This window comes from Musa acuminata, chromosome BXJ2-3 (assembly GCF_036884655.1).
Source record: "Musa acuminata AAA Group cultivar baxijiao chromosome BXJ2-3, Cavendish_Baxijiao_AAA, whole genome shotgun sequence".
Classification (NCBI taxonomy): Eukaryota; Viridiplantae; Streptophyta; class Magnoliopsida; order Zingiberales; family Musaceae; genus Musa; species Musa acuminata.
The window spans coordinates 35,862,076-35,965,453 of NC_088340.1; the positions used below are offsets into that span (position 1 = coordinate 35,862,076).

At 38.1% G+C, this 103,378-nt stretch overlaps 15 protein-coding genes and 2 long non-coding RNA genes across 40 annotated transcripts; 7 read left to right on the forward strand and 10 right to left on the reverse strand.

The window, feature by feature from the left end:
• Positions 1–205: 205 nt before the first annotated feature.
• On the reverse strand, positions 206–1,883 carry LOC135606543 (actin-like). 2 transcript variants are annotated; one of them, XM_065097575.1, is made up of 5 exons: positions 1,778–1,883; positions 1,623–1,710; positions 1,162–1,555; positions 434–1,047; positions 206–358 (listed from the first exon to the last, which is right to left on the reverse strand). In XM_065097575.1, exons 2-5 carry the CDS (start codon positions 1,680–1,682, stop codon positions 293–295), a joined length of 1,134 nt encoding a protein of 377 aa, XP_064953647.1. In that variant the 5' UTR covers positions 1,683–1,710; positions 1,778–1,883; the 3' UTR covers positions 206–292. The 2 variants fall into 2 exon arrangements, with proteins under 2 accessions (XP_064953647.1, XP_064953646.1); XM_065097574.1 differs by having other exon boundaries at positions 1,623–1,865.
• A 3,812-nt stretch (positions 1,884–5,695) lies between these two features.
• Positions 5,696–10,779, forward strand: LOC135607942 (glutamine synthetase nodule isozyme). The gene is made up of 13 exons (XM_065100220.1): positions 5,696–5,853; positions 6,810–6,849; positions 6,974–7,077; positions 7,192–7,240; positions 8,352–8,458; positions 8,559–8,646; positions 9,212–9,340; positions 9,425–9,499; positions 9,611–9,664; positions 9,811–9,848; positions 10,015–10,174; positions 10,271–10,331; positions 10,467–10,779. Exons 1-13 carry the CDS (start codon positions 5,780–5,782, stop codon positions 10,556–10,558), a joined length of 1,071 nt encoding a protein of 356 aa, XP_064956292.1. The 5' UTR covers positions 5,696–5,779; the 3' UTR covers positions 10,559–10,779.
• A 6,467-nt stretch (positions 10,780–17,246) lies between these two features.
• Positions 17,247–18,448, reverse strand: LOC103979303 (prohibitin-3, mitochondrial-like). Its single transcript, XM_009395396.3, has one exon. It carries the CDS (start codon positions 18,277–18,279, stop codon positions 17,437–17,439), a length of 843 nt encoding a protein of 280 aa, XP_009393671.2. The 5' UTR covers positions 18,280–18,448; the 3' UTR covers positions 17,247–17,436.
• A 298-nt stretch (positions 18,449–18,746) lies between these two features.
• Positions 18,747–20,238, reverse strand: LOC103979302 (protein CURVATURE THYLAKOID 1A, chloroplastic-like). Its single transcript, XM_009395395.3, has 5 exons — positions 19,969–20,238; positions 19,643–19,746; positions 19,463–19,570; positions 19,274–19,345; positions 18,747–19,002 (listed from the first exon to the last, which is right to left on the reverse strand). The coding sequence occupies exons 1-5, from the start codon at positions 20,123–20,125 to the stop codon at positions 18,934–18,936; spliced, it is 510 nt and encodes a 169-aa protein (XP_009393670.2). The 5' UTR covers positions 20,126–20,238; the 3' UTR covers positions 18,747–18,933.
• An 857-nt stretch (positions 20,239–21,095) lies between these two features.
• LOC135584543 (MADS-box transcription factor 23-like) lies at positions 21,096–26,048 on the reverse strand. 3 transcript variants are annotated; one of them, XM_065100223.1, is made up of 9 exons: positions 25,958–26,048; positions 25,635–25,872; positions 24,346–24,424; positions 22,909–22,970; positions 21,880–21,979; positions 21,762–21,803; positions 21,594–21,677; positions 21,349–21,506; positions 21,096–21,266 (listed from the first exon to the last, which is right to left on the reverse strand). In XM_065100223.1, exons 2-9 carry the CDS (start codon positions 25,814–25,816, stop codon positions 21,251–21,253), a joined length of 723 nt encoding a protein of 240 aa, XP_064956295.1. In that variant the 5' UTR covers positions 25,817–25,872; positions 25,958–26,048; the 3' UTR covers positions 21,096–21,250. The 3 variants fall into 3 exon arrangements, with proteins under 3 accessions (XP_064956295.1, XP_064956296.1, XP_064956294.1); XM_065100224.1 differs by having other exon boundaries at positions 25,635–25,851; positions 25,958–26,036; XM_065100222.1 differs by having other exon boundaries at positions 25,635–26,017.
• Positions 26,049–30,170: 4,122 nt separating this feature from the next.
• LOC135606544 (uncharacterized) lies at positions 30,171–33,817 on the forward strand. The gene is made up of 2 exons (XR_010484846.1): positions 30,171–30,535; positions 33,106–33,817. It is a non-coding gene; the product is annotated as an uncharacterized LOC135606544 (long non-coding RNA).
• A 3,548-nt stretch (positions 33,818–37,365) lies between these two features.
• LOC135586574 (probable WRKY transcription factor 9) lies at positions 37,366–39,233 on the reverse strand. The gene is made up of 5 exons (XM_065097576.1): positions 38,893–39,233; positions 38,677–38,814; positions 38,312–38,596; positions 38,120–38,233; positions 37,366–38,017 (listed from the first exon to the last, which is right to left on the reverse strand). Exons 1-5 carry the CDS (start codon positions 39,139–39,141, stop codon positions 37,628–37,630), a joined length of 1,176 nt encoding a protein of 391 aa, XP_064953648.1. The 5' UTR covers positions 39,142–39,233; the 3' UTR covers positions 37,366–37,627.
• Positions 39,234–46,088: 6,855 nt separating this feature from the next.
• LOC103979298 (transmembrane emp24 domain-containing protein p24delta3) lies at positions 46,089–48,516 on the forward strand. Its single transcript, XM_009395391.3, has 4 exons — positions 46,089–46,403; positions 47,786–47,995; positions 48,107–48,183; positions 48,289–48,516. Exons 1-4 carry the CDS (start codon positions 46,185–46,187, stop codon positions 48,431–48,433), a joined length of 651 nt encoding a protein of 216 aa, XP_009393666.2. The 5' UTR covers positions 46,089–46,184; the 3' UTR covers positions 48,434–48,516.
• A 1,176-nt stretch (positions 48,517–49,692) lies between these two features.
• On the reverse strand, positions 49,693–56,731 carry LOC135607943 (protein DCL, chloroplastic-like). Of its 3 annotated transcripts, none has more exons than XM_065100225.1 (3): positions 56,211–56,729; positions 53,900–54,014; positions 49,693–50,045 (listed from the first exon to the last, which is right to left on the reverse strand). In XM_065100225.1, exons 1-3 carry the CDS (start codon positions 56,588–56,590, stop codon positions 49,869–49,871), a joined length of 672 nt encoding a protein of 223 aa, XP_064956297.1. In that variant the 5' UTR covers positions 56,591–56,729; the 3' UTR covers positions 49,693–49,868. The 3 variants fall into 3 exon arrangements, with proteins under 3 accessions (XP_064956297.1, XP_064956298.1, XP_064956299.1); XM_065100226.1 differs by having other exon boundaries at positions 49,903–50,041; positions 56,211–56,731; XM_065100227.1 differs by lacking the exon at positions 49,693–50,045 and adding an exon at positions 53,186–53,675 and having other exon boundaries at positions 56,211–56,730.
• A 453-nt stretch (positions 56,732–57,184) lies between these two features.
• LOC103979296 (uncharacterized) lies at positions 57,185–64,054 on the forward strand. Of its 3 annotated transcripts, none has more exons than XM_009395388.3 (7): positions 57,185–57,794; positions 57,913–57,986; positions 58,071–58,212; positions 61,084–61,176; positions 61,257–61,379; positions 61,579–61,838; positions 63,551–64,054. In XM_009395388.3, exons 1-7 carry the CDS (start codon positions 57,596–57,598, stop codon positions 63,659–63,661), a joined length of 1,002 nt encoding a protein of 333 aa, XP_009393663.2. In that variant the 5' UTR covers positions 57,185–57,595; the 3' UTR covers positions 63,662–64,054. The 3 variants fall into 3 exon arrangements, with proteins under 3 accessions (XP_009393663.2, XP_009393662.2, XP_018678730.2); XM_009395387.3 differs by having other exon boundaries at positions 57,195–57,794; positions 61,078–61,176; XM_018823185.2 differs by having other exon boundaries at positions 57,618–57,794; positions 57,921–57,986; positions 61,078–61,176.
• A 2,306-nt stretch (positions 64,055–66,360) lies between these two features.
• LOC103979295 (uncharacterized) lies at positions 66,361–68,757 on the forward strand. Of its 3 annotated transcripts, none has more exons than XM_018823196.2 (2): positions 66,361–66,822; positions 68,005–68,757. In XM_018823196.2, the coding sequence occupies exon 2, from the start codon at positions 68,027–68,029 to the stop codon at positions 68,540–68,542; it is 516 nt and encodes a 171-aa protein (XP_018678741.1). In that variant the 5' UTR covers positions 66,361–66,822; positions 68,005–68,026; the 3' UTR covers positions 68,543–68,757. The 3 variants fall into 3 exon arrangements, with proteins under 3 accessions (XP_018678741.1, XP_009393659.1, XP_009393661.1); XM_009395384.3 differs by having other exon boundaries at positions 66,361–66,469; XM_009395386.3 differs by having other exon boundaries at positions 66,369–66,524.
• Positions 68,758–69,454: 697 nt separating this feature from the next.
• LOC135607946 (uncharacterized) lies at positions 69,455–70,788 on the forward strand. Its single transcript, XM_065100232.1, has 5 exons — positions 69,455–69,685; positions 69,755–70,020; positions 70,093–70,186; positions 70,260–70,371; positions 70,436–70,788. Exons 1-5 carry the CDS (start codon positions 69,550–69,552, stop codon positions 70,563–70,565), a joined length of 738 nt encoding a protein of 245 aa, XP_064956304.1. The 5' UTR covers positions 69,455–69,549; the 3' UTR covers positions 70,566–70,788.
• A 351-nt stretch (positions 70,789–71,139) lies between these two features.
• LOC108952420 (uncharacterized) lies at positions 71,140–72,832 on the reverse strand. 4 transcript variants are annotated; one of them, XR_010485303.1, is made up of 4 exons: positions 72,636–72,768; positions 71,830–71,922; positions 71,543–71,748; positions 71,140–71,456 (listed from the first exon to the last, which is right to left on the reverse strand). It is a non-coding gene; the product is annotated as an uncharacterized LOC108952420 (long non-coding RNA). The 4 variants fall into 4 exon arrangements; XR_010485304.1 differs by having other exon boundaries at positions 71,830–71,927; positions 72,636–72,763; XR_010485302.1 differs by lacking the exon at positions 71,830–71,922 and having other exon boundaries at positions 72,694–72,832.
• LOC135607945 (mannosyltransferase APTG1-like) lies at positions 71,644–78,980 on the forward strand. 3 transcript variants are annotated; one of them, XM_065100229.1, is made up of 9 exons: positions 73,026–73,270; positions 73,363–73,480; positions 73,792–73,896; positions 74,009–74,295; positions 76,068–76,349; positions 76,452–76,650; positions 76,846–76,997; positions 77,101–77,263; positions 78,637–78,980. In XM_065100229.1, exons 1-9 carry the CDS (start codon positions 73,026–73,028, stop codon positions 78,712–78,714), a joined length of 1,629 nt encoding a protein of 542 aa, XP_064956301.1. In that variant the 3' UTR covers positions 78,715–78,980. The 3 variants fall into 3 exon arrangements, with proteins under 3 accessions (XP_064956303.1, XP_064956301.1, XP_064956302.1); XM_065100230.1 differs by having other exon boundaries at positions 76,149–76,349; XM_065100231.1 differs by lacking the exons at positions 73,026–73,270; positions 73,363–73,480 and adding an exon at positions 71,644–71,766.
• A 1,839-nt stretch (positions 78,981–80,819) lies between these two features.
• Positions 80,820–82,801, reverse strand: LOC103979291 (patatin-like protein 2). Its single transcript, XM_009395380.3, has 6 exons — positions 82,525–82,801; positions 82,270–82,448; positions 82,018–82,207; positions 81,742–81,903; positions 81,339–81,641; positions 80,820–81,270 (listed from the first exon to the last, which is right to left on the reverse strand). Exons 1-6 carry the CDS (start codon positions 82,696–82,698, stop codon positions 81,034–81,036), a joined length of 1,245 nt encoding a protein of 414 aa, XP_009393655.2. The 5' UTR covers positions 82,699–82,801; the 3' UTR covers positions 80,820–81,033.
• Positions 82,802–92,121: 9,320 nt separating this feature from the next.
• Positions 92,122–95,151, reverse strand: LOC103979290 (root phototropism protein 3). 6 transcript variants are annotated; one of them, XM_009395378.3, is made up of 6 exons: positions 94,968–95,151; positions 94,794–94,878; positions 94,594–94,704; positions 94,409–94,478; positions 93,009–94,277; positions 92,122–92,905 (listed from the first exon to the last, which is right to left on the reverse strand). In XM_009395378.3, exons 3-6 carry the CDS (start codon positions 94,695–94,697, stop codon positions 92,342–92,344), a joined length of 2,007 nt encoding a protein of 668 aa, XP_009393653.2. In that variant the 5' UTR covers positions 94,698–94,704; positions 94,794–94,878; positions 94,968–95,151; the 3' UTR covers positions 92,122–92,341. The 6 variants fall into 6 exon arrangements, with proteins under 6 accessions (XP_009393653.2, XP_009393654.2, XP_009393652.2 ...); XM_009395379.3 differs by having other exon boundaries at positions 95,036–95,146; XM_009395377.3 differs by having other exon boundaries at positions 94,794–94,885; positions 95,036–95,146.
• A 3,569-nt stretch (positions 95,152–98,720) lies between these two features.
• LOC135584567 (zinc-finger homeodomain protein 2-like) lies at positions 98,721–101,709 on the reverse strand. 5 transcript variants are annotated; one of them, XM_065100235.1, is made up of 2 exons: positions 100,529–101,709; positions 98,721–99,691 (listed from the first exon to the last, which is right to left on the reverse strand). In XM_065100235.1, exons 1-2 carry the CDS (start codon positions 101,358–101,360, stop codon positions 99,531–99,533), a joined length of 993 nt encoding a protein of 330 aa, XP_064956307.1. In that variant the 5' UTR covers positions 101,361–101,709; the 3' UTR covers positions 98,721–99,530. The 5 variants fall into 5 exon arrangements, with proteins under 5 accessions (XP_064956307.1, XP_064956311.1, XP_064956309.1 ...); XM_065100239.1 differs by lacking the exon at positions 98,721–99,691 and adding an exon at positions 99,932–100,340 and having other exon boundaries at positions 100,529–101,703; XM_065100237.1 differs by lacking the exon at positions 98,721–99,691 and adding an exon at positions 99,932–100,274 and having other exon boundaries at positions 100,529–101,702.
• Between the last annotated feature and the right edge of the window lie 1,669 nt (positions 101,710–103,378).

Here is a 103,378-nt window from a genome sequence, read left to right on the forward strand (position 1 = left end):
TGACGGCAAAATACACTTATTGAACATAAATAGCAAGGTAACAAGATACTCAAAAATCACATCTGGTTCGGAATTCTCGACCTTCCATCAAGTACAGAATTGAAGTAAGAATTAAGAGGAACAAAGCACCAAACACCGAAGCAATACTTGGTTGAGGAAGAACAGCAGCCCTCATCAGTGTCCATACCACCATTCAGGTGAAATCCATTTGGAGATAACTGAGCCTACTCTCTCAAGCCAGTCGTGTTGATGATCTCACCTTATTCTTCTACCATTCCCAGTGTTGGTGATCTTAGAAGCATTTCCTGTGCACGATCGATGGACCAGACTCATCGTACTCTGCTTTTGCAATCCACATCTGCCATGAACGACAATAGCTCGTCAGGATCAATGGATATTTCGTACATGTATCGAGATGAGTCTGAGAATTTACCTGTTGGAAGGTGCTGAGGGATGCCAAAATGGAGCCTCCAATCCAAACACTGTACTTCCTCTCGGGGGGAGCAACCACCTTAATCTTCATGCTGCTTGGCGCCAGCGCCGTGATCTCCTTGCTCATCCTGTCAGCAATGCCTGGGAACATGGTGGATCCTCCGCTCAGCACGATGTTTCCATACAAATCCTTCCTGATGTCCACATCGCACTTCATGATGGAGTTGTAGGTGGTCTCGTGTATGCCTGCAGCTTCCATCCCGATCATGGACGGCTGGAAGAGGACTTCCGGGCAGCGGAACCGCTCGGCGCCGATGGTGATCACCTGCCCGTCCGGCAGCTCGTAGTTCTTCTCCACCGACGAGCTGGTCTTCGCCATCTCCAGCTCCTGCTCGTAGTCGAGAGCGATGTAGGCCAGCTTCTCCTTGATGTCACGGACGATTTCACGCTCCGCCGTGGTGGTGAAGGAGTAGCCGCGCTCCGTCAGGATCTTCATGAGAGCGTCGGTGAGGTCGCGGCCCGCCAGGTCGAGGCGAAGAATCGCGTGCGGGAGTGCGTAGCCTTCGTAGATAGGAACCGTGTGGCTGACACCGTCGCCGGAGTCGAGCACAATGCCTACGCATACCAACATAATAGTGTTCGAGCAAATTACTTTAGACGATGCAGCTTTCTGGTTCATTTCATGGCTTCATCGGAGAATGATCGATCGAGGTGGATGGGTAGGGTTACCTGTCGTTCGACCACTAGCATAAAGAGAGAGGACAGCCTGGATGGCGACATACATCGCGGGAGCGTTGAAGGTCTCGAACATGATCTGAGTCATCTTCTCACGATTCGCCTTGGGGTTGAGAGGCGCCTCGGTGAGCAGAATGGGGTGTTCTTCGGGGGCGACGCGGAGCTCGTTGTAGAAGGTGTGGTGCCAAATCTTCTCCATGTCGTCCCAGTTGCTCACGATGCCGTGCTCGATCGGGTACTTGAGCGTCAGAATGCCTCGCTTGGATTGAGCTTCGTCTCCCACGTACGCGTCCTTCTGCCCCATGCCTACCATCACGCCGGTGTGGCGTGGTCGACCCACAATGCTAGGGAAGACAGCTCTCGGGGCATCATCTCCGGCAAAACCAGCCTAGAAATACAAACGCAAACGATGAATCATATATCATCGACATCGAGAGCAGGTCTTGTAGCCGTACCTTGACCATTCCAGTTCCATTGTCGCACACGAGGGGCTGAATGTCCTCACCATCTGCCATCTTCTATCTCTGACAGGGAGACGGAGAACTAGAAGAACGAGAAAGCAGTGATCACCAAAGTTCTCAAAGGATCCTACACGAGTCACAGGTTTTACCACCGGAGAAGGGAACAGGCAGACCAGACGAAGGAACGGCCTCTACCTCGTACTCGAGAGACCTCGCAATCTCGCTAGCTTCTTCCTCCGTCGCATCTCTTAATGCGTGTGTTTTAAGGGATGGGATGTGGCGTCGAAAGAAGGGGGAGAGCTGGCGCGAGATGGGACGGTAGAAACCCCGTTTGGCGCGCATAACGACCGCTTCTTCCGCCGACGACCCGCTGCTCCGGTCGTCGAACCGGTTCGGTTCGCCTCTCATGAAATTGAACCCAATCAAACCGGATTACAATCCACGCCAAGACCTTTGATCCATGGTTATCAACAGGCTTTAGGGTTTATTAGCTTAAAAGAATTCTTAAAATACAGATAACTTTGAACCTCTACTCAAATGTAAAATGAACTCAAAGCAACTTAATTTATCTGAAAATGATTATTTTAGACTTACTGGAACAATGAAAAATTATTTAACGAGATTACACAATGTAATTAAGTTATCTTTAATATTTTGATACTTATATTTTTAAAAATTATATTAAGATTTTTATATTTACGAAAGTTAGTCTATATGATTAAAAAGATAATTTTACATGATTAAAAATAAAAAAATAAGTTTATTATAATAATAAAATTAAGTATTTAATTTTCGTAAGTATAAAGATTTCAATGTAACTTTGGTATAATGATCGAAACATTAAGATTAACTAATTATAATAGATAATATATATTTAATTTTATTAAAAATTGATTCTTTATTGGTAAGTGGTGCTCAGATTGACATATGGAAGTATGTGAGTTAACATATAACAAATACATGATCTACTAAACACAACTCATATACTGCAAGATTTCATGTGCACACATTCCTCCATGATCCACATACTTGTCTTGTCCAAGTTGCAGATAATATTTAGGTGAAGCTAGAAAGGACTTCCCAGAAAATCCAACAGGGAATCAAAGTTAGAGATTCTGCCTCACAAAGGAGGAGCAGGATGAGTCATGGGAATGAAAGAAACCATCACAAAAATCCTATCTGTTCCATCAAATATGAGATGAACATTGTTAGTAGGTTAGGGATGGTTTCATCACAAATGATTCCCTTAAAACTTCTTCTAACATCATCAAGTGTTTGCCTATCTAAAAAATATTTCATGACTCAGACATTCTTTCTGATCATGAATGATCAGAAACACCTGACTATGTTGTTTTTGTTTTCTCTTTTGCAAAGCTACCGAAGATAATAAATTGAAGTGAATCAAGAAAGTGACTGCTGCTGCTGAAGTGAGAGATTGTAGCTGTGATGTTGATGGAAAACTTGCAAGATCCGGATGTCTTCATGCTTCCCTTTCCTCAACAGTAAGTTGCCAGTTTAATTCCTGAAGAAGATGCTTCACAAGTATGTGGTTAGTGTTCAATGATTCTAAGGCTTGGGGATACCCAAAAACAATTGTTATAATGCTAAAATCACAAAAGAGAAATGAATGATTGGACAGGACGTAAGAGTAGACAATATGTGCAATAGAAAGTGATTTAAAATATCCTCTTCTTAGCTCAAGTCAAAAGCAAGAACATATAAAATAGTAAACTCATTAACTTAAATGACAAAATAGAGAGATGGTTTTGTGTCATTGCTTAATTCATGTGTCGTTGACATTTCCAAAGTCATGAAGCCCAACCTGTCCATCATCTGAATCTTTTCAAGTCATTGATTCTACATGAAAAAATATTCTTAGATAGATAAAAAGTAATCAAATACTTTATCTATATTTCCTAGTAAAATCTTCTTAGGCTTTACCTTTCCCAATAAATAATAATAATATAAATGTAGATTATTTAGAAATCAAATTGAGATATAGTCTCCCAAGTAAAGGTTCACTTATTGAGACAAAAAGAAAAAAATGAGAGAGAAAAATTAATTTGGTTTGTTCCTTCTCTTCATTGCTGAAGTATTTGTTTCAGCATGGCTTGTTTTCAGCTTTCTTTGAGAAGATTCAAGCTGTGTCGAACATTTTTTTAATGACAGAAAAAAGGAATATTCAGATCAACGAGTTGACTGAGATTGGCCAATTTTATGGCCAACCTCAGGGAGTAGGTTGGCAGATGAGTGCATGCTCTCAGTCAAGTTGACAGCTTTAGGAAAAGAAAAGCTTGACAGCTCGAACGCACCCAATTGGCCTTGGGCACCATCGAAGAAGCTACTCCATCAGAACCGGCGAAGAGTCACATCATCGCCCTTTATTTTTCCGTCCTTGTGATCTGTTTCCAACGCCAAGAGGTCCAAACCATTGAATGCGGCAGTCAGCCTTGGGAAGAAGACAAAGATACCTCTGTCGAGCTCTGCTTAGGAGGAAACGTAGGGACGGGATCTGAGGCCGCAGTCTGAGATTCCAAAGCTCCCATACAATATACGAAGGCCGAGCAGGTCCCACCTCTGGGCCCGCGAGGCGGCGCGGACCCACAGCATCGGAGGGGCGACCGGCAAGACCGGGGCTACCTGACGTGACAACGACGTTGGCAGGCCTTTTGACCGCCCGAGCCGGTGGACGTCCTTACGTTGGTTGGTACCACTTTTCCCACGGCAGACTCGGAGGTCGACTGACTTGTTCTTTTGAGTTGACCGATATACCCTTCCTAATTCCATTAATTCCTCCAAAATTGATTTAGTATAAGGAAAAGGTTTTAACACTGGAGATACAGTCCTTGTGATGAAGGTTGATCATGAAAACACATTTGATTCATGGATATTTGATAGCTTCGGATGATCAATACTTGGATTGATCATTAAATTCTCATAATTATAGTAATCACAAATTGGATTGACCATTAGGTGGGAATGCCTGTGTTGCTTGAAGGTGCACAAAGATTAGTTGCACTTGGCAGCTATTGAAGTAAATGTTAGGTTGACATATTATCACTAATTTGAGAGATACAATAATAATAAAATCATAAAATATTAATAATATAAAAAATACTTAAATTAAAAGTGTTTAAATTTTATTATAATTTCTAATAAGATGTCTTAGAATATTATTTAATTCACAAAAAATTATTATAATTAATGAGAAAGATATTTATATTAATTGAAAGTTTTCAATCCTCTCTATTTTTTCCCAATTCATCTAAGAGTCAAGGGCAAATTGGACCAATCACTAGTAATACCATAAGTTGGGGTTAGGTGAAACCAAACCCTTGTCCCCAAAGTCCAAACATATACTTGGAACACAATAAAAGGAGGCCACCAACCCTTCCATTGACTTGCCAAAAAGTCTATTTTCTTACAAAAAAAAAAAAATTTACACACATCAAATTTGATTTCTTAAAGATCACAACTCCATCATTCTATTTGGTTTTAGGGGCAATTGCATATTAAACAATTATATATATATATATATATACACCTCATTAGTTCATTAAGTTCTTTTGCACCAAAAGGGTACAATCCTATTGTTCTATGATTTATAAGGAAACCCAAAAATACTCCAATATATGAAATATCTGATTTAACACACCAAATTTAATTCTATTATCTCACAATACCATCTGTTTTCCTTCCTAACTTAACCCCTCATCACATCAAATTTCATCCTTTTATAGTGCCTTGACAACAAAAAAGTGACTTAGAGTTTTGTTTTTATTTATTATATTTTTTCTAAAATTTACCTTGAACAATAATAACAATTACTATTTATATAAATACATTAACATACATCCATAAAATGTAAGACAGTCATTTGTAATCATGGTTTACTTAATTTACTTTATTTAAAGAAGTATGCCAAAATAAAAAAAAAACTTAAAATTTATACTAACAATGAAAATAATTGATATATACATATAATTAATTTTGTAGAGTAATTATATATTTCCTAACAAAATAGATTCCACACCAAGTGGAGCGCCACCCACATTTGCATATAAAAGGCTCTGCCATCCTCTCTTCTTCATCGCTCTTCTCCGTGTGTCGGTTGTGCCTCAGATCGGGGAAGTGAGAGTTCTGCCTCAGCCATGGCTTCGCTCACCGATCTCGTCAACCTTAACCTCTCCGAGACGACCGAAAAGATCATCGCCGAGTACATATGGTGAGTTCCTCCCTTTTTCTTCTTTACCCCCTGTTCTGACTGCTATTTTCTGGGTTTTGTTGGGAGTTCCGGCGGAAAGACTGCTCCATCTTGGCTTTCTTTTGGTCCTTGGCGCCATGGTTCCTACTTCTTTGCAGATTTTAGTTGTGGTCTATGTTGGGCCTCGGCTGAGATCCGTTGGGGAACATCTTTTGGTTGTTTGAGGACTTGCGTGTGCGTAGTTTTGTTCTTGTTTCTTAGATCTCTTTTTCTTCGGTGCGGTAGTCAAGTGGAACTGTACTATGATCGATTTATCCTGGCAAAGGAAAGATCCTTTTTCGTGGGTTCTTCTATGTATCAATGTTGAAAACATGTGATTTCACGTTTCGTGTGGTGTCTTGTTTCTTCCTAGTGTGTCGGATCTTTTTGTCGTTTTTGTCGTTGTTTTCCGTAGATTTCACATGGTCTTCTCTTTTTGATGTTTTATTCTGATTTATAATCGTGACAGTTATAAGGTTTATTATGATGTATAGATCGTTCGTTTTTTGTTGTTATTCGATGTAATAATCCTTTTTGCCCCGTTTTTCTCTCTGGAGACGCTTCATAGTTCGATCGCAGTTGAGATCTCATAGGACTTGTGGATTGTTCCATCTATTGCACTTCGGCCTTCTCGATCTTTACTCTTTTTCTACTTTAAACTGTTATTGTCCTTGATTCATCGTTTTTAAGTTGAGTTCGACTCAAGTGTTGACTAAACTTTTCTGGTTCTATGTATCCTGAGATCAAAATCGGAGGTTGATCTCTGTCTCTTTTGCTGGTTTGATCTCTCTAACATTTAGCTGATTTGGTCTTAATCTTTTTGCTCGGGGATTGATTTGGCCTTATGAGACCTCATTAGAGTTTTTTATCCTTGTGATTTTAGTCTGTTGATTCGACTTTTACTATGTGACACTTAATACGCCTACCATGTACTTTAGGATTGGAGGATCGGGTTTGGATATAAGAAGCAAGGCTAGGGTAAGACTTGGATTCTTTATCTTTTACTTTCATATCATTTAAACCCGCCAATTTTGTTTCTTAATTATACTAAGCTGATCATCCCGTCTGATCTGATTGAAGCACTTATCATTTCTTATTGCAGACTCTCCCAGGTCCTGTCAGCGATCCTTCGAAGCTACCCACCTGGAACTATGATGGTTCAAGCACAGGTCAAGCTCCGGGTGACGACAGTGAAGTGATCTTGTAGTAAGTGTTTCATCTTCTTTACATTTATGGTATTCTATTTTTATGATTGCTTTTCTGTTTTGCCTTTGTTTGTTTCCCTGTCGATAACATTTGTATATTTCATCTATTGTGTAGTCCTCAAGCCATTTTTAAGGATCCATTCAGGAGGGGAAATAACATTCTTGTAAGTATATTCTTCATATATCATCCAGCATCAACTGGACTCAGCATTTGTCATATTTATCCTATCCATATTCGTGCCTAGTATATGTATCAATAAAAGTTTAACAAGTTCTTTAGTTGAATAACTTACATAACAATTTTATGAAAACATTGGTTGTGTTAATTCCATTAACAACACATGGAGTTGTCACCAATGCGGCTATTTTAGATTTCTGTTGTGTTAATTTAATTCTTTATATTTGCTTAGCTTAAATTTGAATTGATCAACTCATAGCTATTAAATAATGTTCATTTATAAACAAGTTAAATATCACAGTCTTATTGAAGTTTTCTTTTGGAAAATTGAACCCATGTAGTATATACTTTACATTATTAATAAACAATATTTGTTGTATAGTTTACATAGGGATAAAATCAACAAATTGGTTAATGCTGGTTATGCATAAATTCTCCAATACAATCCCATTTAGCTAATGCTTTCCATGAATTTTGAAAGAATTAAAATTACTCCAAGCCAGCATGTTAACTTGATGTACATAAACATCATATGCTTGCTGTTTCGGCCAAGATGCATTGAGATGGCCTTTTATCTTCGTGAGTGGAAGAAAGAAAGAAAAATGACACTCTAAAATATGAAATCTCTCTGTTTTAGTAAAATACCATTTCAATAAAGTAAAAATTACTAAAACTAGGGTCAATATCTCAGGCATTATAACTAAATCTGAATGCCACATTCAGTTGTAACCCATTAAGCAATGAATCTAAGCCATTATATTTGATGTGACAATTAGTTACCATGTGCTCAGTGTTATGAATGAAGGTTATCTGTATTAGTATTATTTCATTTTTCATGTTATCATATATTTCTTTTGTTGGCTTTGTGAAATAATTTTACTTGTGAAAACTACGACATAATATTTGCAAGGGGTATAATGTTTTAGCCGGTACCCCTCTGGATACCATAGCTAATAATATTTGAATATTGCTACTATTATCATGCTTTGCTGTTATGTTTGGTATTATCTTTCCATCTTATAACCTAGGGGGATGATCATATAAGTAAATAAATGTTTGTAAATAGAACTCCACATTCTTATTTTGTTGGCTTGTAGGTTATGTGTGACTGTTATACCCCAGCCGGAGAGCCAATCCCCACTAACAAGAGGCACAATGCTGCTAAGATTTTTAGCCATCCTGATGTTGTTGCTGAAGTGCCATGGTGTGTTCCTAAATTTCATTATTTGTCTATCTCAAACTTGTCTTCCTCTGATGTAATGGATCTTTATTATTGGTTCATCACTTTTTCTTTTTCTATTCAGGTATGGAATTGAGCAGGAGTACACCCTCTTGCAAAAGGATGTCAAATGGCCTCTTGGGTGGCCTGTTGGTGGCTTTCCTGGTCCTCAGGTAATATATCTTTAATTAGACTCATTGGTGTTGACATGATAGGCCTTTTTTTTATTTGCTTTCATCTTTTAATAATGCAATTATTGTTGCCGAAAGATAGATATATTGTGACCTTCTTGTACATTTTGATTCTTTTTTAAACATCAGGATATTAAACAACTCCCGTTACTCTTTTTATATCTAAACTTTTTCTTAAAGTTTGATGTCTATTCTATGAAATTGAAGACTGCAAAAGAAAATAATAATCAAAACAGTTGGGACGAATGTTACTCGTTCTATTCTAACAAATTGATTCATCATATACTTCTTCTCATCTAGAAAATGCTAGAAAAGTATGCAGAGGATCTCAATTGAGATCATGAAATAGAAAAATGATGCATGCCTATTTGTTTTGTTCATTAGTAGCATTACTTGGGTGATCTATTTGGGCTAATAGCATAATGATTTCTACTCTGCTTGACTTTGTCAAGTTGCTTTTACCAAATCATTTTTTCTTGAGAATTGAATCATGAACTTAGACTACAACATTTTCAGTTAGATCTAATCCATTCAAGTTTCATTTCAGGGCCCATATTACTGTTCTGCTGGTGCAGATAAAGCCTTTGGCCGTGACATAGTTGATGCTCACTACAAAGCCTGTCTTTATGCTGGTATCAATATCAGTGGTATCAATGGGGAAGTCATGCCAGGACAGGTAACAGCTTTTGTTTATTTCAATAACTGCGAGTTTTGCTCTTTGTCCTACTTGAAATGAACAACTGCTTTCTGTGATTTCTAGTGGGAGTTTCAAGTTGGACCTGCTGTTGGTATTTCAGCTGGTGATGAACTATGGGTTGCACGTTACATTCTTGAGGTAATTACATCGTACTGGAAATCTCATCACATAGATTTCATGTTAAAAAAAAAAACTTGCCGTGTGAGAACCCATGATTGGCATGTCTAACCAAACTAAATTTTTCAACAGAGAATCACTGAGATAGCAGGAGTAGTACTCTCTTTTGACCCGAAGCCGATCCAGGTCTAAATTTACATTCTCATTAGCTTTTTACATGTCAAATTAGTTGTCATTCTGCAATTTTTTCCTAATACATACAGGCAATGCCAAATTGTGCTGCTTGATATTGAAATTATTATTATTTGTTGTTGCTGTGTTTCTTCTATCAGGGAGACTGGAATGGTGCTGGTGCCCACACAAATTACAGGTAATAAAACATTATTACCTCCTTTCTAGTTGTTGTCTTGCAATCAGATCACCAAGTACCTGTCAGTATTTTTCATATTTTTGTGCAATCAAGTCAACAACTACTTATTTAGTGTTTTCATGTTTTTGTGGTGTTATCTAATTTGCGTTTGATATGTTGCTCTCAGTACCAAATCCATGAGAAACGATGGAGGATATGAAGTCATTAAGAGTGCCATTGAAAAGCTTGGCAAGAGGCACAAGGAGCACATTGCCGCATATGGAGAAGGAAATGAGCGCCGCCTTACTGGTCGACATGAGACTGCTGATATTAACACCTTCCTATGGGTATGTGATGATTGTCTGAATTATAACAAAAGGTCTTGGAGGACTCCTTATTCGAAGGAAACGATTTTTCTCATGATTGCTTATTCTGATTGGCAGGGAGTCGCTAATCGTGGTGCTTCCATTCGAGTGGGTCGAGAGACGGAGAAAAATGGCAAAGGTCAAATTTCTTTTCTCCGAGAGCTGCTTCTGTCTTTCTTTCAACTTAGATTCATAGCATTTCCTGCATCAACTTTACTAAGTAAATCATGGTGTTAAACTTTGTGGTGATGGGTGTGTAATTCCATCTGTCCAGGTTACTTTGAGGACCGGAGGCCAGCTTCAAACATGGATCCATATGTTGTCACCTCCATGATCGCGGAGACCACCATAATCGGGAAACAATGAACGGTGCAACAGTGCAAACCTGCTCTTCTCCTAGCTGTGGGACTGTCTTGTCAACAATTTCATGTTCTTAGTTGAAGTGTAAACTGCACCTGTTTATTTGGCACTTATGGTTGTGATAATCACGGCACTCTGTTGGGGAATCTTATTGTTCCCTGTCTCTCGATTCTACAACATTGTCAATAATCTCACAATATTGTGATTCTATTGTCTTATCATCTTAATTTGGCTGTTCTTGCAGACTTTTTCATAAATTCATCAATCTTGTATATTTAACATGGGAAATTGAATGGCGATGACAAAAAGTTATTGAGATATTATATACTTAAGAAGAGATTATTTAATATCAATAATATTTTTTTACTATTTTATATAGATAAGAGTAGTCGATGTCTTAATAATTAAAATTGTAAAATATTAATTTTATTATTTGACATTATATTACTTTTATATGTTTAGGGATATTTGATTGATCTTGGTGTTCAATCTCAAGATGTCATCTTATTATCAAGTACTGTTAATATTGTTTTTTATATTTTAATTGGATTAGATGATATATATATATATATATATATATATATATATATATATATATAGTAGAATATAATATTTTAATTTTCATTATTGTTATCCATAGGAGTACAATAAAAAAAGATAATCTTAAAATTAAAATATACTAATTTACTGAACAAAATAATTTTCTTATGTATATAATATTTTTGATACATGTACATAATTATAGTATTTAACTAAAAAATATAAATATTATATATAATATTTTTAAAATTTATACATACAAAGTGCCCATGGATTGTCTTTCATATTTGCGTTGGCCAATGCAAATGGCATAGACATAAAATGACAAAAGGATTGCTTGACAACTACGTCGATGTTGAGCGACCATCATCTTTCGTCGTCATTCTTTTCATTCACAACAGTCATCCAAGGCTCCCAGTGGTATCGTCGTCTACCACCACTAATGTTGTCGTCTACCACCACTAATGTTGTCAGTCACCATCAATTGAAATGTTAAAATTATTTTTTTTTATTTTTTATTTTCATATTTTTATTAATAAAATTGATATGTTAGGATAAATAATCTAGATGTTTCACTTTACGAAACAATAAAAATATCAATATAATTTTTTTTTAAATTATAAAAATTATAATGCTAAAAGTAACTAACTACAAAAATAATCTATAATTAACCCCCGTTTATAAGCAATGAGTTAGGACACTTTGTCTTCAGAAGACATCAATCGGACCGGTACACTAGCACTCATCGGTTTCGACCAATTCGATCAAACAAACACTAATACTGGGATGTAATCTTGAGATCACATCGGTCGTCGAAGTGGACATCAGGTCGAAACCTATGGCTCTTCGCATTTTGAACGGTCACACGTCTCTTTTCATAAGATCGTGCGCATTGGTTCTTTTCAGGCCATGCACCGTGGGATCCTCGTGCACTGCAACGACTTCAAAGAAAACCTTATAAAAGATGTTATCGTTGCCCCGACAAATCATCTTACAGCCCTTTCGCTTTCTGAAGGGCCACAAGTCTCCTTGGGTAAGATGGTATAACACACACACACACATGAAGATGCTGCCTATCATTACTATGGAGAATTGGCAGAGCAGCAATAGAATTAGATCCAATATAGCGCCTTTAATCTTTATCGATACACTGCTTCTTGGAAATCAGATTCTAAAGCTGCCTGCAGTTAGTCATTTGGTATTCGAGTACGAGTTTTAAGTGGAGCAGAGTTACATATAAAGAGATGTTGATAAGTTGTGGACCAACCTTAATGTATGTCAGTGGAAGCCTCCTCCAATGGGTAGAGTCTCACACACCTGAAATGGAAGTTTCTTTTCTAGTCACGATTATTTGACATGGTTGAGTCTCTGTTCCAATCTCATCTGATCTACAACACAACCACAAAACCGTAAAGTCCATTTAGGATCAGCTCATCTAATTTCTAAAATTTATGCACCAGAATAACAATAATTGAATTTCTAGTTAAGAAACAGGGCTTCAGCCTCTAACATAGAGAGATGTTCGCCGCCAATTCCAGCTACAATAGAAACTCTAAATAATCTAACAAATACTTATGAAATATAATAAAATCTTAGAAAAAAAAGGTTATAGAAACTTGACTAGTGTGATTGTGAAAAAAAAGTTAATTACATATATTAACCCATGTAGTTAGACCTCTTTAATATCCTGATTAGTATACTTAAAAATTTATATTGAAATTTCTATAGTTATGAAACTAAAATATTTAATCTTATTTATCTTAATGACAACATATGCATGAATGACATGAAAATAATAGACAAAAGGATAATTTCAATAATGATGACAAATGATAATGCCATGGGTGGTTGATGACAATAATGTGATGATCAACCTTATCGATGTTGATCCAAACATTGACGACAAGAAGAAACAAGAGGAACAAATGATAATGCCATGGGTGGTTGATGACAACAATGTGATGATCAACCTTATCGATGTTGATCCAAACATTGACGACAGAAGAAACGAGAGGAAAAACAACGAGACATCTACATCGATGCCAGAGGAGGAAGAGGAGGGAAGTAAGGCATTTGCGCCAGCATCGAAAGAGAAAGATGAGGCAAGTGTGGCATCTGCGTTACCGACGACAAAAAGAGATGAGGAAGAGGAGGCAAGTGAGGTAGAGTGGATCCAATCGATCGATCTCGAAACCCTAGCATAAATGGTGATTCCCAATCTGAAGGCTAATAGAAATGTGACGATCCATCATTTCTTCGTTGTCTCGCTTGTCGTATTTGTCGCCGCCATATTTTTAATACTCTCCCCCACCACCACGTGAGTCGAAGGTGAGCAAGGAGGATGAGAGTTTGTTGTCTCTCTCGTCGTCGGTTCTATTCTCTTCGGGCCTTCATTTTGTGTGACGATCAATCCTCGTCATATGATTGGACCCCCTTTGATTGCGAGCAAAGCTGATTCGAAAGTAGGTCGACAACAACGTCGTTGTGGCCAGGGCGTACGCGTCATTCGCACACCAACTAAAGCTCAAGAGCTTGAAGTAAGTGTGCCTCTTCGCCAAGCTCACTCATGACCTCTCCCTCCTCGCCACCCATCGTTCTTTCCTCGAATCCATCATGCCATCGAATGAAACAATCGTATGAGGATTTGAGTGCAACATTGACGCATACGCAACACGATGCTAGAGAAGGAAGAAGAGACAGAGCGGTGCGACGTCGACACAGATGCTCCCTCCTCTTCTTCTTCCTCTGGTGTCAACGCAAATGCTTCATCACTTTGCCTCTTCTTTCTCCTTGTCGTCAATGTTTGGATCGACATTGATAAGGTTGACCACTGCATCATTATTACTGGCCACCATCACAACCACCCATGATGTCATCATCCGTCACCACAATTGAAATTATCTTTTAGCTCATCGTTTTGGTATCCTTTATGCACATACCGTCACGTGTTATATTTTCCATTGATAAAGCCGATGACGTTAGGATAAATGAGACTAAATATTTTACTTTCAAAACTATGAAAATTTTAATATAAATTTTTTAAGTCTATGAAACGATATGCTAAAGAGATCTAACTGCAAGGGATAATATGTAATTAATCCAATAAATAATTATATTACTTCCAAATTTGCATGGTGAGCCAAAAATTTGTGTCTAATAAGATGAGATGTCCTAATTAATATTGCTATACATTAAAAAGACCAATCTAGCATTAATAGTACAAGAAGGAAAAAAAGATCACCAGAAATATAAACAAAGATTTGAATGCTTTTGAAACAAAGATCAGTAACCGGAAAAGATTGGTGTTGTAACACTAAACTAGTTCACAACAGTCAACAAACATGACTAATATACCTTCATCATCATTGGAATAACAGGCCAAATGACAATGATTACATAAACCATCTTATCAATAAGCACGACTTGTTCTAATTGCTTAAAAGACTTATTTAATTCAAACATATAGCAAATCATAGTTAATGGAGGTAACTATGACAACTAAAACCTAAAAAAAGCTATACAAGCTAATATTCTAAACAAGAAGCATAGACAGGTCGTGAGTAAGCCATCTAAAACTATAACTGTCTAATTCGTTTGTATGCCACAAACATTCTAACCATACCATTTCAAGAGATATTGACAGGAAGCATACAGCTCATTCTGATCTTAGAACACTTTACTCAGTAAAAATAACATTGCATAAAGCTTGCACAGCTATCTCAGGATACGAGTACAACAAACTCGGATATCATATCACAACATTTCTTTTATATTAGGGATGGTCACAACTTTGGTTCCTGATATTTCATGTCATCGATACCAGGTAAATACCGTACATGCTGGAGAATTACTGAAGGCATGATGATATGGGCAAGACAGATTGTAAGAATTTCGCCTAAAAGGTCCTGTAGGTTGAGAGAGAAAATTATGCACCATACAGGCATGCAAATACTTGACCTGAAATCTAACAGGCAATTTTAAGTTTATCAATCAACTATAGAAGTCCGTTGCAAGGACAATGGAACAAAGCATCAGTTGCCAGAACTTGCACCATTATTCTAGTTATAGGACCATTTCCAAAAAAACCTTCATGTACCCTAAAATTGAATCCACTTTTCTGTATATGTTGTCATAGTATTTATGAAAGTAGGACTTGGATACTAATTCACGACTACATGCCTCTTTTACTATTCAATCGAAATACCTTTTTTTTTTCCAAAACCACAAAATTCTATTAAGATTATACCTCAATAATGACACGTTCTATATCTTTTTATCCAACTCTAAGAAACTCGATGCTTGTAACAAGGTACAAAACATAAAATGCTTTGGCTTAGCATTTATATGAATTTCAACTTTCAGTAAACTGAAGATAAACAAATTTTTTCCATGGGTGTCAGTCAGTATAATATTTGATTAATTTCTATATCATATAATCTCCCTCCACAGCATAAACCAACTGAGTCATGCTAATATCATTTCTTCCAAATGTATCTAACCAGGAAGATATCAATATGAAACTCCAGAACAACTATGGAAAACCAGATTAAATTTAATTAATTTCCTAGTTTAGCAACAAGCCAACTGGTATATGATTTTTCTGACTATGTAAAATAACTCAATTGTCCATAATCAAAGGCAAGGAAACAAGTCCATTAGATCTGAGAAAAAACATGTCATGGCAAAATCAATTGCAATCAGTTAATCCAATCAACGTTGTATCAGCTTCCTATCAACTGAATATGAAAGTCCTTTTTTTCCTTTGTTAAAAAAATTATGATGAAATCCAGCTAGTTCAATTTCTTCTCCAAAAGTGTCTAGTGCAGAAAATAAATTGAGACATTGAAGCTAGAAAATATCAATGTTGTATCATCTTTCTACCTTTTTTTTTCCTTCCAAAACCTGGTCTAGGAATAAAACAAGCTTCTCACAGTGTATTAACAAGATAATAGCAAAAACTACTTTGAAACCCATGTTTCAATAAATTATCAATCATCTGGTTGCCAAGACTGTTGTCATATGAAACACGATAAAAAAAAAAAAAAAGAATATGCTAGCAGGTAGAAACAGGCTCCAACAAAATCATTAAGACAACGGCATGATGCAAATCAAAATCAGCACCTTTCCAATAGAGATGACGCAACAAACAGTCTCCAGAATCCTCCAAGCGAGACTAGAATTAATCTTCCAAGGCTTACTGACATGCTTATTTCTAGAAACTGTGAAGCTGGAAACCAAACTTGCAATTGGTATGAAACAGAAAACGTACCAAATTAATCACCTAACCATGTGTGCTACAATATGTCTTGCCTGTATCGTGGCATGATAACCCATGATAATAGACATCAGCTATCTTCTTGTTGAATAAAACTCCTTCATGTCTATATTTGTTTGTTTCTCCATAATCAGACAGTAAAGCAGTTCAAAAACTGGAAAGCAAATTAAGGTGTTAAAGAGCTGAGGAGCTTATTTTATGTGCCCTTGATTACTAATAAATTTGTTTTTCAGTATTAAAAAAAACCTTTTATGGTAATTCTCCAACATATAGAAGTGAAATCGTTTGCATGCAAGGTGAATACCCTTGATTGAGCTTCATGTCCCTAAATAATTTTCCAATGCATACCCTCACTTAACACATTGCTAATGCAGTCATGTTTCACTAATACCTCCTCTTCACTAAACTTGACAGGAAGGGAAACCTAAAGACAATTTCCAGAAGGTTTAGTTGGTAAATAATAAAAAAGAGATAGTACCAAAGATAATCATCAACGTATATGCATACAAAATATTGCTACTGAAAACCAAGAAAGAAATATCGAACAAGCATTTTGAATATGACTAGAACTTCATAAAATATCCAATGCATATAGACAAATCATAAACATAACACAGCAATTAATTAGACATGGATTTCAGGGGTTACATCCTGACAAAAACAAAAGTAAATAGACTAATCTTAAACTAACAGAAAAGAGCCATGTATAAGATGTCATCATGAACATTCAAAAACTTTGGCAACATGGATAACGAAACTTGAAGGTACTCAAAGAGCACAAATGAGAGCATAAGAGGTACATGAAGACTGTTATGTGCAGCGAGGTAGAACACAAAGCACATTGTTTTTAAAGCTAAGCATCACAGTTTGTCAACCCAATGAAGCAGAATAAAGGTCCAAACGAACCAAGTATGAAGCATTATTGAATTGGAAACATCATTGGACTACAGTACCAAAACACTCCTCATCAAACATTCCTATGAGCAAGTTCAAGATCAATGTAGAAGTAAAACCTTCATGAAGGATAAGGAAGGTGAGGGAAGAGAACAGGGGAGAGGAATCCCTAAGTTCACCGGCCTTGTACCATGCCGGCAGGGTTGATACCAAGGAGCATGTTGTTCCCTCCAGGGAGGTAGACGACGTTGGGCGATTTTGAGAGGGTGGTGGCGATCTCGCGAGCGGCCTCGATCCGGCGAAGCTCGAGGAGGCCAGTACCGGCAGCAAACGTGGCGTCGGAGATGAGCTTGGCGGCCTCGCTCTCACCTTCAGCGCGGATGACTGCGGCGCGTCGCTCCTGCTCGGCGCGGGCGACGAGGAATTTGGAGCGCTCGGCCTCCTGCTGTGCAACCTGCTTCTTCTCGACGGCGCTGGAGAACTCGACGCCGTAGGAGAGGTGGGTGATGGCGACGTCATCGAGAACGATATGGAAGTCACGCGCACGGCGAATGAGGGCGTCCCGGACGAGGGCAGAGACGTGGGGACGCTCGGTGAGCAGTTGATCGGCGTTGAACTGGGCGACGACGGACTTGAGGACCTCGTTGCCAATGGATGGGAGGACCTTCTCGTCGTACTCGGTACCGAGGGAGGTGAAGATGGTGGGAAGGTGGGCGACGTCCGGGCGGGAAAGGAGGCGGAGGGTGAGGTTGACCATCTGCAGGTCCTTGGTGCCGGAGTTGGAGGCGAAGGTGTGGGGGCGGGTGCGGATGTCGAAAATGAAGGGTTTCTGCAGCCAGGGGACGAGGAAGTGGGTGCCCTCGCCCACCGTCTCCGGGAGCACACCGCGGAACCGGTCGAAGAGCACGGCCCGCTCACCACCGTCCACCGTGTAGAGCGACGCGTTCATCAGCGTGGCGCCCGTCCCCAGCCCGATCGCCACCCGCGCCACGTTTGTCAGGAACGACACCGCGGCCATCTTCTTCTTCTTTCTTCCGAGAGCACGAGGAGGAGGACGAAGAAGAATGGGGATTTTGGAGACGGCGGCGATACAAAACCCTAATGGATTCGAATTGATTTCGATCGAGGGTTTATATTTGTTTTGCTTTACTTGGGGAGGAAGAAGGTGTGAGATGAAGTCATAAGCACAGACCAGAAAGAGTCATCCAGCCGTCGAAGACGACAATCTATTGTTTGCACGTATCGTAAGGCATGATTGTACATTGTCGTCCGTACATTGCTGCCAAAGACGATCGGGCTAGTGAGGTTCGATTCAAGCTCGAAAGAGATTTGGATTAAGATTGGGCCAGTGATTTGGGGCTAATTTAACCCACCATTTGGGCTCACTCTCACCTTTTCTATCTTGGATCTTTAATTGTGCTCTCCATTATATGAACTAAGAACTCTTGCACTCTGTCATAATCTTCCGGCAGAAGTTTGAGGAAATAATCGGAAAAAAATTACATTTTTTTCAGAAGAAAAATTTCTAATCCCAAGTAGTTATTGGCATTACAATGATGAACACTCTCGATCCAAGAAATAACATTAAACACTGATAAATATGGCATATAATAGTGTCTTATACAGTTCATCAAGAGCAACCTCACATTTGCCAGCCAACTCCATCCAGTAGTTATTCGCCTGTTCCAGCAATCTTCTTCTTCAAAGCTTCAATGTCAGTTGCTAACTCTTTTCTGCTGTCCTGTGAATGACAAGCGAAGCTTCTCAGGAAAAGGATGATGATAAACAAGTAGATATGCATCATAGTTGCGATAATGTGCATTCTTCAAACTTCAGCTGCTATAAATGATTCCCATGACTATTTTGTTTTAGTAAGAATCTATTTCTCTGTCTTAATCTCCACTGGTTGTGATCATCAAGTCATTAATGCTGACTGAAATAGAAAAATCTAATGAAGGAAGTTTTGAGTCGATCAAGAAAATCGATGAGATCATTTGGATCTTAAGCCTCACCTTGTAGAGTAGGTAGCGATACACAAACCAACCAGTGTATCCAAGTCCCACCAACTCCATGATCTTTGGAAGCTGCAAGTAGGTAACATTTTTGTCTCAATTTGATTGAATACAAAAAGACATTATAACATCAGTATTCCTATCACAGTTGCTCAAAACAACACCAATGGACTTGTTGACAGCGTCTACCAGAGGAACCGAGTTGACAGCGCTGATGACGACGGCAGATAGCCACACTGCAAGGAGTGCACCTCCCCCGTACAAGAAGACTGTAGACTTGTTCTCGATGGAATCCCACTGTCATTGCAACGTTATCAGTTGGAGCATTTAGGAGACGATGACATGACTTAAAAGAATGTTGAGACATACTTTCTCCTTCAAGTCCGCCAGGAGCTCATCAGTTTGAACAGAGCCAGATGACTCCTCCGAGGAAGAAGATGCTTTCACCCGGAGTGAGGAGAATCTGGCAGCATCTGCCAATGAGAATGTTAATCAGTCGATGTATCTAAATCTGATGTGAGTGTTAGGAGTGGGACACTTGTTTCCCTGTCCTTATTCTACAATGCGAGTAAGGGAACCTAACAACAATGGAGGAGATGGAAGCTACAAATCTCTCAAAAATTCGAACTTGGCAGTGAAATTGGCATGATAGAGAGAAAGAAGATTAAAGCCAGTGTTGATGGAAGATAGGATACCTGAAGAAAGAGGGAGGGGAAGGGTAGAGAAGTGACGGCGAGGCGGCGGCGGGAGGTGGAGGACAGGGGTCCGGAGAGCGGCCGAGCTGGAGGAGGAGAGGCGAGCTCCGCCTAGCACCGCCGTCGCCGCCGGAGAAGAAGCTGCGAACGCCGCCATAGCTCTCCGGAATGAATGTAATCTCGGCAGCTGCCTTCCTTTCTGCTCTGCTGCTGTTGACTTCCGGCGATTCCCCTCTCTCTTCTCCGGCTATTTACCGATTCCTTATCTTTTCCTTGCTTTCCTCCACCTCAATTGCAACACCAAAGATCTTGTCGCCCGCCTCCTGACCACTACGCGACCGACAAGTGGCAGATAGGCCTCCAATGATTGGTCGCTTTCCTATCATGAAATTATGGGCGGTGGAGGAATTGTGTGATAACTGTGGCTTGTTGAGTGACTTATCCTTTACCTTTTTCTAATTCCATTTTATCTTATTTTTCAAAGGAATCAATTAAGAATTTTACCTGTCAAACTAATTGATAGCTTCAAGATTTCATCAAACAATATTTAAGGCATCATCACCATATCCATACTAAATGCTTTGGGTATAAAATTTGATGGGATGATGTTTCATAGCAAACATCTTTAAGATTAATTGGATCATACATGACTCTCAATTCTAGTCAATGAATTTGACTTTTAAAGGCCTGTATTAAAGGGTGAGATATTATATTGGCTTCTGAGGCCTCAGATTGGATTGGATCAGAACATGTTTCGCTCGTGAATTTTTCTTGACCCAAAACACAAATAATTTCCTCAGCTCTTTCCTCCTTCGACAACAGCAGTAGAATCTCTCTTTCCTTGTCGCAACAAGTCAACTCTCAGCACTCCTTAGGTCGGTATGCATAACTTCATGCGATCTACATGGAGAAACCAAACCACTCTCACATGAAGACCGGGAAAGATACATGAATTTAATTTTCATTGTATTGGATATTTGAGAGAATTTTACTTCCTCGACTAGCTGTTATACATTAAATTTCATCTCTTTGTTTGTTGTAGTTTCTTGCATTATCTCGAACTAAACTGCGATTCGTCGGTTTAGGCACGTCCAAAAACAATCTTAGAAATTGTTAAACTTATCAACTGGATCAATAGTATTCATAACTTCATAGCGAAGAACTAATGAACAACAATTGGTTTTAGTTAAATCACATGATATACATATATATATAATTCTCCTTGAAGCTCCTCTCAGTACACCACATCAGGAGATGATGCTGTTGAAGCTTTGAGATCTTCTTAGTGCAATCCAAGGCTGTGATAAATAGGGTTAAGCATTCTATAGTAAACCTAGCATTTGATACCTATGAAGTTCCACTGTAGGAAAGAGAAGTTACCGTAGCTGTGGTGCTCCAATTTGTACTCCATTTGCTTGCTCTAGTGGCCTACTTAACTGGAGATGATTCGGTGCATCTGCTTCCTCGCTGATACTAAGACAACCATATGGAACAGCTGAGTCTCCACTGTCACCGATCTCACCCCTTGTTGCTTTCACCTGATGTAGACGATTAGAATTCTTGGCTTGTGTGAGACAACATACACCGGAAAGACTTCGGATCGAAATGAGCTTTCTAAGTCCTACCTTCTCATGTAGTTCCATGTTTTCTTCACTAAGGAGGGTTACCTTCTTATGAAGCTCCGCATTCTCTTGGTAAATAAGGTTTGCCTGCAGTGTGACCACAGAACGATTAGCAACTTTTGGTGCAGGTAAGACTTAGAGCAGAATGATTAGGGTTGCCATTGGCAGAACCTTCCATTTAAGCTCCTGAATTTGATCTGTCAACAGTTGGTCCTGCAAAATAACAATTCATTGCACCAGGAATGCTGAACAAGAAAGGAGAAACTCATTGTTGAAAGGTAACTGAGACCTTCTTCGTTCGGACAACGTGAAGACTCATCTCTAGTTGTTTCTCTAAGTCCTGTAGGTCCTTGATGCTAAGGCCAGAGAGCTCTTCTCCCATCAAGTGCCTGCAGATGTTGGCAAACATGTACTATGTGCTCTTCTACTAGAGACGTGTGTATTCTGATCAACCAAATATTACGTATGTTGTGGCAAGGAGGTATAGTGTGTGAGTCGACTACTGAATGATCAGAACAATTTCTTGGTTGCAAACATGGCAAACATTTACATTACATGGTCTTCCATTGGACAGTAATTGCTGCTCGATGTTGGCCAGTAATTATTGACAAAGGATATAGATTTGATGCAACACCAACATAACTATTTTGTAGTAAATCTTAAGATGTCAATTGTGACAAAGAGAACCAAAGCTAATCTTACACAAGGAGGAAGGTGTTGATGTCTATCATCCATGATGATGAAGACATAATTTTTTTCCAAAGAATCCTGCATTTTTATCTGATGGTTTTGGAGTCTATTCCATTCAAAATGAGGTTGAATTTTTCCAGAACTCACACATTAATGAAAGAAACCTCAGTGTGCAAATATTATTTTATGGACACACAGCAAATTAGCAGAAACTTCATATTTTGTGTCTTTTAAAATTGTATTTTCATATCATTAATTTCTTTCTTTTGTAGATGCTGTTCCTGTTTACTTGTTTATACTTCGTTCTATAGATTTTATAATTCTATAATACTTTGCATATGACATGTTGTTAAAAGGAGACATGTTTCTAAGTAGCTTGATTAATTAACTTTCACTCATTTGTTATAGCTCAGTTAAGGAACCATAAGCAATTGTGATTAGCTAGCAAATTTGCAATAATAGTATCGATTCGAGTAACATAAACCACATATATTGATGGTGTTACTCAAAATGAAGGAAATATTTAATGAAAACTGAAGAAATGTTATTAGAGAAGTTCTATAAAATTAGGGCTTTCGAGTAATCATGGTTTCTTTTGAGTGTGCAAAGTGAAGTAAAACGAGGATACCTGTGATTATCTTGTAAGTTACGTAGTTGCTGCCTCAAGCTTGCTACCTCCCTTTGCCAAAACTTGCGATTACAAAGCAATTAATTTGATCGATGTTAGATACTTGCCTAACAAAACTCTTTCTTAACTTATTAATTTTTTTAATATACGCTACCAATTAGAAAAAAAGAACCAAATTATTAAAAATCTACAAATTATATGCATAAATAATATAAACTGCTTGATGCATGAAATAAATGACACCATGTCATTAAGTCATGTCTGTAGGTAAAGCTTTAAACAATCAAGAAACTTATGTCAAAATGCCTATCAAGTGAAGCATCAAGAAAGTTTCCACAGTTACTTTTATCCAGTTCATGGTAGAAGAATAGCATTTCATTGAAGTATGGTGAGATTATTTAAAATTCCATGAATTTTATTTCTGAAATGGTCGACACTTCTAATTCTACAAGGATTAAAACAGTGTTTAAGGGATTATGCTCCAGCTTATCGACATAAAGTATCAACATACAAATGATACGAGAGATTAAGCATAATTGTTTTCTAGAGAATATTCATGTGTTATTTCTTGTTCAGTGATCTATTTATGGATGTAAGAGCAATTTCATTTTGAAATCGAAATCTAAAGTGGTCTTTTTGTTGGATGAATGCTAAGATATCCTCTGCATTAATTTCTTTGGATATATATTTTTGATACCTTGCATTTCCATTCTATTATTTTGTCCTCTCTCTTTCTCTACAAGAGATAGCCAATCTTTTTCTTTTCCCTCTTTATGTCATGCATGTGATACTAAGAAATAGCAAACTCTTATGGGAGAAGGCTTATTGGTGAAAAAGGAAACACTTAAATGTATCATATTTGAGGTTTAGGAAAATGAAATGAAGAACATGTTCTTGTTCTAGTTTTCTTTAAGTTCTTCCTAGATCTTGACTCTTGCTCACAAACTGTGTGCTTGTGACCTCATTTACGTTCCGAAAAAAAATCAGAATCTGACCATTTTTGTATCTAAGGATTTAAGAACATAAATTTTCCCAAAAAAATCATAATATGAACATTATGTTTATTTTTTCTTTAACAACAAAGTAATTAAAACAATGTTATTTGGGACTTAATTCTTCCTTGAGATTCATTAATATGCTTCCTAATATTTCACCTTATGAAAAATTACAACCATATACACCCTAATACTTAAGCGGTGAGATCGGAAAAAGAAAAAAAAAATCTAAGTATCTAAGTTTTTGCAGATCTCATGAATATTTATGAAAAAATATGATACCTAATCTTCTTTATGCATCTCCCACATAGATAGATAGTATGGAACTAATGTTGTGAAGATTGATCAAAGGTGTTTTGCAAATACAAAAGTATGAAATGAATGAACAAGTGTTTATAAAAAATGAATTTGTATATAAGCTCGCGCTAAGTTTAGCATATACCTTAACCTCCGAAGTTGCAGTCATAGAAAAATGATGGTCCTCTTTGGCCTTTTTGTATCGTTCTATCAGAGACTTCATGCTGAAAATCGAACATGAGTTATAACGATTTAAATATGCTTAAACTGTTTTTATAATTGTATCGAGATGTTAAGCGAAAACAAATTAAAACATTAGCTATGCTACGGACAAGCTTGATCGATATAGCATACTATGCAAAAGAATTTTTTAGTTATTATGGATTTATGATCTTGTAAAAGACAGCCTTAGCTATGTAAGAACCATGGTAGCAAGTTATCAAACTAAAAATTCTAATTTTTCTAGCTCAAATACAAGTAAGTATGATTGAGTATGACAAGAATAATTACTGCTAAAATAATATGTTTATCTCAAAGAGGAAAAAAATTGAAATTAATTCCCCTTTTTTCCTTCTAATTAGTGGAAAATATAAATAGGCAATGGCATTTGCAAGCTTCCTAATTCTAACACTAGAAATTATGGTACCCAAGGTAAAGAAATCCCTTGTCTTTGCTCAAGCAATCTCCACAGCTGATATTAAAGATGATTCAAGCAGTTTACTGCAAAAACCTAAGAGGAAACATCTGATGCATGCATGTGAATGCCTTCATCATGGCCTCGCATGATGTCAAGATCTACTTTAGATCATGTTTTGTTCAGCAATCACTGATCAGCTGACAGTAACTCTAAGGAACCACATTCATTGGTCGGAGGACATCAAAGAACTCCATGTGCAGCTTCACTTTCTGATCTTGGAGAGGAAACATCCGTAGGGATTCACAGCATTCATGAGATTTGGTAGGGCCATCAAACACAACTATAGAATGGGATTGTTCTTCGTGTTCCTCGTACTTGTCATAATGTAGTGCTTCCGAGGAAACAAAAGAAGGGAACAACTCGATCCATTCCAAGGGTATATGAAAATAGCAGCCACAATTCAACAACAAGCACAGATATGGAGGTGGATAGATAGATGGATGAACGAGTAGATGGTAGAATGATAGAGAGAGGCATGGAATGGAAGGAGGGAGGAGGAAAGAGGAACAAATGAGGGAATCAATCAAGATCATTCTTGCAACATCATAAAAGTCAGAAAAAGCATACAAAAAAGGAGATCTGTTTGATGTGCCACACTTTTTCTACCCTTTAGATTTATGCATCCGTTCAACCCATCGATATTCATCTTCCATTCAAGAAACAAAGAAGAAAAGAAAGAAAGAAGCCCACAAATCTCATAACCAGCACTGACAAAGACGGAACAAGAGTCATACAACCTGGTGCTGGCGAAATCGTAGAGCCGGCCGGTGCTGGAGAAGATAACCAGGCCTACCTCCGCATCACAGAGGATGGCGAGCTCCTTGGCTTTCTTCATCAGCCCGTTTCTGCGTTTCGAGAAGGTGACCTGCCGGCTGGTGGAGTTGTCGATCCTCCGGATCACAATCTTCCCTCTCACCATGCCTCCTCCTCACGACTCTATCTCAGCTAGCTGATCTGCAGATCTGGCGACAGTCACTACCAAACAACCAGCTAAGAGCAGCAGGTTACCAGGAAAGGGAAAAAACAGGCGGCTGCAGCACGAGATCTGTGGAGGAGAAACCTTAAACTTTAGCAAGGAAGGTAAGCTTTTCTTTCTTGGTGCCGAGAGTTTTCTTATGTCTATCTGGTGCAGGTTGGATCTTCTTTATATCAGTCCCCTCTCTTTTGACGTCTTATTTTATACCCGGAACGGAAAGGAGGGGGAGGAGACGGTAAACCCGCTTGTGCTTTTGTCATTACTCTTGTGCTCGCTCAATTCTTGTCAGTAGAAGTAAAACACAAAACCACAAATAGTTTATTGTTTTTGAACTGTTCCAATCAAATCCACACCAATTTTTGCTTCCAAAAGTTCTCTTTATTACAATTCAAAATTTCGATAACTCGATATCTATCTCATATATATTAGCTCCGATCAATCTTACTCGAGATATCTTTGTCTAGTAGAATTTTTCTAACATGAGAGGACTAAAGAGATAGAGCGAGAATAATAATAGTGATTATGAGTTCATGACTGCTTCTTGAACACAGAAACCGAAAGAAAACGCTGCTGGTGGCGGTCTCACAGAGAGACCAACTGCAGAAGCGATGGCAAAACAGGCTAAACGCATACTTCGGTAGCTCCCACCGCCCGCCGCATGGATCGCTGACACCTGCTCCTACGTGCTGGTGCCGCTCTCCGTGAGTAGCCAATGGTCTTTGTTGCCGTCGGTTGGTGTGTCACTGACTCGATAGCCCCCCCTCCGTCCCCCTGACATTGTGACCCTTCCTAGGGATGAAGGGAGGGTTATCTCTTGATGTGACGCCGCATAAACCTTAAAGCAACAGCTCGAAACTATATGCAGTACTGTACGCAGTCAATGGACCTGTTCTTGAACTTGTAACCTTCAACTCTATCACAGTCTTTGATGGTAAACTTCAGCGTTTAGGGCATAAGCATTAGTACTATGCTCATATGGTCCTTTGAACAACCTATCATGACCCTTCTTTCTTCCTCACTTGGTGAAGAAAGAAGCTTTTGCTTGTGAACTGAGGGATTTCAATTAGTAGCTTCGACCATTTGAATGGAGTGCTGCACACACTCGATGAGGAAACATGGGATTATAAGAAGCACAGTTGTTTTCGAGATTGATAAATATGAAAGTGGAACTTTGAATCACTACACTAACAAGCGGCAATAGTAAAATGATGATAAGAATTGGATATTAGCCTTTGTAGGTGGAGAAGAGTACATGGATGTGATCTTAACATGGTGCTAAGTCAAAGATGCCAGCTTGTCAAAGCTTGATAGATACGTCACACGTATCACCCTAGTGATGTGGAGATGCAACAAAAGCAATACAAGAGATTTGGCTGAGATTATGCCTTTCTATATGTAGCAAGAACACATCTCACAAAATAGAGAAATGAATAAACAAATGCCTCTAAAAGATAAGGCCTTCATTATCTCTTTGACTTGAATGACTTTCTCAACTTGCTAAATTTCCAAAAGAATATGTGCCTTAAGACCTACCTTATCTAAAAGCGAATACGTGTAGCTTATCATGAAGGAAAAGATATATTAAGATTCAAATATCGGTATCATGGTAAGATTGTTCTCTTACGACTTTGTTTAAGTATGCTTTTTTGATTGAAGTCATATATACATCTGATTTGCCCAATTTAGATAGAAGCATCTTCAACTCAATCTATGGACTCAAGTTCTTGTGATATCCCTCCCTTCTTGTAATTATGCTTCATGAACTAACTGGTTTTTACATCATGGTGAGCTATATATGGTTTAGCAATTTCACCTATCATCATAATGATTTTGACTTTTTCTTGAGTTATGGCTTGACATAAAACCAAAACAATTTTGTTGACTCCTCTTGAACGATTCTTCCCCATGAGCAATCTCAATCAAGGAATCCAAAATAGGATCCATGAGTCGAAAGAACGAAACAAAACATCGATTAATGATTTGTTTTATCATAATCTATAACATGTAGGGTTGTCAATAAACAAATCATGGATCTTCTTAGTGATCAGTAAAAGTTTTGCAGTGGAGCCTTGGATATCAAATAGTGACTATGTCATGTGAACATAATCTATCAGGAAGAAAATGACAGGCTAACGACTAACTGTACTGTCCCTAAAAGAGAAGTGTGATCCAAAATATGATTTATTCCAATCATTTATCTTTGAAGAAGGATCAATATTTTCTCTATTATCGGAGTCATTGATATTTTCTAATTTTAATTTATAAGTGACATGATAGCTGAACTGATCTAACTATAACAAAAATCATTGTATGGTTATGGCCATATATCTCACGTGGCAATAGATATATTGATATTTAATCTCAAAATTGGGTCTCATATTTTGGGTTTACTAGAAAATTTCAACTAGCGATTCAGATCTTTTATAATTTCTTTAAATTTTATGAAATACTCAAATCACATATTTGGTCAGAACGATTGAAGAATAATGTGTTAGGATTGAAAAGTATTTTAGGAGTATCAATCATATTTAAATTACTTAAATGATTAAGATTATGAATTTAAATAAAAAATTATATTATCTCGATTAATCTCACATCGAAAGTGTGTAAGATTAAAATTAACTTATAAAAATCTAATGAATATATTATTATTAACTTCATCTTAAATATTTTAGTTAGTAGTTTGAGTTTAACGAAATTATCAGATCAGTTGTTCTATCAAATTTGTGACAAATGATACCAAAACCTAAGTATTACTTATAATCGATCGAAATATTTTGGTTTCTTAAGAGACTGATCAACACAAACCCAAGTCTTCAGTGAAATTTGATCTCTTGTCATCATCAACCCACGCGCCAAAACCCTAGTTTTCGACACGAGCAGGGGCATTCTTGGCACGCCAATTCAAAGCCATTAAGATAGGATTACACTCACTGGCAATACGAAACGAGCATGGCCAACAACGTCAGTATCAAGGTTGTGTCTACCAGTTAAGTATAGCAAGGGTGCTTTCTCTCAGAACCTGCAACTTCTAGTGCTATGGAACTATCCTGTGCATCACCAGTAGCATGTCGACATCATCGACTGTCCTCGAGATTAAACAAAGGAGAGAGAGAGAGAGAGAGAGAGAATCTTATGCACACTAAAGAAGCTGTGGTTAGTGGTGGGTGACAAGTTTCAAGCCATATGTTGTCGTTTGTACTTAGATCCATGCAGCTGCAACACCAAGAAACGAGTTCCGCAAGGAGGGAAGGAATCTGTGGTTGAGACCAAACACAAGTGTGTCATGGAGGAGTTCTTTGGGAAGAGGGTGTCTTGGATGGATAACATCTGCAGGTGACATGAGAGTTCACAGGTTGCATCAAACACAGGTTGTAGACGCGGACAGTGATGATGCGGCCAAGAGGTGCCTATACCTTGTTTGGCAACCCTCGTGGTGGCTGCTGCTGTTGTACTTGCTTCCGCTATGCTTGCCATGCATACCCTTATAATAATAGTCTGTTCTCCTCCTCCTTCCTCGGTTAAGGTTTCGTGGAATGCAGCAAAGTTTCAGAAAAGCTGAGGACACAGATTTGGTTTGAAGGCCACATGATGGAGGGTGACAAAAGGCAGTGGTCAGTGGCCATCCAATTGATGAGGCCAAGACTACAACATGAACTCCAAGAAGAGATGGAGAAAAGATGAGAGAGAAGTGTGCAGTCAGTGCAAATGGAAATTAAATTCTTAAAGTACCCATAAAAAAACATTATGCTGAACCAAATTCCGATATCAACTCAAACTTTGAGCAGTGTATAAAAGATTATAAATTCAAGATGAAATAACACTGATGGACAGGCAATCCACAATTTATGTGACACTAACTTGTTATCCTTTCATCACAATTTATGTGAGATCCTGGACATGCAATCTACAATTTTATGTATATGGTGATTACATCAAGCTTATTACAGCAAATTACAAAATAGACTAAGGAGAAATGGAGAAGAGAGGAAGTGAGAAATAGAATAGAGAACACTCATACAAAAGTTTGATGAAGTGACACTGATTAAAATGATTTAGCATCGAATTATTGTAGAAACCTTTATATTTGAGTCTTCAGGCCATGCAATCTAATTGTTTCTATCATTGACTAGTTGACCGATCAACGGTTCAGTACTGTCTTAGCGGGCCGTGCTTAGCGGATTTCTAGGTTTGTTGGGTTTGTCGGACTCGATCCGTTATGAAGTCGGGCCATCTGTGTGGCGATCCGCTATATCAATGTAATGGGCCGGGCCAGACCACTCGCGCCCGATCCCTTTCTCTGCCCTGACGTTGCAATTCTTGGTTTCCGGTGATCCATCTCCGACATATTCCGCGAACAGGCGCGGATGTCTTCCCACTTCGCCGCCGATGGCGACGCTCAAGGACGTGGTCCCTCGCCATGTTCCCTCTGACGGTGCCGTCCAGCGGTGCCCGGCCTCGAGCAGTACCAGATGGCCTTTTGCGAGGACTTCAACGCGCTGACCACAGTAGTGCAAGCTCGACACCCTCATGGCCGTCGCCATCACCGCTTCTAGGGACAAAACCTTGAGTCACCCATCAAGACCCCCTCCCTCACCTTGTTCCTCACGCACATCCATCATCGAGGAGTTCACCTATTTGTGACATTGTCTAACTGATCAGGTATTCCGTTCGAAGCTTCGAACTTCATAGTCCATGTGCTATCTTTTCCGTCAGAATGATTGTTTTCTTTCATCTGCATTTAAATTGGTATATATGTTGATGACAAAAATAAATTGCAACATTCTAACAGGGGAAATTTGAACAAGAAAAAGTTTTGGAAGGAAAACAAGTTTCAAAATGTCAAACACTTAGAGAAATGCAATAGCATCCAGCAATTCACCAAAATAAGGAACAAACTTAATGACTAAACCAAATCAAACTGCTCAAATTTTTTTTTGACTGTCAGAACTTTCGAGACATAGAGACTGATTACTAATGACCTAAATGCGATAACAGCAGGGATGCGTGCAACTAGTATCTGTGTTGTCTCAATTTAGACTTTAGGCTAATGCAGCAGAAAACTGATTGGTGTATGTCGTTTGGTGAGGATACTAGAGGAACTTGGGAATGAACTACAGTTGTTGATTCAGTTTCGCAGAGGAAGGGCACCCCGGCAGTAGATAGTGATAGTAGTTAATCATCAAAGCTGAAGTCAAATGAATATACAGCAGTAAATTTGATGTCACATAAATGCTGTATCAGCAGAATATAAGTAAACCATTATGAAGAAAACCCATATTTGGTTTTAGGCCATCAGGTAAATGTTGTGTTAATTTCTCTTTGGTGTACCATGTATTATAGTTTTCCTTTGTTTCCATTTAGTTGTGGTGATATAAATTGACTTGCTATGATGACCTTAACTGAGTTTGTGTTTTGGTTAATTCATATTACTTATCATAAGTGCTTTACTAATTGTTCTTTTTGTGGTTTTGGCATCTACCAGTAAATTCTATTTAGAATGATCAAAATGCAAAGATCATTTGGCAAAAGGCTTTTGTTTTTATTATGTAAAACACTGGTCAAACACAATTGACAGTGGTACTCTGATCCTTGATGAAGAGGTTATACTGAAAAATATAAGATATTTAATACTTTAATCCTTGATGAAGATGTTATAAAGAAAATTATAAGATATTTAAGATTTCACTACTGACATCTACTGATATTTAATCTTTTGTTGGGGTATTAGTTATAATAGCCAGATTTTAAAATTCTTTGGATACTTCTGACCTAAAAGAAAAACAGATATGTTTCTCACCATCAAGAAATATCTTGATTTTGAATGACTTGGGTCTAACAATATGTTGATCTTTTGTTTTATATTCTTGTATTATCAAGCAAATAGAATGTTTCATATAGTAGGTCATTGTTTTAATTCTTTTGAGAAACCAACATATCAGTAACTTGCTGATCCAATGCACTCCCACTTCTAGTCTAATTATTGGGTTTGTATATTCGATGTCATATATCTAATTGTTGGATTTTAATATACAACCTTGAAATTCTAAATGCTGGTCACATAAGTCTTCTATTATTTGTCGAACTCTAGTGAACTTTGCATACTATAATTTGGCAATGGGAGAGAAGCAGATGGAATGGGATTCAGGTGAGGGAAGTAGGGTGTGTTTGGGAATACATTTGAAATGTGCATTGTGGGTCACATTGCACATGTCAAATGTGAATTGGTATTTGATAATTTTTTTCAAATTACATTTGGTTTAGATGCTGTAGTGCAGATGTTCAAATGCTGATGCTATCTTAGAGTAGTGTTAGTATTTCAGCATTTGTCCGATGCTAATAAAATTTTTCAAATTTCTCAAAATTCCTTATAACATTATCTAAAATCACAAGATTGTCATTATATAATAGAAACTCTAACCCTCGTTCCTCTTCTCTTCTCTTCTCTTGATTTCAGTTGACTCTTTCTCTCACAAGTCCGTCGCACCGCTTGCTTCGTTGAGTCCCTGGGCACTTGTATCTTAATGTCATGACATAATTTAGTGAGAAACCAACATGATTTATGTCTTTTATGTGGTAAAATTTTATTAATTTATTTTTAAAAATTATTTATATTTATTTATATGCTTATATTTATTTATTTATTATATATCTGGATCATATGAATTTTTTTATAAGATTTCATACATTCATTTAATTTATTTATTTAAATAAAAATATGTATTCACTTTTGAATATATATGAAAAATGTTATAAGGGTAAATTTGTCACATGATATTTAATGGACTTTTGAAATATAATTTTACTAAACAACACTTACACGTCATGCACATTTAAGAGATAATTTTCATTTATTGTTTACCACATTCAAGGCATCTCACAATTGCACATTCATTCATAATTCTTTTTTCAAATACGTATTAAAAATGTAAATATACTTCTAAACTCACTCATATTGGTTGAGAGAGAACATATGGAAGTGAGGAATAGACTTACTGTAAGGACTAATATGAATTTACATCCAGCATTTCTAAGATGTGTGTGCATATATGAAGATTTGAGAGGTTAGTTTGCAAGTGTAAAACATTTTAAATTTTGAACTTATCAAATGCTAAACTTAAAGCTTCATTAAATTTTTTCCCTATGAAAAGTTTCCTGATACTAAACATATTTTCAAACTATATTCTTGGAATGTGATTATGAACCCATACTAACGTCTACATTGGATGCAGGACTAATCAAATCGAGGATCAAAATCTCCGGTGGATAAAGATTCACGATGATGCATATAAACAATTGTTCCTTAGGGATGGATGGATGGCAGCTCATATACTAACTACTAACAGGACTGGTACCTGATGTGAAATTAATGGATTAGGTTATCAATAAATATGTCATCAAAATTCAAACAACATATGGGAGACTTGTACCTTTTGTTGAGCTCTTAACTGAAGATATTCAAGAGTCACTCACCTTCACGGGACAACATCTTGAAGTGTTGAACAATCCAGCCTTACGAGGACAAAACCAAATATGCCAGAAGTGTTGACAAAATGCTTCAATCTGATTTGTTCGTACTATGCAATTGATTTGTTCCTACTATTTGCATCTGCAGATTTCTTCCGCTGTCCAAAGATCGCATGACTGCTGGAATCATTAATAGTGTAATGTGACCACGGACACATGAATCAGGTATATTCTGGAAGCACATTTGGCTTGTGATGCAACCGAACGTATTTATTAGATTTGATGTAACATGTAGGCAACAGTGATCTTATTTACTGATGTATGATCCGATGACAGTTCTGGAAGCAGATTCTGAAACCAGTAAGGCTGACTTGATTTATTGATTCGATGGCAAAAGAACATGGTTTCGATTTGGTGATGTGTAGTATCAGAGAACTTGATGAACTGATGTTTATTATGATTACAAAATTCGAACAAGTATTGTTCCACTGATTTGATCTCTGATAAAGAATGTTGGTTTTTATCAGGTCAGTGTGAGGCTTGAATTTTGCTGAATAATCACATTGCACTAGCAATTATGGATAGTATGGTAGAAGATATGCAAAAATGTTTTGAATCAAGGAAAATAGGTAAATAGTGTGACAAGAAATATTCTTTAACACTATCTCTAATCTCTCCAAAGAGTATCTTAGGAAAGTTCCTTCTTCCACAATATGTTCTGAAAAAAAAAGAAATCTTATATAACAAATATTTGTAACTTAGTTGATAAGTATTTTATAATATTTACGGTATCAAAACTCAGGTTGATTACTTGAGTATATAATTGTATTTTCAAAATGATTTCAAATGGTGTTTTCTCCAACTTTCTTTGACTTCCTACTTCCTATCATATAAATAGTGAAGAAGGACCAATCTCAAGAAAAAAAAAAAAGAAATACCAATATCATCAACATCATTATGTTGGGGGAGTGAGGATCTCAAAACCTAGAGAAAAATATTATAGATCAATAATAATAGAGTATATCAAAAAATCGATAAAGAATTTATATAATAAGATATATCATTTTTATGTTCATAAAAAAATTAAAATTTTTATTATATGAGATCAATTATAAACATCTTTTAGTTAATCTTGAATCAAACATAAATCCTATTATATAGACTCTAACATAAATTTTAAAATATTTTCATAATATTTTCTTTCATTTTATTTGGATTCATTAGAAAGAAATATAGATAATTCAAAGTATTTTTTCATATCTTGATTTTTATTTTTTTTTTCCTTCATAAAGAAGCATTTTTCGTATTAAGATTTTTGTCTAATAAACATTGGTTTCAACAATTTAAAAATACTTCACAACCCAATCATGCATGATAGATTAGAGCTATCATTCATTCTTGAAATAGACAGGGAGAAGAATAAGAGCTACTACATAAGAAAGAATAAGGACAAGACAAAGTATTCTTTGTTTCATGACACTTACTACAGTGTCAAAACACATGGTTATACATAGTTTCCATGGATATATTATATTCATTATATTTAATATAATTTTTTTTTTCCAAAATCTCTTTTCTTCTTTAAGAACAAATAATCAATTTAGTTTAATCTTCTATAAGGCTTTTAATATGTTTCACCTCTTATACAATAAACTTCTTCATGGTGCCTTAGAAGAATTGACAAGTTTAATTCTAACATTCTCTCTCTTTAAACTTATTCTATCTAAAATGTCAAACTTCTTTCAAAATTATTAAAATACTTTAAATTCGAGAGGCTTGGTAAGTATATTAGCTACTTATTCACTTGTCTTGACATGAAATAATTCTGCTTCTTTATTTTTGATATAATTTCTTATTAAATATAATTTTATATCAATATGCTTCAATCCTAAACTAGATTCTTAGCTAAGGCTATAGTTGACTTATCAACATATATCTATGTTGACTTCTTCTATGATAAATTTTGAAGTTGTCATGTTACATGACAAACACAAAAGAAGATATTGCTATATATATTTTGTTTTACAATTTTCTAGAGCAATAATATGTTTTTTTTAAGATCATAGGAATGTAATTCTGTCAAGATAAAATACAAATATGATTGTACTCTTTTGATTGTTTGTTGAAGTTTTCCATCTAATCACTGTCATTATATTCAATGAGTTTCAAATTTTAAGATGATGAATATACTATACCATAGTCAATTGTCTCTTTAATATATCATAAAATATTTTTGACAATATTTAAATGAGACATCTTAAGAGCTTCCATATATCTACTTATTAAACCAACTTCAAATAACATAGAGTGCATGTTAAATATCTTAAACATTCAATTAGACATTTACAATAAATTTAATTAATTGATTTACCTCACCTTCCTTCGTCAACTTAATGTCATATTCTACAGATATATTAGTAGGGTGATAATCTTCTATAAAGAATTTATTTTAAATTTTTTTTGCATAATATTTTTTTGAGATGATATTTTTTTCATTATCTTATATAACTTTGATACCAAGAAAATAATTCATTAGGCCCAAATCAATCTTCTTAAATTCTTTCATTTAAAATCTTTAATTATGGAGAGATTATTACTTGTAAAAATCAAATCTATATACATGCATACAAATATGATATCTCCATTAGAATTAAATTTTATATAGAGAACATATTTGGATATTTAGAAAAAATATTTTAACTAAAATAAACATCTACATGAGAATTCTATGATCTTGAGGCTTATTTAAGCCCATAAAAAGTTTTTTTAAATTAATATACCTTGTTTTTTTTTTCATGGATAATAAAACCAAGGGATTATTAACATCTTTTGTTCAAGAAATCTATTAAGAAATACTGATTTGATAATCATTTATAATTTTTTTAATTTTATTTAAGCTACTAGATAAATAAGTAATCTTATTGTCTCTAATTAAGTTATTAGGGTAAATATTTCTTTATAATCAATCTTATACTATTATTTGTATCCTTTTATAACCAATCAGGTCATGAATTTCTCCATCTCCTCTTGTGAATTTTTTATATTTTGAAGATTCATTTAATATCGATCATTTGGTGGTCTTCTTAAAATATAATGAGATTTTATATATCATTTTTTCTTACTTTAAATGTTAATAGATCATATCCTTCAATAAAATAAAATAAAATAAGCTCATCATTATTAGTATTAATCTTTTGAGTCACATAATATAACTCATGAATCGTTCTTGTCCTTTTTAGAACGACTTCTTAAATCATATGACATAATCGATCTATGTGATGATTCAGGCAAATACTCTTTTATGCTTATTTGTATTATATCATTCTCTTATGAAATTATAGCTTTTGATCATCACCTTTTTCAGTTCCAAATCTGTTATTCATCGAATTTAATATCTTTTGATATTATAACTTTGTTTGTGATAGGATCGTAGAGTTTGTAACTACTATTCTTAACATAACATGATTCATTTCTAACCGTTATTCTTAAGCTTTGTGATATTTTCTTTTGGTATCTTGACAAATGTAATACTTAAAAAAATTTAAATAATCGACTCTTGATTTCGCAAGCTTCGTACTTTTTCTAATATAACATTATCAATTCACCTTATTGGAAATCTATTACATAAGGTTGGAAATCTATTACATAAGGAAGAATAAGTATATGGTAAAATATTTTTTTGTTTCAATAAAGAAAACTCACTGCAACTTCAAAACTCTATACATTTCATCCTTTCATAATCTAATAGATGAGGTTTATATAATCCCTATATATACATTCTATTCATTATATTTAATATAAATATATTTTCTTCTTTCAAAAATCAATAATCAATTTGATCTATTCTTTTATAGAACTTTTAATATATTTTACCTCTTGATATAATATTATTCATAATATCAGAATTAACAAGTTTAATTCTATTTTTTTTCTTATTCATTGTTATTTGTTTTTTTAATTTGAGGTAAAAAGTTACTGATTGTTCTCAATAAAAGCTTTTAATCATTCATTGATGTGACTCGAACTGTCCTTTCACAATGAAGATCTTCTAAGTGTGTTTCATTTTTTTGTTATCACAAGCAAATCATGACAAAACAAAGCAAAACTAGAGAGAGAAAAGTTTCATCAGCAGTGAACAAACACTGCAGAACCTATTGACAAGGCAATCATTTATGCCTCTTGCCCATAAGATTAAGCTAAAATCACTGACCATAACAATGCCGACTCCTTGTTGTTACTACTTGTACTCGTTGATGAATGAGCTAATGGCTTCTGCAACTCCAAAGGTCATCTCTGGGTCGAAGCAATGACACCAACTTGTTCTGCTAATGACTTCTCATCCTCACCATTCCAGACTCCATGACCAGTGGATATCCAAGAACCTCCACCAGCAGCACTGCTGGTTGCTTGATGATGGGGTCCTAAGATATCAAGTTGTTGCCTCCCACCAAAGATGCCGGAGTAGCCGGCAGAGCTTGTGAAGCTGCGCATGGTTGATAGCTGTGGAGAAGGGTTTGCCAGGTAAGGGTTCAGGTACGATAATGGCGAGGAAGATAAGGAATTAGCTGATGCTGCTGTTGTGGAAGCCATGGCAGTCGCGCCGACCGGTAGGGGATGGTTGTGTGTCCCTTCGTAGGTCGTCACAAGTATCGACATGTCCTCCAGGCATCGCTGCACCTGCTCGATACAAAGTAAAGTGAGCTACCACTGTGAGGTTGTGGAAATCCTCATCATCTTCTCTGAGGTAATCAGCATTAAGACTGGATTTAGTTCTGCTACCTGCTTCCTCACCGGGCATCCCGGCGCGACGGTGCATCGATAGTAAGCTCTGGGGCATGGATTCCCCTTCGCCACCTTCTGCCCATACTTCCTCCATTGGCATCCATCATTCATCTATAGGAATTACCACGAGTGCATGAGCATAAATGAGTGCATGTCATGCAAAAGCCTTGGCTGTCAAATGGGACTTACGGTAGGCCCTTGGCATCTTGCTCTGACTGAAACCCTAGTTTTTCTGGTGGCTGGATTGATGCTTTGACTTGTGATGGTGGTCAATTCGCCGGCGGCCCAGCTTTTCAGACCCTTCCCTTTCTCCTCTCTTGCGTCGTCTCTTTGATGTGGATCAACATGGGTATGGAGACTCAAAGACAAGCACAGCTCCTCGTCATCTGCCAAGCCACTGCCTCGATCAGCTACCTTAGCCTGCTTGATCTCACCAGAGCTCTGTCTTCCAAGCGAAAGGAAAACCTGATGCTCCTGAGTGTATCAGATCACAGAAGGGTTGAATCATCCATTTTTAGATGAACGGAAGAAGACTTTGGTGACAGAAAGATTACTTTTGGTTGGTCCTCTTGCTGGATGTCTGCAAATTTTATCTGTAGATCATAATAATCCTTCATGGTGCGATCGATGGCCTCTTCAAGCATCCTGTTCTCTTCTTTCATGCGTTCCATCTCGGCTTGTAACACGCACAACTGCAACATCTTCGCAAGTCAAAATCCTAACACTCGCAACAAAAAGGATGAACACAAACAAAAAGTAGGAGTTACAACCTCATCTTTGATCACATCTTCTGCCGTGGTCTTCTCATAACTTTGTTCCTTTTCCTCCGTTTGGATCTCCTCTTGATGTTTATTTGCTTCCTTGTCTTCATTGGAAATGGCTACTTCACCTTCTTCTTTTTCTTCCTCCTCTTCTTCTCGATCACCACCATCTTCAGCTTCTTCTAGTGCTCTAACCTCATCATCTGCAGTCTCCAAGGCGAGATCGATGTGCGTTATCCTCTCCCTCTTCGACGACATTATCCTCTTGTAGTTGATGCCGCACGGCACCCTCTCTTTCTCTAACTGATGCTACCGAGGCAACCGAGTCAATGTTCACAGCGTATCGCAGGGTTAGAAGAAGGAAGCTAGAAAGTCTCTCTCACACGCTGCCTAACTTTCTATGCAGCTAAACAATGGTGGATCCAACTGACAAGGATCGATGCACAGCCTGAGTCAAGCGGAAATATCTTTTAAGCCTCTCCGGCTTTGGTGCGAGCTACGGTCAACGCCAAGGAATTTTGAGGACTGAAGCCCTTGTCATCACCTCAAGCGAAGACAAACCATGGCTTCAGCAGCCCACCATGAGAATCTCTCACCATGATCTCATGACATGCACTCTGTGCCACTTCGATTTGGTGCATGGCAGAGCATAATGCAGATCCGAAGCAATTATGACTCTTTATATTGACTATAAAACCAGGCATTAATTATCCCCTCACTTGGCGACATAAATTTAGACCATGTATTGTAATGGACAAAATGCTCCACTCTTTTATATCTTAAATATAAATAAAATATACGTCAGAAATATAAATTATATTGCTCCACTCTTTTCTAGAACTTGCATATTACAAGAGCCCTAAAATAAAGTAGGTTGACTAAATAGATAGATCTTGACATCTTTAATTTCTCTCATAACAATAAGAAAAAGAGAAATGTACATTATCTAAAACCATGAAATATAAATATAACTTCAATGATATTATTTTTAGTGGATAAAATACGTTACAGACCAGAGGTTCACCAACTCCCAACTGTGGTCAACTCTTGCAAGATTCAAGAACAGTAGCTCAGCTGTCTCTAGGAGGCACTGAAATGAGATTTTTAGTAGAATAATTTGGTATCTCCTCGGCGATACTGTGGTGTAATCCCAAGACAGATTGCTTCTGAGATCAGCCTGGAGATGGTGACCAAGAAGACCACCTCCATTCTCTTCCCATTGCCTCTCACCACCATTAAACTCAACCAGAAGAGTACTATATGAATCTCCAGGGCGACCTACGACATGTAGAGTACATAAAGTATTCTTGGGAGTTGCTCCTTGGAGCCATAAAATTATACTATATGGAGTTTCTTCTTGAAGTCATAACATTATAAAAGAAGCCAACAGTGTACTCTATACTATATTTTTTCTGAGTAGTAGATTGGATTGTCCAACAGCTGCCAGTTGATAGGCTACAACACGAAACCTTCGCATTCCAAATGAAGTCTTGTTGTCTTTTGTTTAATGGTTTCTTCTTGAAGGTACACTTGCTTAGGGAATGCTAAGGAAGTAAATTATCTTTCAGATCTTATTACAGGCCCATTTCTACTTTATTACTTGTGGTTGGATTAAGATCATTTGAGCAGTATTATGATTCATCTTCATCTTCATTTAATATATTTTAAAAGATATCAATTAATTTAATTAGTAAAGACTTTTCATCACTTACTCTTAAAAAAATTTCATACAATATTTTTTAAAAATTATTTATGTGAGATAAAAAAAAAACTAAGATGATAATACCATATTGATTTGATATATGATAATCTTTACCAAATTGACTTAAATTTATTGTTAATGGATTTCTAAGATGGTATCAGATGGACAAAATTTTATCTGAATGAATAAAAAAAAAAGATTAAGTCAATCAAGCTATAATATGAAGGATATATACAAATAAGTGAATTGTACCTTAGCGTCGAAAAAGATATTGAGTATGACAAAGTTTAATACCCTTAAGAGTGAGATAAAAAGTGATATTAACCATCGGTTAAAAGATTATAAGACTAATTTGGAACAATTAGTTTAGTAGGGTATATATATATATATATATATATATATTAGAGGAGTAAATGGAACAATCAATGTATAAGGATATGTACCTAATTTAGTACCAACATAATTTAATGTTCAACCTATGAGTTTATTCCACCCAAAAATATTGGAACTTACGGTATTGTTAATGAAAGCATAACATAATTTATATGGACATCGAGATTTAAATAGTGATAATTTGTTACTTCAATTTTCTACTTTGATTTATGTAAGATATTTGATGCATCTTCATTTGCATAGCAAACACTCAGTTTCCTCCAATTGTCATAAAAACATTAACCAAAACATTCTTAGACAATCTAATTTTCTTTTTGCACTGAGTTCAAATCTCAATATAAATTGTCACTTCATTTCACTTTTCCTGCATATCACACTGCTCTCGATTTTATTCTGTTTGATAGCTCTCAAACTTATCCTCTGATTTGGATCAATTCGCTTTAGTTATTCCCACAGATCAAAAGGAAAGTTGTTCTTTACACTGCTTAAGCATCTCTGTCTCAGTTAAATGTGCCTTTCGTGGCAATGGTAAGGAAAGTGAGATGTGGGAAAAAGGTGTTGCCACCCCCATGCTTTGTGCAAGCAAAGATTGCCACCATTTCATGTCGATCTCATACTTCAAGTTGACATTCTACATTTATCAGATGTGATTGCTTGGGCTATGCTTTCAGATGGTGACAAATTATATTATCCATGAAAGAAACAATTTGCTTTTCATAAATCAATGAAATGTATTATTTGTTTTTTCTTTTCGTTCGCGAATAATTTTTTGTACAAAGGGTAAGTAGTGAAGACGGATCTTATTTCATAATAATATATAGTGATTTCAATAAAATCTTTACTGATTAAACTACTTATCATTTTTTTTGTGAATAATTAGGTGTAAATTACATACATAATAAAATAAGGAGGAATCGTTTAATGCGAGATAGAAGGAAGAATAATTATTATTAGTGGTATAATGAGAGGTAGAAAATATATAAAAAAACCATAAATAATTGAGACATTACAAACTTATTATTTCTATTATATGTTATTTACTACTTTTGTTTTAGCAAAAATGCAATGCTGTTTTGAATTATGCATGAGGAAAAATTAGAATTTGAATGTGTTTAACTTATAATGTCATCAATTAATAATAACAAATATTGATTTCATAGAATTATTATATAGATCAAAATTGGAATAATCAAACACCAATATAATATTATGAATTCATTAACTGTGAAAGTAAAAAAAAAAATCAATCTTACTCCTAATAAAAAATCAACCAAAAAAAAAAAGAATTTTAACTATGTTTGCTATGTGTGGTTTACAAACAAAGACCATGAGAGAGTGAGAGACAGCCAATCAGTCTGTCTCTCATTCTGCCGGTAAGAGCTGAAACGGAGGGCTGCCTCTCTCTCTCGATGAGCCACCGGAGATGGAGGAAGTCGTCGACGGAGCACGGCAGCGCGAGGGGTCCCGAGGAGGGGAAGCCATACGTGTCGCGAGCCGAGTCGAGAAGCCCGGTGAAGAGGGGATGGTAGAGGTAAGAGATGGGGATGACAAACCGCCGGAATCCACCCGCTTCGACTTCCGTCCCTACTGTCACAGTCAGCCATCCCTTCTTCACCTTCCTTCTCTTCTTCTCCTCCTTCTCTTGCATCCCTTCTCGTGGTTTGCTAGGTCTTGACAAAGGAGGAGGAGAGCTCTCAAGAGTTGAAATGTTAAGAAGGCTTAACCATGGAGGGCAAAGCTTTATAGCTTTATAGGAGGAGAGGGCCGAGGAAGGAGAGGTGAAAGTGTTGGACGTTCCAATATGTGAGGCCACGTCTTTTCCCACTGAGCTCCTCTCCTCTCGTCTGCGTTCCCTCACCTTTTACAACAGTATATAATATAAAATTTGTCATTATTTTCACCAAATTATCATATTTACCAATTTCCTAAGAGTTTAATTTTTTGGTAGAAGGTGCAATGGATCGGATCGATATGATAATTATTTTTGGATGATATGTAAAGAAAATATTTTTTCATTAAAGCACTATATATTTTCATTTTAAGCTGATTGAAATGTTAGAATTTCTTCGAATCTCTTTTGTTTCAAAAAATAAAAATAAAATTGACTTTGATCATCATCTAATATGAGTATTTTCTATTCTCGAGACAAGTTTTTTCTCATATCGTATAAACTTCTTTTCGTCTTCAAAACACAATCATAAAACAAGTTGTATTGTATCATCTTCCTCACATTAGAGGTGGTGGGGGTGGTGATCGAAATTGACCATATCACTAACCTAATCCTCCTCCTACAACTCCGATTCTTCTATATATATATATATTGGATTAATCGTATCAACTAGATCAATTTACAAAAAGGATAATGCACATGGATAAACCATTGTTTACAAAGGTCCTCGTAATGGGGACTGGTTATGATAAGGCTGCTCACTTTTGGTCAATTAAACCCATAAGATCAACTCAGATATGGAAGTTGGATGATTTCAATGGAAGTGCTTTTGAAAATGATAAGCATGCATCTATTCGAAGAAAGGTACAAAATCAATTTGGCACTACAAACAGGTGTTGCAATTGCATGCTTTATTTGAAATATTAACTCGATCGTGCATGGTGCAATTCTGACTCAGCTTCATCACTATGTGCTAAACTTAGTTTAATATGACATCAAATGGACATGAGGAGATTACATGCTATGCTATGCTATGTGTTAAAGTGTGTGCAATCGACAAGTAATATGCTTGCATTGAGATACTGCTATCCATTATAACTTTTTTATGCCTATGTACTTAGACTCTCATATTTTTATAGGGCATCATATCATCAAGTATTCATATCGAAAGTGAGAGAACAAATAGGGTGATTGTTAGTGTTACTATGAGTAGGTTTGACATCTCTTTAAACAATTCCCTCAAGATAGGTTACATACTCGGTACGATTATTGTGACATTTGAATCACTGAGATAGGTGAAAAAGATTTCAAACTTCAGATCCTATTTGAAATAATAATAAAAAAAATATCGAAGAAATATTGCACTTTACGTGTCGAGTGACAATTGACCAAAGATAATGATGATATCAATGAAAGACCAAACGCGTATCTTAAACAATATGATTCGTGACAATTTTGATCTTTACTTAGATCTGTATCTCATCAGGTGCAGCTTAACATTGAAGTGGTGCTTCCCCACCTAAACTCTTCGATTGACTTGGATGCTTCGGTCAGAGGTTTGTAGTGCTTATAGGAAGGTTGATTAGTCTTGCAAAGATAATTACTGGTCTAACTTCCAAGCTTGCATATCATCGTCCCATTTCCATCTTATCTTCTTCTTCTTCTTCTCCTTCTTCTTCTGCTTCTGCAACATAAAACTAGTGATCGTGTCTGCTGTGAAAAGTTTCTTTACATTGTATCTTTGAACTCTTTGTTTACAGGAAATAATGTGTTTGTTTGTTTGTATTGTATTGTCTGTCACTGATTATTCACAATGTCATTAAAATATGATAGGTCAAATGTATCTGTAAAGTTCACTTGAATAGATAAGATCCCTATATCTTTGCTATGTGTTCATCATGTCTGGTCATCTTTTGCCATGTCTCATGTCACCGGATGGCCAATCCAATGTGACTTGTTTGGAGAAGATGGGGTGGGTCATATATATCACTCGAGAGTTACGTGATGCCAAAGAATACCTCATGGTTGATTCATTCAGCATTAGATAGAGATGGACTTAATCTACAAAGTTAGTGAGGTGGGGGCTCCACCAAATTCTTGAGATATGAAGTCTCTCAAATTTCTTTAGCAAATGGTTTGATTCTTGGACAGTGATTAGCAGTGCGGTAATTAATCTCGTCGTCTATAAATATTTTGATGGGTCTGAAACATAACATACTACATATGATATGATGTATCCATCGAAGATATAAATATCAAAATATTTTATGTGTTCTAATTGTATAAGATTACTCCTATGCATGCATGATGCATCCATTCAAAACATAAATATCAAAATGTTTAATATGTCTTATTCGGACAAAATATCTTCCTCCTACATGAGAAATATGTCCATCGAAGACAAACAATAAGCAAGATCTATGCACCTAAATATTCACTGTATATTTGATGCATCCTAATAGAAAAGATATCACCACATATGATGTATCTGCCAAGGACATAAGAATTAAAACATATGATATTTCTTCTTAGCTAAGCGAGAAATGATGCCATATATGTATGTGTCCAATGCATTAGTATTTCAAATGTTCAATATATCTTAACCAGAGAAAATGTCTTAACCAAATTAGGCATCCCCTATGTTTGATACACCCATCAGATATGAATGTATCTTTGATCATTTTTACTGCATACAACAATCTTCAAGTGCCTAAGATGAGATTATATATTGTTGTTTATGACTCAACATGTGTAACCCAACCAGTTCAAAAATAATGATGTGCCAATTATGTGTGTTATATCACCATAATTTCTAAAGAGAATATTTTTTCATACATTATTTAACTTCTTTAATTCATGATGGTTATATCACCATGAATGCTATGAAAATGATTTTTTTGAGTACATTATAATTTTAAACTCTCGAAACTTATTCAAATGTCTCAAATATTTTTTGTTTGATTTATTAACTTAAGTATCGAAGGTCTTCTTGAACATATTCATAAATTTTTTTTGAGTTTGGATCATTATTAGACGAGTTTCATCCCTTGTTAGGTTTTGCTTTTCGATCACACTTCACTTCAAACGAATTTCTTGAGTTAATTCAATCGTGTTGAATCGATGATCATAATTCACGTCAGCGTGTTGTTTTTATTTGTTAGAAATCTAAAAAAAATTTATACAGAGAGAATATGCATGTGCATTATTATGTAAAAGAATATTAATGTTGGTCGTGAAAAATTAATTTCATAATAGTCAACTAATCAAAATTACCATCTTATTAAGAATATAAATGGAATTGTCATATAATTAGTAATCATGTGCATGCATCATACAATCAGCATACATACACTATATATATATATATATATATATATATATATATATATATAGAGAGAGAGAGAGAGAGAGAGAGAGAGAGACCTATTAACAATTAACAGTCTGTTTATAGCCCATTTTTTGGGTTCGAAGGCAGTAGAAAGACAAGGGTGCGACTTGTGAAGACTTGGAGAGGTCCCGAAGTGGGGAATCGTCGAGATGAGTGGGGGCGGGGTGGTGATCCTGCGGCTCGCCGTGGTGCCGCTTCTCCTGTGGCCTCTGCTGTTGGCGCCGGGGGCAGCCGCTGTGTGGCTGAACCTGCCCGCCTCGGGCACCAAGTGCGTGTCGGAGGAGATACAACCCAACGTGGTGGTGCTCGCTAACTACGCCGTCGCCTCCGACGGCGACGACATCGCCCGCCAAACCATCGCCGCAAAGGTGCGCCTACGCTCGCCCCCAGACCCTTCAATTTTAGATCTTTTCTTAATCTCTGTGACCGGCCCTTACTTTTGGTTCTTGATCGGAAACATGATCGACCGATGAAGTTTAATCCTTCGATCTCATGTTCGCGTCAAGATTTTATGCCCTCTTTTATTATTTTGTTGATCTGTTAAAGCTGCAAGCCATTGGTAATTATGGAATGGATGGGTGGAATTGCATATCTGCTTATGATTGAGGGGGGTAAAGTTTGGCAAGTTTCCAGTAGAAGGAAATGTTGTTCTTATGCTATGTATTGATGCTTGGGTATAAGGAGAAAGATTATTGTAGCAGCAATCCTTTCCGAGCAGTTGCAGATGGTAAAAGTGCTGAATGATGGTTTGAATTAGATCAAAAGAGCAAGAAAAGCATTCAACCCATGTTTGCCAGTGCATTCCTCCTTTCATACAGATGGCAGAGGTGTCCCTGTTTAGGGCTTAATTATCAATGAGCACGCCTAAACTTGAATATACATGAAAAGCGCCAATATCTGTGTAGAAAGAATCATTCAGTGATGGGGAGGCAAGATCAAAATCACCACAATCCTACCGCCATGGCACAATTTCTGAGGAAATCAACAAGCAAGAGCATTGATCATCTTGTGCCACCAAAGAATGTATCCAGAGATGACATCGAGCCATTAATGGATCATGATAATGTTCCTTTCTTCATTTGATCATCAACTGATGACCTTATTATCTCCTTTATTGACTTTTCTATCTTCCCCTGCTTTTCTTATAAGTCTAGGAAACCCGATGAACCCCATACAATCCCATGAAAGAATCTACAACAAACTGAAAATTTTAGCCTTCTGGAATCTTGTTGTGTGACCTCAGGCTATCAGTTAATTTTCTCATTTTCTGAGCATTCCAATGGCTTGTCAAGTATCAAATGTATCTTCATCTTATCAGCGACCAGTGAGACACCTGCACCTCAGAGTTTAATGTGGTTAAAGCTTGATTTGACCAGAAGAAGGTGACATGAGTTGGGGCTCAGTTTAGCTGTGACTCCCACTTATATCGTGATATAGCAAAGAAGGTGACATAAAAGAAATGAATAAATGATTAAGCTCCTATCTTCGGTCACAAGAAGTTAAGTGGTATTCAAACTCATGAAAAATGATGTCTTAATATTCTTTTTACTAGGACCAATAACATCACTAGATCCCACCTCTTTTGCAGGTCTGAACTCATCAACCCCCATTGATGTACCTAAATTACATAAACAGGATGTTTGAGATTAAGGGAGGCATATATGGAATTTCTAGGATTGATTATTGCTATATTGATTGTATGTTATGTATTTGTTCCTTATGTTTCTTAGGTTGAACTGCTCTTTTGCAGGTTACATCTCCATATGGGAACACACTTCACAACCAAGAGCATGTTTCAGCAGGTCAATTTGCGTTCACAACTACTGAGGCTGGCAGCTACGTGGCATGTTTCTGGATAGATAGCAGCAACAGTGATGTAGGTTTAAGTGTTAGCCTTGACTGGAAGATAGGAATTGCAGCAAAGGACTGGGATTCGGTTGCCAAAAAGGATAAGATTGAGGTGAGCATTGACAACTTAAAACAGTCTCATCCTTCCTAACGTTGGATGTCCAGTTCCAATTTGAGATGCATTCCTCTTGTGACAATTATGATATGAGTTCTCTAACTTTAGGGCGTAGAGCTGGAGCTGACAAAACTAGAAGCAGAAGTGCAAGCAATTCATGTGAACCTGCTTTATCTCAAGTCCAGGTAGTTCAAAAGGAGGTGGTTTGTTGTTAAAACATTCCATGCAGCCGTGTGATAACCTTCAATCTGATCCCAGGTTAATTTTCAATTATGTTCTTCTGCTTTCAGGGAAGCACTGATGAGGGAAGTGAGCGAGAGGACCAATGCAAGGGTTGCATTGTTTAGTATTCTGTCCCTTGGTGTCTCCATAATAGTCTCCATCTTGCAGTCGTGGCACCTGAAGAGTTATTTTCGGAAGAAGAAACTCATCTAGGTTATCTTTGATGATGTACTCTGTTGTGCAATTCTTTTTAAGAAATTGAAAAGACTTCAATGGATGTTCTCTATTTTGGTTCATGGACTTTTTTTTTTTGCAGAATATTGACATCATTGATTTGTTAATTCTAACAATATGAAATTATGGTGCCTAAATGGTAAAAATGGCATCCATGAGCTCAATTGAACTTGAGATTTCTACAATTGGTTTAATCTTTCTTTTTCTCACAGCAACTTGAGGTGTTATGCAATCTTAAGACATTGTACCTATATATTGCTTCATAGTATGATGAAGCAGATTTTGGTTCATCAAAACTAGTTTTGCAAATTCATGTGCCGAAAGTATAATGGTTTCGTCGGTATACAATGGTTTCGTCGGTATACATCTTGTATCGTCGAATACTAGGGACACACCATTGGGTTTAACATCCATATACCTGGATCGATAAATTATTATTCATATCAAATTGTAGAGAGTGATATTGCAAACCTTTCTTCAACCTATGAAAATAATAGATCATTCACATGGAAGAAAATTCTTATAGCAGTACCAATTTCTTGTTAATGCTTCTCCATTAGATCACATCAAGTTCCTTAGTTTTGGCAAATGAGTGATCTATTTATGGTGGGTGATATTCCATCCTTTTAATTGCAGTAACTCAGATCTTGCAAACGAATTATGCTGCCAAATGATGTTTGCTGGAATTTTGGGGTTGAATAATTTAATTTGCCTGTTATATTTTCTTTTCTTTTGTGTCTTATATGCATTTCTTGACCGATAGACTCGTACCACTGATTCAGTCAACAGTTGTTTACCTCCTCACAACCATTCAACTCGATTCTGCTACTCTAATGATATACTGTATGCTTAATGTGTCGTCGAGCTTCCCCGCTGCAGTCGCCATGAATTGGAAGAAAGGAGAGTTTGGAGCCAATCGTATTAACCATTTCTCTCTAATCCCTATCTTATGTAGAACATACGCACGCGTGCACGGGCGAGCACACACACACATACACCCGCACGCACACATGCACGAGCGTGCGTGTTTTGGGGCCATTGTCATAGCATACAAAGATGGAGAGTTTTGGAGCCATCCCGACCGATGGCAACCCTATCACCCATACCCACAAATCTGCACGCACACGAACACATGCACGCACGCCCACCACACGTGCGCATACACACACATGCAGCGCACGTGTGCGTACACACACATGCAGATGCCATTACTCAGACTTGTGATGCTAGTTTAAGGATTATCATGCCACAAATTATCGACTTACTAAATGGGCAATATTTCAACCAGAATAAAAGAAAAAAATTAAAATATTTGCCGGTGAAGACAATTAGATACACGAATCACTACAGTAAAGAACTTTGAAATACATCAGGCATACTACGATTGCCATGCAGAGGAAAAGCTTCCTTTACTTTATTCATTATATTTGCGCTTTCGGAAATGCCTCAGGATGAAGGTATCTGCGTACAGCGGATAATTCTTCATTATAAAACCTTTTATGCACTTCCAATATGAGAAATCTTCCGACTCCCCATCCTTCCGTACGATGAACAAACAGCGAGAGTTTTCAAAATCTGGATGAAACCCTATCTATCAAAAGAAATAAAGAGCTTAATCAACAAACACTGATCTCAGAACACAAGATCCAGGTGTATAGTTAGTGATTACTACTACTTAAGATAAAAAAAGTCAGTTTATAAAGTGTACAGCGATTCTCAACTGCGTTCAGCTCACAACATGAGTAAATACTTAAGATCTAAATGACACAGAAAATAATGTACCCCATCACAAATAGAAAACAAGAATATGCAGTTTACAAGCCATTGACATCTCCAAACATTTTTAGATCATCAAGTTCAGATGAATGTCTTATATTTTAAAGGAGCATAAGTGTCCCATTCAATTGGTTCTGTAGGTAATTTGAACACTTCTAAAATTACTGGACACCAAAGCTTGCCAAGTTTCTTATTCTAGATCTACTCTCATGCAATCTGAAATATATTTGTATTTTTCTCCTATGATGCAAAAGCTTAACAATCTAAAATGTGAAACCTCCCACCTGCCACCAACTCCTCTCTATATTTTCCCAGCCTAGAATTTGCTGCTTGCTTACAAGGAAAGCTAACTGTAAAACATTGTTGAATATTTCATGGTGTTTCCCAACTTTGAAATTGCAAGGCAGCTAATCAGAAATTTTTGTTAAATGTCTCAGTGTTTTCAACTTTAAGCTACACTATGGTGCCAAGATAAGAATGTGTGGACGATAATTATGATTATTAGGTTCATGGATTTATATCTAGGTCCAATACTGATATCAGTGACCTGCTGGACCAGTACAATTAACAGTGTATTGGGCAATATACTGACTTAAACTTTTCAATATCATTAAATAAAATAATAAAAATGGAAATGCATGGTATTATACCAAAATCTAGCTATATGTTTCCAAACTGGTACTAGGTGAACCGCTTCTGCACCGATCAGTACGGTTCAGATTTGAGACCTTACTTATATTATCTTAGAAATAGTAAAAGGACCAAAATTTAGATATTTTGGTGCACTTGAAGCTCTATATGCATTATTGACGGTTATGTGAGAGCTAGTCATTCTATGCTTTTCGAACATTATATTGATGATGTACAATTTAGATTGATCTCATGAACTCTATGCAGAACCTATCTGTATTTTTCAGTTTATATAGGATTAAGATGTAATGCTTGAACACACTTAGTAAAAGCATCACTTGTGGGTCTCCATATATTCATAAAATATATTGAGATTCATGACTTGACGTGTGTGAAAAAATGATTCTCTATGAACATATCTTAACAAGTTTCGAAACTTACATCCTGATGTTTCACCACAATGTCACTGCATGGTAACAAGATGCAGTTTAGAAGTAACAATTAGTATATCACAGGCAATTTTACATGACAATAAATAAAGGACATTTAAGATAAAGTTTTCTTATTTCTTCCTTTACCACAACTTCATGCTCATTATCCATTACATCCGAGTAATTTCACCTAAATTCATGCTCAACTTCGATTCCCCTAATTGTTCATAAATGTAAACGTGCTAATTTTGACTTTACAGGAACCTCACAGATCCATCTCATCATCCTCATCTTAACGACACTAATTTTTTTTAAATATGTAGCATCTTAACTATCCAAATTTTCAATCCAAACAACATGGCTGAACTTTCAACAATTTTATATATTCTCATTTCACTCTATAATGGCATTTAAGAAGTAGAGCAGCAATGAGAGAAAGTATATCATCGTTAGCACAAGTTGAAGCTTTCAGTGCATCATGAACTACATATCAACGTCTGGATCTCAATTATAACTATCTCTGTGTGAAATTTTGCAAAAAGATAGAATGAAATTATCTTGCTAAATCATTCAAATTCAAATGGTGGCGGCGGTTGTGCTGTCGGTGGCCACAGTGAAGGTATTTCCAGGGCTCCGATGAGATGATTTAGGGTTTTGTTTTTGTATCTTTGGATTTTTGCATGAAAGATGGTAGGTGTTCAGTTGTGAAGTTTAGTTTCTAACTCTCTTATGTGGGAAAAGGGAGGAGAATTGCCTTTTAATTCTATTATATATATATCAGGTATGTGGATTTATTCTCTTTGTAGTTGCTACTTTTTGGGCTAATTTTTAGATCTATAAATATGGGATTTAAATATATCTTCATATACATGTTCTTTTTCTAAACAAATCATCAAAGGTTTCCTTTCCCACATTATCCAATAATTAGATACAAAGAAGACAAGCTCAATGGCAGGAAAAAGTTCCATGTAGATGATCACAAATAGTTGGAACATTACAGCTTGTATCATAGATACAAAAAAAAAGAGTTAGTTGGTAACAGGAAAACCAATTACAAATTCTACATTCCAGCAACTCTTTTCTCCATATATTATTTCAAACATCTCAGGGCAAACCCAGTTATTGAAACAGTAAAGAGAGGCTTTAAGTGTTTAATGGGGAATGAGTTGAAATTGGACAATTTCCCAATTTCAGCATAGACTCCACATTATTTTATATGTCAAATTAAAAAATAGAGGATAATTTCTAAAGTTCTGCCTAAACTTGGAGTCGTTATATGCATGGCGTGCTCTATCCTATAAGTTTGTCATTTCTTTGGTTCTTTGAATTTTCACAAGAATTTCTCTAAAAAGTCTTGAGAAGGATTATACAAGTAATGTTGAAGCATAACATGAAATTTTTTATCTTTAAACATTTCAAACAATTATCGCAAATTGATTGTTTCAGTAGCAACTCTCAAGCATGCATAAAGGAATCTCCAAAAACACTAAATACTTCAAATTGCTCACCAGTTAAATTTTATTGATTTCTTTCTTATTTATCCCTTTTCTATAGCATGACTTTTGGTATAAATTTTGGCAAAGCAGTTTGAACTGGTATTGCTAAGGCTTGAACAAAGATAAAATTAGAAATTAATTGTTTCAGCTTTGGTCAAACCATGTCTGTAATAACATAGGAACTTTAAACAAATGCTGACTGGTTCTCACCAACCTAGGTTCAAGAGAATGTGTTTTTCATTTATCAAATGGATACACTCTGTGCTATGGCACATCATTGTAAAAATAATAATTAAGATCCATGCAAGATAAAACTGAAGATAGCCCATCAATGAAATACATAAAGTATTTAATTTCCTAGAACATTGTGGGATAAACAGAATTGCACACATAATGCATCAGCAGTTAAGGGTTCCATTTTAAGTTCAAAAAGTACAAGTGCCATTCGAGTCCTGTTTTACTACATTTTATATATACCACCTAGTATGTACTAGTCATGGATTAAAGACTGGTTTACCTTACAGGAGAAAGCAAGTTTCCGGTTCATCGTGTACCAATCAAGATTGACAAAGGAACGCTGGTTGGGCCCTATTGTTCCAATGCTAGATTTAAGCTTTGGCTCAAGTGAAGGCAGATGAACAGAAACCCAACTGGTTATTGAGTGCTTCCATTACCGGTGACCAAGGCTCCACTGCCAATGACAAGGAATACCATCGGATGTAAACAGATGGGTATATTGTATGTGTTGATGAACATGTGTTTCTTCTCTTTCTTTCCTATGGTTTTCCTTCCCTCCTCTCTTTTTCTTTTTCTCCCCTCCTCCTATCATGGTTGTGTCAGAACAAGGACGTTCCAGAGCATAACGACAGGCAGCAGTACCAGTTTGTCCTGTCAGCTCAGCAGCAGTATGTGGTAAGGAAATCCTTGAAGTAGATAACATAAAGCATCAAATATCTTGATGAAATATAGGTCCTCATATCATTAACGGAGAAACAATTATGAAGACAATATAGCAAATGCATCAACCTTTATACAAATTATGTACTAACCAAAATTAATATCACAATACATGAATGAGACTTAACTGAAAGATGACAACCATTGGTACGTACCGTGATATAATCAATTCCGCATCCTATCTTCTTTTCAAACTCTGGATGGTACGGAAGCAACCTTTCTAGAATCGCCTTCTCATGTTCTGGACTGAGTCTGTCACCACTCTCATATCTGCAAAGAAAATTTGTAAATCAAGAACTTCAAACTAAACAAGTTTTGTCTGCAACTGTAATACCATCTCTTGATTGCACTATAATAGTTCATATTATAATATGGACATTTAAGATCACAAAATTTCATGTGACATTAAATATTTTTTGTACTAAATGTTCAATTAATACTACAATTTTGTAGTTCATCAAATTATTATCTCTGAGAATACAGTATTCCTCTGCTAGTTAGGTAAAGAAATGCTTTCTGAGGTCCAAGTTCATTAATTTTGCAGCTTCTAGATATAAATATACAGTAATTTAACGGATGCACAGAGATGATCTTAATGATCCATCATTTGTGGAGACTGATCAGTTAACTAGTGTCAAAACTCGGGATGACATCTTTGGGAGCACTACAATATCAAATGCTTCTGTTATAATCCCTCTTTTAAGCATGGGATAACACCACTTAATGTCTATTTACACTATAATATATTTTAGTTCCATTGCCAGAAACCGATTTTTCATTCACACTCATGAATAAAAGATGAATTCCCATAGTCTCTAATCCTAATTTCTAGTGGCAGAACTGTTCATCCATGCATGAGGCCTTGATTCAATTATCAGAAGGTACTTTTAAGAAGAAAATATACATAGATTTTTAGCATAAAAGCCAATGAAAAAACTCACAAGATTCAGGAGACACAATTAAGATAAGCAAGCAAAACCCGAAGAGATAAGAGAGGGAGAAATATGGGATGACAAACTATTGATATTTATTTCTAAGCAAAACAACCCTAGCAAAAATTGGAATTCAATGTGCATCAATGGTGCAATTAATTGAGATTATTTTTGGTTGGATATTTTCTCTTTTCAGTAGCATGAGAGAGAGTGAGAAGCAGGTTGGCTTGGAAATGCACCTTTACATTTTAATTTTTGTAACTACGAGGCCAGGGTTCAAAAATAAGGCCATCTTTATAGTAATAAAGGGTCAAAACCGCTACAGATAAAATTGTTTTCCACAATAAAAAAGAGAACACAATTTGGATCCAATCTTACCGGGTAGATGATCAAGTATCTATGGCTATGACTTGAATTCTTTGATGAAATTCTAGTGGCACAGAAATGGTTGAATTTGGTAGGTAAAGACAAATTTTAACTACAAAATTAGGTACTAATTTGTGTTGAAACATATTCCTTAATAAATTTGCTTGACTAAAACTTTTCAACTATCCAAAAAAGACCCATTTGTTAAAACATGTCAACTCAAAGTTGTCCCTATAATATGACCAGCTCATGTCAAAATTGCAACCTCAATACACAACTTGCAGGCTTTGTGTGGGTTAGGTAGAACTGAAATTACCAGATCCACAGAATCAGCATAGTATCCATATAATAGGCACCAATTTTGGTCAAAATTAATGTTTATAGCTTCGACATACAATCTCATGGTTAATTGTGAACTAATTTCTCCAAGTAAATTATTAACAATTCTAAACTGTCATGGAGGTTATCGAACTCAGGTTGCAGCCAGTTCCTGGTATGTAGGTCTAAAATAAGTTTGTTATGAAATTCATAATGTATAGCCAATTCCGATAAGTAGGTTTTTAATCAAAACTAATGAATTCATCTTTTTTCATAGTGCCATAATCTGTTTCCACTTTGATGCCTACCTCACTAGATTTAGCATCCACATCTCCTTTCTTAATTTTCAGGTGTTGACAAATTGATCCTTTTTCTTCTCAAATTTCAATATGCATCTTGCAAAAGAGAATTTGATCCGCGACTTGACGACAGGGCCTAATCATCCTAAAACCATTCTTTGCTTGGTCATACTATAAACAAGTAAAATAAAACACAAATTTGGTGTGATGCCACAATCCTAGATTAGAACATTTTCGGGTCTACCAACTGAGAAGTTGAGAACAGAGCGGTGTCAGAATAGATAAATCGAACATATCCCAGTGGATATATACATCTCATTAGTTCCATTCCTCGACACACAAAAGCCTAATTTTCTGCTGCATCTGTTTGAGAACCATTTTAGCAGAAGAATGAAGCGTGAAATGCATCCATTCTGCTGATTCACTAAATCCTAATCCTAATGCGAAGACGGAATTGGTTAAGTAAAATGAAGGTCAACATTAATTCAACCAGGTGATAGGCTTCTGAAATCCAGTCTAAATAATCTAAGTCGGAATATCCATTCACCTACTTTCCAGAGTGGAGGATCATCCTGACAAATCCGACCAGGGGCACGGTGTCCTGCAAGATCAAATCCTCCCAGTCCACCCACTCCTCGTCCTTTCGCCGCCCGTTTCTTCCCCGGGCCTCCGCGGGCGAGTCAAAGGTGGAGTCCCGGCCATTTTCCGGCGAGGGGGAGGAGGTCAAGGGTCGTCTGAGTAGGGTCGGATCTTTGTCGGCGGCATGGCTCTTGACCTTCCCTCCCTCGGAGCTGGCGACGCAAGCGAGGGGGAGTGGGGCGGGGAGGGGCGGGAAGGGGATAAGCCGGAACGAGGAGGAGGGGCGGGCACAGGCACTGCTACGGCGGAGGAGATGAGGGGGAGGCGGAGAGGAAGCCGAGATAGAGGTCATGGCGATGGGGGGAGTCGCTTATCCTCTTCCTCTTGTAAGTTATTGCCGCATAAATCGATGCGGCGATATCACTCTTTCTTCTCTTTCCGTCCTTTGTTACGGCCTTACCTTCTCAAGCAGAGAGACGGAGGGAGAGGCCGGGGAGGGATGGATATGCTGGGGATCTTCTACAGGGAAGGGAGGACGAGTGCCGGGATTCGGAGACACGCCGCGGCTATTGATTGGCAGTGAAAGCTTGAACTGGTGGGGCAATCTACAAATCCGAAGAGACAGAAGTTTTAGTCAACCCCCAAGTCCAATATCAAACCCAAGACATAACTTTTGGTGGGCCCATCTACAATGGTTCTAACAAGGCCGATAGCCTGATACCATGATAAATAAACCATAATGACAATATATATATATATATATATATATATATATATATATATATATATATATATGAAACTGAAATTTAGATGAATAAGTAATTTTGTATAATTCTTTGTCCCAAAATAAAGGAGACGGATTCATGTCTCGGGCAGCTCATCCTACCCGCCTCATTATCGGAAGCGGTGTCAAGAAACCCCTCATCGGGCCAGGTCGGGTCCAGGATTTCCTGCACACAAGTGAAACACAAATCACAGTTTCTCAATACGGTACAGTGGGACCCGCCAGGAAGGACCTCCTATGGATGGGATGGAGGTAGATCGTGTCCGACTCCAAGCAGCTGATTTATATTTCCCGGAGCACATTTCGGCCACCACGCTCACCGCTGCGTAGGAACTCTATTTTCCGTCGGTCGCACGTCCAAAGCCGGGCCTCCGTTCGACGGTCTAAAAGCAAAGCGCGAACTGCTCGCGAGCTTCTTCCGACGACGACAATAAGGCCCACTGCGGTCCCGTCACCGCCGCCATCCTTACTCCGCACCTCCCATTGTTCCCAGATCCCTCTCCATTGGCGGGAATAGGATCTGATCGACCAACGCTCGGAACCTGCCGAGGAGGGCAGCGAAGATACGATGTCATGAGGGCGGTGAAGGCGAAGGTGGAGGGATGGCGAGGGTGGGGGAGGGGCCGCGGCAAGTCTGGCTGCTGGTCTTTTAAGCGGATCACCGTCGTGGCTTGCTGCGTCAACCTCATCGCGGCGCTCCTCGTGCTCCGATCTTTCGACACCTCGTTCTTCCTCTTTCCCTCGTATGGGTTCAACGGGAATCTTTTTTCCGGTACAAAGATGGCTCCTTTCTCGCTTAAACCGTTTGGCAGTTCGAGAGGCCGATTTGTTTTGGGGCTTCTTTGCATTTGGCTAATCGATACTTCTGCTGCTTTATGGAAATTTTCTAGTGGATCAGGTTGAGAGGATAGAAGAATCGATTAGGGTGCGAAGAGAAGCGGAGTCTGTGGAGCTCGTTAGAGCGGTAAGCGCGTTGGTGCAATTTATTGCCTTTGTCTCAGTTTTTGGGTTTGGGTCTTTGATTGGCCTGTTTTCTGGGTGAGAATAGGTGAGGAAACTGAGTAAGGAGTTGTCCAGAGAACAGAAGAGGGGATTGAAGTTGCCGCAAAATGTGAAGCAGAAGCTGGCGAATGAGATTCTGCAGAGGTTGCAAGGTGACAATGTTGACACCAATGTGACAAAACAACGAGGTGGGTGATTCTTTCATTTGATTGGGTCAAATCTTTTTCTCGTGAACATCTTGATTTGGTTATTTGTTCATCAAAATAGAGAATTTAATGGTCAAGTGAACCAAAAAACCATAATCTTGAGCGATTGATTGTTTGCATTTTGAAGCATCGTATTCCACTTCAGTCTTAGATTTTGACTGGGATCTAACTTTATATGGTTAGGTCCTTCATTGTAAATTCTAATTGTGAAAGTCCTTTGGATTTTACCAAATCAAATAAGTCCTTTCATCTGTTCTATATCTGCACTGTGTGTAGGATCAAAGATTTGTCTTTGGTAGATGTTGACGACTCCAAAAACTATCTCATCTACTTTAGTTAATATTAATCATCTTATTAAGCTACAACAAGATGTTGATCTGAATCCCCTTAGCAGCATATATGAATACTTCTTTGCATGAACACACATAAAGCTTTGTGCAGTCTGCTTTTCGCATAGTTTTCCAAGCATTACTTTGTCCATGTAAAGGTTTTAATCAGCATCCAAATAGGCTATAACTTCAGTTTTGCTTTTTGGCATATTTACTGGGACTGTCCTGCGGCGCTTGTAACTGTGGTCTTAGTTCTCCATATCTATTCATGTTATGTCAATTCTTGGTACACTACCCAAGAAACCATGGGAATGCAATCACATAACTTTTATTCATTTTCATAGAACACAACCTAAATATAGAGTCCATATTGGATTCCAGAAGATTTATTCCATAAAATCTCAAACAATGAGAACACTGTACAATAACAGAATTTTTGCTCTTTCATGTTCTTTACCGCTTTGGTCTCAAAATAATTAAATGCATAGCTGATGAGTTAGGATGATCAAAATATCCTAACCCTATGTACCAAACAAATTAACTGATTCATTTGCACCAACCCAAGTATAATATTTAGTTAAGAGCATATCAACAACCCAAGGATCCTTGCCCTGGGTAATGCATCTGCCTAGCCTACTAAGAATCTTTCTGATGACCTTGCAAGTGAACATATTTCTGCAGTAAAGAAGGTACCATTAACTAAACAAGTTTTACAGTCTCTTCAACACAACCTGTGTCGCTAACGGCTGACAGTCTCTCATAGTTTATTACACCAATGCACACCATGCAGATGCCATTTCAGCATAAAGTATGTCAACTGTTTTTATTTAGAAAAAGAGAATGATAAAGAGAGATAAAAAGGAGAAGGATAGAATAATACAAGTACAAAAAAATTTTGTTTGTAATTTAAACTATTTTCACTTTTTGCTATTCAATCATCTATACTTTTTTTTAAAGTCTGGAAAGAACTAATTTATTTGGTAAATGAATATGAAATTATTGATAAATGACACAGTTGCTTGTGCAACCATAATTGATAGGTTATGATTACAATTATCATAATTGTGGATAAAAATGTTGACCATATGGCAAAATTTAACTTGTCTCCATCCAATTAAATGGAGGTCCTTCATGTTCACCATTTATTTCCCAAAGATAGATCCTATATATTTTATAATTTGATCAAGTGTGACATTTGAAATCTGAGTGTGATTGCTAAACAGCTAGGAATACACAAAGGAATGAATGATCACAGGAGCCCTCTAGACCTAGAACAAGGTTTTCCTTTTCCACCAATCCAACTGGGCTATATGATTACTGAATTCCACACAAAGCAACCAGTCCTTCCTGAGATAAACAATATGTCTAAGAATCTCTTTAGTTATATGATCAATCCAATTAGGTCTCCATGCACTTGATTTCTTAAGAGTAACCTTCTAGCAGCTTAAGCATCCAAGTCTAAACAACATTAATGTAATGTAGCAACTCCAGAATATGCTCAAGACAATCTGTGACCATATATTAGTTTGTCATCACAATCACCATACTAATTTTAAGCCTATTTGATATGCCCAAAATCTTGAAGTTTATTGCTTGTAGGTAGTCCATCTATAGTCCTCCCTTTGGGATCAAAATTAAATGGAAGATAGAGCATGTAAGCCTTATATTACTTGTTGGGTTATAATATCAGTCCACTAGACCGTATGGGGAGGCCTTATTGAATATAAATGTACCAAGCTGTACTGCATATAAATGTAGCTATCTCCTTGCTTATTCCAAGTGATATGCCAGATAAGTGAAGCTTGAGACTCTGTACTCTCCCTTGGAAGTATTGGCCAATCTGGTTCCTCCATCACATTCTTCCTATGATTATTACATAACTCGATATAGCCTCGATAATCCTGCTTGACTTCTTACTTGTACTGCATTCACAAAAACCAAGGTTTGGATACAGTTATCACAATGATGGATGATAGTGGTCTTGTGAAAATGACTAGGTATCTGAATCACCTCTAGCTATCAATTTTATTCTAACTTCTACCACTGCTTAACAGATATTTGCTAGATTAGAGTGTTATGCTTTTGCCGAGTATAACAAGCACGTTATTACTGTCAACCTAATATAAATACATAACATCAAGCTTCTCAAGGAACTTAAAACTTAATCCACATAATGTTTTTCCTTGGTATCCACATTACTTAAACCATATCCTTTCTATCAATAGAATATTTCAAATTAACCAGTTGTATGTTTGAGTATTTTGACCTTTAATTATATCATGGAGTCAATTGTATGTGTTAGCCGGCTGGCTGATTTTGCGTGCAAAGATATTGCATATGGATTACATTTCTTCTAGAGTTGTATTAGAATAGGAATACGAGACAAGAATGGATAACTGTTGACATTGCTGTAGCCTGAACAACATAGGAATATGAAATTTTGATGTGCTACATCTGCTTGTCTACTTGTTGCAACTGTGATGCATTTGTAATTTAATATGTCACCTATTCTGAGCAGAAACAGTGGACTTATGGCGAATTGAGAAACTAGAAGAAGTTAGAAGGGTGACAACTTCAAAATCAAATATAGATTCAAGCATCTCTTACCAGGAAGCAAGTATGTTGCCTCTGTTGGATAATTATGAATTTTAATATACTGTTCTATATTTTTTTCAAAATGTGACCATGGTTTTGCAGAGATGTTGAAAAGAGTGTTGGAGTCTAATTGGCTTATGCTCTTGGAAGGAATTGGGCTCTGGATTCCAGCTGATGTTATTCACACTGAACACAATGATAAACCTAAAGATGAGCAGGAACTTGGTAACTATATTGGCCAGCTGGAGTCTATAGTCTTATTATCTTTCCATATTATCTTCAATGATTCAACTCTGTCAGGCATCTACTTTTGCTCTGTAAATAAATATTACAAATTTGATGAGCTCATATTTGTTTTCTGCTGCTTTCAATTTACCGCTGCTTTGTTTTATTTTTAAAAGCCTCTTAATGCACCCTTCTGCAGAGGAGATAATTCCTGGTCGACCACTGCCTCCTGAATGCCATGCTGAGCTTCATACTGATTATGATGGAGCTGCTGTTAGATGGGGGCTTACCCACCATAAAGACAGCGCTGCTGATTGTTGTCAGGCTTGCTTAGATCAGGCCAAACATCCAAAGCCAGGGGAAAAGAAGTGCAATATTTGGGTTTACTGCCCATCAGAGTTTGGGTGCTATTCACCAGATATATATGAACACAAACATCAGGAGTGCTGGCTGAAGCAGGTTCTGTTTTATTTATTTTAGCATGATTACCTTCTATATTAGCCATATTAATTTGCTGCTGAATTTAAGATTCTTCCTCTAGTGAAATGCAGATTCATGTCACCTTTTCGCATTTCTTGTTAGGACAAGGAATCAGAATCACAAAATAGGAAATATGAGAGAAAACCAACGCAAGAATCCTGTCAAAATTTGACACAATAAACTGGTGACTGAAAATTTTATGGCTTACTTTATAAAATGGCATATGTCAATTGCTTAATGAGGATGAGCAAAGCAGAATTTACATTGTAATCTTAGTTCCTACTATCCTAATAACTTTTGTAAAATGGTCCTTATCCATATGATTCAAAACTTTTATATCCAATTTATTGGTTAATCAGTCAGTTGGGTCTGTTGTACCAAACCATTCAAAACTTGTTCCAATGTGACTAGTAGGATGTCAATTTCCTCCACTCCAAAGTTTTACATCCTGATCAAAACTGACTAATTTTTCTTGTGATCTCGAGGAATTTCCCATCTTGCTACATACAATGTGAACCCTTTGTTGACGCATTTCCCATTTATGCTCAAAACTATATGGTGTCTCCAAAATTATTTCCCTTTGCTGGTGGTTAATGGTTTATACACCATCCACATGGCATCCCATATCTCATGCACAAGTAACTGGCTTTTAACACATTCCTCTCCTTCAAACCCACAGTAGTTGTGTTGCCCGATAGTTCCCTTTCAATTTGTGAGGTCAGGCAGTAATTCCATTGTGGTCGACACCATATAGATGGTTAATACCTTTAATATCATATTTATTGAGATTAAAGCCTGAACCAAGTAAATTTTGTTTTCAAGTGCTACTCATAAGTTGTTCTTTGGGAATGGATACATCTATGTTGTCCAATTGCTGCTCACATCCTATGTTGGACTAGTTGAGGATATTACAGTTTTTTTCTATTCATAAATGGAATAGACCTAATATTTAAGAATGTTTGATCAGTATATTCAAAATGACTATTCTCACTCGTTATGTTGTAAAAACCCTTGTTATGCAGAGCCTGTAGATATTACTGCCATTTTTGTTTTCTATTATTTTGTTTTCAAGTGCTACTCATAAGTTGTTCTTTGGGAATGGATACATCTATGTTGTCCAATTGCTGCTCACATCCTATGTTGGACTAGTTGAGGATATTACAGTTTTTTTCTATTCATAAATGGAATAGACCTAATATTTAAGAATGTTTGATCAGTATATTCAAAATGACTATTCTCACTCGTTATGTTGTAAAATCCCTTGTTATGCAGAGCCTGTAGATATTACTGCCATTTTTGTTTTCTATTATTTTCCATGGTTTTTGGTGGCCGGATAACCATGCTAGCTAAATTTGATTGAAATTTTGGCTCTGACTTTTCCTTGTCTTTGCCAAATAATTTGTACTTGTATCAAATGTCTCTTGTTTAATTTCGGAAAACCTACTATTTTTTTCTTTCACTAATGGACTCTCTGCTGCCATTTCAATGGAAACAACTGTAATCTTGTAGTTAGGTGTTGTTGCTTATTTGTTACAGGTGCAGCTAGGAAGAAACTATATATTAAGGTTCTAAACGCTTAATCAATTTGACATGTTACTGGTTCCTTTTCCGCTAAGATTTATGTCTTTACCGACATGCAAATCTTCCTGTTTCCTAATCTCAAGCTGCTTATTTTGTCTCTTTGAATGCAGGCCGAAAAACCTCGGTTGAACTTCAAAGATAAGTATTCCAAATCTTACAGGAAGAAACACCCCGATGCACCCATAGTCGTGCCATGGATGTCAGGTGTTGTGGGTGCATAACTAGCACCATCTCCTTCCTTAATGCTGCACTAATACCCAGAAAAGGAAATGTTTCAGATCTATATGGCAAGATAGCAACATTGGCTGCCTGCATTCACCATGTCATCTAAACCGTCTGACAATTTCATCCTGCTGCCACCATTTTTCTATGACATAATATATCTACCCATCTATCTATCTATCTATCTATCTATAGTATTCTTTATGTCAGCTTCTACATTTGAGAGAGGCATCTAATTGGTTTGAGAGAACTTGATTTTTAGCTCAATTAAATTCTTCTCGAGTTGCAAACTAGTGAGTTATCAATGAAGAACATCGATGATAGCTAATTTAAATGTTCCAGAAGGTACTTGTGATTGAATATTTATGTCATAGCTTTATCGAGGTACAATATTGGCCAACAATTAAGAGAGCTGTAAACCTCTCTGAGTATTCCATCTTCCTGCTTGATACAGATTTGTTTGGTTTCACGGTAACACATTTTGATCTGGGAGTAAGCTGTGGATTTGATCGTTATGGAGGCAATTCTAGACCTGCAATCATCTAAAAGCTGGTGCAGGGTTCCAAGTTGGGTCCATTATGTCCTCTTCCTTGATTCAGTAGGATCCTCAGCAGGTCATGCTATTCTATCCATTTATCTCATATTTTAATATATCAACCTTCACATCTATCCACTCATCAGCCTACTTGGTGTGAATCTATGAGAAATTAATTTTACTGAGCAATAGGGTTATATTCTTTGAGTCCAAATGTATTTTAATGATTTTAAAGGGTAGTGTCGGGAAAAGGGTAGTGTTGAGAAACGAATGTGCCGTGGCTGATGAGCCAGCACGGCTTGGTCCACAGGTCAATGTCGGGAGCCTTCTGTCGGTTGAGCTGGTTGTCAAGCCAACTAGATCCTCGAGTCGAGGGGTGGGTTGGTCGATGACTCATCATGGGGGCGTTGGTCTGCGACTCCTGAGGTTGTTGCCTTCCTGCAAAAATGGCTTTCGTCGGGTGATCCCCGATTTTGGCCCATTCGACGAGCAAATCAGTAGTTTTTTTTTTTTTTCTCTTTTTGGAGGTCGGGATAAAGGTCTTTATACTGTTGTGAGAGGATCGATCCACTCAGTGTCTAAAAGCTGGTGCAGGGTTCCAAGTTGGGTCCATTATGTCCTCTTCCTTGATTCAGTAGGATCCTCAACAGGTCATGCTATTCTATCCATTTATCTCATATTTTAATATATCAACCTTCACATCTATCCACTCATCAGCCTACTTTGTGTGAATCTATGAGAAATTAATTTTACTGAGCAATAGGGTTATATTCTTTGAGTCCAAATGTATTTTAATGATTTTAAAGGGTAGTGTCGGGAAAAGGGTAGTGTTGAGAAACGAATGTGCCGTGGCTGATGAGCCAGCACGGCTTGGTCCACAGGTCAATGTCGGGAGCCTTCTGTCGGTTGAGCTGGTTGTCAAGCCAACTAGATCCTCGAGTCGAGGGGTGGGTTGGTCGATGACTCATCATGGGGGCGTTGGTCTGCGACTCCCGAGGTTGTTGCCTTCCTGCAAAAATGGCTTTCGTCGGGTGATCCCCGATTTTGGCCCATTCGACGAGCAAATCAGTAGTTTTTTTTTTTTTTTTCTCTTTTTGGAGGTCGGGATAAAGGTCTTTATACTGTTGTGAGAGGATCGATCCACTCAGTGTCTAAAAGCTGGTGCAGGGTTCCAAGTTGGGTCCATTATGTCCTCTTCCTTGATTCAGTAGGATCCTCAACAGGTCATGCTATTCTATCCATTTATCTCATATTTTAATATATCAACCTTCACATCTATCCACTCATCAGCCTACTTTGTGTGAATCTATGAGAAATTAATTTTACTGAGCAATAGGGTTATATTCTTTGAGTCCAAATGTATTTTAATGATTTTAAAGGGTAGTGTCGGGAAAAGGGTAGTGTTGAGAAACGAATGTGCCGTGGCTGATGAGCCAGCACGGCTTGGTCCACAGGTCAATGTCGGGAGCCTTCTGTCGGTTGAGCTGGTTGTCAAGCCAACTAGATCCTCGAGTCGAGGGGTGGGTTGGTCGATGACTCATCATGGGGGCGTTGGTCTGCGACTCCCGAGGTTGTTGCCTTCCTGCAAAAATGGCCTTCGTCGGGTGATCCCCGATTTTGGCCCATTCGACGAGCAAATCAGTAGTTTTTTTTTTTTTTTCTCCTTTTGGAGGTCGGGATAAAGGTCTTTATACTGTTATGAGAGGATCGATCGTACGTGGATTAGCGTGGTGGACACAGCACGATATTAGTACGGATTCTGGCTCGACGTGTGGGGCGTTGTCGTCCCGGGATTGCTAGGACCAGGCGTGTCGAACAGTGTCTTGGGGGTATGAGTTTTGATGTGGCTTATGGCATATGACATGTCCCGGAGGCAAAACATGCCTTATCAGATAGTATTGTTGATTAAAGTTTTTTAATCTCTATGCTCTAATATCTAATAATCTACGGGAAAGGAGAGATGCATGTTTCTGGTTTCCTAAGTGTAATATTTATTCGTATTTTATTTTAATTTGAAGGGGCAAATATGAAGAACACAGAATATTAAGGACGTATATGTGATTTGTGGCGAGCCAACTGTTGAGGTTTTATTAAATGATGGGTTAACGGGTCTGGACCCGTTAACCCATGTAACAAACGGTTAGTGGACGCCCCCAACGCACCCGTTGTTGCCGTTGTTGCCCTAGTGTTCTCCGTTCCCGGTAATCAACCAACCGTCGCCCGGGCGGCTTTCGTGCTGTGGCGGCGGCGGCGGCGGAGGCGGAACGGGTTGGTGAGTTGTTGGCATGAGCGAGCAATAACCCGCCGCGGGTGTCTTGCATTCTACGGTTTACATCTTATCTTTTTCGGCTTTCTTTGATCTATTGGATGCCGGAATTTGGAGCGGCCGAGTTGAAGCCCTTTCACGGTTCTAAATATTCGACACGTCCATGCACCGAGCCGCAGTTCTGTGCCCTAATTTCCCCAAAAATTGGCCTTTCTAAACTTTTTCTTGATCTTTTCTTAGTGAGTGGCTGATCATGAATCACGTTTCTGAACCCTTGAGCTGTAAAGCTGGGGATCCCCAAACAACTGACATAGTAATTGTATGAATGCAGTCCAGGCGATAGCCCAGGCGCTTAGGCGGTAATCTTGGTCACTCTTGAAAGAAATGCTTGTGTATTGATACTGATACTTAGAAACATACATGCTTGAATATTTGAACATATGGTGGTTCGGATGAGAATAGCCAATTTTTCTTGAGGCGTGTTTGAACGTAGAAATGGAGCTGTTTTATTGTGACCTTGTTTATTACATTCTGATTTTGTGGAATATCTTTGTTGTTGCAACAGTCCTACATAAGCTACTTTAGCCTATGAACTGCTCCAGTGTAAGCAAATGATGCAGAGGTGAAGCGGCCATTTAGATCTTTGTCTTAGTTAAGTCTTTAACTTGGTAGTTTCATGGCCAGTTAGATCAAATTAAGGACCTATAGATGAGTAAACGATTCTTGGAATGTGGGGCTGGCCAAACATGGTCATTCTTCACCACTTGGTTCTCGTATGTTGTGCTGCATTATGAAGTCTGCTTTAGACTAGTTTACTAGCTAGGAATTTTTTGAACTTGAGCTTGATGATTGGTTTTAAACTCGTCTTTAGGCTTGTTGATCTCTTTGAGATGTCCAATGTTTTGACTGAAAACTAATCACACTTGTTTGCCTCAATTCAGACGCATGAAACTTTGATGTAAATAAGCAAGATTGTCATTGCTCAAACTTGGGGTTAGTTTCTGTTGGAAGACATGAAACATGTATATATTGTATGCAAGATTGACATGGCTGGAACTTAGGTTATATTATGCATTTTTAAGATTTTCAAGATGATTATGAGCTACTTATGAGCAGTTGGAGTTGACAAACTGACTCATAATATTTGTTTATGGATTGTTGAAATCTACTTCCATTTGGATTGTAAGCATACCACATTCCATTTTGGTGATGTCATTTTTTTCTTTCTCCATATTTGTTTGTTTCCTTCCCTTCTACCATCTGTTTTCTTTTATTTTGGATGAGACCTCTGTTTAATCCTGAAAACCAAGAATTTTCAAAAGATTCTATAGTGAACATGATGAAGAACAATGCTAACCCCCATGAAACCAACTTATAACTTTTTTACTAGATGTTTACTATGGGAGTTTGTTAAATAATTTATTTTACTATCACATTGATTATGCTGATTTATATTCACATTTATTATCCTGATTTATATCATTTATTTAGGTTTTCATGTCATTCATTGTGATAAATCCTTTTTCTGTATGCGCTGTTAGGTTTGTAGAATAAGCTTTAGCCATGTCTCTTACCGGCAAAATCTTCTTCCAAAAGACATATTATGAGGTCTTGTCAGTCAAAGAAGATGCGAGTTATGATGAGATCAAAGTAAGTTACAAATCCGCCCTTCTAAATTCTCATCCTGATAAGCTGCACAAGAAATATGATGCATCTAGGGATCATCATGAGCTAGATTTCCTAGAGGTGCAAAAGGCATGGGAAGTCCTTTCGGATTCCAAGTCTAGGGCAAACTATAACAAGGAGTTGCAAGCTTCGAGGCTGGAACTGGAGATTCCGGCCAATGAAGTTGAATTGGGGGATATGTCTGTTAAGACCGTCGGTGATCTGCAGGAGCTCTTCTACGAATGTAGATGCGGTGACTATTTCTCAATCACCTCATTGGAGCTCAGAGAGATGGGCATTTTATTGGATATGGAGAGTGTGCATTTATCTGTTGATTCAAAGCCAGCTTCAGTTCTCATTCCTTGTGGCTCTTGTTCACTGAAGATTCGTCTAAGTATAGATCACAGTCCTTGAATGCTGTTAGCTTCTATTGCCTTGCAAAGAAAGAACATCTCTTCCTCTGCTCTTCCTCTTTTCCTATGTGTTTCTCTCTCATTTTTCTTTCCCACAATTTACATGTTTCATAATCTTGAGAGATAAGATGAGCTTTTGTATCCAAAACTGAGATTTTTAGTCTTTTATATTAAATGATATTTAATCAATCAGTTGTGTGTAGATGTCATTAAAGATTAAGCTGTATCCCATCCACTTGATTCAATATTTTTCTTTCTGATCATTCTACACTGAAGTGTCAAATCTAGATTCTGGTGGCAATTCTGATTAGGGTTCTCATCATTTTTTTGCATGCATGCAAACAAAGTCTGGTCCCATGCAAGAGAGAAGAGATGCTTGCACAGCAGACCGCGTATGCCTGCGGAAGCTGAACCACTTGTTCTCAAACCAAAATGCATGGGGCTGAACAATGAGCACACTCTCATGCAGCTCTCCCTAAATCAACTATAGCAAAAGTTCATCGCGGTTGTGGGATCGGGATAAGGTTGAGTGACTCGATTCGACCGAAATCTCGTCGATTAGATCGCATCTGGGCTGCGTCACATCCTTTATTCCTGATTGCTCTTCCTTTCCGACCAACCAACACTCAGGTAAAGTCGACACCGACTCGATGGGCCACCACGACACCAAGAGCGGCACACGTGAGTCATACGTGTCTCTTCTCCGAACAATGCATATAAACAGATTAGGTTTCAATATCTTCGTATTGATTAATATTGGTTAATTTGAGTTAAAAATAAACACTGTTATTTATATTGTTCTTATAATATAATGTTTTGAAAGGTATTAATTCATTTAAAGTTCCAATCGATAATCAAATGGTTAATCAATCATAATTATGTGTATATATAGATAGATGCAATTTGCCTATATATTCATGTCTCCACAGACAGCTGATCCGTCACCTCTCCCCATCTCTCCTGCGCAAGCATAAGCGTGAAGCTTCCTCCTCATGTCAGCCAACTAATATGCGGCCGATGTCAAGCTCAGCTTCCCCAAGAGGCATCGCCGCCATCGTCGGCGTCGGCCCCAGGCTCGGCCGCTCCGTCGCCAGGAAGTTTGCTCATGAGGGCTACTCCGTCGCCATTCTCGCCCGGGATCTCGGCAAGCGAGCTTTCCTCCTCTCTTCCGCATGACCTTGTGCTTCTCCCTCATCTTCATCTCTCTCTGCAGGTAAACTATCTTGGTTGGCCGACGAGATCGCCCGGGAAGCCAAGGCCCAGGTGTTCGCCATCCGCATCGACTGCGCGGACCCCAAGTCGGTGCGCGAGGCCTTCGAGGGCGTGCTCTCGCTCGGCTCCGTCGAGGTGCTCGCCTACACGGCATGCGAGGCGCTCCACGCGACGTGCCAGCCCACGAGATTCACCGACGTCGCCGTCGAGTCCTTCGTACGCTCCCTCGCGGAGTCCGCCGTCGGGGCTTTCCACTGCGCCCAGCAGGTGAGCGTGCACCAACAGCTCATCCATGCTTCTACCTCCATCATGCACGGCAAAGTTTGATCTGTGTTGCAGGTGATTCCCGGGATGCTGGAGAGGGGTCGAGGCACCATAATCTTCACTGGTTCTTCGGCGTCCATTCGTGGCTTTGCAGGCTACTGTGAACTAAGTAAAGACTGTTTGTCCACTACATCTCTATCCTTTGTATGTACTCCTCTGTGATGCCGATAATGATGCTACAGGTTGTGGGAAGTTTGCTCTGAGGGGATTGTCGCAGTGCCTCGCAAGAGAGTTCCAATCATCTGGCATCCACATCGCGCATGTAATCATCGATGGGGTGGTCGGTGCACCAAGGTCAGTGGTTCCTGCACAGGAGAAGCTACTTAAGCCATGACTCATCTGTGCTAACTCCTTGCAGAATCCATGGATCATCAAAAGGAGGGCAAGAGACAACATCCCTGGATCCAGATGCAGTGGCACAGACCTACTGGCACATTCACGTCCAAGAGAAGGGCGCATGGACGCAGGAGATGGACCTGAGAGCTTGACTTCGATTCACTAACTTGTATACGTAGCAGCCACTGCCGGAAGGATTCTAGGAATCTCTGCATCAATCATTGCTGGGCTGTGGCCATTGAATAGGTGTGTGAAGGGGAGAAGAGGGTCGAGCATATGGTTGTCAGTGACGAGTCGTGTCTTTTTCGAGTGCACATGTTTTGTGTTGTGGCTCATTTGTTGAATGTGACTCTGATCTTCTTCGTCTTGTGGTAATGATTGTATTCAGCATAATATTACAGAGTGAGTGTTGAGATGAAATTAGGAGAATTATGGTTTGCTAGTTCCAAGACTTGGCAATCTGGATCGCAGCATCGATCTATCTATCAAGGTTGCAATTCGGAGAAGGACGCTGTCCCCGAGCAAACATTGCGTTGAGCCATCTTATTCGGTGGCATGGTTGGCCAGTTGTTGATGCTTTCAGGCCATTAAAGACCATTGTTTGCTTATTCTACCTAAAAAGAAATGTCAGCAACATGTTGGGCTGGTGACAAGAACAGGGATTGAGATCCTCAGAATTGCCTTGTAGAGCATGTACCATGATGCACTCACGGGGACCATGGCAAATGATTGCAATGATGGAGTTCATTTCAAGGAGGACAAATACATGGGAAACATGCAGCACACAATTCTCTGTCATGGAAGGGAGTATTCCAGCATCATAGAGATGATAAATCTCACATTTTCCAGTGTAGAAGGGAAACCATGACAACCATATCTCTTTCATGGAATGAATGTCATTCTAAAGACACGAAAGAATATGAAGTTGCATAGATTTTTCAGGCTCTGCACTGATGACCTCATGTTCTGCACTACTACTCTTTCTGCTTTTCTCAGCTTTCCATGTTTCATACCCTTTCATTTGCATGTAGGAGATGCACATTCTGAATTAGATTGATGAAAGTAAAAAAGTCAAAATTATAGTGGAGAATAACATTTCAAAGGCATCAGTCGCAAGCGTTGGAGATACCTGTGAAATAATGATCACACACGATGGGTAGTCAGGTCCCCTCTTCAAAGTGGGTGGTCCTGCGAGTGCCTTCAATACTGTGGCAAAGGATGATCAATTGGACTGCAACGAGGCCAGTTGGATACACGAAGCATCTCCGAGTGGCTGAGCCTGCACACCACCTCTAGGCTTCCAAGGTCAATGTCAGATGCATCCATGAACCTTCACTGGATCAACAAGTCTTAGTAAGTCATCATGCTTGCATACTCATGGATGATATTTCCATCGAAGAATTCAGAGAACAATACATGGTTCTTTTTGATAAGTAGATGAGATTTTCGCAGCGTGTTACTGTAGTCGCTTGGCTAACACACGACGATACCGCTGTCGTCAAGGAGAAACTGCTCTGATACCATGTTAGAAAATAAATAGATAAACAAGTTATAGAAGTAGTTGATTGTTATTAATGTATCCCATTCCTTTTATATAGGTTAGAAGGGAGAATTTTTCCTCAAAATCTCATCTACTTATCACTTTTGTCATTCCGTTTAGTTCTCTTATTATCGGTCTAAGTGGAATCAACTCATAATGATTCCATAGAGCAATTTGTCTCCCACCTCCATGAGAGAAAGACATGAATTCTGGTTTCATCTACTTGTTTCTGAGACTTTCAGCAAAGATGAATTCCAACAGATATCATAAAACTTTTCCCCACAGTTTAGATATTAATACAAGCATCTAGACACCATTCCAGATAAAGTTTTCATTTCTCGGATCAAGAACAACTCAAGAATCTCTGTAGCTGTGATTTGGACGCCTTCGAAGTACACAATACATCCATCTGTTCAAAAGATCTCGCTACACACTTACTTTCTCACTAATGACTTATTTAACCAAGATATCGAGACATGTTTCAACTTAAAAACTTAGCTAAATTGCATTACTTGGATCAAGAAGAACTCAAGAATCTCTTTTAACTCTGCATCAATCATTGCTGCTCGCACACAAAGAAATCAAAACATCGATTTCATCTTATTTGGTCATCAATTTCATTTATCTTTAGCTAGAATGGAGGTAAATAAATCAGGTAGCTAATCGCAAGAATTTTCCTCACCCGCCGAGGCCGGAAGGTGGAGAGGAGGCCGTCGGGGGCGACTGGGAGGGTGACGTACCGGTGGTGGAGGCGGCGAGTGACGGCGGAGAAGAGGGAGTGCGGAGGCGGCGTCGGCGACGGAGGTTCTTGAAGATGGTATCGAAGATGGTGAGGGAGACGCCGCAGAGGGATCGGAAGCTCCGTGACGAGGATTCCGATCGGAGGAGAAGAGGGTGAAGAGAGTTCCGGGGGTGGAGATGGAAGCAGAGGAACGGCGGCAGTGGAGAAGAGTGGGGGACATTTTTGTCATATCATTTTTTGACGCAACAAATCCTATAATATTGTACCACTATAAACCCTTAGACATTTTTTGCCTACGCCTCCTCGACGATCGGTGCTTTCCTCCAAGAAATGAGCGACCATGGGCGACCAACACCAAGACGCCGGCAACGGCCGGAGGAAAAGGAGGAGGAGGACAAGATCTCTTCTTCTTCGGGTAAATCTGTTGCTGCCAAGGGTACGCCGTGGTGGTCGGAGAAGAGGATCTGGGCGGCTGCGCTTGCCTTCCGAGCCGTCAATGCGCTGCTGATCCAGACCTACTTCAACCCGGACGAGCACTGGCAGTCGCTCGAGGTTGCCCACCGCGTCGTCTTTGGGTCAGAAACCCTGGATCTCTTTCTTGATAGGGATTTCAATCTTCTTTCCACTGCCCTTAATTCGCCTAGATTGGTTCGGTGATGGTGATTAGGTATGGTCATCTCACCTGGGAGTGGAAGAAAGGAATTCGCAGCTACCTCCATCCTTTGGTCTTCGCTCTCCTCTATAAAGTCTTGGGTTTCCTTCGCTTGGACACCCCCTGGTTCATGGTAATCAACTACTCGTACACTTTTAACTGAATTCTTCTGGTCGTCTCCCTCTTCCCCGAGATCATTCTATCTATGGTTGCTCCCTTCAAAGCATGTTTGATTGTGTTGGTGGTTGGAAGAATTGTTTGGGGTTGCAGTATTTTCTATGATAATGCATATGTCTACTTGAATGATGAAAGGGCAAATGCAGATTTTCTATGATAATTCATTTACGTCTGCTTAACTTTGCTTGGGATTGCAGTATTTTTGTTCTCTTTTAGAGCTATAAGCAATCTATAATCCCTGTTTCATTTTTTATAATCTGTTGACAGGCGAAGGCTCCACGGCTGCTGCAGTCCTTGTTTGCATCCATTGGAGATGTGTACATGTACAAGCTCTCAAAACTGATCTTTGATGAGCATGTAGCAAAATGGGCAGTATCCTTCTCATTTTTTATGACTTGAAACTCATCTTCATGGGAATCATAATGATACTACAAAATAACCTGCTGCTACTTGTGATAATGATTTCCTTGACTCCGCTGAATAGCTCTTTTGTCAATTGATGAATTGGTTTATGTTCTTCTGTATTACACGGACATTGTCAAATAGCTTGGAGACAGTGTTAACTGTAGTGGGATTATTCTATTGGCTCGCTTCAAGTGGTTCCTCAAAGCAACTTTCTGTAGCGTCAAGAAAGCTGGGTTTGTTCATAGCAGCACTGGCATGTGCAGTTCGGCCTACTAGTGCTATCACATGGTTGTACGTCGGTGTGCTGTATCTGATTAGGACACAGTCCAGATTGCACTTCCTCTTTTTTGAGGTAGTTCCCATAGGGTAGGTAATAATTTTCTGTTAATAAAAGCAATTTCTGAATCATGGACAAGTTCTTTATAGTGTTGTGCAAAGATAAGTCTGAAAGGTAAAGAATCAACAATGTAACCTTTATAGCAACTAACTAGAATTGTCATCAGAATCTTAAAAACCTGCTTTTTATTATGATTGCTTATATGGTGTTTTTACCAAGAGAACCTGAAAGGCAGACTGACAAGTGCTGAAAGGGAAAATTCTTTGATAAGCATGCTTTAACTCTGCTTATTATTCACCTTGAAGGTTTTTGCATTTTTTTCCTTATACCTCTTTAGCTGCTTTTCTATTTTTCAATTTAAAATAAAAAACATAATAGGATACTGTACTCAATCTTTTATGGCCAATACAATAAGCGTAAAGTTATACTTTTTGATGAGGTAGAGAGCTCTGTTTTGGGCAAATACTTCAATATGTGCATGAATTCTACCAAAAAAGAATGTAACAAACCAATAAACTTTCTTGTGTAACTGTCAAGTTGAAAAATCTTGTTTGTGGTTAGACCATATTGTTGGAAAGGTTGTAACTTGTGGATATTAGATGATGTATGATCATAGTATTGTATCTTCCTTACCTGAGGTATGACGAGCTAATCATAACTCTTACTTTTTTTCCTTGGGGAAATTTACATACATAGCTCTTATAAAGTAGGATCCTTCATATGTAAATCTTGCTTTTCTTTTCAATTCCCCTTGAAACCTGAAATGTTTAAAAGATGCCCTAGAGAGCTATAGTTGGTGTAACATTCTCTTAAAAGACTTATCAGTGACATCCTAAATTTAGTCTCATATCAGAGGACAATTGAGTTGGTTTATATGACTAGATAGGTCTACTAGAGCTTAAGCATTTTGGGATAGTGCTTCAAGTTTATCAAGTTAGTAAGTCAGTTATTCTATGAAGCTATATCATAACAATTGATATTAGTGCAAATCCAATGCTGAGCACGATGAGAAAACCAAGTAAGAAAGGACTACCCATGAATGAGACTAGTTAACATATCATAGCATAGAACCACGATTATACTGCAACTCATGTGCAATATAATGGTGGACTATGTTTGAGTTTTGATGAGAATCTCAATCCACTTATGGTTTAGTTCCACAATAAAATGATAAAAGAATCAAGTTGGTTCATAGGGATAAATGGACCTATTATTGTTACTTTGGCTTTAAGTATCTTGGGCCAGTGACTCACCAAATTAATGAGTCAGTTATCACATCTTTTAGTCTACACTTATGCCCTGGAACATTGGTTTACTATGATTGGGGTTCTACCAATTGATGGAGAATTTTGTTACCTTTTGAGAAATAATCTTCAAAATAAATTAAATCAAGGATATTTTTATTATTTTATTGTGATTTTCCCTCATTTTGCTTAACTGAGCTTGTCAGTATGGCTCTATTTCATGATTGTAGGCAAACAATAGGGACACATTTGTTAAATTTCACATCTCAGAGGGATACACACACACACACACATGAACATATACATATATATATGTATATATATATATATATGTGTGTGTGTGTATATATATGTATGTGTATGTATGTATATGTATGTATATATATATATATATAGTCATGATTTTGAGGGATATGTCCACTATGTCCTAAAGGTCATTGTGTAGTTCTTTCTTTTCTGTAATGTGGCTTGTCAAATATGCACATCCCAATATTATGGATACCTCTTTATAAATTAATGTCACCTTCCTCCGATATTAATATCACAATGTTTTACAGGATTCTAGTGCTTGCCATGTCATGCTTGTTGGATTGGTGGATGTATGGATCCTTCACCATTGTACCTCTTAATTTTCTTAGGTTCAATTTTTTTTCTTCTGGAGGGGACTACTATGGCACCCATCCATGGCATTGGTATTTCACCCAAGGATTTCCGGCCATGCTTTTAACCTTTCTACCATATGCTGTAATAGGCATACTTAAATCAAAAGAGTGGAGTATTTCAGGTCTAATTGCTTGGGTCTTAGGGATTTATAGTGTGCTCGGCCACAAAGAGTTCAGGTACTTTTATTATTCTTATAATTTGTTATGTAGCAATTAGATGTATTTTTATCCAGAAGTTGCTTTTCTGATCTGTCTGTTAGATAATTTTTGGTGTCACAGGTTTGTGCTTCCAGTGCTGCCAATAGCTTTGATATTCTCTGGCTATTCATTATCAGTGATGTCAAAACCGGATCTTCTGGATATGAAAAGAAGAAAATCCCGACCTGGCAATAAGTGTCCATCGAGAGTGCAACTGGCTGTGTTGTTCCTTGTTGCAACTAATGTTCCAATGGCATTATATATGAGTTCAATTCATCAGGTATTCAAGCTTTTTAAATTCTTTTAAAATAACTCCTGTTGTTATCTATGTTCTATCTTGCAATAAGGGCTAATGAAAAAGAAATATTTTGATTTCTTAAGGATGCTTTTAGGAATATGTGGTTTCTGAATCAGTTAGGATTGGGTTTTAAACTCTATATTACATTATTCTTATAAATTCGTCTTGCCCAGCCAGAGAGGAAGTGAAGATGTGATGATTTATCTATCAAAAGAAGCCCATAAAGGAAAAGTGAGGAGTATTTTATTTCTAATGCCCTGCCACTCCACACCTTATTACTCCACTCTACACCATGACCTGCCAATGCGGTTTTTGGACTGCACGCCAAGGTGACTTTTCAAGATTTTGTCTAGTATTTTTTTTCCTTGGCATATTTTCCTTCCATGTCACTTTTTCATACTCTGACAATATATTTGAATTTTGATTATCCAGTGACACTAAAGGGATATTGGATGAGTCAGATCGTTTTATGATAGATCCACTTGGCTTTGTCATGTCCATGTTCACGAATTCATCATTACCCAGTCACATAGTATTATTCAGTTCTGAAGAAAAACAACTCCGTGAACTTCTTATCTCGTATTCCTTTGATGAGGTAAAGCTACAAAATTTCAGAAAAATAATAACTGAATAATTGCTTACTTTTTGGATCCTGTTCAATTATAATAAATAAATAAACTATTGCTGCCAATGTTTGTCTATCAATCAGAAGAGATTATGTGCTGGAACAGAATAAACAATTAAAATACCTAATATTTGCTGAAATTAGTGGATATTCTTTTTTTTGGGTTCTCAGACTTTGATCCTGTTAGCACCGGAACCTGCGTGTTCAGGAACTGATGTCAAACAATTATCACATGTTATTGCTAATTCTTATGAATCACCTATTTCCTAGATCAAATTGTATCCAGTTAATATGACACTCTTTGAGATTAAATTTTAAGGTGTTAGTAGAAATGCATGGCCTACTGTGCTTTAAGTTCTCACATCATTGCGTCTATGGTTCTCAGAGTTTTCTTCATGAAGTCAACTTGCATGTATCCTCGACATTTGTACACTAATGTGCGGCTTAAACTTTAATTGAGAGCAAAATACTAGTTTAAGATTTTCACTGCAATTTTTTTCAAAATTTGAGTTATTTGATGGAAACACCATCTTCCATGCATAGCCAAATGAATTTTTTTGACTGTACTTTATGGTGAATTTCAAATATTCAAGCTATCTTCTCTCAAAAAATTTAATATCATCCTTTTTTTCTCTCAGAAAGTGTATATTACTTCTGTCAGTTTGGAATTACACCATTGATGATCCATTAAAATGTGACGTATTTAAATCCCTTCTTTTCATAATGATGCATTTTATTATCATCATATCATGCTACTTTTGATGTTTTGACCTTGATTTGATGCATTAGATCATTTCATGATGAAATTGTTTTATTGTGGTTCAAATATGAAAAAAGAGATCTTTTTGTTTCGTGAAACATGTTTTTTTTGTTACAAATGCCATTTTTTTTTTGTAAATGCTTTCTTACTCGTACCAAGTGCATGATTGACTTGATTTTTTTCCTATGTCTTTCTTTACTTAACCAGCTTATATATTATATGGCACATGTATAAACAAATGTTCACAGTAAGTTCTGCTTATGTCAACCAATCATTCTGATCACTAAAGTCACCATTAGATTCAATTCATCAACATTAGGAGTTAAAAGTGTCATCTGAACTGGTAGTATCATGGCATACTAGCTTTCTGCAAATAATTCATTGAACATATAAGCTATGAGATGGATATTGTATAGTAGCATACAAAATATTATGGACTTGTAGAAACTAAAGAAAAAGGAACTTCATAATTGTACCTTATGTGTCTTGCTCACAGTGACTGTAGATATACACATAATTCTAATGCAGGATTAGCTTGTTTTTCCATTTGGCACACCTTTCCTAACTTGTGTGATGCTTGCAGATTAAAAGATTCTTCCATGCCCATTTTAAAGTGGACCGGGATCTACAAGCATCAGTGGTTGTTTATGCTCTAACTTAACTTTGATGCCAAATTCTTCACACAGGCTTGTTTTCTCCAATCCGATTTTCCTTTTCTTAATTTGTACCTGATTCTGCTTAATTCATTCAAGATAGTTCGATGAGACACTATGTAGTCTTGCAGTATCCAACTTGAGTTTAATATGGTGAAGTTGTGGTTTAAGATTAAATAGCTCATTGAATGTATGTTGGTTTGTTGGTTGCAAACGAAGTCCTGACCCCACCGGATGAGATAAAGTTTTATTTAATGGTACATAATTTGGCATCTTTTTCGTCTTTTTGTCAATACCATGTGAATCACGCAACACAATACTCAACAAAATAATTCTGATCTTTTGCTACCAAAATTGTCTTTTATACTCTTCATTCTTATTGAGGGAAGAACGTTGAGAAAAATTGTGTATAAACCATATTGATGACATTGCATTTTTAGTGTAGAGCTGACTAGGTAAGATTGTCTATGATAAACTTATGGTGTCTCGCTTGAGTTTATAAATCATAATCTTCCAACATATATCTTTTTGTATGTTAAAAAATGAACTGTGGAGACTTTTGTCTTATGTTTTAGGCTGAATTAGAAACTCATTCACAGTCCTAGAGTTGCAGTCTTGCAGCAGCTTTGAGGTAATCATCTGTTTGTTGAAATCTCCGCTGTTGAATTTGCTAATCTGTTTTAGCGTTTCATCTTTTCTGCCGTCTTGAATTGATAACTCAATTCTTAAGTCTGAAGCTATGTTTGTTTCTGATTTCAAATATCAATAGATTAATATGGAAATTGACATAGTAAGCCTAGCAATGTAAGCATGCATTGTTATTTTTGTTATGTAGAACTTACAGGCTTGCAGCAAACATCCTTGTGAACAGGATTTGTATCACTACAAACTTCGTGACATCAGGCAGATTCCTTTTGTTCCAAATTGGGGCCAATGATCACATTGTCCACGTGTGACCTCAATCTCTTAGGTGTTCATTTTATTATATTGTAGTTCTTTTCTAAAGGAATCTGCATCATGTTTTGTCCAAGGATTAGTGTCAGGACCACCCAACTTTAGCCGCCCATGTGGAAGCTACAAAACAAAAGGGTGAATGATAGATTTCAACTCTGACAAGTCACATTCACATTGGTTTGAGTTACTATTTTAAGATTCTCTTCACAAGAAAAAGAGCTCCGGAATGTTGTGTCTTAATCCATTCCCAACACCGACGAAAAATGAACATAGTTTGGTAAATGGAGTGTAGTTATGCAAATTAAAGCCTTGAATTATTGAGTCATTGGTCTGATAGAACTCAGTTAAATTTACCTTTCAATGGATTTAAAATCTTATCCGATAAATATTTTATTAGACTCACTTAGGTTGAGAACATATAAGATGCATTTGTGATAATATGTCAAGGGTTAATAATCACGTTCTATAAAGTTTTTAATAAGTAGGATCTTGAATAAAATCTTATATTTTTCATTTCCCTTTTGTGTAAAAAAAATCTAAACTGTGATGAGGAGGCAAAGGAGAAGGAGAGGGAGCTAGCAATTGAAGGAGTAGAAGGAAAAAGAGGAGGGAGGAGGGAAGCAGACGAGGGAGAGAGAGAGGAGTGGGAGTAGGAGGTGGCCATGGAGGTAGAGTGGGAGGATGAGGAGGCGGAGGTGGAATGGGAGGAGGATGAGAAGGAGAAAGAATAAGCTAACGAGAAAGGAAGAGGAGATGACAAAGTGGGAGGAGGAGGAGATTGATATTAGAGATAGAGTGGGAAGAGGATGAGATTGGGGAGGGGGGAGGCGGTAACGAAGATCAAGTAGGGGGAGGAGGGGAAGAAGGAGCTATGAAGGTAGAGTGGGAGGAGGTGGTGGTGGTGGGGAAGGATGAGAGGGAGTGGAGGTGAAGGGGATATGGTAATTTAAAAAAATCAATAGATAATCTTAGGTTCAATTAAATTAAATAAAATAGTTAGGACTTAGTTGAACCAATCTAATTCGGTTCATCTAAAAAAAAAATTGATTTAATTAAAAAAATCATCAATTTTTATAATTTTATTAAAGATATTTGGCTTAAAACTTTAAAAAAAAAAACTCATTACTAGGGTTTTTTTTCAATAAATTACCATAAAAAATAACGATCACAAAAATATTTGTCTAATTAAAGGAACAATTAAGGACGAATAAATCCTCTTATTAGAAGTACACATCAACCCACACATAGAGGACTACTCACTTTCTACCAACTAACCATTAGAAGCTCGGACGACTAACTACATTCTTCCTTAGCACAAACAATTCAAGGCTTCTAAAACACGGGAAGGAACAGACACCGTGGAGACTTGGATCTCATTTGGCAGCCACGGTGGCTTTCCTGAGTTGGCGTTCTCGAGAGAGTCTTTTGGCAAGCTGGGTGAGCGCGTCTGCGTTCGTCCCCTCTCCATCGATCTCCTGGAAGATGCCCGTCTCCAGGTTTACCCTGGATACCTTCTTGTTCAGCAGATTCTTCCCAATCTGTACCAGCTCAAGCAGGTTCTCCTCCGTCGAAACATCCACCGATGATCTCTCACCCATCAGTGTGTCATCCTGCAAGCACGAAGCATGTATAGTTCGTGATGCCCGTGGGAGCGAGGTTAGAGAAGCCAAAAAGTTACCTGTATCCTGAGATAGTTCTTCTCGCAGTTCAGTGACTGGAACAGAGAAGACATGTGGATGTCCACCACATCGGCGCTTCCTTGGAAGAAGCTGTCGATCAAAGGGTTGGAACCGCCGTGATATAACCATTGCAGAACTCCCCATTTGGATGCCAAGTGTGCGCTAAACTTCTGCTCCACCTTAGCTGAGCCGGTCCCGATCGAGATGATTATGAACTTGTGGTAGTCAATCGACTTGAAATTAGCGAAGTTCTTGTTCATCAATGCGATCTCCTTCTTGATCTGGCTCATGGCCACCAATGTCTGAACCACACAGAAATATGCCGATATAGCGTTCGACATGACAACAGCCACGACGCAAGTAGATGATGACGATGACGATGACGATGGCTTGCTTGTTTACCGGATTGTTCGCGGCGATGCCGCCGTCGATGAGGTTGTAGCTGTGAGATTTTCCGTCGGAGTCCGTCGTCTCAAAGTAGTGCGCCGGCAGGTACGTTGGTGCCGCCGACGTACTTATGCAGATGTCGGCGAGATGAGCGTTCTTCAGAGGTGAGTGTCTTGCCTAAAAGACAACAGGGCATGAAGATTAGTATGAGAAGAGAACCAAGTTATGCTTGGAGTTCCTTCTTTGATTCCACAGAGAGAGAGAGAGAGAGAGAGAGAGAGAGAGAAGCACCTCAAAGGATGAGAAGATGACGGGCTGAAGAAGCTTGATGTCGAATGTTGGGATTATTACGTTGGTTAAGGTCTCGCTTAGCTTTGTTTCGGTGAGCAACTGCTTGACTTTGGAGTGGAGAAACTTGCCATCATACTTCGGCCCCCGGATCGCGCTTACCAGCTTCGTCAACGAGCTGAACATTCCACTCCTGCAAGCGGATTCCAGATTCAAGTACTCGACTACATGGATCGATGGAGAGAGCGCACTCACCCTTGAGGAAAGATCTTTGGGCTGTTCTCAAGATAGAAGTCGATGACTTGGTTTGCTGAGAAGAGGGGGCGTTTGTTCTCATCTGGAGAAGTGATCATGGCGCTGAGCAATCCTCCTGTGCTCGTCCCTGTGATCACGTCGAAGTAGTCTGCGATCCTCGCGTCTGGTCCATCGAGTTCCTGCACTCCCACAGATCAGCTCATCATCCAAGAAAAGAATCGGATTTGGTTTTGGTTACCGTGCACTCGAGATTACCTGCAGCTTTGACTCAAGAAAGGCGAGGACGGTTCCTGGAATGAGGCCTCTAACACCTCCTCCATCTATGCTGAGGACTGTGATCAGCTTCCCCTCGCAGGGCTGCAGGTGGTGGTGATGATGGTGGTGATGGTGATGGTAGTGCTGGCTGCCATTTGGTTGGGTCTGAGCCATTAACCTCAAGCAAGAAGAAGAAGAGGCGTGGCGAAGGGAGTTACAGACAAAGTACTCAAAGTGAAGTAAGGATGTGATTGACTTTGCTGGATCTCTGAGTTCACTCTCATGCTGGTGCCTTTATATAGAAGGAGGCTTGGAGGTGTGGCAGAAGACATTATTTAGATCAAGCACATGCTTCACACCATCTTGGGAGGCTTCGACCTCATCTGAAACCAGCAAAATAGAGTTATCAGCACACAGAAAACGAGGAGATCTCAATCTTTCACGTGATCATAGAAATTAAACTCACCTCGTTTCCCATGTGAAGGAAAACAAATCATGATAAGGTCTTCGTTACCGACGTCTGCTCCTTGTCGTCATCATCTTCTTCTTCTTCTTTCTGCCATGAGGGACACACAACGTGTTGACCAATCAACACATGTAGAATTCATATGACAAATCGATATACTGTAGCAATTAAAGTCAATTCGTTAACATCGTCCTAAAACGAGGCCATATCTTTATCATTTCCGCATCATTAATTTTCTTTTGCTTCGACTCCAAACAATTTAGAGGAATACGGAAATGGTTGCTCCAACAAAATAACTTAATTAGCTCCATGATCGACCATAATTTCAGTGCATATACCATGGACTATTTTAGCTGAGAATAAAATTGGCATTAAAAGCTTTTACATCTTGCATATTATTATGAATATTAAATGTATTTTATTCTTTTAATATGAGTGTTTCTAATGGAGGTTAAAAATAGGGATATATTGTATGATCAACAATAATTGCAATGCATATATATATATATATATATATATATATATATATATATATATATATATATATATATATATATATATATATATATGTCGTAATACTAACTTTTAATCATGCGTACAAAATAAAATTACCTGTAATTGACAATTCTAATATGACACTATCTCTCATGTCAAATTTAATCGACATAAGTGGACCCATGATGTATCCATCTCAACTACCCACCTTTTGATCGGATGTAACACTCCTCTAATAATTGCACCCATCAATGTCATCAATTTGATCATAATTTTGGTTGGATGTGTTTCAATTGGAAGGCAGTGTAGTATCTATGATCATTAGATTATATATATATATATATATATATATATATATATATATATATAATATTTTATAAAAATAGAGATAAAGATGACCAATAAGAGAGGATGCCACCCTATAGCTGCGGTGATCCAATTATAAAAATAAAAATCATGATATATTATTATTTTATAAAAAAATTAATATCAAAATCTAAAATCAAATAATAATATATTTAAATATTATAATACATACCTTTTAAATATTATCCAGAAAATATTTATCTAATATGTAAGTACACCATCGTGAAATCTATAGTGATGCTAATCTACAAAGAGAACTCGACTTAGTTTCTCCTCTCTTCTTATCAATTTAGGATTATTATGAATGATAAATTTAAAGATAAAAAGATATTAAAAAAATATATAAATTCACATCTTAATATATTATGTATATAATCCCTAAGAAATTCACATTAATAATTATGAGAGTTCAATCATATCATATGAAGAATTCTATCATAATTATAATACAATTAGATAATCTTTCACTCATTCCTGCGATCTTTGCTCCCTCTTTTAATTGTAATATCATTCTTTTCTCCTAGGTCGATCGTTGTGTCCCTTGTTTCCACTCAACTTGTTTTGGAGGCAACTAGGGCAGTCACATGAGGATCTGCCTTCTATCTGTTTCCACTATGGTCAAGTGGGTCACAAGCTGCCTGAATGCCTCGCAAAATAGGTAGAGGGATGAAGCATTGATGATGGTAGGTCAGAGGTCCTGAGTACTACAGAAACCCCTACCCAGGGTAATTACAAATTATCTTAAGTTAATTATGATTAATATCCCAATCCCTATACTTTAAAAGGTAGCATTGGGATCCTTACACTTATGAAACTGATACATTTAACCTCGATTCTCCTTATGTTGTTAATTTTGTCCACGAAAAAAATTAAATATGTTATCATTTACAAAAAGGACACGAATAAAATAGATTAAAAATATAATTTTATTATCTTTTAAATTATTAATTTTATATAAACTTCTTGTTTTAATCGATTTTCTCGTCCCCTCCTTTTTCCAACCTACTCACCTGTCGCTCACCACACCCACTGTCCATTGCCACTTGTAACTCCTCCTTTCCGAAGTCTACCACCCACTGCTCTACTACATCCAAGTGCAGACTATTGCTTTACGATGAGAATGCGTGGGCTAGGATCCCCAAAACCCCATTGAAGGGCTCGTCGTTGCCGTGATTACTATTATAAAACCCCATCTTGACGTCTGCCACTTCATATTCTACCGACTCCATGAACTGCACCTCCTTCCCTCATTTACTTGCTCGCCACACCTACTCATCCATCGATAAGTCCATCGCCACATGTAACTCCTCCTTCCCGAAGTTGAGTACCCACCACCCATAACTCCGTCGTGTCTAGGTGTAGACTACCACTCTCCGATGAGAATGCGTGGGCCAAGATCCTCAACACCCCGTGGAAGGGCTTGCCATCACCGTGGTCACTACTATAAAACCCCACCTTGAAGTCCGCCACTTTGTACTCCATCAACTCCATGAATTACACCTCTGCTCCTCTACTCGCTCGTTGCTCGTCGCGTTTGCATGCCCCCTCGCCCGTTGCACCCGCTCGCTACAGGCGAGCTGGTTGGAAAGAGGAGGAGAGGAGGAAATCGATCAAGACGAAAAGTTTATATAAAATTAATAATTTAAAAGATAATAAAATTATATTTTTATATTTTTCATTGTCTTTTTACACGTGACAACATGTGCGCTTTTTTTTCATCGACGAAGCTAATGACGTAAGGAGAATTGAGATTAAATATTTTATTTTCACAAGTATAAGGACCCGAATACTATTTTTTAAAATATATTTTTTTAAAGTATAAGAACTAAGTGTATGGATGCATGCCGTGCCCACTCATCTATTGATAGGTTCACGCTACCTGTAACTCCTCCTTCCCAAAGTCCACCATCCACCGCTCCATTGCATCCAGGTGCAAATGACTACTCTACGGCGAGAACGCATGCACTAGGATCCTTACACCTCGTCGAAGGGCTTGTCAATGCCATGGTGTTGTAAATCCCCACCTTGAAGTCTGTCACTTTGTACTCCATCAACTCTACGAATTATACCTACTCAACCTCCTCTACTTGCTCGTCACACCTACTTGGCTCGAGCAAGCTGGTTGGACGGAGGAGAGGAGTAAATCGATCAAGACGAAAAATTTATATAAAATTAATAATTTAAAAGATAATAAAATATAATTTTTTTTATTTTTTTTCATTTGTGCATGCGACAATATGAAAATTTAAGAATAAATATTTTATTTTTATTGGTGTAAGGATCCTAATATTTAATGCTGAGCCTGCAACGTTTCCCTCGCGGGTTTCGAAAATCGTGCTTAGTACTAAAGATATGTGCAAGTTAGTCAGCATCGTTTAAATGTTTTGAGACCTGCACAATCTGCCTTCGAAAAATCTCATGATATTAATGTTGAGCCTTTCTCGTAGCTCTTATCATAGTTTGGGTTCAAATTAAATTCGATTAAAATTGAAGCTGAGCCGATCGAACGGTTTATCGATTTTCAAATCAAATCCAATCGGTTTATCAATTTCAAATTGAATCGATAATTTTTACTTTTCTAAATTATATTTAATTTAAATTAATAAAAATAAAAAATTAATGATTTAAATCGGAACCCCAATGGGAACCGTCCGAATTGGAATAGAAAATTGAAATCATGATACATCTCTTCTCTTGATATGGTTTAAATTGTGGTGTTCCTCCATCCTCGGACAAGTTGTCTCACCTGCTTTGGCTTACACTGGGGAAGAGGTCTTAGGCTTCCATAACTATCAAACCAAGATTGGTAATCTAGTACTCTATCGATTGTTGGAGCTTCGGGAGGAATTGTTTTGCTTTCTACAACTCTGTTGTGGTGATTTCCATCGGTGCTCCCCTCCCCCTCCTATGTGTTTATTGGTGTTTACGCAAGTGTCTCTTCCAATTCGAAATGGACTTTGGAATGCTGAGTTTGATTGACCTTCATAAATTTCTATGGTTTTTATCTGAAAATTTTAATTGAATTTTGAGTTCTCGAGATAAGCTCGTGATTTTTTAGTCTCCTCTTCTTCTGTCCATTGCTTTAATAGTTTTATTAATAGCGTCACGGTTTTAGTTTCATTTGTCCAAAATTTACTTGATGTAATAATAGACGAGGTTATGCATGTGTTATGAATAGGTTGGAATAGGTTTTACCTAATTGTACTTGGCTTGATCTATTTGGTAGTTCTAAGGATCAAGATTTGCCCCATAATGCCTCTAACCACTGCCCAATTGTGAGTTTTATTTTGAAAGCTTATTATGCTCCTAACATATTATTCTTTCATACATAATATATCTAAAAATCTACCCAAATGAAAGCGAGTCTTCTGGAATCCAAGAAAGCCCGGGGTATCTTATTTGATTATGAGTCTATCCAACTTTTTTGTCTGTATAATAAATTTTCTACTTTTATCAGATAAATTAATCTTAGATGGTGGTTTAAGGCTAAATCCAAGGGTGATCTTAATGCTAAGTATTATCATGTCGTTGTTTCAACTAGAAGAGTAAATTTTATTCATTATTTTAAATTTAATAATATGTTTATTTTGGACATTAAGGATGACAATAAATAATTTATAAAGTTCAATCCTTTGAACTCACTCACTTTTGATTGACTAACCTCGGTTTGAGATGCTCTTTTGGCCTACAGCCCATTAAGAATTTGTTATCGAATTCTTTGTATAATATCAATTACAGAATTTTGACCAAGGTTTTAACTAATATGCTTAAGGGTCCTCTATGCTCCCTCATCTCTATGGAATAGTCAGCTCCCTCTACTAGGTTTATTCATGATAACAATTTGGTTAGTCAGGAGATCATTTACTCTTTCTATAATTCTAAGGGCAAGAATCTCTATATTCTTATTAAAATTGATTTGAAGAAGACTCGGATTATCTTGAAAGATGATTCTTTGAATATTATATTTGATTAACTTTCCACCTAAGTTTATTCATTGGATTAAATCTTATATTTCTTTTCCTTTGCATGCTCGATTAATGATAGTATATCTTTTTTCTTTCTATTCTATGGTCAAAAAGGTATTTATTAGGGGGATTCCCTCTTGCCCTGCCTATATATCCTTTGTAGCCCAATGATTATTTCTTCATCTTCATGATTCTTATGATAATAAAAAAAATCACTCATTTCTATTTTAAAATTTTCTTTAAAATTTATCATTTAATGTATGCGGACAACATCTTGTTTTGTTTTACTAAAAGAAAATCTTATCTTATTATTATGGAGGTTTTGAAGTCTTATGAGTTGTTAACTAATCAATATATTATTGTCTAAGTCTAAGATATTCTTCCATCATAATGCTTGCAAGGATTTAAGAAAGAAAAATTTACAACTTGTTTAATATCAAAGATGACAACTTCCTTTTTAAAGTATTTATGTACCCTTACTGTTCTTAGATGGATTCTGATCTCGTCCATTAATACCCTAGTTGAACTTGTGCTTAACAAACTCAATCTTTAGCATGATTTCCTATTGTCTCTAGCTAGGAGGGTTATTTTGATTAATTCAATTCTTAATGTTGTGCCTCTTCATTCTTTAAATGTGACCTGTATGTCCAATATCATTCTTAATAGCATTGTTAAACTAGAAATTTTCTTTAGGCTAATAGTGGCAATTATAGGGGTCTTTGTTTATTTTTTGGGACATTATTACTCTCCATAAGTTTGATGGGGTCTTGAGGTTAAGAATTTACATCATATGAATCTCTCATGAGCTTGTTTCCTCATGAGAGATTCAGTATTCTTAAATAAAGTTAGAGTTGGTGTTTATTTCTAAAATGAAGTATTCTTATATAAAGTTTTTGTGTTGTACGAGTTTTGGATGATTCTCTTGTAGTTTCTAATCTTCTTGTAAATCGATAATGGAATATTGATTTATTGGATTTTTTATTGACCCTATCTTATGATATCAAAATTTTTCTATAATCACATAATAATTGATAATAAAAATATATGCTCTATCATGAATGATACTAAGAGTGATTGGTGACGTTGTTTGTGGTAACTCTCGGTATTACCTCGAATTAAAATATTTTAGAAAAAAACTTTTACATTATCAACTTCTTATTTTCATATCTTTTGTCTTGATTTATATTTGTAGTACTCACTTGTCCCTTTTGTGATTTTATTGTTGAATCCATTGATCATTTGTTTATTTTAATGTTCTTTATGGTATCTCTTTGAATCCAAGCTTGTGGTGAATTTTTCCTTCTTTGTAGATTGGGTGGATGATAAATGGCTTGATGAGAGTAGTTTGTGTGGTCAAAACCTTCAGGCTTTGATTGCTATTAGCCTTTCATGGATCTAACGTGCTAAGGAATGATATAATTTTTAATCAGATTGTCTCCTCTCCTAATAAGATTTTACGTAGAACAGTTGCAACACTCCTAGCTAATGTAAGGAAGATCCGAATTGAATCTAACTTAACGATTATCATTTCTATGATATACAAGAAATGTGTTGTTGCTTGATCACTATTTAATTGATAGAATCTTTAAGATATATTTTGTGTGGCCAATTGATCGGCCAACCGTACTAGAATTATTAAGACTTTTTTTTTCTTTTTCTTTTTTTTGGATAAAAAATGATACTTCCTTCTTTTATCATTAATCTACTCCGATGATAAGGATGATTTCTTGTACTCATATGAGTTTACGATGCACGATTTATTAGACCTACGATAATAAGTTTACGATGAACAATTAAAAGTCAAAAATATACCAATCCATCATCATCATCATCATCATCATCATCATCATCATCCGGTACATAGGTCATAACGCTACATGAGGTGAAGAATTAAAGTGTTAAGTATCAAGTTCTATATATCTTCACCACTAATTTAAGCTCTTGATTGAAATGCCAATAAGTAAAAGAAATTTAGCCGTTAATACATCATCATTAAATAAGATAACCAAGAGAAATCATGTGAAGTTATTGTAGACCATAAAACACCATCTTTTATGCAAAGTATGACTTCACATTAAGTAAACACCATCTTTTATGCTAAAGGTGTTTTAATGATGTGCTTATATACATATGATTTCAAACTTTGTCATGTATTTATGGTCTCATGTTTACCAACTTTATCCCTTTTTCTATTTAAATCATGTATCTTCTCATCAAATTAAAGCTCTATGGAATTGAATTGCCTTTGTGCTTAGGTCTTGAGAGGTTGAAAGTTCCTGGAGGAATATGTGAACCAACCATTCTAACATCATCGATTAAGTCTCATTGAGCCCAATTTGCTCCTTATGATTCAATTTTGGAAGTTTAAATCATTAATTAATATGCTTGTGATTGACTTTCATTCATAACGCATTTATTTTCTTCAACCTCATTTTACTATTTCACACTCTATTTTTAGATTTTTAGTTAGAGGATAAGAGAGACAGAAACTCTCATCAACTCAATTCTTGGTATCACTTTTATTCAATTATAAATCATATTTTGGAAAACTCGTTTTAAGTCAGACATCATTATTTTTAATTATAGGAGATGTCAATGATTTGGAGCTAATTTGGTCTATTCAAATAAAAACTACATATGGGCCGGGCCCCACTGATCTTAAGTTGGTACTAAGAAGACAAGGAGTTGGGAGGATTCCATAAATGGAAAGTTAAAAAGTAGTGTGCCAAAAATAATTTATAATAAGCTTTAATAATTATTTAAAGTCAATAAAATTATTTTTTAATAAATAATTAGTATATGTCAAACTGATAGTGTTATGATGCTCAATTTTAATTATTTAATTTTTAATTTATAATGATGACCATCTTGTTAGACAAAAGGTCACATCATTACAATTGTTCGGATAATATGTACCCACTATAGTTATGATTAGCATCCTAATTTGTATATTTTAAAAAATAGTATCGAGGTTCCTATAATTATGAAGGTGAAACATTTAACCCCAATTCCTTTTACGCGTTAACTTTGTCCATGAAAAAAATCACACATATAAAAAGGGATAAAAATATAATTTCATTATCTTTCCAAATTGCTTTGTCACAATTCCAAATTGCTCGCCTGTAGTCTGTCGTGCCTTTCTACTCGCCCGCCACACCATCTCACCCACTTCTCGCCCGTTGCACCCCCCTCGTTCGCTCGCAACTATGAGAAAGCTAGTGTTATGAGCAAGCAAGTGTAACGAGCAAAGTGAGATAGGGTGTGACAAGCGAGTAGAAAGATGAGATAAGCTATATACGAGCAGTTTGAAAAGAGAGAAAGAAGAAATTAGTAAAATTTATATTTTAAAAATAATAAAATTATATTTTTATCATTTTCATTTGTGATTTTTATTGCATATTCGATTTTTTTCATCTACGAAGTTAACGATATATGGATAATTGGAGTTAAATATTTCATCTTCGTAAGTATAGGAACTCTAATACTACTTTTTAAAATATATAGAACATACTAATCATAATTAACTATATGAGATAATCTCTAATTATCCCAATAATCTCAAAAGTCTGTCGGAAGTTTTGCCTTTATGACCCTGTCATACACAATCTAATAACCTCTTCTCTATCTCTCGTAAGCGCTTAATTTTCCTCTCTATAAAATATTAGTGAAAGATTAGATATAAAGTTTTGAATCTATAGAAACGATAAATATTAGAATTTTATATAATTAAATAATATATAATTTAATACTGAATATATTATAAATAATCTAATAATACAGGCTAATCAAATTAGTAATTGAATATTAAGCAAATCATAAAGATCAATCTTTTACTATAAAATAATAAGATTACAAATATCATTTTTTTTTCTAGATTAATTAGAGGATATTAATAATATCATATGAAAACCAATGGGTTTCGAGATATCAAAGAGTCTTTTAAGAAATCAGAGAGAAAAACTGAGCAGAAGAAAAAATCTTAAAGATCTATGCCGATTAATTCAGAGAGCATGATATCGAGATCAATATATCGAAATACCATGTTACTAAGAACCAGTTTTACTAATTAATTCTCTATATTTATATTTTTGAGTTATTGTATCAGAGTCTCCAGCAAAGTATAAACAATTTCTTCTTCTCTTCCTCTTCATGATGATTTTGAGCACCATCGCATTTGTAGTCTGTTCAGAAAAGTTAATTCTTCCCACTACAATTTTGGACCATTAAGTGCCTATTTATCTGTCAATTTCTTGTATCCCTTCTCTGATGTTTCATGCACAGACTAATCTGACTTAGAACCTCTCGTCTTCTCAATGCACTCATCCATTGCTTCTCCTTTTGATTTGCAAGACAAATTCAGAATAATGAACATCATTATTACATGCATGCAGCATTACAACATCTGCAAAGCCAAGCTTTGTCTACCACCTCAACATCTACTCTGGACTCTGTTCTGGCACAAACAGGAAGAAGAGAGGAAAGGAAGGCACTCTGCTGCGCGTGCTCATCGTCATGCCGGAGCCACTCACGAGATTGAATTCCTCCATCTCCTTGGTCCCTTCTTTGTCGCCTCCGTTGCTGCGGTGCCCGGCATGGGAGCCCCGAGCTCGTTCGCCTCGCTGGTCATCTTGGTCAGCTTGCTCAGTTTCTTCCACCCGGTGCTCCACGGCGACGATGACTGCTTGCTGGGCTTCGTCGACGACATCTTCTCGAACTGCCTCTGCAGGTTGTCCATGTCGTTCTGGAGCTCCAGGTACTTGGCCTTCATGCTTTCCAGCTCGAACTTGAGCGTGTTGATGTCCTTCTTGGCGGCCGCCCATCCTTCCTGGAACGACTGGGGCGTCCCTTCCAGTAGCTGTCTCCGTGCCGAGATCACGGGCTGGTAGTGCGACTCCACCGCCTCCTTCAGCGACGAGCTCGCGATGGCGTTGCTTATCTTGACTTGCTCGGAGAAGAGCACCTGCACCACCACTCGCAGCGGCAGGCGCTCGTTTTGCGCCGCGTGCATGCAGGCGTCGATGGACAGCTTCTGGCAGTCCATCACGCGGCACAGCCTCTTCCTCTCGTGCTCGGTCAGCGTCGGGTGTGCCTAATTGATATCAAGGTCAGACAAATCAAGAGATGAACTCATCGATGGAGGAGATTACAAATGTTGATTGCAGTGAGTTAGATATCAGTTTCAGGATTCATACCTTGAGATAAGAGTCGACTGCTCGATAGAGCCCGTCGTCGCATGTCCTGGTGGACTCCGGCAATGCTTCTGCCAGAACCTGAAACTTGGTCAGGGAGAGGTTCCTGTCCCTGGAGACCTCTGTGAGATAGCTATCGAGCAGTCTTGCAACTCTGGTCTTGGCATTGGGTCCGCTGGCTCTTTGATTGGCCTCATAACTGTGCTTATCTGGGTATGGCTCCCTGCCTGGGCTGGAAGACTCTGTTTGCTCTTGAACCAGGAAGTGCTCAAGCAGCCTCTGAACCAAATCCACATCGTACAGCGTCTCGCTCTTATGGAAGGAAGGGATGAGAAGGTCCGGCAGAGTCGCCTGCTCCAGCTGCATGCCGACTCGCTTCTCCAGTTCCGTCACCAGCGCAGGTGCCACCTTCAGCATGTTCGCTAGTCTGAGCAACCGGAGGAGGAAGCTGCAGGTGACGCAGTCCTTCTGCGGTGGAATTATGCTTATGAGGCTTTCGATCACCATGCGCTGCTCTCGGATCTGACCGCTCGACAAGTCATCCTTGCTGCCACTTCCTGCGACGATCAGATGCAGTCCTCCTTGGTGACTCCACGGCTCCTCGCCCCCCTGCGCCCCTTCTTTCGTCAGCCCCGGCAACCACTTCGATGCGTAGTGCATGATCGCGGCGCCGATCAGCTCGAACCTCATCCCCTTCACCTTGATGGCAGTGACCACTCGCACGAAGTGATCGATCCGGAGAATCGACACGTCCTCGAACCACCAGTCCGGGGGGACCGGCTGGCTCCGGCTCGGGCTGGATTCCTTGGAGTCACCATTCCACCTGGGGCTGGAAGCTCGCGCAGGCCTCCCGGTGTACGCCCACCGAATGCCTCTCGGATTGGCGCAGGCCTTCCAGGCGATGGACTCGCTGCACCGTCGCACGATCTGGAGGTTCTCTGCCCACGGCGAGAGGCTCTCGCAGCTCTTCAGCACCACGATCGAGTCTCGCCAAGAGGACAAGACGACGTAGCTGAGGAAGGCTTCTGTTTTGAAGATCAAGTTGCCCTCCTCCAAGTCCTCTGTCATCTCCAGGTACTCCGCGGCGCAGCGCAGCCCGGAGATGTTGGAGGCCGTCAGATCCACCGCTATGCCGTAACAAAACTTGGCCGCCAGTTCGAATGCTTCCGGGCCTCCCGGGAGATCATCCAATTCCACCAGGCTTGGTTCTGATTCCCGGGATGACTCGTATATGATTCTGTTCATTCTTCCACTCCTTGAGAGCAGAGGATACTTGAGAATCGAAGTAGAACAAAGCAGATTCTTAGTCAAGTCATTGCATACTTACGAACACCGCAAGAATCTTGTTGAGGATACAGAACACATGCAAGACTACAAGTAAATAACAAAGGAAAGGGAACAACCTTGTGCAGGTGGAAGCTGACACCTCCCACTTTAACCAGCAAATCACTGGGGATATCACTGGAAACAAACCTGTACAGAATTTTCATATGGGCTTTTTGTCATTACGTTGGTCGAATCATGGAGCTCACGAGCTCTACTGAAGGAGCAACCGCGAGAGGCTACTGAAACGAAGTACAAGAGGTACCAGGACTGGTCTCTGCGCTCGAAGCCATCGGTCTTGAGGCCGTCGTGCTTGTCAGGCTCAAGGTCTCTCCCTCCGCCGCGGCCGTCGCTCTCGGATTCCCACATGGTCGGGCTGAGAACGAGAGACCAGCAGGAGGCGGCCCAGAGTTAGCCAATAACCTTGGAACAATTGCCGGGAAAAAGATTGGAGATGAAACTTACTGAAGAACAAGATATCAAAGATCCGAGCCACAACAAAGTTTAGACCTTCAGAAGTGAGGGGCTAAGCACGAAGCGGAGAGACCAGCTTCAACCTCATAAAGGATGAGAACACTCTTCAGCTGAGCTCATGAAGACTTACAGAGATGAAGATTAAGCGCAAGAGAGGCTACCCACAGAGCAGAAGTTACAGCTGAGTTCACCAGAGAGAGAGAGAGAGCGAAGGGGAGGGAGGCCAGATATACCTTGGTGCTGATGAAGGAGTGGAGAATGATATCACATGGGATGTTTGGTGTTATCTGGACTTGTCGAGGCTGTAGGATCATGGGCACTCTCTCATGTATTTTTGCTTGCTTCCATGGATTGTAAACTATTTTTGTTTCTGATCAAAGGATACATGGCTATGGCTGTGTTTACTTCACCAATCTCAATCTTTCAGCTATGTCTTTCTGTAGCTTTTTTCCCTGTTTGTTTCTACCAATGGCGGGTCACTTTTCTTGCATCTGAAGTGGTGGATCTACCCCTCCAATACCCCTCATTTTCTGTTCATCCATGTAACAGGGAAACTTTTCTGTCTGCAGAATGTAGATTTGTTCTATCACTCTCTTACGACACACACGGCTCAATGCGTGGAAACAGCCTGCACATTCTCTCTGTAAGTTCGAGACAGTTGCTGCAGATGAAACATCTATGTTCTAATGGAAACAACTATGGTGGTAGGAATCAGGAACCTCTCACATCGCCCATTTTTTGAGAGGCATGTGTTGTGGATCCCCTTGTGATTTGACACACCACGGATGAGTGTCCACGTAACGCTTCTCTATCTCCCCCCCCCCTCTCTTGGGTGAGGCTTTGCCAGATCTCCTTGCAGGTTGACCATGCTCGGGAACAAGCCCTTCCCATGGAGATGGGACCAGCGTGGGGCCCACAACATAATGGCACGATGAAGTTGACTACAAAGGATCATAATTTGACTGTCTTTTGCAGAGCTGCTGCGTTGTGCATCCCTCCAACAAAATTGACCTTTGGCAGTAAAAGCTCATGCCGTGCAGGACAATTATACTGATCCATGAAGGTCTGGTGATGTGAACAATATAGCAGCAAAAAGTTATGACACCAAGAAATGAAATGAGCTTTCGATCGATGTACTGTTGGTGGGCAGAGCATGAAACAGTTCGAATGCCAGACAAATTTCATATTTAAAATGCACCTATATATTATTGAGAAATTATATAAATACATGCATGTTAAATATGCTATTTACTTTTCCTTCGACATTGATTGGACAATATGTTCTACAGCAAAGTTTAATTGAACAGTGTATAGATGAAATAACTACAGGCATCCTTTTTATGGGATTTAATCTACTTTTAATCAGTGATTTTTTTTGGAAGATTAAGTATTATTAATTCCAATGAATAAAAAGAAAAAATAATTAATATATAATATAAAAAAAACCTCAACCCACCTTTGGTTAAGGGAATGGGGGATATGAAGAAGACTGGTGGATGATGGTGATGCCACGTTGCCTCAAACTCCTCCACATATGCTTTGCTTTGGGTTGAGCCCCCCTGCTCTGACCTACATGCATTATGCTGACAATAAGACAATGGCCACCGCCATTATGAGGCCAAGATTACACGCATACATATATCCTTTCAAAATAAGTAGCTTTGATATTTATATCTCTAAATCTAAGTTTGGCATATATTTTATGATCAAACCTAAAAACTTGATGTACATAGTCTTAAAGCAAAAGTTTGATTAGGTTGTGAAGTTAATCATTTATTTAATGGACATATAGTTGAATCAGTATCCTATCCCTCAAAAATTATAATGATTCTTACATTAGTAAGAAATATAATTAGCCATTCAAAAGTCTTAAAGAGTTTTCCATAAATCAATATACTTGAAAGTCTTTATAACTGATTCTCTAATGAGAAATAATTTTATATAAATATTGAACGGTACATAAATCGTCCGAATTATTATAATTATGATGCTACACTGATCACACAATATTTTGGTTAATGTATTGAGATAGTAAGATGATGACATTACATATAAGTGTCCTCATGTTATAATGACAAGATAGTGACATGGCATATAAGTATCCTTATGTTATATTTTTATACTATTTAATAATTTATAATTATTTTAATATATAACTCTAAATAATATTATATAATAATTTAAGATATTTAAAATATTTTTTTAATTCAAACTAATTAATATTAACTATAATGGAGCATGATTAATCTGAGTTTTTTATGAATATTAACCGGACAAATATACATACATACATGCATACATATATATATATATATATATATATATATATATATATATATATATATATATATATATATATATATATATATATATATATATATATATATATATATAGAGGATATTTCTGAGCTTAAATGGATAGACATGTAAATCTAGACATGTAAATCCCCTTTATTAAATGATTCTTCTTTATCTCCAAAGTGCATCAATCACGAGGACATTGTTTGCTACATCAGCAGCATCCGAGTATATCTGAGCTCTACTTTAATCAAATCGGAAAACCTTGATATGTCCATTCTTTTGTCTCTTGTGTTCTTATATTTTTTTCCCCTTGTTGACCCTTACTGTATCGGTCATATACCCTTAATTTTATTTAACGGAGTCACCTGAGGTGTGCATCAATTAGGCTGCTTGTGATTTAGCTATGCACTGTGTTTGAGACATCCCCGATAATAGGACGATTAAGATATATTACATTTATCACATGTCTCAAAGTTTGTAGACTTCACATGAAACAAAAAAGGATGTGTGACAAGTTATATATTATTCTATCTTGATTTGATTGGTAAAATTATGTTTTTGACGTCGCATAAAGGCAACCACACCTTTTGCATTAAATTATTGTATATAAACCAATGGACCTAAGGAGGTACACGATTTGATATTAACATAAGAAATGTATTTGGAATAGGTTGTAGGCGATCATGTTTGACAGTCTCAACCCATTTCCCTTCTTTTGATATAGGTCAAAAATATCATACCTTAATATAAGTTAATTATTAGCCAAAAATTAACTATAAGGATTATTTCTTTTCAATTTATATTTGATAGTTGGGTAAAACTATAAAGCAAAATTATATTTCTATATATAATTTACTAGAAAAAAAATTTATTATTATTTTTTATCAGATGATGTCCTTCATAATCATTTTTAATTTGGGCTACCTCTTTTTTCTATTTGGATAAAAAGTCTCTCACTCTTTGTGTTAAATGACATTAGAACCAAGGCATGATTGATTTTTTTTTCCTGATGAAAATGATCTAATCTAATTCAGATCAAAAAGGAGGAATGGAGGAGATGGAGGGGAAGGGAGAGGCGGAGGCGGAGGTGGAGGAGGTTTCAGGGATTTGATCCGAACCAGTTCATAAATTTTATAAGGATAAAATTGGTATTTATAGAAAAACAAACATCCCAGGTGAAAACAATTATGAGAGATAAAGCTTTACTTGCTAATTTTTCATTATATATATATATATATATGTGTGTGTGCACGCACGCGCATGCAAACATATATATATATATATATATATATATATATATATATATATATATATATATATATATGAAAATATTGTTAATGTAGAAGTTAATTGGATATTTAGATATTTATATTTTAAATTATTTTTTACTCAAACAAAGTAATAATGTTAGGAGTGATTGACTTGAGTGTTGCAAATGGGTGTTAATGATAGTGACATGGGTGGAGGATCTCAATTTTCATGTCCAAGTTTTTGAATATAATTATGTTTGCAGTATAAAGCAATCATTAATGATCATGCCGAATGAAGAAATAATGTGTTGCTCCTCTAATCAAGCTTTTAACTTCTGGTTGGACTTAGTTGTGAGGAGAAGAACAATGAAAAGTATGCATGCTTCATGTCAGTTGGAACATCATGCTCAATCTGAAAGGTATGTACATGGGACCGCAAATTGACCCTGCCATCTATTGCTGCACCCTTGTATTGCAGAACTCATCCTGCATTCTTCATCTCCTTTGTCATATGAAAAGCATCAGTGTGTCTGTCGTAAGTACTGCCTGCAGAAGCTGCAGAATGCATTCTGCATTCTCGACTTGATATCACTTCTTGGTCATATGATAAGGATCAACATGTCTGTCACAAGTACATCCCGCAGTTGCGCAACGCGTTTTGCATCCTCGACATGGCCTTCGTGTTTGTATGAAACCGCATCACCATTAGCTCCGCCCGGAGCTAATGGTGTAGGTCATCGGAGAGCTGCGTCCAGATCTTGGGAGGCGGGGCACAGGCGAATCCATGAAAGGCCAGATCAGAGGTCTTCTTTTCTTCCCGTGTCCTACGTCTCTGCGTGTGTGGTCCATCGTTACTGGTCCAGTGCCTCGGATCCATAAGCTCATCATCCTCTCCTGCTCTACTCTGGCCGATGGGTTCGGCATGGGCCCAGGAATGTGCCAACGCCGACGACATGCACCAGTGCCATTAATAACTCATCATATCCCCATGGTAGAAGCCGCATCACCTTCAACGGCCCCATGCTTCCCACTAAGCTGTACTCTTCGAATCTCCCAGAGATCACACCCCTCTCTCTCTCTCAATTCTTTTGGTCTTCGACCAACTTGAACAAAAGAAAGAAATGGTAAAAAGATGGTAAGAGTGATCGAAAAGACGAAGCAGTATCCTCGTCGAAGGTCACAAGAAATATTGGATCTTTTCTTTTCGCTTTGTTTGGTAGAGACGAAGAAGCAGATGCGGCATGAGCTCTACATGCATCAGTGCTGTGGTACTGTGGGACTTGGTTTGGAATCGGTGGGAGGGCGACAAATGCTGAGCCTCCTCCCAACAACAAACACCTGTGTGCGTTAATGGCGAGGAATCAGACCATGCATTGCATCAGAAGGCGATACTGTACTCATAATAAATGCAAGCATGCTGCAGCTCGTGGCTGCCAACGCCTGACGGTGTAAAGAACCTCATCTCTGAGAGAGAGAGAGAGAGAGAGAGAGAGTAGAACTGTACAGTAATGGCAGCGAGTAAAACCAGAAAGGCCGAGGCGGCCTCTGAACGCTAAACCACTAAAGACGAGGGGGGAGTAAAGGAATACATTTCCTGCGGCTCTTCATTCAATTCGTTCTCCATGAATACACCCCACTGCAGAAACTTCTCATTCTTACATTACAGTATTATGGATGCAGGAAAAGGAAAACATGGTTAAGTCAGTTTAAAGGGGGATCATAAAACTACTGGTACTGTCCGCCCTTTGTCGTTGTTAATAGATCAGCACAAGGGAGAAGAAGATAAGCTTGGAGAATGAATCCAACAGTAACACTATGGGCATCTCTTCCCACTCCCTCTCATTCTCCTAGCTGATCACCTCTATTCCTTGCTGTTCCAGCATGTGTTATTGCTGAACTCACATTCTTCTCCATAGTAAAGCTACATTGATCAAAACCAAACAATCTTACTTCTCCACCACCCCATTCAACAATCATCGCAAAGGAGCTGGAACAGCAGTCAACAGCACTACGCAGATAAATCGACGAAGAAGATAAAAATAAGAACTGCTAGCTAGCGGGACATAAAGGAATAAACCAAAGAAAGAAGAAGTCCCTAACTCGATTCTCTAATAAGATCGACAAGTCATGGTGTGGAGTGGTTGGAGAAAAGAAGGAAGCTCTAGGGTTTCTTACCGAGGGTGTGCTTGTTGTTGTGCATCCACACCTTGAGGACGTGCCGCTTGATGCAGGTCTCCTCGCAGAACTGCTGCACCGCCGCCTCGTCGTGCTTCTGGATCCGCCAACCCAGCCGCTCCGCGAAGGCCAGCATCTTCTCCTTCTGCTCTTGCGTGAACTTGGTCCGAAACCTCTTCCTCACCCCCGATCCCGAGGCCCGCGTGCCTCCTCCGCCGCCTCCCATCGTCGGGTTCGACACGTCGTCGTGGTCTTCCCTGCTGTGCCCTCCAACCCCCGACGTCGAGGGCAGCGCCAGCGGCGACGGCCTATGCTGCTGCGCAAATGTGGCCGGCGGGTAGGGAGGGTGGTGCAGATACCCCGTCAGCGTCCTGTAATAGGGCGAGAACTGAGGATGGTACCCGGTGACCTCCATTGCACCACCACCAACGGCGGCTCCTCCCCAGGCGCCGCTTCCCCCCGAGTCCTTCCGGTGAAAGTTGCGGTGGCACCCACAGGCCGCGCAGCTGAGGGCATCGAGAGTCCCCTCCTCCCCCGCCGCCATGAACTCCCTGCATCCGTCCACCGCATGCCCCCCGATCCCCACAGCGTGGTTCTTCAAGCATTCCCTGTACCTCACTCCTCCTCCGCTTCCGCCACCGTGCGCCTTCCGGTGTCCTGAACCTCCCACCGCCACACCGGCCGTCGCCGCCACCGACTCCCCTCCTTCGCTCATCTTAGCTCCTCCTCCTTCTCCTCCTCCTCCACCCAAATTCTCCATCACTGTGTCGTAACTCGACCCCACCGGCAAGCCTATCTCCTCATCCCCCTCATCATGGTCGTCGAAATCCATGTCCACCGGCTTTTCCGCCGCCAGATCTCCACAACGGCTCCTCCGCCTACTCGTCTCCCCCTTCTTCTCTCTTCCTCTTCAACTCGGGCTTAAGACCACGAGAGAGCTTCGTGACGACTCTCCCTGTTCCCCCCTCTCTCTCGTTCCACGAGCTCCCTTGTCACCGCCGATTGAAGTGCCCCCTCCCTTGCTTCCGGTGGCTGCCGGCCACATCCATCCCGGCAGCCAAAGCCCAGCCCTAAACACCACCACCAATCCCTCACTTAGGCCGCCCTCCCCACTTAGTGATTCCTTCCAATAGCTTTTACCATTTCACTCACACCCCTGGTTGAACCCACAAGCCGCACCGTCGTGCCCACAAGAAATGACCCCCCTGACAAGAACTAAAACAGGAGACCACAATAAATCTACTATTACATATATGTACAGATAATGCTACCGTCTATTATATATTCTGAATTGATTGGGCTACCCATAAATGATTGGAAGCTAAGGTGTGGTGATCAGTAATTCTACCTTTTATAGGGTAAAAAAATTATATGAGGGTAAAAAAATGTGTTACTTGAGGCAACCACACCGACGTAACGACTCTTTTTTGACCGCCTCATATAGAAATCTTGTAACAACGGAGCACAGTTGAGGTCAGAAGTGCCGCTATTTAGGTTGGTTGGACGTATATGTGACCAAGTCAGCCAGGATGATGAAAGTGAAGCTCTTGTTATCATGCCCTCATGCTCCCGAGTGTACCGCCGTATCTCACTTTGTTTTCTAGCTCAGAGCGTGCATTATCGTCGTGGAAAAGCCGAAGGATTGAAGTGATAACGCGGACGGGGAGGCATTGCGTCTTGGAACTCGGTGGACATCGTCGAGGCCAAATACAGAGAATGGATGGCATAGAAACAGAGAGTAAGACCCTAAATATATCGGTCGATGGCAAGGTATGCATGCCAGGCCGTGATAAGGGAAGGGGAGGACATGGAGGATTAACTGGTTGCCACCAGCTGTTTCTCATCAGCCCCATCTGCCATGCACGCTTATTGGTTGATCTTTCCGGTGCCATGCAGGTGGGATCATGTACTCAGCTGGACGCCATGGTCTGAGGAGGTACGTCAGGCGTGTCAGCTGCCAGGAAACAAACGCAGGGCGTGAAGTGATGAGGGAGAAAGCGAAGGAGAGGATTTGACGAGCAATATATTATTCCAAAGAGAGAGGATGGATTATGCTTGCTTGCAGATGCAGCGAAGGTAAGAACGGTGACAGACTGGGGGAGCAGCAGCGGCAACAAGAGGTGATGTTGCTCCCGCAGCCTTGTGCACCGATTCGTCCCCATGTGGCTTCTTAGAGAATAGGAGGTGATGTTATCGCCTTCTCTTTTCATCGAATCCCTCATCGTTCCAGGAGATAGAAAGAGAGAGAGTGAGTGCAGCATTAGGGTATTGTGGGGGAAAAGGATGGTGGATGTGGACAAGACGATTAAAGGGAGTCTGACCGTAATATTCCATTTCTATTATTCACTTTACCCCTCTCTCTCTCTCTCTCTCTCTCTCTCTCTCTCTCTCTCTCGATGGCATCTCCCACCAATCAACTTGAACGTTGCCTTGTTCCTGATCTAAGAGTCCCTCTTCCACCCTCATGTTTCATGTTCTTCACACACAACCACTACACAGCTTCTCAGACATGAATGGCCATCGATCCCAACACCTTCGTAAGAAACAAAAGGGAGAAGAAGAGTTGGTGGGCTAGAAATCTGTGTCCTTTCGAGCTATATATGTTGGAAGGAGGAGGAACGTCAAGAAGGGAGTGGGAATGCTTTCTTGGTATCATGATCGGTCATTTCCAGGTTTGGATTGACATGTTAGCCCACCCTTTCGCCCATTACACCTACAGAGTCGATAGCAGATCGGTGTCCATCTTCTCTGCAAGTGAAGAAAACAATCCGTTTATTTGTATGCACTAACACACGTCTGCTGTTCATGCTGGCGCAGCACTCGATTGCGGGCGAGAACAACGAGATGTTG

Excerpts from the sequence above, each read along its gene's own strand:
- LOC135606543 (XM_065097575.1), bottom strand. The coding sequence starts at position 1,682 with ATGGCAGATGGTGAGGACATTCAGCCCCTCGTGTGCGACAATGGAACT. Across the intron at positions 1,556-1,622 it reads ATGGAACTGGAATGGTCAAG|GCTGGTTTTGCCGGAGATGA; the intron begins GTACGGCTACAA and ends TTGTATTTCTAG. Across the intron at positions 359-433 it reads CCCTCAGCACCTTCCAACAG|ATGTGGATTGCAAAAGCAGA; the intron begins GTAAATTCTCAG and ends CGTTCATGGCAG.
- LOC135607942 (XM_065100220.1), top strand. The coding sequence starts at position 5,780 with ATGGCTTCGCTCACCGATCTCGTCAACCTTAACCTCTCCGAGACGACC. Across the intron at positions 6,850-6,973 it reads ATATAAGAAGCAAGGCTAGG|ACTCTCCCAGGTCCTGTCAG; the intron begins GTAAGACTTGGA and ends TTCTTATTGCAG. Across the intron at positions 9,849-10,014 it reads GGTGCCCACACAAATTACAG|TACCAAATCCATGAGAAACG; the intron begins GTAATAAAACAT and ends TGTTGCTCTCAG.
- LOC103979303 (XM_009395396.3), bottom strand. The coding sequence starts at position 18,279 with ATGGCCGCGGTGTCGTTCCTGACAAACGTGGCGCGGGTGGCGATCGGG.
- LOC103979302 (XM_009395395.3), bottom strand. The coding sequence starts at position 20,125 with ATGGCGGCGTTCGCAGCTTCTTCTCCGGCGGCGACGGCGGTGCTAGGC. Across the intron at positions 19,747-19,968 it reads TCCCCTCCCTCTTTCTTCAG|ATGCTGCCAGATTCTCCTCA; the intron begins GTATCCTATCTT and ends TCTCATTGGCAG. Across the intron at positions 19,346-19,462 it reads CTGTCAACTCGGTTCCTCTG|CTTCCAAAGATCATGGAGTT; the intron begins GTAGACGCTGTC and ends ACCTACTTGCAG.
- LOC135584543 (XM_065100223.1), bottom strand. The coding sequence starts at position 25,816 with ATGGTGAGAGGGAAGATTGTGATCCGGAGGATCGACAACTCCACCAGC. Across the intron at positions 21,980-22,908 it reads AACTTACAAGATAATCACAG|GCACTTGATGGGAGAAGAGC; the intron begins GTATCCTCGTTT and ends CAACATCTGCAG. Across the intron at positions 21,804-21,879 it reads ACGTTGTCCGAACGAAGAAG|GACCAACTGTTGACAGATCA; the intron begins GTCTCAGTTACC and ends GTTATTTTGCAG.
- LOC135586574 (XM_065097576.1), bottom strand. The coding sequence starts at position 39,141 with ATGTCGTCGAAGAGGGAGAGGATAACGCACATCGATCTCGCCTTGGAG. Across the intron at positions 38,597-38,676 it reads AGCAAGAGGACCAACCAAAA|GAGCATCAGGTTTTCCTTTC; the intron begins GTAATCTTTCTG and ends TGATACACTCAG. Across the intron at positions 38,018-38,119 it reads GATGCCCGGTGAGGAAGCAG|GTGCAGCGATGCCTGGAGGA; the intron begins GTAGCAGAACTA and ends TGTATCGAGCAG.
- LOC103979298 (XM_009395391.3), top strand. The coding sequence starts at position 46,185 with ATGAGTGGGGGCGGGGTGGTGATCCTGCGGCTCGCCGTGGTGCCGCTT. Across the intron at positions 47,996-48,106 it reads CCAAAAAGGATAAGATTGAG|GGCGTAGAGCTGGAGCTGAC; the intron begins GTGAGCATTGAC and ends CTCTAACTTTAG. Across the intron at positions 48,184-48,288 it reads CTGCTTTATCTCAAGTCCAG|GGAAGCACTGATGAGGGAAG; the intron begins GTAGTTCAAAAG and ends TTCTGCTTTCAG.
- LOC135607943 (XM_065100225.1), bottom strand. The coding sequence starts at position 56,590 with ATGACCTCTATCTCGGCTTCCTCTCCGCCTCCCCCTCATCTCCTCCGC. Across the intron at positions 54,015-56,210 it reads ATGATCCTCCACTCTGGAAA|ATATGAGAGTGGTGACAGAC; the intron begins GTAGGTGAATGG and ends TTTTCTTTGCAG. Across the intron at positions 50,046-53,899 it reads GCGGAATTGATTATATCACG|ATAGGGTTTCATCCAGATTT; the intron begins GTACGTACCAAT and ends TTCTTTTGATAG.
- LOC103979296 (XM_009395387.3), top strand. The coding sequence starts at position 57,596 with ATGAGGGCGGTGAAGGCGAAGGTGGAGGGATGGCGAGGGTGGGGGAGG. Across the intron at positions 58,213-61,077 it reads CAATGTGACAAAACAACGAG|AAACAGTGGACTTATGGCGA; the intron begins GTGGGTGATTCT and ends TATTCTGAGCAG. Across the intron at positions 61,177-61,256 it reads CATCTCTTACCAGGAAGCAA|AGATGTTGAAAAGAGTGTTG; the intron begins GTATGTTGCCTC and ends ATGGTTTTGCAG.
- LOC103979295 (XM_018823196.2), top strand. The coding sequence starts at position 68,027 with ATGTCTCTTACCGGCAAAATCTTCTTCCAAAAGACATATTATGAGGTC.
- LOC135607946 (XM_065100232.1), top strand. The coding sequence starts at position 69,550 with ATGCGGCCGATGTCAAGCTCAGCTTCCCCAAGAGGCATCGCCGCCATC. Across the intron at positions 70,021-70,092 it reads CTTTCCACTGCGCCCAGCAG|GTGATTCCCGGGATGCTGGA; the intron begins GTGAGCGTGCAC and ends TCTGTGTTGCAG. Across the intron at positions 70,187-70,259 it reads TGCAGGCTACTGTGAACTAA|GTTGTGGGAAGTTTGCTCTG; the intron begins GTAAAGACTGTT and ends ATGATGCTACAG.
- LOC135607945 (XM_065100229.1), top strand. The coding sequence starts at position 73,026 with ATGAGCGACCATGGGCGACCAACACCAAGACGCCGGCAACGGCCGGAG. Across the intron at positions 73,897-74,008 it reads AGCATGTAGCAAAATGGGCA|CTCTTTTGTCAATTGATGAA; the intron begins GTATCCTTCTCA and ends TCCGCTGAATAG. Across the intron at positions 74,296-76,067 it reads TTTGAGGTAGTTCCCATAGG|GATTCTAGTGCTTGCCATGT; the intron begins GTAGGTAATAAT and ends AATGTTTTACAG.
- LOC103979291 (XM_009395380.3), bottom strand. The coding sequence starts at position 82,698 with ATGGCTCAGACCCAACCAAATGGCAGCCAGCACTACCATCACCATCAC. Across the intron at positions 82,208-82,269 it reads CCAAAGATCTTTCCTCAAGG|GAGTGGAATGTTCAGCTCGT; the intron begins GTGAGTGCGCTC and ends ATCCGCTTGCAG. Across the intron at positions 81,904-82,017 it reads TCATCTTCTCATCCTTTGAG|GCAAGACACTCACCTCTGAA; the intron begins GTGCTTCTCTCT and ends GTTGTCTTTTAG.
- LOC103979290 (XM_009395378.3), bottom strand. The coding sequence starts at position 94,697 with ATGTGGGAATCCGAGAGCGACGGCCGCGGCGGAGGGAGAGACCTTGAG. Across the intron at positions 94,278-94,408 it reads TCAGCTTCCACCTGCACAAG|TATCCTCTGCTCTCAAGGAG; the intron begins GTTGTTCCCTTT and ends TCGATTCTCAAG. Across the intron at positions 92,906-93,008 it reads CAGTCGACTCTTATCTCAAG|GCACACCCGACGCTGACCGA; the intron begins GTATGAATCCTG and ends GATATCAATTAG.
- LOC135584567 (XM_065100235.1), bottom strand. The coding sequence starts at position 101,360 with ATGGATTTCGACGACCATGATGAGGGGGATGAGGAGATAGGCTTGCCG. Across the intron at positions 99,692-100,528 it reads CAACAACAAGCACACCCTCG|GTGTTTGTTGTTGGGAGGAG; the intron begins GTAAGAAACCCT and ends TAACGCACACAG.